The sequence below is a fragment of the Ranitomeya imitator genome, chromosome 2 (genome assembly GCF_032444005.1).
Source record: "Ranitomeya imitator isolate aRanImi1 chromosome 2, aRanImi1.pri, whole genome shotgun sequence".
Lineage (NCBI taxonomy): Eukaryota > Metazoa > Chordata > Amphibia > Anura > Dendrobatidae > Ranitomeya > Ranitomeya imitator.
Window position 1 is genome coordinate 61,130,833 of NC_091283.1, and position 144,179 is coordinate 61,275,011.

The 144,179-nt window shown below is 44.8% G+C and overlaps 5 protein-coding genes and 1 non-coding gene across 10 annotated transcripts; 1 reads left to right on the forward strand and 5 right to left on the reverse strand.

Moving 5' to 3' along the window:
* Positions 1 to 1,527: 1,527 nt before the first annotated feature.
* Positions 1,528 to 23,460, reverse strand: LOC138661891 (zinc finger protein 713-like). Of its 2 annotated transcripts, none has more exons than XM_069746844.1 (8): positions 23,406 to 23,460; positions 20,852 to 21,373; positions 20,688 to 20,773; positions 20,163 to 20,219; positions 13,141 to 13,279; positions 12,793 to 12,906; positions 11,381 to 11,482; positions 1,528 to 3,296 (listed from the first exon to the last, which is right to left on the reverse strand). In XM_069746844.1, exons 2-8 carry the CDS (start codon positions 21,360 to 21,362, stop codon positions 2,533 to 2,535), a joined length of 1,773 nt encoding a protein of 590 aa, XP_069602945.1. In that variant the 5' UTR covers positions 21,363 to 21,373; positions 23,406 to 23,460; the 3' UTR covers positions 1,528 to 2,532. The 2 variants fall into 2 exon arrangements, with proteins under 2 accessions (XP_069602945.1, XP_069602944.1); XM_069746843.1 differs by lacking the exon at positions 23,406 to 23,460 and adding an exon at positions 21,501 to 21,611.
* Positions 23,461 to 29,354: 5,894 nt separating this feature from the next.
* On the reverse strand, positions 29,355 to 30,427 carry LOC138667187 (olfactory receptor 8D1-like). Its single transcript, XM_069755484.1, has one exon. It carries the CDS (start codon positions 30,409 to 30,411, stop codon positions 29,476 to 29,478), a length of 936 nt encoding a protein of 311 aa, XP_069611585.1. The 5' UTR covers positions 30,412 to 30,427; the 3' UTR covers positions 29,355 to 29,475.
* A 12,558-nt stretch (positions 30,428 to 42,985) lies between these two features.
* LOC138667188 (olfactory receptor 6C1-like) lies at positions 42,986 to 44,664 on the reverse strand. The gene has a single exon (XM_069755485.1). It carries the CDS (start codon positions 44,565 to 44,567, stop codon positions 43,617 to 43,619), a length of 951 nt encoding a protein of 316 aa, XP_069611586.1. The 5' UTR covers positions 44,568 to 44,664; the 3' UTR covers positions 42,986 to 43,616.
* A 6,982-nt stretch (positions 44,665 to 51,646) lies between these two features.
* LOC138661892 (oocyte zinc finger protein XlCOF7.1-like) lies at positions 51,647 to 60,573 on the reverse strand. Of its 3 annotated transcripts, none has more exons than XM_069746846.1 (7): positions 60,478 to 60,573; positions 58,622 to 58,716; positions 57,152 to 57,211; positions 56,145 to 56,292; positions 55,329 to 55,436; positions 54,644 to 54,742; positions 51,647 to 53,093 (listed from the first exon to the last, which is right to left on the reverse strand). In XM_069746846.1, the coding sequence occupies exons 2-7, from the start codon at positions 58,691 to 58,693 to the stop codon at positions 52,378 to 52,380; spliced, it is 1,203 nt and encodes a 400-aa protein (XP_069602947.1). In that variant the 5' UTR covers positions 58,694 to 58,716; positions 60,478 to 60,573; the 3' UTR covers positions 51,647 to 52,377. The 3 variants fall into 3 exon arrangements, with proteins under 3 accessions (XP_069602947.1, XP_069602946.1, XP_069602948.1); XM_069746845.1 differs by having other exon boundaries at positions 51,649 to 53,093; positions 60,460 to 60,568; XM_069746847.1 differs by lacking the exon at positions 60,478 to 60,573 and having other exon boundaries at positions 52,246 to 53,093; positions 58,622 to 58,831.
* A 2,722-nt stretch (positions 60,574 to 63,295) lies between these two features.
* On the forward strand, positions 63,296 to 89,541 carry LOC138661893 (zinc finger protein 432-like). 2 transcript variants are annotated; one of them, XM_069746848.1, is made up of 8 exons: positions 63,296 to 63,320; positions 73,570 to 73,679; positions 76,002 to 76,061; positions 76,611 to 76,755; positions 82,919 to 83,014; positions 83,303 to 83,422; positions 83,555 to 83,650; positions 84,980 to 89,541. In XM_069746848.1, exons 2-8 carry the CDS (start codon positions 73,602 to 73,604, stop codon positions 85,840 to 85,842), a joined length of 1,458 nt encoding a protein of 485 aa, XP_069602949.1. In that variant the 5' UTR covers positions 63,296 to 63,320; positions 73,570 to 73,601; the 3' UTR covers positions 85,843 to 89,541. The 2 variants fall into 2 exon arrangements, with proteins under 2 accessions (XP_069602949.1, XP_069602950.1); XM_069746849.1 differs by lacking the exon at positions 63,296 to 63,320 and adding an exon at positions 64,675 to 64,795.
* A 54,438-nt stretch (positions 89,542 to 143,979) lies between these two features.
* On the reverse strand, positions 143,980 to 144,051 carry TRNAE-CUC (transfer RNA glutamic acid (anticodon CUC)). Its single transcript has one exon. It is a non-coding gene; the product is annotated as a tRNA-Glu (tRNA).
* Between the last annotated feature and the right edge of the window lie 128 nt (positions 144,052 to 144,179).

The window sequence follows — 144,179 nt, forward strand, 5'->3', positions numbered from 1 at the left end:
CTCCTTAGTGCAGCAGGAGACAAAAAAAAAATGTCTTGGTGGCATCACAGGAGACCAAAAAAAATTATTATTATTTTTTTTTTTTTTACTACCCACAGTCTGCAATCCTCGGCACTAGACGTCCAGTGCTTTCTGACAAATGCTCTTCTGCGAGATGAGCTGTGTATCTCAAAGCAGCTTTTTGAGCAATATGTGGGGGTCTCAAGACCCAGACCCCACAGCTCTGCAAGACATGTGAGATTAAAAAAAAAATAGTTGCTGTTTAAAACTGTTCATCAATATTAGAATGTTTGGGGTCTAACCCCCAACAACCCCACAGATCTAGAGGTAAGGGCCGTGGTGTTCTCTTAATGTATGCCACGCATCGCATAGCGCCACTCTTTGTAGTGGCTGACCCTGGTATTGCAGCTGTCTCATCCAGTAGTAATACCAGTACACAATGTATCACACTGCACCGTGCAAACAAAGAGGATATCATGGGGCTCACAGTCGCTTTAAGCAGCGGCGATGTCATGTTTTAAAGTCAAAGAAAACCCTATGGAAGGGATCTGTCAGCAGACTTCACAATACCAACAGCATACAGCATGAAAGAAATCTTATAACTGATGATGCTGGCATACTTACTTTGAAAATCCATGTCAGAATGGTTGTAGAATTGTGAAATTATAATCCCCCCCAGTCTGGTTACAAAAAAGCAAAAAAAAGTAAAAAAAAAAAAGACAAAAAAACGGTTTATACTGCCATTCCATTCTGAACCGTATATCTTTTTTTAAGTAATGACTCCAGAAATGATTCATCAGGTCCAAGAAATTGATTCAATAATGTATGCAGTTTTCATAGTGACAGCGTTGAGTCCCCTATTAGGCTACTTTCACATTGCGTTCCGGCACCCGTTCTGTGGTCCCGTCGAGGCTTAGGTCTGAACCCCTGCAAAATGGGATTTGGAAGTATGTGTTGACAGGCCCATAAACAAACGGCGCTGACAGAGCGAGCATGTGTCTGATGTGCATAATTTTCTAGGGTATACACCTACTGGAGGTGGACAACCAGACATTTGAGTGTCTGCCTCCAGTAGGCATACATGCTCAAAAATAATGCCCGTCGGAAGACACGTTCACTCTGCCAGCACCAGTATAGTCTATGGCCCTGTCGGCGCATACGTCCGAATCCAGTTTTGTGGGGGGTCTGAATGTAAGCTCCGATGGGACCACTCGACGGGCCAGAACACACCCTAGTGGTGACAGCCACTGATTACAGGTTTTGTGACGGTACCCACAGTCATGTAATGAAGCCTCACCGTCCTTACCGCAAATGTCTCACTTGACTGTTGATTTCTACTTTTTTTTGTTAATGAGACTGAATGAGAAAAGTTTAATGATTTTATCATGTGACGTTCTCCGACATTTGATTTTGTCAAGAACGTAAAAGGAAACACCGACACTATATACAAAGGAAGTAAAGAAAAAAGAGAATATTCAATACCATGGCTATTATGGCTGCTCTACATAAAGAAGAATGAATCGTGGAGAGGGCGCACGTTTCTTCGTTTTATAATTCTGACATTGTGCATGACGTTACTGAAAAGTTACCATATTCCAAAACTCTACTCGTGTATGGAAACGCCATTTCTGCCTTCTGGAAAATACTGCTATATCCCCAATTAGTGGAGGATGATGAGAGTCCAGTTTCTTTCACTGGATGGTCATCATAGATGAGTAAGGGGCATCCTGCATTATACAATAAAACAAAAACATAACGATAAATAAACATTCAAATAAACAAGACCACGGTCGATAATTGTATTAAAGGGTTATTCCCATCTTCACAGATGGAGAATTGTGGATACGTCTTGTAAATACACTTTTACAATTTACGGCTTATTAAAATTTGCAGCCACTTGTTTATAACTTGTTGCCTAGGAAACCGACCACAGCTGCTTTACAGCTTATAAGCACTGTGCTAAAACTGGGCGGTATTCGGAGGTAATCGCACCCTCCAGCTATCCTGGACAGCTTCAAAACAGGGCTTACAAGCGCCATATACACAAGCTTTTAAGTACCGCTCATATTTTGCTGTATAGCAGTGGTGGTCGGTCTCCAGGGCAACATGTTGTAAACAGTGTTAATCTCTCAAGAACAGCTGAAAATTTTAATAAGCAGTAAATTGCTTGTATTTAGAAGCGCTACCTGACGATACCCATTTATGAAGAAACAGGCAATCCCTGCATGTGTTGCTGCTGTCGAACAGCCGCGGTGACTCGAACATTTTTTTTTGAGCACGCTGAAGACACTTAGCACCCGAGCATGTTCAATCATCACTACTTGTGATATCTAAAGAGACCCCAGTTTTTTTGCCATGTCAATCCCTGCACCATCTTCCTAAGGTCCATAAGGAGGAAGAGAACGTTTTCTTTCCTTCTGCCACGCAGCGCACCACGTGTGTACAGCCACCGTAGCACTTCAGGGTAAGTTAGTCTCAAGGTCTTCACAGCAGTAGATGTGACAGATCTTCGCTCAGCAAGTGGTTCCACACTCAAGGTACGCTCAGTTTCTCGATTCCATGAGTTCGAAGGTGGAAGTTTAGGTACGACCACTTTGTAAAGCATTTTTTACACTCGGGACACGTGAAGAGCTTATCTGCGGAGTGTGTCCTTTGGTGTGTCACCATGTGCGAACTCTGGGTGAAGCGTTTACCGCACTTGGGACAAGCGAACGGCTTCTCCCCCGTGTGCGTTCTGTAATGTGTGGCCATATTTGATCTCCGACTAAATCTCTTCCCGCAGTCAGGGCAGGCGTACGGCTTTTCTCCCGTATGAGTCTTAAGATGCATTCCCAAGTGAGATCTTTTGGCAAATCGCTTGTCGCAGTGGCTGCAAGCATACGGCTTATCTACTAAAGACGAGTGGCCGTGTGTCATCTGGTGGATGAGAAGGTTGTTCATAGTCTCAAACAACTGACTTGGCTCCTCACAAACACGTCCAGGATTATGGTCGCCGTACGCCGGTTCTTCATCGTACATGTAGTTATATTCGTTGGTTTCTTCTTTAATATGCGGATGTTCTACTGGTGTGAAATTGGCGTCGCCAGCATATCTACTGTAGGCCGTCCATGCCTGCTCTTCACATTGCTCCGATGTAGACATGTATGCCAGGCTGTCCATAGCATGCCTCGGGGATGCAATCGGAAAATTCTCTCCGCTGTCCTCTATCTGAGAGCCGTGAAACGAAGTTGCGTGATGTTTTGCTATGTTACTAGATGATGAAGACAACGTGAAGGAGTCTTCTTGCAGATCTTCCTCTGTAAAGACCACAAGACAGAATATAAAAATAATGCTTAACATGACTTTATTCTAACCCTTCTAGGACACAGATGTTTAGAGTCCTAGAAGGGTCCAAGAGTCATAGTTATTTAATTTTTTAGTTAACCCCTTTACAACAGCAGCTCAAGGTCTCCTAAAAATGCAAAATTGCACCTGCTTTAGAGGTTTAAATGGGCCCCCTCAACTCTTGGGCCCCTGTGCCGCTGCACAGGTTGCACCAATGATATGTCCTCCCATGCTCACGCGACAATATTGATGGAAAAATAAAAAACAGTTATTGCTCTGGGAAGAAGGGGAGCAAAAATTAAAGATGGCCTGGGGATGAAGGGGTTAACGTAGACGTAGTGTTTTTGTTTTTTTCCCCAAGAATGTTGGATTTTTAGTAGTACAATTTTTGGGTTCGGATTTGGCAGCTATGGGTTCCATTGTTAGGCCCCCAGGTGCCATGACAACTTCAGAACCCCTGCAATTTGATAACAGTACGGCCAAAGGGCTGACAGAGGTAACTCCCTTCCTCTGTTTAGCCAACAGAAATTGCTGTATCTAGGGGATTAAACTTCTGGGATGTAAGTAATACCCTCCCAATCTGCATGATGGATGTGGCCATAATGGTAATTGGGCCAGATGTGTCCACACTGTGGACTTATACTGGAGCCGGCTACACATTGCATGCATTGTGCACTGGCTGTAACATGGCTGTGTGTGGTTGGTGATGTACATAGACAGCACATGGTCTGATTATACACTAGCGTTTCATAAGAACATATACATATATGGATGGTAAATGATGCTGGAGAGCCATTTTCAGGGAATGATCACATTTTTCACAGCGTATCGTGGTAGCAACACTGCTGAGGACATACTGCATAAAAAGTCTGCAAAAGAAATTGACTTCAAGGGAACCTGTCACCCCAAAAATCGAAGATGAGCTGCGGCCACAGGCATCAGGGGTTTATCTACAGCATTCTGTAATGCTGTAGATAAGCACCCAATGTATCCTAAAAGATGAGAAAATGGTAATTAGACCTACCGGTAATTGTGTTTCCAGGAATCCATCCTGACAGCACCACGGAGGTCGTCCTCCTTATCCATAGTGGGACAGGAAACCACGAGAGTACAAAAGGACCCTCTCCCCCTACCACCCATCAGTGATTTTCCAAAGTACCACATCTGGAGGGATGCAAAAAGGAATAGTTTATTTAAATAACAAAACAAGATACAAATGTTACATCACAGTTTTTAATGATTTAGTATAGGGAGGGAAACTAATAGTGCTGTCAGGATGGATTCCTGGAAATACAATTACCGGTAGGTCTAATTACCGTTTTCCAGGTCATCCTCCTGACAGGCCATGGAGAAGTACCAAAGGAGACTGGTTCTAAGGCCGGAGTCACACTACAGAGAGATACGGCCGAGTCTCGCTAGTTAAAACCAAGCTCTGGCACCGGCACTCCGGAGCGGAGCGTGCGGCCGCACAGCAATACATGGAGCTGCACGCTCCGCTCCGGAGTGCCGGTGCCAGAGCTTGGTTTTAACCAGCGAGACTCGGCCGTATCTCGCTGTAGTGCGACTCCGGCCTTACGGTGGGACTACTGCTTGGAGTAACTTGCTGCCAAACCCTAGTTGTGTCGACATTACATCTAGTTTATAATGTTTAGAAAAGGTACTGAGATTAGACCAGGACGCGGCTTTGCAAATTTGATCTGCTGAAGCCTCCCCCCCTCTCTGCTCATGAGGCTGACATTGACCTGGACGAATGTGCTTTGATACTGCCTGGGAGATTCTTTCCCTGAGCTTTATAGGCAGAAATAATTGTGGATCTAATCCACCTCGCGATAGTAGATTTAGACGCCTTTCTACCTTTGTTTGGGCCTCTAAATTGAACAAAAAGATTATTATTTTGCCTCCAGGGTGCAGTTACTTCTAGGTATTTAAGGACCGTTTCTCTAACGTCCAGGTTATGGTAGAGAGTTTCTTTTTGATTTTTAGGCGATTGGAAAAAAAGAGGGGAGTATGACCTCCTGATTCATATTGGAATTCGAGACCACTTTCGGGAGAAAGGCTGGATCAAGTTTCAAAACTAACCTGTCATTAAAGACCTGCAAATAAGGATCCTGGATAGAAAGAGCCTGGAGCTCACCCAGTCTTCGCCGAAGTGATGGCTACAAGGAAAGCAGTTTTTAGGGACAATTTACTAATAACTAGTTCGCTTCCTAAATCATACGGGTGTCTGCATAGTTCGTTAAGGACTAAATTTAGGTCCCATGGTGGGACAGTTTTCCTTATCAATAGTTTTAACCTTGCAACTGCTCTGGAAAACCGACTTATCCAGGGGTGGGATGATAAGGTAGAGTCATAGAAGACACTAAGGGCCGCCACTTGTACCCTTAAGGTACTGGGTCTAAGACCTGCTCTAAAATCTGATTACAAGAAGTCAAGGATTTTGGGAATATCAGGGTTGTCAGTATCAACTGTTGCCTCTCCGCAACAGCTGCAGAATTTTTTCAAAATTTTAGTATAGATGGAAGAAGCTACTGGCTTCCTACTTGATTGTAGTGTGGAAATAACTTCATCCGACAAGCCCTTTGCTTTCAGGACCTGGCGTTCAGGATCCAGGCTGATAACCAAAGAATTTCTGGATTCTGGGGAAAAATAGGTCCCTGATAGAGAAGGTCTCTTCTTCGGGGAAGAAAAACGGGTTTCTCCTTTGACATTTTCTTTAGTAAGGGGAACCAACTTCTCCTCGGCCAGAACAGTACTACAAGTACTTGGTATTAATGAAAGAGGAAGGAATGCGTATAACAGGCCTCTGCTCCATGACTGGGAAAAGGCATCGATCCCGTCCGGGTTCTCTTGAGGGTTCAGTGAGTAAAAGGTGCTGACCTTTACATTCTGTCTGGCTGCAAAGAGGTCTATGTCTGGATTTCCCCAACGATGGCATAAGTCTCTGAATACTTTGTTGTTTAGTTCCCATTCCGTCGATAAGACTGTCTTCTTGCTTAGGAAGTCCGCCACCTGGTTTCTGGTACCTTCTAGATGTACCGCCGAGATTGAGAGTACTCTTTTCTCTGCCCATCTGAAGATTCGCTCTGCCAGCTGCTGCAAAGCCAAGTGTCTCAGACCCCCTTGATGACGAAGAAAGGCTACTGCTGTTGTGTTGTCCGATAGTACTTTCACATGTTTGTTTCTTACACAGGACTGGGCGGAGGACAGAACTTTCCAGACTGCGAGCAGCTCTGTAATTCGAGGATTCCCTGCTGTCTTTCAGGCTCCACTGACCCTGGTAATACCTTTCCTGGATATGTCCTCCCCAGCCTTGCTGACTTGCGTCCGTGGTGATTATGACTTCGGGAGAATGAATCCAAGCAACTCCCTTTTGCAGGTTCTTGGGATTTGTCCACCAGTGTAAGGATGTCTTTACTCGAGGTGACAGATGTATTACCTTGTCCAATGACCCCCGTCTTCGGTCCCAGGATGCGAGGATCGCTTGCTGAAGTTGTTGAGAGTGAAACGGACTCCAAGTTACGCAGGCAGTCATCCGCCCCAGGACCTTCATGGCTTCCCTGATGGATACTCTGTTTTTTTGTGAACTGACGAACTATGTTTACTATGCCGCACAATTTCCCTCCTGGTAAAAAGGACATTTTTACACTTGAGTCTAGTATGACTCCGAGAAATTTTATTCTCTGTTTGGGTACTAGATCGGATTTTGAGCAATTTACGATCCACCCCAAATTCTGCAGTGTGGAGATCTAAGACTGACAGTTGGTCCTGAGCTCATTTACCGTATCCGCTATTACTAGAAAGTCGTCCAGGTAAGGGACAACAATGATGTCCTGATTTCTTAGGTAGGCCACTACCTCTATCATAATTTTTGTAAAAATCCTTAGGGCTGAGGCTAGGCCAAACGGTAGGCAGCAAAACTGATAGTGGAAGATCCTGCCTTCCTTCTCTTCTGCAAACCTGAGGTATTTTTGGTGGCCTGGGTACATTGGGACATGATAGTACACACTCTTTAAATCTAGAGTACACATTACCACTCCTTTCCCTAAGAGGGGAATCGTGGATCTTATAGATTCCATTTTGAACCGCTTGTATTTTACCCATGTGTTTAGATGTTTGAGGTTTATGATTGTTCTTGATTCTACGGAGGGCTTTATTATGGAAAAAAGACTTGAATAAAAACCCTGTCCTATTTCCTAGGGAGGCACCGGAACGATTGCAGCTGTCTTTAGGAGGTCCTGAATGTCTACCCACCTGGGAGAGGTTGAGACGAGGTGGGAGCTGGATATTAGACATTTTTGTGGGGTGACGAGGAGAACTCTATTTTGTATCCCTGGGAGATCAGTGGCAGGACCCACGGGCTTGTGGTAATCTCCTGCCAACCCCCCAGGAACCTGGTTAGGTGCCCCCCTACTCTGGTGGCATCATTTCCTGTGGTATCCCGAAGTTGAACCTGAAAAGGTGGACTCTTTACCTTTGGTTCTAGTATCCCCACCTTTTGGATAGCTCCACCTCCCTTGTTTCCCTTTCCCCCTATAGTCAGTTCTCTGGGTAAAACGGGGCCTACGAAAGGGCTGACATTTTTTTGCGTTTCTCTTCCGGAAACCCCTTTTTATCATCTGAGGCCTTCTCTAAAATGTCGTCAAGAACTGGCCCAAATACTCTTCCACCTGAAAATGGGATATCACAAAGCTTATTTTTGGAATGCATATCCCTTGACCAGTTTTTGAGCCAGATGGCTCTTCTAGCTGCATTTGACAAGGATTGACTCCTGGCCGTGAACCTCACCGATTCTGCAGAGGCGTCTGCAAGAAAATCGGTTGCCATTTTTAGAAGGGGTAGGGATTTCAATATAGTCTCTCTAGGGGTTTTGGATGATAGTTGATCTACCAAATCATCTACCCATAAGTGCACAGATCGCGCCATTGATGTTGCCGCTATATTTGCACATATCACAGCCGCCGAACTCTCCCAGGCTCTTTTTAAGAGACTGTCTGCCTTCCTATCCATAGGCTCCTTTAGGTTAGAGAAGTCTTCAAAGGGAATGGTGGCTCTCTTGGAGACTCTGGCTAAAGGAATGTCTATTTTGAGAATGTCCTCCCAGTCTTTGACCTCCTCTGAATCAAAAGGAAGACGAAGTTTCAAGTCTTTGGGAATAGTCAGACGTTTCTCTGCCTCCTCCCATTCTTCCAGAATCATAGATCGAATATGAGGGTTCACAGGGAAAACTTTTGAGGTTTGAGTACGTAACCCGCCAAACATTTCATCCTGTTGAGCAAGATGTTGGAGGTTCCTCAATCTGCATGGTGCATCTCACTGCACCTAGTAGCTCGTCCGAGTCCACAGAACAGGATAAATACCTCTTCCCTCTTTCTGGAGGATCTCTATACTCATCCTCCTCCAGATCAGACTCGGACAAAGCCCCCTCAAAAGAGGAGACCGAATCGCTCATCCTTTTCCTGGATAGGCTTTCAGGCTGCGTGGTTTGAGGAACAACAAGGCCAGAAACCGACGCCTGCACCTCCTCTCTGATAATAGCCCTCATATTTGACATATAGAGGCTTGTTCTTTCCCCACAATGCGATTAGTGCATGTCTCACAAAGGAGTTTTTGCCATGAATCCTTCAGCCTTATGGTGCAAATAGGACACTTCCTATATTCCCCGATTTTTTAAATTTTTGTCCGAAGAAGTAGAGGTGCCCTATAAAACAGAAGTAACCCTGTTTTGGGAAGCTGCACACTGGTGGGTGGTGGGGATTAAGTGATAACCCATTTCCATGGTACTCACATGCACCTGGCTCTCCGTCTCCAACCTAGCGATATCCTCCATATTGTACGGAATGCTCCCTGCTCAGCGGAGACGTCGCACCCTAAACCCCTTTATCTTATATCCACAGCGTCATCCGTTGGAGCGCCTCAGCCACGCTCACAGACTTGCCCCGGAAACAGCTCCAGTGAGGACGAGATGCCGCCCTGCCCACCGCAACCCGGAAGTGACTACGCCCGGTTGTAGTGTGCGGTGTCTCAGCAATGGCCACTGGTACACTTCACTCCGGGGCCACATGATGACACCTTCAACCCTCAGAGGTGGCCCCAGACCAGGGAATACTCCGGGCGGCGTGCATGGTCGAGAGCCCTTTTCAGGAGGATGCGACCGGATATCCCAGGAGCAGCGCTGCACTGGGTAAGCTGAGGGACCCTGTGTCGGGTTTCAGCATACGGCGGTCTTGGTCGAGGTAGGAAGGGTAACAAGGGCCAAGACCTCCCAATCCACACCCTCCGAACGGAGCATGTCGGCGTTACTCTCGTTGTTCCTATCCACAGTGGGACAGGAAAATCACTTATGGGTGGTAGGGGGAGGGTCCTTTTGTACGCTCGTGGTTTCCTGTGCTGAAGATCCACAGTCCTGTGCCCCCCGGAGACTGGCTGCCTGGTCCTACAGACCGGGAGATGCAGGGTTAATCTACAGCAGAAAATGGCTGCTGAGAAGGAGAGGAAGGAGAAGGGGGCGGAGAGCTGGAAAAAGGCGGCAAGGCTGTGTAAAAACGCGCCCTTTCTGTCTCGATCCACCCCCTTTATGACACTATAGAGTGTCATATTTGTCATCCGGGGGGCGGAGAGGAGGCGGCGGCTTCAGCTAGGCCGAAGCCGGGGCCTAAATTAGATGCCTGAGGCCCAGAAGGGCTCCAGGCCAGAGCGAAAGTCCGGGAGGGGGTCGGATCTGAACCGGACCCCCCCAGATTTAAAGGCAGGATGGCGGTGGGGCTAGAAGCGGAAGGGGGGCCCTGTGAGGGGTCCCCCTAAGGCAGTATAGAGCTGGTGCTGCCGCAGATACAGGGCTCAGGGAGCCCTGTGTCTGTATGTGCCATGCCTGCCTGCACTCCCCCCGGCCCCAACAGGAGCCCGCAGCTGGGCTGGGGTCCCTGCATGCAGGCGCAGTGTGCTGGCCCATTGCTGGGAGCTGCAGAATGCTGCCTGTACAGGCCCTACCTGAGGCGTCTCAACCTAATGCCCCCAGAGGGGGAATAGGGAGGGTGCTGCTGTCACCATCAGGGGGTTTTGTCCTCACCTCGACCTCAACCCAGAAACCAAAAGGAATTGGGGAAGGAGGGGGGTCTCGACTTCGAACCAGCACCCGAGGGACTGGAGAAGGAGTGACATGGGGAATAGCTATCTCTACTTCAACTGGGCACCCCGTAATAGGGGGCCGAGGAAGGAGCCATGCCGGGAGTCTCACAGGAGACCCTCTTTTCTTCATCTGTAATCCCGTCGGAAAAAACGGAGTAAAAAAAATCTTTAAGTGTGCCTCCTATGCGACACTAAGCAAAAACTGGAGAAGGCTGACGCCGTCCAGGGGTGTATACTGCAGAGGAGGAGCCACGGTTAATCTTTTTCAGATTATGCATAGTGTCGCCTCCTAGTGGACAGCAGCATAACACCCATGGTCCTGTGTCCCCCAATGAGGCGACAGAGTAAGAGGTTAGATTATACTCACCCAGGGGCGGTCCCGTCCGATGGGCGTCGCGGTCCAGCCCGGGGCCTCCCATCTTCTTACGATGACGTCCTCTTCTTGTATTCACGCTGCGGCTCCGGCGTACTTTGTCTGCCCTGTAAGCACTGCAGTGCGCAGGTGCTGGGCCTCTCTGACCTTTACCGGCGCCTGCGAAGTGCAGTACTTTTCTCTGCCCTCAACAGGACACACAAAGTACGCCTGTGCCGGAGCGTGAATGCAAGAAGAGGACGTCATCGTAAGAAGATAGGAGGCCCCGAACCGGACCACGACACCCATCGGACTGGACCGCAGCAGGACCGCCCCTGGGTGAGTATAATCTAACCTCTTTTTCTCATCTTTTAGGATACATCGGCTGCTTATCTACAGCATTACAGAATGCTGTGGATAGACCCCTGATGCCGGTGGCCGCAGCTCATCTTCGATTTTTGGGGTGACAGGTTCCCTTTAAGGTGCGTATTATCAGTCCTCAGAATGTGAATTTATGCAGTGCCCGGGCAAAGTACAATGAGTATCTACGGAGTTTACACAATACTCTTAATGGTTTACCTGTGCAGGAGGCTTCATGGACAACGGAGGTTTCCCAGGCATTTAACACATATGTCTCCTCTGTTGCTTGATCAACCGGTAACGAGTCTGTGCTGAACTCACCTATATAAACCAACAAACCAGAGAATGAGCCAACAGGACCTAGAAATGCTCGCTTACAAGACACAGGCTGAGCCCTGTCCACACACCGCTGCTGTTTGGCCACTACTGTAAATCTCTGACAGTGGATTTAAAGTGGGTCAATTTAATCATGTTAACATTTTGGTACCCTTCCCCCCCCCACCACCTTTCTGTTTTCAGACCAAAAAGAAGAAATAAAAATATATATATTTTTTTTTTATTAACCATTATGGCAAATGCTTTAAAGATAACAAAAAAAAGCCAGAATTGCCATTTTTGGTCACTTCAACTCTCTCCCCAAAAATAATAAAACATAAGGCAATGAAAACATGGTATGTACACCAAAATGTCAAAGATTACAGCTCACTACTAGTGATGAGCGAATGTGCTCGGATAAGGTGTTATCTGAGCATGCTACGGTGCTAAGAGTGTCTTCTGCGTCCTCGAAAAATATATTCGAGTCCCCACGGCTGCATGTCTTGCGGCTGTAAGGCAATCCCTGCATGTGTTGTGGAACAGCCGCGAGACATGCATTCAAACACAGTATTCGAGCACGCTGATGACACACTGTTAGCACCCGAGCATGCTCAGATAACACCTTATCCAAGCACATTCGCTCATCACTACTCACTACGCAAAAAACAAGCTGCACCAAGATCAATCAACAGAAGAAGGAAAAAAGTTGCAGATCTCCGAAAACTGCAATGATTATTCACCATGGCACTTATGTTGCATCTCAAGGTGTTCCATCTTTCTTTGGTTTCTTGTTATATTCCCATATTTTCATGACTTTTGATTTCTTATTAACTTGAGATGCAACGATGCATGTGCTCTGGTTAATTGTGATTGTTATTACTCGGAAGGATTCTTTACCTAAGAGCACTGAAACACCCCGCCCAGGGTACCGACCGAAAATCTTGGAAGGTTATTGGCTCACAAAATGGCATCACAAATTAATCACATTTTTTCTTTTTTTTATAAAGTTCTGGGTTTTTAATTAGCCACTAACATAGAATAAAAAAATATATATACAAGTTTGGCATCAACATTTCCCCACAATTGGAATTTTTTGTCCTGTTTTTCAGAATACTATATGGTGCGTGAATGAATGGTGTCATTCAAAACTGCAACAAGAAATGCAGAAAAAAAAGAAACCCCAATATGGCTATGTTGCCGAAAAAAAAAAAAAAAAAAAAAGAGAGAGCAAAAATGAAAAATTGCATGGCCAGGTAGGGATAGGCCAGTGTAAGATTATAGGTAACTGGCAAGTACATACAGCAATAATCACTCACCTGCGTAGACATCTGTTGAGACATCCACCTGTTCGATTTCAGCTCTGCTTTCACTGTCGTCTTCTTCTTCTTCCTCAGTGACCACCACAGCCTTTACATCTTCAGTGCAAATCTCTGTTGATAAAAAAAATATATATCTGATCAATTATACCAAACTAGATGGTGGCCCGATTCTAACGCATCGGGTATTCTAGAATATGCATGTCCACGTAGTTTATTGCCCAGCCAAATGGAATATATATCTTCCCTGTTTTGCATAATTGATCAGCTATCCCTTTTATACTTCTCCATTATTGCAGATTAGATGAATAAATGCCGGAACTTTTAAAAAGTTTGGCCAAGCCTTACCTGGTTCTTCTGGCGGAGGAGTACTGGATCTCTGATGGTTCTCCATCACCACCTTCTGGTACAGGTCTCTGTGCTCTTCTATATAGTCCCACTCCTCCATAGTAAAATAGACGGAGACATCACCACATTTTATAGGAACCTGAAATGGGAAAAAAAAAACAATGGATGTTGTGCTTGCTAAAAGGTACCTTCCCACTGAACAACTTAACAACGATAACGATAGCGATCCGTGACGTTGCAGCGTCCTGGATAGCGATCTCGTTGTGTTTGACACGCAGCAGCGATCTGGATCCTGCTGTGACATCGCTGGTCGGAGCTAGAAGGCCAGAACTTTATTTCGTCGCTGGATCACTCGCTGACATCGCTGAATCGGCGTGTGTGACGACGATCCAGCGATGTCTTCACTGGTAACCAGGGTAAATATTGGGTTACTAAGCGCAGGGCCGCGCTTAGTAACCCAATATTTACCCTTGCTACCATTGTAAAAAAAAAACAAACACTACATACTTACATTCCGGTGTCTGTCACGTCCCTCGCCGTCAGCTTCCCGCACTGACTGTGAGCGCCGGCCGTAAAGCACAGCGGTGACGTCACCGGTTGTGAATTCTGTGGCCAAGCTCCCTCCTGTGGTCATGAGTGGTACTTCGGCTGGTTCTGTCTATGAGCTTCCTCTGGTGGATGTGAGTGGGCTGCGGCTTCTGAGTTTCCTTCCTCAGGTGACGAGGTTAAGTCGTTAGGTGCTGCTCTATTTAACTCCACCTAGTTCTTTGTTCCTGGCCTCCAGTCAATGTTCCAGTATTGGTCTTGCTTTCTCCTGGATCGTTCTTGTCGCCTGTCTGCCCTGCATAAGCTAAGTTTTGCTTGTGTTACTTTTGTTTGCTATATTTTCTGTCCAGCTTGCTATATTGGTTTTTCTTGCTTGCTGGAAGCTCTGAGACGCAGAGGGAGCACCTCCGTACCATTAGTCGGTGCGGAGGGTCTTTTTGCCCCCTCTGCATGGTTGTTTGTAGGTTTTTGTGCTGACCGCAAAGCTATCTTTCCTATCCTCGGTCTATTCAGTAAGTCGGGCCTCACTTTGCTAAAATCTATTTCATCTCTGTGTTTGTATTTTCATCTTTACTCACAGTCATATGTGGGGGGCTGCCTTTTCCTTTGGGGAATTTCTCTGAGGCAAAGTAGGCTTATTTTTCTATTTTCAGGGCTAGCTAGTTTCTCAGGCTGTGCCCGAGGCGCCTAGGTCTGGTCAGGAGCGCTCCACGGCTACCTCTAGTGTGGTATGATAGGTTTAGGGATTGCGGTCAGCAGAGTTCCCACGTCTCAGAGCTCGTCCTATGTTAGTAACTATCAGGTCACTTTGTGTGCTCTTAACCACTAGGTCCATTGTGGTTCTGAATCACCTGTTCATAACAGTACTGGAGGCCAAAAGTACTAATGCTTCTCAATAGAGGGAAAAGAGAAGTTCTGAGACCATTTTTTTTTCTCTGTACTGTGTTTTGTCTTTCTTTTCCCCTAGACATTTGGGTGGTTCAGGACACAGGTGTAGTGATGGACATTAAAGATCTGTCTTCTTGTGTGGATCATCTCACTGCAAGAGTACAAAATATTCAAGACTTTGTGGTTCAGAATTCTATGTTAGAACCAAGAATTCCTATTCCTGATTTGTTTTCTGGAGATAGAGCTAAGTTTCTGAGCTTTAAGAATAATTGTAAACTGTTTCTGGCTTTGAAACCCCGCTCCTCTGGTGACCCAGTTCAACAAGTTAAGATCATTATTTCTTTATTACGTGGCGACCCTCAAGACTGGGCATTTTCCCTTGCGCCAGAGAGATCCTGCATTATGTAATATTGATGCGTTTTTTCTGGCGCTCGGATTGCTGTATGATGAACCTAATTCAGTGGATCAGGCAGAGAAAAATTTGCTGGCTCTGTGTCAGGGTCAGGAGGAGGTAGAGATATATTGTCAGAAGTTTAGGAAGTGGTCTGTGCTCACTCAATGGAATGAATGTGCGCTGGCAGCAATTTTCAGAAAAGGTCTCTCTGAAGCCCTTAAGGATGTCATGGTGGGATTTCCTATGCCTGCTGGTCTGAATGAGTCTATGTCTTTGGCCATTCAGATCGGTCGACGCTTGTTTGAGCGTAAAACTGTGCACCATTTGGCGGTATTATCTGAGCATGGACCTGAGCCTATGCAGTGCGATAGGACTTTGACCAGAGCTGAACGGCAAGAACACAGACGTCAGAATGGGCTGTGTTTTTACTGTGGTGATTCCACTCATGCTATCTCCGATTGTCCTAAGCGCACTAAGCGGTTCGCTAGGTCTGCCACCATTGGTACGGTACAGTCGAAATTTCTTTTGTCCGTTACTTTGATCTGCTCTTTGTCATCCTATACTGTCATGGCATTTGTGGATTCAGGCGCTGCCCTGAATTTGATGGACTTGGAGTTTGCTAGGCGCTGTGGGTTTTTCTTGGAGCCCTTGCAGTATCCTATTCCATTGAGAGGAATTGATGCTACGCCTTTGGCCAAGAATAAGCCTCAGTACTGGACCCAGCTGACCATGTGCATGGCTCCTGCGCATCAGGAGGATATTCGCTTTTTGGTGTTGCATAATCTGCATGATGTGGTCGTGTTGGGGTTGCCATGGCTACAAGTCCATAACCCAATATTGGATTGGAAATCAATGTCTGTGTCCAGCTGGGGTTGTCAGGGGGTACATGGTGATGTTCCATTTCTGTCTATTTCATCATCCACCCCTTCTGAGGTCCCAGAGTTCTTGTCGGATTACCGGGATGTATTTGATGAGCCCAAGTCCAGTGCCCTACCTCCGCATAGGGATTGTGATTGTGCTATCGATTTGATTCCTGGTAGTAAGTTTCCTAAAGGTCGACTGTTTAATTTGTCTGTGCCTGAGCACGCCGCTATGCGGAGTTACGTAAAGGAATCCTTGGAGAAGGGTCATATTCGCCCGTCATCGTCGCCATTGGGAGCAGGGTTCTTTTTTGTGGCCAAGAAGGATGGTTCGCTGAGACCTTGTATTGATTACCGCCTTCTAAATAAAATCACGGTCAAATTTCAGTACCCCTTGCCGCTGCTGTCTGATTTGTTTGCTCGGATTAAGGGGGCTAGTTGGTTCACCAAGATAGATCTTCGTGGTGCGTATAATCTTGTGCGTATTAAACGGGGCGATGAATGGAAAACAGCATTTAATACGCCCGAGGGCCATTTTGAGTACCTGGTTATGCCATTCGGGCTTTCCAATGCTCCATCAGTATTTCAGTCCTTTATGCATGACATCTTTCGAGAGTACCTGGATAAATTCCTGATTGTATACTTGGATGATATTTTGGTCTTCTCGGATGATTGGGAGTCTCACGTGAAGCAGGTCAGAATGGTGTTCCAGGTCCTGCGTGCTAATTCTTTGTTTGTGAAGGGGTCAAAGTGACTCTTTGGTGTTCAGAAGGTTTCATTTTTGGGTTTCATTTTTTTTTTCCCCTTCTACTATCGAGATGGACCCTGTTAAAGTTCAGGCCATTTATGATTGGACTCAGCCGACATCTCTGAAGAGTCTGCAAAAGTTCCTGGGCTTTGCTAATTTTTATCGTCGCTTCATCAATAATTTTTCTAGTATTGCTAAACCGTTGACTGATTTAACCAAGAAGGGTGCTGATGTGGTCAATTGGTCTTCTGCTGCTGTGGAAGCTTTTCAAGAGTTGAAGCGTCGTTTTTCTTCTGCCCCTGTGTTGTGCCAACCAGATGTTTCGCTCCCGTTCCAGGTCGAGGTTGATGCTTCTGAGATTGGAGCAAGGGCTGTTTTGTCGCAAAGAAGTTCTGATGGCTTGGTGATGAAACCATGCGCCTTCTTTTCCAGGAAGTTTTCGCCTGCTGAGCGTAATTATGATGTTGGCAATCGAGAGTTGCTGGCCATGAAGTGGGCATTCGAGGAGTGGCGTCATTGGCTTGAAGGAGCTAAGCATCGCGTGGTGGTCTTGACTGATCACAAGAACTTGACTTATCTCGAGTCTGCCAAACGGTTGAATCCTAGACAGGCTCGTTGGTCGCTGTTTTTCTCCCGTTTTGACTTTGTGGTTTCGTACCTTCCGGGCTCTAAAAATGTGAAGGCGGATGCCCTGTCTAGGAGTTTTGTGCCCGACTCTCCGGGTTTGTCTGAGCCGGCGGGTATGCTCAAAGAGGGAGTAATTGTGTCTGCCATCTCCCCTGATTTGCGGCGGGTGCTCCAAAAATTTCAGGCTAATAGACCTGACCGTTGCCCAGCGGAGAAACTGTTTGTCCCTGATAAATGGACGAGTAGAGTTATCTCTGAGGTTCATTGTTCGGTGTTGGCTGGTCATCCTGGAATCTTTGGTACCAGAGATTTGATGGCTAGATCCTTTTGGTGGCCGTCTCTGTCGCAGGATGTGCGTTCGTTTGTGCAGTCCTGTGGGATTTGTGCTCGGGCTAAGCCCTGCTGTTCTCGTGCCAGTGGGTTGCTTTTGCCCTTGCCAGCCCCGAAGAGGCCATGGACACATATCTCTATGGATTTTATTTCGGATCTCCCCGTCTCTCAAAAAATGTTGGTCATTTGGGTTGTTTGTGATCGCTTCTCTAAGATGGTCCATTTGGTACCCTTGTCTAAATTGCCTTCCTCCTCTGATTTGGTGCCATTGTTCTTCCAGCATGTGGTTCGTTTACATGGCATTCCAGAGAATATCGTTTCTGACAGAGGTTCCCAGTTTGTTTCGAGGTTTTGGCGAGCTTTTTGTGCTAGGATGGGCATTGATTTGTCTTTTTCCTCGGCTTTCCATCCTGAGACAAATGGCCAGACTGAACGAACCAATCAGACCTTGGAAACATATCTGAGATGTTTTGTTTCTGCCGATCAGGATGATTGGGTGTCCTTTTTACCTTTGGCTGAGTTCGACCTTAATAATCGGGCCAGCTCGGCTACTTTGGTTTTGCCGTTTTTCTGCAATTCTGGTTTCCATCCTCGTTTCTCTTCAGGGCAGGTTGAGTCTTCAGACTGTCCTGGTGTGGATACTGTGGTGGATAGGTTGCAGCAGATTTGGACTCATGTGGTGGACAATTTGACATTGTCCCAGGAGAAGGCTCAACGTTTCGCTAACCGCAGGCGCTGTGTGGGTCCCCGACTTCGTGTTGGGGATTTGGTTTGGTTGTCATCTCGTTATATTCCTATGAAAGTTTCCTCTCCTAAGTTTAAGCCTTGTTTCATTGGTCCGTATAGGATTTCTGAGGTTCTTAATCCTGTGTCTTTTCGTTTGACCCTTCCAGATTCTTTTTCCATACATAACGTATTCCATAGGTCATTGTTGCGGAGATACGTGGCACCTATGGTTCCATCCGTTGATCCTCCTGCCCCGGTTTTGGTTGAGGGGGAGTTGGAGTATATAGTGGAGAAGATTTTGGATTCTCGTATTTCGAGACGGAAACTCCAGTACCTGGTTAAGTGGAAGGGTTATGGTCAGGAAGATAATTCCTGGGTCTTTGCCTCTGATGTTCATGCTGCCGATCTGGTTCGTGCCTTTCATTTGGCTCATCCTGGTCGGCCTGGGGGCTCTGGTGAGGGTTTGGTGACCCCTCCTCAAGGGGGGGGTACTGTTGTGAATTCTGTGGTCAAGCTCCCTCCTGTGGTCATGAGTGGTACTTCGGCTGGTTCTGTCTATGAGCTTCCTCTGGTGGATGTGAGTGGGGCTGCGGCTTCTGAGTTTCCTTCCTCAGGTGACGAGGTTAAGTCGTTAGAGCAGCACCTATTTAACTCCACCTAGTTCTTTGATCCTGGCCTCCAGTCAATGTTCCAGTATTGGTCTTGCTTTCTCCTGGATCGTTCTTGTGGCCTGTCTGCCCTGCATAAGCTAAGTTTTGCTTGTGTTATTTTTGTTTGCTATATTTTCTGTCCAGCTTGCTATATTGGTTTTTCTTGCTTGCTGGAAGCTCTGAGACGCAGAGGGAGCACCTCCGTACCATTAGTCGGTGCGGAGGGTCTTTTTGCCCCCTCTGCGTGGTTGTTTGTAGGTTTTTGTGCTGACCGCAAAGCTATCTTTCCTATCCTCGGTCTATTCAGTAAGTCGGGCCTCACTTTGCTAAAATCTATTTCATCTCTGTGTTTGTATTTTCATCTTAACTCACAGTCATTATATGTGGGGGGCTGCCTTTTCCTTTGGGGAATTTCTCTGAGGCAAGGTAGGTTTATTTTTCTATCTTCAGGGCTAGCTAGTTTCTCAGGCTGTGCCCGAGGCGCCTAGGTCTGGTCAGGAGCGCTCCACGGCTACCTCTAGTGTGGTATGATAGGTTTAGGGATTGCGGTCAGCAGAGTTCCCACGTCTCAGAGCTCGTCCTATGTTAGTAACTATCAGGTCACTTTGTGTGCTCTTAACCACTAGGTCCATTGTGGTTCTGAATCACCTGTTCATAACAGTCACCGCTCTGCTTTACGGCCGACGCTTACACAGTGCAGGGAAGCTGACGGCGAGGGACGCGACAGACACCGGAATGTAAGTATGTAGTGTTTGTCTGTTTTTTACATTTACAATGGTAACCAGGGTAAACATCGGGTTACTAAGCGCGGCCCTGCGCTTAGTAACCCGATGTTTCCCCTGGTTACCCGGGGACCTCGGCATCGTTGGTCGCTGGAGAGCTGTCTGTGTGACAGCTCTCCAGCGACCACACAACGACGCTGCAGCGATCGGCATCGTTGTCTATATCGCTGCAGCATCGCTTAATGTGACGGTACCTAAAGACTGCAGTGCCAACAGAATCGGCTCATCTGGGTGCTAGTATTGAAGGGATCATTCTTGACATTCCCTACACATGTAGCTTCAAATTCCAATCTCACAGATCACATATTCCGCACACAAGTCACATTGGGCATCATGTAGCATTAACAACCATGGACTCAAATCGTCAAAATCCCCCATTCTGCCAACTTTTCTCTGGATAACAAACACTTTCCCACTTGTGTGTTTAAGAGAAATAAATATTAATAAATAAAGATTGTTGGTAGCACTCACCTCATCATTTTTGGGGCTGCTGGGTGGAGAACAATTCTTTTTTACCATCATGTACTCCTACAGGAGAAGAAGTGGAGATGGTTTAATAGAATAGAATAGATTTGCATCACATTCGTAAAATACGGTACTGTGGAAGCACACAGCAACATTCTTCGGAAGCGCAAAGCAGCAGCAACGTTCTTCGGAAGCGCGCAGCAGCAGAGTTATTCGGAAGCGCACAGCAGCAGCATTATTCATTAACACGCAGCAGTGGTTTCTTTCTCATTTTATGGTATGCCACATGGAGTGTCTGCAGCAAGAAGAGACACCACGTTCCGCCAAACAGTGCATGAGTGCAATGGCGTGTTCATGGACCCTTATTTAGTCAAAACTAATTAATGATGTTCTGTATTTTTACGTAGTTTGTGTGTGTGCCAGACGATTTGAAATGCAGCACACACCTCTGGATTTTATGGTATTTTATTATAGTAGTGCATTTATAGCAGGGGTCTATAGGAGTAGATTACACCAGTCTCCAGCACTCACCTCTCCAGTCAGCAAGGAGATTATTTCCATTGCTAGCTTCAAAAGTCTTTTGTTCATTATCTTCTCTTTCTTGTTTTCAACAAAATCTAGAGAGATAATAAAACATAATCGTAACCAGTTCTTGGTCAACTATTAGGACCAGCGTGCACGCGCCTCCTCCTTACCACAGTGCGGATCTGTGCCAATTGACTTGTCCACCATCGGTTTGACAGTCAGTGTCAAATCATGTTTCACATTCCCAGATTCGGCCATTTCTGGGTTCCCCTGGGAGGTCGGTCCCATCTGAGGGACAAAGGCTTGTGGAAGGGAAGAGCTCGAATGTGGAAGGTTTTCTATTTGTGCTTTTGTGCAGGACGGAGCCTTGGAGACCTCCTGCACATCCGAGAGGTTTGGCACATCTTGAAAAACCGTCGGGACGGCGTCTGGTTTCAGAACCATTTTTGAGCCGTTGAAGAAGTAACTTTTCGGTGAGAAATGTTTGGAACAGATTTGATAAAGCCCAGTCCTGTTAGACTGCAGAACATTCTTCGCGAACGCTTCTAGGTCAACGAACGCGATACCCGTCTGCTGGAGCCAAAGTCTAATCATCTGGATGGAGCTTGGGAAGCCATGAAATGTGATACCGGCGTCACAGGCAGAATAGCTGTGGCAGGTCGTCACGATACACTTTGTCATGGTTGTTTTCCCTGGACAGAAGAGAGGTCATAATTATAAAGGAAAGCTTTACGGCATCATATACATATGGCCGGTCTCACACGCTCAGGGTTCCGGCCTGCGCTCGGACCACTATGTCTCCTACTGCCTCATATGTACCTGTAAAAGTCAATAATCTCAGGTCATGGGACGCGGCGGCCATGTGGTTTTTCCGATTTGCGCAAAGACACGTGAAACTGGCCTAAGGAAGATCAAAGAACTGAAGGGTTTGTCCAATTTCATTTTAAAAAAAAAGTGTGGCAAGGCAGCCATAAAATAAACCAAAGACCACTTACTTTTGAAAACCCATGTCAGAAAGGCTGTATAATCCTTTTTAGAAGTTTTTCGGCTTGATATTGCAATAGGCTTGTCTCTCAAAATGCTCACCTTAATATAAGAATTATACAACTAGTCTGACATGGATTTTCAAAGTAAGTATACCAGTCTCATTAGGTCTAAGATTTATTTACTACTGTGTACATTTTGGATTTTCAAATCTGGTGACAGATCCACTTTAAAGAAACCGAACGACCTCTTAAAAGACGCAATAGTCACATTTTGCCTAGCAGCTGCTATACTTTCATGGGATTTAAGAGGTGAGATTATTAAAACTGGTCAGAGAAATCAGTATTTTACAAAAGGTCAAAACTGCCTATTAAAGTAACAGCAGCAGGAGCGTAATACAATTGTTTTTCAAGGTGGAGCAGTCTTACATCACCAAGCACGATGCAAAGTGTTGGCAGTAGTGGTGTAAAGCAGTCACCACTGGACTCTAGAGGGGTCATGTTCCCACATGGCAGAGCTCTATGTTGGGTGTGCACCCAAGGCCAGATTCAGGCATGGGTGTGTTTTTGTGTCTGTATTATAGCAGAGATGGGTCACCATTACAGAGGACCAGCCAAGGATTCGAGAAGCGCCAGAATGAGATCAGCAGAGGAATAATGAGGTGAAAATCTCAGGTATTTTAGGATTTATGACATGTTTTGTACCACTTGTGTCCAGCCTCTGTGGGGCACGGACTATTCTGTCCTTCTGACATAACCTTATGTGTCTTTTTCTCAACTCCTCTTCGCTGATTTATGACCAGCAACCATATCAAAAGGTGAGCAGAACTTTGGTGCAGTCACAAATCAGCATAGAGAGGACAGACGGTGGTATAAATCGGGCAGCAATGCGCGGAGTGATCGGCAGCTGTCCCCTCCATGAAGCGGACATGCTCGGGTTCAGGAGAGCCGCCAGCCTGTCCACGTGCTGCAGTCCGATTTATATCTGACTGCGCCTTTTAAAGGAGTTTTCCAGTTTTGGAAAACTCTGTCCCTCGGCTGCAGCTTGTTTAAAATAAAAAGTCTTGGTGTCTTATTGCTCGCAGACCTGACGGACAACGCTGCAGCCGATTATCGAGCTCCGTGGGCCTGCCCCAGCTGAGGCACGAGCCACTGATTAGCAGCAGCGTTGTCGATGTGACGTCAGGGCTGCAGGCAATTACAGACGCAGGGAGCATCAGCAGAGACTCTGGACTGGACCTGGGTAGGGTGAGAAAAGCACAGTTTTCTAGTCTAAACCAAGCTGCAGCCAGGAGACAAGAGATTTGCCAAAACCAGATAACACCTTCACCTCATTTTGCAGCCAGCAACGTATAGTGGGGGAAAAAGTATAATTCATACGTCGCCAAAATGTCTGTGACTGGGTGTCACCATATAAACAGCCATATTTTTTGGGTCAGGGGCTTCATAGTATACTTCCTGTGTAGCCTGACCCTCAAAGGGAGCTATAGAACGCACACTATGGTGCTGGGCACCAGCAAGAGCCCAATGCACTAGTCCTGGGGCGTCCATGCAGCACACACAGCCCCCTGCTTACAGGCACAGTGCAGACAAGTTCTCTGTATATCGCCCGTAACTCCTGGTGCTCTCACTCCACAGAGTGCGGCACACACACAGCTGCTGTGCTGTTCTCGTCGCACTTTACTGCCATTTGCAGCATTTTCACAAAGTGACAACATTTCCCCAAGAGTTAATCCCTTACCTTTTTGTAATCAAGGAAGGACTCAGCCTCTGCTTATGGGCGGAGGGATCCGTGCTGGAAGGCGGAGGGATATGATAATCTCTCTGCGCTCATTGGCTGACCTTCTAACGACAATCCGGGGAAGAGAATAGAGACTTCTGGGATATGTAGTTTATGTTGCTATTTTTTTACTCACTCACAGACGGAAGGAGAACTACAGTGACCATAATGCCGCTGTGTTGGTGACGAAACATAGCGCTTCTACCAATAAGCCTTCCCTGGTTCGTCTGGTATATATATGACTGTTATCTATGACACTTCCTGTGATGATGATGCAGCTGGTGGTGGTTCCTCACACGGAAAGTCATGGGGCGGCTGCTGAGCCTTGTAGTCCTCCTGGCAGCAGCTGCAATGCCAAGTGTGCCATGAACCATGTACAGTGGGATTAATGTCTCTTCTTGGTGCTGCGGGATATGTTGGCGCTATATAAATAAAATTATTAGTGTTGTTTGTAATTATATAATATTGTATTGTGAAACATTAACCGTTTAATGCCAAGGTTAGATTTGAGCTTTTTCCTTCCCAACTCCATAACTTTTATTGTTTTTCCATAGCCGTATAGTGCTTGTGTTTGTGTTTTTTGAATGACACCGTTCATTCTACCATAAAAGAATTTTTAAAAAAAGGTGTTTTGTGTGAGACCCGTACATATTTATTTTTTCTTAATTTTTTTTTGCGTAGTTAACAGTGATGAGCGAAGTGCTCGGACAAGGTGCAATCATACTCGGGTGCTAGTCGAGTGTCTATGGCGGCTGCATGTCTCGCACATGTCCAACAACCGCAACACATGCAGGGATTGTGTAACAAACAGGCCGTCTGTGCATGTGTTGCACCTGTTGAACAGCCGCGAGACATGCAGCAGCGGGGACTAGAACATATTCGAGTATGCCGAAGACATTCGGTTAGCACCAGAGCATGCTTAGATAACGCCTTATCCGAGCTCTTCGCTCATCACTAATAGTGACCCCCTTCTGGGCTTCATTGGAGAATCATCATGGCAGTTCTGGTGGTCTTAAACAGGCCAGCATTTCCCCATCATCGTATTGTTGCTGGAGCTGCAAGAAATCATTTTATACTCTTCTGTTAGGGAATTCATACATATGACATATCCGCAGGTTATGTTATCACTATATGATCACTGGTCCGAGTGCTGGACCCCCATATAACCCAATAATGGGGGGTCCCCAAGTCTGCTGTATCAATGGCGCAGTAATGTGCAGGAGTGACCACCGCTCCATTCACTTTTGCGGCACTTGTCGAACGACTATTTTTTGATAGTTCCATAGAAGTGAATAGAGCTGTGGTCTCGCACGTTCACCACTGCTTGATTAACACAGAGGATTTTGGGAACCCCATTATTGTGATTGGCGGGAGTCCCAGCGGTCGGACACCTAGTGATCATTCATCCACTACCTATCAATAGGAGGTAAATGTGTTTAGTGGAACAATCCGTATAAATGGGGCGCACAGAACCTGGATAAGGGCACAAGGCTGTAGATATAGGCTCTCCATATGGTGCCTCTGAACAGGCCCGTATGTTACATTGTTTCTAGGGGATAATATGGGGGCATGCGCACAATCTCGTTTTTAGGTGGATTTGCTCCGTAACCTGCCGGAAAAGCGCTTAATAAATGCTAAAAAAAAATTACAGAAAAGAACCAAAAGCGACAATTCAGGACAAAAGAGGCTGATGTATCCAGAAGCGTCATCCACCTGAAACACTCGCCGGGCGCGCACATGTCTAAAATAAAGGAGGCACAATCTGCTTTCAACACGTGCAGATTTTGTGGCAAATTTTCAACAACCAAATTTATGGTGGGAAACATGTGTCACGTGTGAATGCGCACTAACAGGGTCTGGTCTGCCATAGGAAGATGAATCCTCAGGTTACGAGGTCGGCACAGAAGGACGTCTTGCTGACGGATCACTCCTGCAGGGACCGGGGGGCTGCCAGCTGAGACTGGGGGGCTGCCAGCCGAGACCGGGGGACTGTCAGCTGGGACCGAAGGGCTGCCAGCTGAGACCGGGGGGGCTGCCAGCTGAGACCGAGGGGCTACCAGCTGAGACCGGGGGACTGTCAGCTGGGACCGAAGGGCTGCCAGCTGAGACCAGGGGGCTGCCAGCTGAGACCGAGGGGCTGCCAGCCGAGACCGGGGGACTGTCAGCTGGGACCGAAGGGCTGCCAGCTGAGACCGGGGGGGCTGCCAGCTGAGACCGATGGGCTACCAGCTGAGACCGGGGGACTGTCAGCTGGGACCGAAGGGCTGCCAGCTGAGACCGGGGGGGCTGCCAGCCGAGACCGGGGGCTGCCAGCTGAGACCGAAGGGCTGCCAGCTGAGACCGGGGGGGCTGCCAGCTGAGACCGGGGGCTGCCAGCTGAGACCGGGGGGGGGCTGCCAGCTGAGACCGGGGGCTGTCAGCTGAGACCGGGGGGCTGCCAGCTGAGACCGAAGGGCTGCCAGCTGAGACCGGGGGCTGTCAGCTGAGACCGGGGGGGCTGCCAGCTGAGACCGGGGGCTGCCAGCTGAGACTGGGGACTGCCAGCCGAGACCGGGGGGCTGCCAGCTGAGACCGGGGGCTGCCAGCTGAGACCGGGGGGCTGCCAGCTGAGACCGGGGGCTGCCAGCTGAGACCGGGGGCTGCCAGCTGAGACCGGGGGCTACCAGCTGAGACCGGGGGGCTGCCAGCTGAGACCGAAGGGCTGCCAGCTGAGACCGAGGGGCTGCCAGCTGAGACTGGGGGCTGCCAGCCGAGACCGGGGGGGGGGCTGCCAGCTGAGACCGGGGGGCTGCCAGCTGAGACCGATAGGCTGCCAGCTGAGACTGGGGACTGCCAGCCGAGACCGGGGGGGGGGGGGCTGCCAGCTGAGACCGGGGGCCGGGGGGCTGCCAGCTGAGACCGGGGGGCTGCCAGCTGAGACCGAGGGGCTGCCAGCTGAGACCGGGGGGCTGCCAGCTGAGACCGAGGGGCTGCCAGCTGAGACCGGGGGGCTGCCAGCTGAGACCGGGGGTCTACCAGCTGAGACCGGTGGGCTGCCAGCTGAGCCCGAGGGGCTGCCAGCTGAGACCGGGGGCCTGCCAGCTGGGACCGCTGCTCCACCGACTCATTATTGTATCCTCTATGGGACCAAAGTTTGTTTTTCTTCACAGAAAATTGTTTTGTTGCAAAGAGGCCAATTAACAATAAATAATAATAAAATATCAACGTTGTGTGATATGCAATATAATTACTGTTCTGTCATTAGGGAAAAGAGCAGATATATAAATATCTATTGTTTAGCATGATATTTCTATCCAGGGATATTTCTAATTAGAATAGCAAACTGATCCAAAATAATGCATGTGTGTCCATACTCTCCCCCAAAAGGAGATTTGGGGTGTTCTCATACTATTAACCCCTTTACCCCGGGCCCTTTTTCATTTTTGCGTTTCTATTTTTCGCTCCCCTTCTTCCAACTTTTTTATTTTTCCATCAATATGGCCATGTGAGGGCTTGTTTTCTTGCGGGACAAGTTGTACTTTTGAATGACACCATTGGTTTTACCATATCACGTACTCAAAAATGAGAAAAAAAATTCCAAGTGTGATGAAATTGCAAAAAAAAGTGCAGTTCCAAAATTGTTTTATGGACCCAACAATGCAGACGAGCTGAAGGCTGCTAACAAAGCAACCTGGGCTTCCATAACCCCTCAGCAGTGCCACAGGCTGATCGCCTACATGCCACGCCACATTGATGCAGTAATTGATGCAAAAGGAGCCCAACCAAGTATTGAGAGCATTTACTGATCATACATTTCAGTAGGGCAACATTTTGGAATTTAGAATCATTTTTCAAACTGGTGTTATAAAGTATTCTAATTTACTGAGATAATGACTTTTGGGTTTTCATTGGCTGTAAGCCATAATCATCCACATTAATAGAAATAAACACTTGAAATAGATCACTCTGTCTGTAATGAGTCTATAGAATATATGAGTTTCACTTTTTGTATTGAAGAACTGAAATACATTTACTTTTTTATGATATTCTAATTTTGTGAGAAGCACCCATACAGTACACAGTTACTTATTTTCAGGTGAAATATTGATTTGAGATATAAAAAAAATAAAATTACAGTTACTTTTTAAGTTCTATACTGGGACTAAAAAAAATATATAAAAAAATTCAATAAACATATAGGGAAAAAATTTCAAGCAATAAAACTTATACTTCTTTTTGCACAAGAACAAAAAAAAAATACAAATGCTTGATTTTGCCCCATCTGTAAGAACCTGAATTCCAAAATAACGTTATGTATATTTCATAGTGGATGCAAATACAGTGTCTTGAAAAAGTATTCATGCCCCGTGAAATTTTCCCATGTTACACCCACAAACAAACTTATTTTGTTGGGATTTTATGATTACCAGCACAAAGTAACAAGTATATGTGAAGTGTAAAGGAAATGATACATGGTTTTCTAAATATTTTAAAAATATAGAGCTTAAAATTGTGACATGCATTTGTATTCAGCCCCCACCTCCCGAGCTCACACTTGTCAAGTCTTTTGGGGTTTGTCTCTACCAGCTTTTCACATCTAGAAGCTGACATTTTTGCCCCTTCTTCTTTGCACACTCGCTCGGTGAGATTGGATGGAGACGTCTGTGAGCAGCAATTTTCAAGTCTTGCCACAGATTCTCAATGGGATTTAGGTCTGAACTGTGAATGGGCCACTCACACACATCAATATGCTTTGCTCTAAACCATCCATTGTAGCTCTGGCAGGATGTTTAGGGTAGTTGTCCTGCTAGAAGATGGAACTACTCCCAGTCTCCAGTCTCTTGCAGCCTCTGACAGGTTGTCCTGAAGGATTGCCCCGTATTTAGCCCTATCCATCTTCACATCAACTCTGACCACCTACCCTGTCCCTGCTGAAGAAAAGCCTCCCCACAGCATGATGCTGCCACCACGTTTGACAGTGGGGATGGTGTTTTTTTCGTTACACATAGAGTTTTGCATTTAGTCACAAAAGTTCTACTTTGGTCTCATCTGACCAGAGCACCTTCTTCCACATGTTAGCTGTGCCCCCTACATGACATCCGTTCAATTTCACTGAACTAGATCTAGTTTGCATGGAAGGTTGGGAAAAAAAATGTCAGCTTTTAGATGTGCGAATTTGGAAGAGACATACTAAAAACATGCATTAGTAATTGCAGTGAACGGTAGTACTACAAAATATTGACTGAATACAAACGCACGTCATCATTTTCAGATTTATATTTTTCAATTATGTAGAAAACCGTGTATCATTTCCTTTACACTTTAGGCTACGTTCAGACTAGCGTTGCGCGCCGCTGCGTCGGCGATGCAACGCACGACGCACAAAAAAACACGGCAAAACGCACGCAAAAACGCTGCGTTTTGCGACGCGTGCGTCGTTTTTTGCCGAAAATCGGACGCAAGAAAAATGCAACTTGCTGCGTTTTCTTGGTCCGACGCTAGCGGCAAAAAAGACGCAAGTGTTGCAAAACGCAGCACACAAAAACGCATGCGTCCCCCATGTTAAACATAGGGGCGCATGACACGTGCGTCGCTGCTGCGTCGCCCGACGCTAAGTCGACGCACACTAGCAGAACGCTAGTGTGAACGTAGCCTTACAAATACTTGCTGTTTAGTGTTAGTAGAAAATAAAATCCCAATAAAATACATTTAAGTTTGTGGGTGTAACGTAAAAAAATGTGGAAAAGTTTGCAGGGTGTAAATAACTTTTTTAAGGCTCTGTAAGAAGTCCTCATAAAACTTTGTTTTTATGGTGCAAAAATAGATAAATAAAACAAAAGTTATACATTCTATTCTATGTAGAAAATGATGCCTTACAATATAGAACTTTGTGAATAAAACAAGTTTTCATCTGGCTACTGATCCAGAGCCTGATTAATGTGTTTTTACTCTGTACATTGTTAGTCTTTTCCATGTCAGCAGAACATACAGAGATGTAGACATACATTGTCTACATTTCCTGCTCTTCATCGTCGTCATCATCATCATCCAGTCATATGGTCGTTCGTACCCATCTGCGATTCAGTGCGGATTTGACATCTTTGTTTTTCAGGCTGTAGATCAGTGGGTTCAGCATGGGGACGGCAGCCGTGTTGAACAAGGAGAAAAGCTTGTTGGATTCCAAAGTGTCCGTTGAAACCGGTCTAAGATACTGGCAGACAAGTGTCAAATACAGAAGTATGACCACGGTGAGGTGTGAAGAACACGTGTAGAAAGCTTTGTGCTTCCCTACAGTGGAACTGATGCTCACTATGGTACGGATAATGAAGATGTAAGGGATAAATGTGAGGACAAAGGGGAAGGTGGAAAGGAAGAGTCCGCAGATGAACATCAAAAAGTCAGAGAGAGACGTATCGTTACAGGAAAGTTTCACTAGAGGGACAATGTCACAGAAGAAGTGGTTTATTTCATTAGATTTATAACAAGTGAATCTGGATATTAGAACAACGTGAGGTAGAGATTCCACAAAGCCTAAAACCCAACAAACAAAGGCCAGCGTAGAGCAGACGCCTCGGTTCATGACTGTGGAATAGCGCAACGGGTTACAGATGGCGACATAGCGATCGTAACTCATGGCCGTGAGTATCAACAATTCATTGCACACCAGAGATGTGAAGATGAACATCTGAGCCAAACATGACAGGACAGAAACGGTCTTGTCACCAGATAAAAAGCTAACGAGGGTCTTATGAAGAGTGACCGTGCTGGAAGAGATGTCCAAGATGGAAAGGTTACACAAGAAGAAGTACATGGGAGTATGGAGCTGAGGGTCCGCGCACACCAGCAGGAGGATGGTCATATTACCACCAATGGTAATAAGATAAATAAAAAGGACCAAGAGGAATATTGGCACCTGAAGAGTCGGGACATCAGAAATGCCCTTAATAATGAAGAAAGTGGTCAACACTGTATGATTTGCTGCATTCATTGGTCCCAATGATCGATAAAATCTGAAAATAGAAAATACTTGCCAATAAATTTGTAATGCAAATTTTAGACAGTCGGCTATGGATATTCGTAAATCTGCGACAGCAATATCACAGAGGGAGAAGAGATCTAGGATTATAAAAGTTTACATTGTTATTTTGATTACATTAAAAAAATACAATAAAATCATGTAAAAAACAAGGACATCTCAAGAAAGTACAGACCACTTGATTGGGACTGACAGGTCTCTCCCTTTTGGCTTCGAGCTTCCCCCGTCCGATCTCAGTGGGACTGATAGTTCTCTTCCTTTTGGCATCGAGCTCCTTTTCCGACCGAGCTTGGCAGGACTGACAGGTCTCTTCTAGTGATGAGCAAATATACTCGTTACTCGAGATTTCTCGAGCATGCTCGGGGGTCCTCCGAGTATTTTTTAGTGCTCGGAGATTTAGTTTTTCTTGCCGCAGCTGAATGATTTACATCTGTTAGCCAGCATAAGTACATGTGGGGATTCCCAAGCAACCAGGCAACCCCCACATGTACTTATGCTGGCTAACAGATGTAAATCATTCAGCAGCGGCAAGAAAAACTAAATCTCCGAGCACTAAAAAATACTCGGAGGAACCCCTGAGCATGCTCGAGAAATCGCAGTCCCACTGAGCTCGGACAGGAGAAGCTTGATGCCAAAAGGGAGAGAACTGTCAGTCCCTCCGAGCTCGGACGGGAGAAGCTCGATGCCAAAAGGGAGAGACCTGTCAGTCCCACCGAGCTCGGACGGGTCTCTCCCTTTTGGCATCGAGCTTCTCCTGTCCGAGCTTGGAGGGACTGAGAGGTCTCTCCCTTTTGGCATCGAGCTTCTCCCATCCGAGCTTGGTGGGACTGACAGGTCTCTCCCTTTTGACATCGAGCTTCTCTTGTCTGAGCTCGGTGGGACTGACAGTTCTCCTACTTTTGGCTTCAAGCTTCTCCCGTCCGAGCTTGGTGGGACTGACAGTTCTCTCTTTTGGCTTCGAGCTTCTCCTGTCAGTCCCACCAAGCTCAGACAGGAGAAGCTCAATGCCAAAGGGGAGATAACTGTCAGTCCCACCGAGCTCGGATGGGTGAAGCTCGATGCCAAAAGGGAGTGAAAGCTCAGTCCCACTGAGCTCGGACGGGAGAAGCTCGATGACTCTGGAGGTCCCTTCCAACTCTAACATTCTAGGATTCTATGTGTGGGGCAATATAGCAGGCATTTATTGGGTAAATGTGCTAAATACTGTTTGTTAGCATGATGGCTAGTGTTAATTTGGGTAATATGAAGTGGAACTCATGGGAGACATGCCAAAGCACTGTGCACTTTCACACAATTATCTTGCCCCTGCATATGTAAAGAAAAGATCTCCAGCATTAGCCATCCCACTGCCTTTTGCCTATGGAGAATGCATGACTGTCCAGGAAACTGCAGCAGGGCTCTATGCAAGTGAATGGAGCCGTGCCGCAGCTCTGTGCACAACTGATGGCCAGGAGCACAGTTATATGAAGGCAGCACTATGGCGCCTTCTACCATAGGATACATGGGGGTCTTGGTACAAACCTTATTATATGAACAACTTAAAGAGAACCTGATAGCAGCTTTTTAGGAGGGCAACCAGTAGCGATGTATAGGTCAGTGTTCAAGAGTTAGGCCAAGGTTACACGACAATAGATTCTATTTTCTGAAAGAATCGGGTCAATCCGAGTTTGCTCAGAGTGTCAGCATAGTGTGATCTGAATGATAGAATCGGAGCCCACTGAGGAACAGGTGGAGAACAACATTCCTCCATCTTCTAAATTCTGTGAGTCAGCGGAAACTGGACTGCACTCAGATGTCATCCGAGTGCAGCCAGATGTTTTCCATGCACCCAGAGACTTTAAAGGGAACCTGTCACTAGTTTTGTCATATCTCAACTAAAACTACCACCTTAACCAGCGCCTGTGCTGCATTCCATAACTAGTTATACAAACCATTGACTTCCCCTGTAGACCACCCCAAAAATCTTTTGAAGCTCTCCTGCGCTGTATGGTAATCCTGCCAGTCCGATAGGTGTCCTTTCTTGCCTCTCCGTCCCTTCTCTTGGCTGCTGCTCGTCTTCCTCCTTTTTTGATTCATGTGTATGATGCCTCCTGTGTCATTAAAATTGCTGGGCGGAATCTTGCATCTGCACTTTGCCCTACTGTGGGCAGAGATGAAACATAAGTGCGCATATCTTGAACAGCCACATAGACAAAAATGGGCAAATATTATATTCGTGAATCACACAGACATATGATTGATGCCTTATTGTGTTCATGGCCAAGGAAGTTCTCCAATAAGGAATATGGACACCAGGACATCTTTAAAGGCATTTTTTTTAGTTACTGTATCCATTATGGGCCAAAAAAATTATTGCAATTTTCATAAATTTTTTTTTGCACCATTTGGGTTTTACAGGCTCCTTGTTTCTCTGCACACTGCGGAATGAGATTTGCTGAGGATCCATCAGTGAGCTCGGTCTGCCAGGGAGGTGGTAAGGGGATATGCACACAGTGGCTTTTTCAGGTGGATTCTGCCTGCAAGTTGCCTAAAAGAGCATTGCAAAACTGCCATCGAAAATAAGCAAAATGTACAGCAATGTGCACATATTCGGTCTTTCTTACCTATTAAGGCTACCTTCACATTTGCGTTGTGCTGTGCTGCGTCGGCGACGCAACGCACAACGCAAACCAAAACGCATGCAAAACGCATTGTTTTGTGACGCATGCGTCCTTTTTTGGCGTGATTTTGGACGCAAAAAAAATGCAACTTGCTGCGTCCTCTGCGCTCTGACGCGTGCACCAAAAAAGACGCATGCGTCACAAAACGCAATGCAACGCATGTCCATGCACCCCCATGTTAAATATAGGGGCGCATGACGCATGCGTCGCCGCGGCTGCGCCCAACGCAGTCCGGCAGAACGCAAATGTGAACGTAGCCTAACTGCATCAGAGTTGGGAAACTATGAAGGGGTGTAAATAAGCGTCATGGTCAATCCTTGGGTAGCTCCACTAGGAAGCCACTCGTGAGTTTAGGCAAAAGCAGAGGAAAGAAAAAAAGAAGACGCCGGTGAGGCAGCCGATGCAAGAATTGACAGCGAAGCCTCTTTAGGTTTCGCCTAGGAAAACCTCAGAGGCTCCACCAGCGTCGTAAAGAGTGGAGTGCACATGGCCAAACTCTTATCTGTCTTTTTGTGAACTGCTCTCAGCTCATTTATGACTACAGACCTCATAAAATATTAGCTGAACTTTGAGGGTATGTGCACACGTAGAAAACTCCTCAGCGGATTTTTCCGCAGCGGATTTGTTAAATCCGCAGTGCAAAACCGCTGCGGTTTTCACTGCGGATTTATCGCGGTTTCTATTGCGGATTCCGCTGCAGTTTTACATCTGCAGTTTTCTATTGGAGCAGGTGTAAAAACGCTGCGGATTCCGCACAAAGAATTGACATGCTGCGGAAAATAAAACGCTGCGTTTCCGGCGCGTTTTTTTCCGCAGCATGTGCACTGCGGATTTCATTTCCCATAGGTTTACATTGTACTGTAAACTCATGGGAAACTGCTGCGGATCCGCAGCAAAATCCGCAACGTGTGCACATACCCTGACATGGTCATAAATCAGCAGGCGGGAGTTCAGAAAAAAAAAAAAAAAACGACTTACAAACTCGCTGTCAGGATGAGCTCACTGGCGGAATTAGACATTTACTTACATATATAGGAGGATTCTGTTTCCTGGATCAGATTATTCAGTGTATGAGAGCAGCTTGTTGGGTCATTATGGCGTAAAGAGTTCCATTACTGTGCTCACTACACAGCCTGGGAACACAGACTGTGATAAGAAAATATAGACCTGAGAAATGGACAGCTTGTATCTCAGTATGAATGGTCTGATGGCGGAAGTTACTGACAGTTATAATGCATCATTGGCGCCATATGAAAAATCCATGCTGCAAGGCCCTATAAATATATCTATGAGGAGCATTTATAATACCGGGGAAGGATCCAAGACTCTTGGGAGAAAGTCTCAGGACGCACAAATCCATTTTTTTCCCCTCAAGTTTAATTAGAAACAAATAGTAATCATTATATATATTTATATTATAATATATACACTGAGGAGTAAAAGGGTAACAATGTTTTGAACTTTTGACTTTCAGGCTCCATATCTCACCATCCACTACTGTTTAGAATGTGAGACCACCATCATTTTATAGACAACATGGATATCTCGTTTCATAAATTTAATTTGCAGCTATTTAGCATATGATTAATTATGAAGATTCTTCTCGTGTCACTCCATTGTTACTTGTTTGCTCCTAAAAATCTAAATTTAATTTATTATTTTATAAATCCACCTTTGGCTTTCAGCACTGCTTGAAACCTTGTGGGCAAGTTCCCCATCAGATTCAAGCATGTCTTGACTGAAATCTGATCCCAGGTCTCTTCTACATATTCCTAGAGTTGGTGCATACTGGTCGCCTCACTGGGGTATGTATACAGCTTTTCTTCAACTCTACCCATAAGTGTTGGATTGGGTTGAGATTTGGGGACAGTGGGGCCAATCCAGCACCTCTACTTCATTATCATTGAACCATATCTTCACCAATCTCCACGTATACTTCAGGCCGCTGTCCTGTTGGAGCACTATGTCGTCCTTTTCATACCCATAGTACTTGAGTGTATTATTATTTATTTATATAGCACCATTGATTCCATGGTGCTGTACATGAGAAGAGGTTACATACAAGTTACAGATATCACATACAGTAAACAAACTAACAATGATGGACTGATACAGAGGGGCGAGGACCCTGCCCTTGCGGGCTTACATTCTACAGGATTATGGGGAAGGAGACTGTAGGTTGAGGGTTGTAGGCGCTCCGGTGTTGGTGAGGCAGCAGCGGTGTCAGTGTAGGCTGTAGGCTTTCCTGAAGAGATGAGTTTTCAGGTTCCGTCTGAAGGCTCCGAATGTGGTTGATAGTCGGACGTGTTGGGGCAGAGAGTTCCAGAGGATGGGGGATATTTGGGAGACGTCCTAGAGGCGGTTGGATGAGGATCGAATAAGTGTGGAGGAGAGAAGGAGGTCTTGGGAGGACCGGAGATCACGTGAGGGAAGATATCGGGAGATTAGTTCAGAGATATATGGAGGAGACAGGTTGTGGATGGCTTTGTAGGTCAGTATTAGTAATTTGAACTGGATACGCTGAGGGAATAGGAGCCAGTGAAGAGATTTGCAGAGGGGGGAAGCAGAGGAGTAGTGAGGAGAGAGATGAATTAGTCGGGCAGCAGAGTTAAGGATAGACTGGAGAGGTGCAAGGGTGTTAGCAGGAATGTTGCAGTAGTCAAGGCGGGAGATGATGAGGGGCATTTTAGTAGATTGGGGGTTGAGGAAAGGACGGATTCTGGAGATATTTTTGAGCTGGAGGCGACAGGTGGAAAGAGCTTGGATGTGCGGTTTGAAGGAAGGGCAGAGTCAAAGGTTACTCCGAGACAGCGGACTTCCGGTACGGGGGAAAGCATGATGTCATTGATTGTGATAGATAGGTCAGGTAAGGAACATCTATGGGATGAGTTCAGATTTGTCCACATTGAGTTTGAGGAAGCGAGAGGAGAAGAAGGAGGATATGGCTGATAGGCACTCTGGGATTCTGGACAGCAGAGCGGTGACGTCTGGGCCAGAGAGGTAGATCTGAGTGTCATCAGCATTGAGGTGGTACTGGAATCCATGGGACTTTATGAGTTGTCCCAAGCCAAGTGTATAGATTGAGAAGAATAGGGGTCCTAGAACAGAGCCTTGGGGGACTCCAACAGAGAGAGGGTGGGATGAGGAGGTAGTGTGGGAGTGGGAGATGCTGAATGTGCAATTGGAAAGGTACGAGGAGATCTAGGATAGGGCGAGGTCTTTGATGCCAATGGAGTAGAGGATCTGTAGTAAGAGGCAGTGGTCAACCGTGTCGAAAGCAGAGGACAGGTCTAGAAGGAGTACAGAGTATTGTCCATTAACTTTCGCGGTAAGTAGGTCGTTAGTGATTTTGGTCAGGGCTGTCTCAGTTGAGTGATGGGGGCGGAAACCAGATTGTAGATTGTCAAAGAGCAAGTTAGATGAGAGGTGGGAGGAAAGTTCAGAGTGGACGTGCTGCTCCAGGAGTTTGGAAGTGAATGGGAGCAGCGATATTGGGCGATAGCTGGACATAGCAGTTGGATCGAGGGTTGGCTTTTTAAGGATAGGCGTGATTGTGGCATGTTTGAAAGCAGAAAGGGAAGGTGCCAGAAGATAGTAATAGGTTGAAGAGGTGGGTTAGGGATGGGATAAGTGTGGTGGTGAGGTTGGGAGGAGGTGGGATGGGGTCGAGTGCCCAGGTGGCGAGGTGCGATTTGGAGAGGAGACAATTAAGCCCCCCTTCAGTGATGTTGGATAGAGAGGTTATGGGGTTTGGGCATTGGTCTGGTATACAAAGGGGTTGTGGTGGTTGAACAATGAAGACTTGCCTTGTCTGGTTGATCTTATTTTTAAAGTGTGTATGAAGTAACATCTTGTATTATACTCACATATAGCTTAGCATTGTGACAACCATCTATCCTGGTCAAGTATCCAACGCCTTTGGCTGTGAAACAACCTCATATCATCAAGCTTCATCCACTGAACATGATTGTTCCTTCAATTTCTCGATCCGTTATCCCCTTTTTTCCTTGTTTCTTCGAAATAAATTTATACCCATCAGAGCCTAGTCTATTCACTTTGATCTCATCGCTCCAAATCACCCATTTCCAATCTTCTACTGTCAACTTTTCACACTTCTTTGCAAACTTGAGCGGATGCTTCTTATGACATTATTGAAGTTGAGGATTTTTCACCTTTTTTTGGGCCACCATTCCAGACTTGTGTAATGTGAGTCGCACGGTGCTTGCATGGACGTCTGTGATCTCACTGTTATGACGCATACGGGCCTCCTCCACTGCAGCGTTTGTTGCGCCAGAACTGATCGACCTTGTGATGAACCGACTTGTTGACTCTGATATTTTGCCTGGACGTCCACCTTTTGGCTTCTGAATGGATGGATGGACTTCATTTCATATTCTTCCAACTGTCATGGAGCTCACATGATGCAATCTGGCAATGTTCTTGGCCAAGAGACCACTATTGATGAGCTGGATGATGCTGTTTCTCTTTTAATGGGAAATCTTCTTAATGGCTGCTCCTCGATTCGAACCACTGACCTTTTCATTAGGAATCTACCTAATAACACTCTGAGCTTTTAGGGAAGGTCAGAACAGATTGAAATTTGTAGTATACAGGAAGAAACTTTTTTTTACCACCTGGAGCAAAACAATAACAATTCAGTGACAATGGAAGAATCTGCATGACTAAGCAAATGCTAAATAGTTGCAAGTCAAATTTATGTATGAGATAGCCAAGATGATTGTCTATAAAATGATGGTAGCCACACGTTTGAAGCAGTAGTGAATGGTGAGATATGGGGCCTGAAAGTCAAAAATTCAAAACACACCCTTTTGCTCATCACTGTATATACAGTACACACTGTAAAATGGTGACCGGTAATGAGCTGGAGGGGTGATGTGTTTCACTGAGGTTAGTAGCTTCAGTGATATAAACTTGGAACATTTTCTCTAGCGTGTTATGTGCTGAGAGGGGTTAATCAGCCATGACAGGGCCAGGTCTATTATGAACAGTGGAGAGCTGGGCGGGACAGCTGTTCATCATATCCAAGAGGTAAAAGCAAAATCGTTGGACTTATTGATGGTTCTGTGTACTCTGGAGGGGAGCTGACCTCCTGAACTGGGCTCTTGGTAAACAGAGCTGAATCCTGGTTCCTGTGTGGGCGAACCAGCAGTTATAAGGAATATTGTGAGTGTTGTTTTGTTTATGTCAAGAAGACTATGTCTATGTCTTTTGTTTGGACTGGTTTATGAAGCCTGTTTTAATAAACAAGTTGAAAATTTAAATGAGAATTATTCCTGTGACTACCTCGTTAAGCAGCCAAGTGAGCTGATCTACCACAAAACATAAATATATCAGGCAAGGCATCGGCTGCATGATTTTAGCCTTGCATGTTTGATTCCTGTCTCTTTCAGAGAAAAACATACTTTAAAAGGGGACTGAGCGCCCGGGCTGCCAACAGGGCATTACTGTCCTTACTGTTGTATGGGGCCCGGTGAACAGACGTACAGAGCCCAGACCGGCCCCCCCTTTTGTGATTTTGCTCACCGGGCCCCAGGGTATGATAACAAATGAGAGTTAATATTAATAGAACCAAAAACACATGGGCTACTTGCACAGTGAACAAGTCTGTAGGAACCTGTTCACACACCACCAAGAAACCTGAAGACACACAAAGAGCACAGCGAGGTCAAAAATACTCTGTTGTAAAAAAAATCACAGTAAATAAGCAAGTGCTAGTCAAAAAATGAAAAAAAACAGGGTATTTAGTTAATACTTTTTTTAAAAAAAAATGTATATTAAGCTGCTCTATTATGGGTATACCTTGACGATTGGTGGAGCAGCTTAATATCCATTTTTCCTGTTTCATCTAGTATGTCCTCATGGAAATTTTCTCTCTGAACCCTGCTTATATAGGTACTATACAGATGATCAGGTTTTTAAATACATCAGATAGGGATTATATACATTAGATAGGACTGCTCTATTATGGGTATACCTTGACGATTGGTGGAGCAGCCTAATATACATTTTTTTGCCAAAAAAGTATTAACTAAATACCCTGTCTTTTTCATTTTTTGACTAGCACTTGCTTATTTACTGTCATTTTTTTTACAACAGAGTATTTTTCGTTCCAAACAGTTTTATTAGAATTTTAACTCTTAACCGGGAAGGAAAGATTAGGAATGGACGGTGGGGGGGTAGGGGTGGGGTAATGGGTTGGGATAAGAAGATGGGGAAAATAAACCCCTATAGCAATAGGGGAAACAGGTATCGTATAGTAGATTAGAATAAACATAATGATTTGAACTCAAATTACACAGTAGGTTATCAAAATGACATTAGGGCTTTTTGTGCAGATTCGCTGAGTAGTCATCTAAGGCTATAGTCAGTAGATGGTAGAATACGAGTCCCTGTTGTGAGCTTTAAGCTTAATGAATATTATATGGTAGCTTTTTGAGTCCGGGAACACCCTCGGGAGACCCTGCGACTATGTGGGCGGCAAAAATATCTGGCTCATTATCCAAGCTAATCATTAGGAAGGAATAAAACAATAACCCAAAAGAAGCGTAGTAAAAATAGATGACAATATGCATAGGGCAGAACTACAGTTCAGGTAGGACCTTTGAAGGTTCTAGAAGGTTTCAGACCATGTTGCTGCAGGAAGGACAAACCCTCTGTAGGTGTTGTGATATGTACAGTTCCGGATAAGAGTTTTACCAACAGAGTAGAGGAAGGTGACCATGAATAAGCAAAGTGGGACCTCCGTAGCTCCCGTGTAATTGATGAAAAGTCTCGTCGCTTTTTCAAAGTGTCTTTAGACAGGTCTCTGAGAAATGTTAGGTGGCCATATGAGGAGAGCAGGAAGTCTTTTTCGGAGGAAAGCTCAAATAGTTTACCCCTGACCCAGGCGGGGAAAAAGGAGACAATAATGTCTCTTGGCACATCCAGTGGGAGGGACGAGGGTCTCTTAATTCGGTAGACTTTATCTATTATATTAGGTTCATTGATGTCAGGAATAAATTTAGAGATCATTTTGTGGATGAAGTTTTTCAAGTGAGGGGTTTGACAGACTCAGGGACCCCCGATTTTCACGTTGTTTCTGCGTCTATGATCCTCAAGAGTTGCCAAGTTGCATTTGAGTGAGTCTATATCCCTTTGTAGACTTTCTAGCACATCCGAGGGCATAGGAGGGGTTGGTAAAGGATCCGAATGGGGAAGATCATAATTCCCAGGGGAAAAGTCCTCCATACTGCTGTCTGAGGAGTTCATAGAGGATGCGTATGAGTCTTGTGTTGGTGAAGAGTTGTCGCAGAGGGAAGACCGTGAGGAAGATATGGATGAGGAGGAATCAAGGCTTTCTGCAATGGATGATAGCGCGTCTTTTATGTATGCCTCAGATGCTATGTCCGTACAGGATGAACCAGTGTTTGACGGATTAAAAAAGAGCGCAAATTTGTCTATTATTAGGGATTGTTCGTCCATCTTTTTGTTAAAGTGGTCGCAAAAATCCATCAACAAATTGTCTATATCTGTTTCAGTGGGGGGTCTTTTGGAAGTTCTCGCCTCTTCTGTACGGGGAAAAAGGCATATTGCCTCTAAGTTGGGGTTCTCCTCCCCCTGATTAATGTTGCTGCTAGATCTCTGTAGTGGTGCATCCGGCAAGCAACAGTCCATTTGTGTCACTCCATCTAGTTCAGACTGTGTTATTTTGGGGTCTGCGACCTGATGTTTCTCTAGTCCCTGTTGCCTGGGTTGGGGTATAAATGTAGGTGCATCGTATCTTAGAATACGGCTGACAGTTTGCTTATTAGCACTAGTAACAGCGGTGTTGCCGCGATTTGTGGGCGGGGTCTTGTCCACCCCTCTGCTCCCCGGCCCCCCCTGTATATGGAGAGCTGCAGTGTCTTTGTCAGACCCGGTGTATGTGCCGGTCATATGTAGCAGAGCCGAGCATCCCGGGGACCCTAGAGCGGGAGCCGCCTGCCACGAGCGCTCCCCTGCAGAGTTCTTTGCGGCCAGCTCTGTGTTGATCTGTATGGGAGCGGGGCCGCCGCTCACCGTGGGCGGAGCTACGGGCGGAGTTCCGTCCTCTTTAATGTACCCCAGCCTCGCCCGCACCCGGAGGGCTGCAGCTCCCGGACTCATCCTGGAGGCTGCGCCGACTCCAGATAGCGATCTTCTATGTCCCGGGGACTCCAGAGCGTAAGTCGCTCTTTAAGCAGGCTTACCTGCTGCTGCTCTCCCCGCGGTCAAGCTGTTATTCCGTCTGCCGTGGGCAGAGCTGTGGGCGGGATTGTGCGCGGAGTCTCCTCCCTCCTGCTTCCCTGCTTCGCCGGCTCAGGTGAGGCCACGGCTTTGTGCCGATACATGGCAGCGGCGCCGATTTGCTTTGGGGCGGTAGAGGGCTCCGGAGACTTAATGGTGGTGTCCGCTTGTGGTGAGCGCCCACCCGGATCTTTTCTTGACTCAGGGTCTGGGGTCCTTTTCTTGAAAGCGGAGCCGCCGCGGTCCGTAGGCGGGGTTATGGGCGGGGTTTCAGCTGCTCTCCTGCTTCTCGGCCCTACTAAGTTAAGCGAGGCCGCAGCTTTAGGCCTACATGCGGAGTGGGTTCCGGTTTGTGCAAGGAGGATGGATGGTCCCTCAGCTTTCTGTGCGGGAGTCGCTGTGGACGTGTGTTTGTACATAGGTCCTCCTGCAGCCGAATCTTGGCTGGAACCTGGTAATGCTGCAGAGCGTAGCCCTTTGTTCTTCTGTGTATTAAGGCCTGGGGTAAGGTCGCAGCTGGAGCTTCTTTGCCTTGTAATTGCTTTTTTCGCAATAAAAGCCGGTTTTTCCATCTTGTGCTTTGCTCCTAGTCGCTTTAGATTAAACCTGGGGTAATTTCTTCCTATAAAGCATATAAAATGCCACTTATATTGAGGGATTGTTCAGGAGCTCCTGTAGCACAGGTATACTCCTGATCCCCAGCAAGCCACGCCCTACAACAGAGTATTTTTGACCTCGTTGTGCTCTTTGTGTGTCTTCGAGTTAATATAATAGTATAGATTACTCAGAGGCAATGATTGTGTTGTGGGCAGGCAGATGGCGTGGCTGGACACTGAGGCTGGACGGTGCCAGCTCTGGCTGTGAGGTTAGAGAACAGAGCACAGGGAGCCGTCAAGTTTGGTAGAGCTGCAGGTAAACAAAGTGGGTGCAAGGAATTAAGTGAAATTCAGGAGGAACAAAGACAGAAACAAAAAACTTACCGTAATTTATAGGGGAGTTGTATATTACAATATAACGCAGATAAGCTTTAGGCTATGTGCACACGTTCAGGATTTCTTGCAGAAATTTCCTGAGCAAAACCGGACATTTTCTACAAGAAATTCGCATACGTTTTTCTCGCGTTTTTTTTTTTTTTTTTTTTTTTTTTGTGCGTTTTTGACGCATTTTTTTTCCGAAGCTTCCCAATGCATTAAATAGCGGGAAAAAACGCAAAAAATCTGCAAAATTAATGAACATGCTGCGTTTTTTACCGCGATGCTTTTTGCGGAAAAAAAAAAACACATCATGTGCTCAAAAATTGCGGAATGCATTCTAAATGATGGGATGCATAATGTATGCGTTTTTATAGTAAAAAAATTAAATAAAAAAACGCAAATAATCCGCAACGTGGGCACACAGCCTAAAAGAAATATCCGAATTTCAGGGTTAGACATCTTTAAGGTTTTCACGACAAGAAATAAAAGTTTGGGTTAACAAGAATATATTTTTTATTTTATTACTATCCTTTTTTTTAATTTGTATTTTACATATCTATATCCATACATATATATATTTTTAAGTTTGCAAACATCATGAGCAACCATGATTTTGCGCTACAGCAGAAGAATTTATGTACTACCGAGACTGGTCTCAATGCTCCTCCTAAATGTCATTTTTAGCTAGTTATCAAGCCCTGATAGCTGCGTGAGCTTGAAAGGGGTGTTCTCCAGTCTAAAATTAATCCCCTACCAATGTCACGGGGAACAATTTTTCAATTGCTGGGGTCCAACCGCCATGGCCCGATCCTGAGAACCGGGGCAGAATGGAGCAGTGGTCGATCATGCGCACTACCACTCCATTCATTCCGTATGGGAGCGCCAGAGATTGCCAAGTGTATCTTTAGTACTCCTATTAGAATTAATAGAGATGCAGCGCGCATGATCGACCACAGCTTGATTCTTGGAATCGGCGGGGGCCACTGCGGTCAGATGCCCCGTGATCGGAAAGTTAGTCCCCTATCCTTTGGATAGAAAATAACATTCAAATTTGAGAATACGTCTTTAGGTCATAGCCTGATGAAGAGACGTATGTAGTCTCGAAAGCTTGCAATTTGTTACCATCTTTTCAGTTGGCCATTAAAAGGTATCAACCACTGAGGACTCTCAATTCTAAATATTTTTACGTCATAGCCGTCATTAATTTAACCCTGTAGTATTTTTTGCCTATTCTCTTGCACGTTATTACGCATTGCACTCACAAACCATTATTTAATTTTGCTCCCATCTGATGACGCAGACGTATCAGTGCAGATTTCACATCTTGGTTTTTCAGGCTGTAGATCAGCGGGTTAAGCATGGGGACGGCAGCCGTGTTAAACAGAGAGAGAAGCTTGCTAGATTCCAATCCATCCATTGAAACCGGCCTCATGTACTGACAGATAAGAGTCACATAGAGGAGGATGACCACCGTAAGGTGTGAAGAGCAGGTGTAGAAAGCCTTACGTTTTCCGGAACTAGATCGAATTTTTCGAACAGCTGTGATAATAAAGATATATGGAATGAAAGTGAACAGAAAGGGAAAAACGGAAAGGAAGAGTCCACAGATAAAAATTAAAAGATTGGTCAATGAAGTGTCGCTGCACGTAAGGTTCATGATGGGAACTATGTCGCAGAAAAAATGGTTAATTATGTTCGATTTATAACAATCAAATTTATGTATTAAAACAAAAAGAGGAGTCGATTCTAGAAAGCCAAATAGCCAACAGATGGTAGCCAAAGCGGCACACAGGCCTGGGCCCATGACGGAAGAGTAATGCAGCGGGTTACAGACAGCGACACAGCGATCATAACTCATGGCTGTCAACATCATCAGCTCATTGCCCACTAGAGATACAAAGATGAACATTTGGGATACACAAGCATGAGCGGAAACCGTCTTATCCCCTGATATAAAGCTACTAAGGATCTTATGAAGAGTGACCGTGCTGGAGGATACGTCCAAGATGGACAAGTTACATAAAAAGAAGTACATGGGAGTATGGAGCGGGGGCTCCAGGCAGACCACTAGAAAGATGGTCATATTACCACCTAGGATGACTACATAAATCATTAGAACTAGAAGAAAGGTCAGGACGTGGAGCGCTGGAATGTCAGAGATCCCTATAATAATGAAGTAGGTCACGACTGTCATATTTGCGACATTCATTAATGCAAGCCTCCTGCAAAATTGGAAAGAAAAATGGTTTGTAAGAGAATTATGCTGCGCGGAATATCAATAATTCATTTCTGGGAAAGAATAACAGGCCACATGTAGATGGTCACTTCACACTAATCTGTATTGTATGGCTCAGTCTGCCAGCACCCATAGTAATAGACCTGTGTGGCACCCCCATTTTTTTTTCAAGGTTTCACCTGATTTGGCACCGCATCAGATAACATGGCCCCCACAATCACCCGACCTCAACCCAACGGAGATGGTTTGGGAGGAGTTGGATGTAAAGTGAAGGCAAGGCAGCCAACAAGTTCTCAGTACCTCGGGCGACTCCTTCAAGACTGCTGGAAAGTCACTGTGACACCTTATGAAACTGCTTGAAAGAATGGCAAGGTCATCAGAGTGAAAAAGGGGGACTTTGAGGAATCTAAGGTTTAACACACATTCTGGTTTGTTTCACTTGTGTTTCTTTCCTCCTTGTTTCCATGTATTAATTTGTGGTTTTGCTGCCTTCAGTCTGAATCTACAATGTGCACATTATCATAAGAACAAGGACAACCATTGCATGAACAGGTGTCCAACCTTCGACTGCTGCTGTACGTTTATGTTAGGTTTCCATTAATCAATAACTAGGAAGTCCTAGCTGGAGTTGGAAGTTTGGCTTACTGACACCACAGCCCTGCACATGTAAGAATTAGGCATTTTTTTAAGTATTATTCTCATGCTGTGATAGAGCTGCGTGCGTATCCAGAAGTACGGTATTAGTATACTAGGATTGGTTGTTGCAGTCATATTCTCCGAGAAAGGCCCAAGTTCCGATGCCACATAACAGGATTCAAGTGGTAAAAATTGCAAGTTGAGGAGGTCGTGTAAAAAGGTTTTTACATTAGAGCCCATGAACTTTAATTTATATCTTCGTGCCCAACATAGCTAGCTTAGGTGTACGGAAAAGTTATCACCTATCCACAGGTAGGTGATCATTTGGAGATGGTCCCCCGGGCTTCAAACCACTAGGATCCCCTTCAAACCCAAAAGTAGGGAACATGTATCCTCTATAGAAAGGACTGTTATCGCGCATGCTCATAAGCTACTCCATTCATTTTGTTGCCGTCAGAAAAAGTTGGTGAGGTCGGGCATGCGCACTGCAGCGCCATTCTAGCTAAAATAAAAGTGTCCCATTCTGGTGCTCAGTGGAGATCCCAGCAGATCACCTACCTAAAAATGATCAACTATCCTCTATTGGTATGGCGGTAGAGTTTGGTGGACAGACACAAAGCTGAAATTGCTGCCAAAGAGCTTCTATTTGAAGTGGTCACATTGTGATTCACTTTAGTAGAACTGTGAAAAATGAAAAACCTCCATACGGAGTCAATACTTTTTTTTTTTTTTTATTGACAAATTGTTGAAATGTGCTTTATTTTTTTTCATTGTACGTGCAGGTTTTGATAGCAAGGCAATGTTCACACGATGAGTTTTTTTAGCTGCATATTTCCGAAAAAAATACAAGTAACCTATTTAACTTAATGGGTGCAGAAAATCTGCGACATCAAAAACTCACCTAATGCTCATCGTAGGAACATAGCCTAAAAAGGGGAATGTAAAAAACGAGAAGTGTACTGGGTTTGGCTTAAAGAAAAAAAAAACATATGACAATTTACAGAAGGTGCACAGAATACACAAAATCGACACGTGGATGTATACAACATTGGAACAAGTCCTATGTACTACAGTATGCAGCATAATTTACAAGAATCTGAAATTTCCCACAAATGTTGCATCTGTGCCATTTTAACTCTTTTAGAGTCTTTTCTACAAGGAATGCCTCCCTCGCACCTGGTGTAGACACTGCCTAAGTTTTTTGGTGTAGGAATTTACATGCTTTACAAAATTTGTTGCTTCTCTACTAGAAAAAAAAAAAAAAGGAGTACCGTAATTATCAATTCTAACATCACCCACTATACTGAACATATACAGTATAAGAACTGACATTGGAAAAGCCCGAAAAGTAAAAAAGATAAAACAGCGGAAATTATTCCATTGATCGTTAATGTGCAAAATAAGTAGGTTTATTACAATTAAATGTATGTCGGAATGAAAATTTGTAAAATATGATAAAAATATGGTAAAAAGGAGGGGATTTTCCAGTCCCCTCAGTTTTGCTCAAAATTTTTAGCCCTGTATTTCAGGCTGCATTAGATACTGATACCTGGAGACTCTGGAAAACTCAGCAATTATCATATTAATTTTTTTTTTTTTTTTATCAACCTTTTCCCCCCATAATCTTTTACTTGTATAATCTTTTTTAACATACTCACCTTACGTTGCGCTTTTTTCTATTTCTTTTCAGTTTTTCTACCAATTCCTTCTACTTTAAACCTTTTTGTGGATCGGAGTCAGCAACAGGGATACAAAACGGATGACACATGGAAGAAAAGTTATGTTTTTCACAAATTTAAAGACAAAAACGGATGTGTGAATATAGCCCAATATGAACAATGACACAAACATTGGTACAACTGATGTCCCATACCTGGCGGGCACATGGTGTTCAGGAAGAATAAGATTCACAGCGGCACCACATATAAAACCACTTACTATACACGGCTTGTCGGGAGAAGATTCCACATTCCACATGAAAAGTCAAAAGTGGTGGCGAAATAAAGAAGTATAGAATGTGATATGTCAACAAGTCACAAAATACTCTTCACTTTATACGTCTAACATTTATAAATGGTGCCAACGATTGTATTATCCCAGGAGGCACAACCTCCGTCGATAATACCTAGAAATATATCTTTTTAAGGATTAATTAATCCTTAATGGATAATATATATATATATATATAAAAAAAAATAATCTCGTAAACATTTTAATTTACTCACGTAGGAATAGAAAAAAAGTTAGCAAAAAGAAAAAGACAATTTTAGTAGTTTTGTGTCAAACCAGTAATTGAAATAATAAAAGAAATAGTAAAAAAAGAAAAAGAAAATATTTCTGACCCCATATCAAAGTGTAGATGTACAAAGTGCAGGAGCAAAGAAAGTTCATCTGTTTGCCACTTAGTGAATCTGCGACTGAACCATAGCACTAGAAAAGCCAAAATGAACACTACCACAAAGACAAAGAGTTAGCAAATACTTGTCAAAAATGCAAACGCATCCAGCCCCCCGCCATGAAGTCTGCCATTACTAACGTGACATAATGGCCGGTGGTGCGGAGCTCACGGATACCAGTGCGGTCCTGTAATAGGAGCCACCGGAGGAACAAGTCCGTTCATGGCATTTCTTCCCTCCTAAATCTTCCATCACCTCTGAGTGATATTATTACAGAGACGAGGAAGGGACTGCAGCAACTCAGCCACAAAGTGGAGACCCTGTGATGTTACAGAGCAAGGGGGCCGAGCAGCTGCATGCAGCCTTACATCACCAAGCACAATACCGAGCGTCGGATAGAGTAGTATAAAGCCGCCATCACTGGACTCTGGAGGAAACGTGTTCTGCGCAGTGATGGATCACACTTCTCTATCTGGCGACTGATGGAAGAGTCTGTGGAAGTCCTATCCTGTTCCAACATGATTGTGACACTGAGTATACAAGTACTCCAGCCTCATTAGGTCTAAAAAAACAAAAAAAAACATCTATTCAATAACTTACGTTTGTGTAGTGAAATCCGGTGATTCGTGACATTTGCTTTAAAGGATTTTTGATCTATATCTTTTTTATTTTTGCACTGATGGAGCTTGTTTTTTTGCGGGACATGATGATGCTTTTAGCAATATAATTTTTATTTACGGTACATCTTTTTCATTGTGTTTTATTTCACTTTTTGTTCGGTGGTATGATGATAAAACGTTGTTTTTTGCCCCATTTTTTATGTTATTTTTTTTAAGCAGTTCACTGAGGGGGTTAATTGGTAAGACAATTATATATGCCGGGTCGTTCTGGTTACCAAATGTGTACTTTTTTCATATTTAGAATTGAGAGTCCTCAGTGGCCCTCAATTCTAAATATTTTTCTATCTACTGGCTAACACGGTACCAAGATATATTTCTTTCCTGTACTTTTTTCATAAAATATTTATTTCTGGGTACAATATATTTATTATTTTGTGATTTTTAAAAAATTTTTTTTTACTCAGTTCCACTATGGGACTTTCACTTAGAATAGGATATACATTTATATGTATCCTGTGAGCAGGGGATCTGTGTATGTATTTAGGGGAGCCCCTATAGGACGGTGCCATCGCTGCTAGTGTCAGCATTGCACTCAGGGGTGGACACGTACTGTTACGGTTTTATTCACACTGAAGCAAAAATATATATTTCAGCGCGTTGTACAGACTGAAGCCCTGGAGTGAAGGTATTGCAGAGATCACTGTCGTGGTCAGAGGGTATTTCTGATGTGTGGACAGTGGCGATGCTCCTTAGCGGAGATCGTTCCATCAATGTGAAATAATCGCTAAATATGCAGATCAAATCTTTGGAGAGAAAGAGAACTTTAACTATAGCACCACCCATTGGATGTAGCAGTCCTAAAAGTCATTATCCACCCTTGACACCAGTTAGAATCAAAGTCAAACCTGGAACTCCATTTGCAGACGGTGTTTCGGGGTGTTTGCCCCTCATCAGTACAAAGCACGAAATCTGACTTGGCTGAGTGAGACCTCTGACTGGGGTCTATGGGGTAACCACTCTTCTTGTGAAGAGTCTGAATTTGGCATTAAGAGATTTATAGGACATGCAGAGCGCCTCTGGGGAAATTAAATATGCAAATTGTGTCTTCAGAGAAGAAGACCGAAGTCTATACCCCCACCTATACCTACTAAGGCAAACTGGTCAGATACCTCCTTACTTAGAAAAACAAGAATCCTGCTGTGAAAATAAATCACTTTGCAGTTTGGAAACCTGACCAGGGGATCATGGCAGTGTCTTCCTTCTATGTCTGGGGACTATGCATGCTGACTAGTGTTGAGCGATACCGTCCGATACTTGAAAGTATCGGTATCGGATAGTATCGGCCGATACCCGAAAAGTAACGGATATCGTCGATACCGATATCCGATACCAATACAAGTCAATGGGACACCAAGTATCGGAAGGTATCCTGATGGTCCCCAGGGTCTCAAGGAGAGGAAACTCTCCTTCAGGCCCTGGGATCCATATTAATGTGTAAAATAAATACTTAAAAAAAAAAATATTGATATATTCACCTCTCCGGCGGCCCCTGGACTTCACCGCGGGTAACCGGCAGGCTTCTTTGTTTAAAATGAGCGCGTTTAGGACCTGAGAATGACGTCGCGGCTTCTGATTGGTCGCGTGCCGCTCATGTGACCACCACGCGACCAATCAGAAGCCGCGACGTCATTCTCAGGTCCTAAACGCGCTCATTTTAAACAAAGAAGCCTGCCAGTTACCAGCGGTGATGTCCAGGGGCCGCCGGAGAGGTGAATATATCAATATTTTTTATTTTAATTCTTTATTTTACACATCACTATGGATCCGATACCGATTCCCGATACCACAAAAGTATCGGAATTCCGATACCGCAAGTATCGGCCGATACCCGATACTTGCGGTATCGGAATGCTCAACACTAATGCTGACACATAGCGTATGAGATTAATGGCCGGGTTCACACAAGCGCAAGCAAAATAGTTTTTTTTTTCTTTCCTACAAAAAAGTTTTTTCTTCTCCTAAACGTGTGTGCGTTTTTTTCTTCTTTATGTATAATGCAGCTTTTGCAGACAATAAAAGCTAAATGAAGTTTCTTCTAATCTTCAGAATTGTAATGAATCCATGAAAAACGCATGACGGATGGACGGTAACCGGTATGCGATTCATTTTTTGTGCACCCATTAACTTGTGCCAGTCTGCTCTCGACTACAGAATAAAGTAGCGCATGCTGCAGCATTTTACATGCAGACCATCAGTGTGTAAAGACGTGAACGTGAAGCAGCGCACTGACTTGCATTGGCGTTAATCCGACGTTTCCTCTCTTCTTGCGATCGCTGTCCTCCATCTTGCTTTGTGTGGAGGACGCATCCTACGTCGTCCACAGTGTCCTCCGTAGCACCCCTGCGCAGGCGCATTTCTCTCTGCCCTGCCGAGGGCACAGCAAAGTATAATATTGTGCATGCGCTGGGGATCGCAAGCCATAATCATCAACATTAACAGAAATAAACACATGAAATAGATGACACTCTATAATATAGGAGTTTCACTTTTTGTATTGAAGAACTGAAATAAATTAACTTTTTGGCGATATTCTAAACTTGTGAGAAGCACCTGTATCATCTACAGAAAGCGAAGAAGAAGGACAGTGATCGGAAGAAGAGAGGAGACACCCGACCATGACCAGCGTCGGCCATCGAGCCTTTCCATAGGAGAGTATAATAAAAGCTATGGTACTTTTTGCGTTATGCAGAGCGGCTTGGGGGAACATATACACAGTATTCTAGAATGCGGTATATGAGGGCGTACAGGTGCTGGCCCTACGTTATATGGGAAACATCTGGTGACAGATCCCCTTTAAGTGTTAACGCACCACTCCAGTGTTTTTTTTATTCTACCCCTGGAGTGGTGCTTTTAATCTAAGCTCCCTGCCCCTAGTCTCATACTTACCTGCTGCTGTCTTCACCTTCTCTCGCTGCTGCTTCCATCAGTTTGTGACCTGCCGGCGGTCAAGTACAATGTAAGTCTAGCAGAGGCTTGTCTGGCTCTTACAGATATATCGAGCGCTTGTGAAGTATCGTAATTTCTGACTTACGGTTAGTCAGAAGTTGCGGTCACAAGATTAGAAGGACCATTCCAACACTGAAAAAAATAAAACACCCCAAAACGCTGAAGTGGTATTTCAAACAGATAGTGGCAGCTGGGAGAGGAGATCAATGTGATAACGCCATCCCGACTAGAAGGCGCAGCAACTTTTTAGCAAGAATTTTTCTTGATAAAGAGTGCATCTTACAGTCATAAAATATACGATAATTATTCCTGTCCGAGTCAGACATTTGTCTCCATATACTGTACCTACTACGGTGAAATGACTCGGTTGTACTTTTCTATAAACACTTTTCTATAAAGAAGACGACTAAACCTTTTATTGTGATTGCTTTTGTTCTGCAAACGGTCATGTTGTATATATCTAAGAAGTGCACAAGTAATGCTACGTTCACATTTGCATTGTTGGGCGCAGCGTCATCGACGCAACCCAAAACGCATATACACAACGCAGCGTTTTTAGACGCATGCGTTGTCATAAAATAAGAAAGTACAGGAAATTTGGTGCAGGGAAAACGTTACATGTAGCGTCGTCCGCGCCCTATCTGGTGTGTCAAAATTACGCATGCGTCGTAAAACGCATTACAACACATACCGGCGCATGTCCATGCCCCCCCCATGTTAAAGATAGGGGCGCATGACGCATGCGTCGGTATCCGTCGACGACACTGCGCCCAACAACGCAAATGTGAACGTAGCATAAGAGGGTCACAATTACAACGTTTAGTTCAATTCGATTGCAGTCGATCTTTGGTTTTTCAGCACTGGCTTCCAAAACGTTTAGTGTCAATGAGTGCAGTCAATGGCCTCTCAGGAGTCAGGACTTCTTCCACAGATGAAAAGCTTTTTAGTCCTTTCTTCTCAAATCACAAACTGCATTGGTAGCTGGTATGTTCCACAGCGTACATGAACAACAGCACAGCCCGCGTCTCTGCGCATGCGCCATATCCTGTCGGCAGTCTCCACGTCAGCGAGCAAGGAGAGACCCCCTTTAGTAATACTTCTGGAAGGTAAAGGGAGGCTTCCACTTCATGTGTGCGTTCTTTGATGTCTAAAGAGATGAGATTTGTAGTCGAACTGTTTGCCGCACTGATTGCACTTATGAGGTTTCACCCCCGTGTGTTTCCTCTGGTGCACAACAAGCCGAGACCTGTAGTTAAAGTCCTTTCCGCATACTTCACACTTATGAGGCTTATCCCTGTTGTGCGTTCTCTGGTGGACGATCAGTCGAGATCTGTATTCGAACTCTCTCCCGCATTCATTGCATCGATGCGGTTTCTCTAGAGAATGCTTCATCATATGCTCAGCCAAGGACGGCTCCGAGATGAAGCTTCTTCCGCATTCGCTGCAGATATAAGGAGTTGAAGATTCTTGATGTAAAGCTATGTACGACTTGTAAGAAAAGTCATTCTGATATTCACCCAGCTGCTCCTCATTCATGGCTTCGTATTCTAAGTAATCGTTCTTGGAAAGTAAGTCTTGTTTTCGGCTTTTTCTCTTAATGACATGGACATTTTCCCAGGCTGCGTTCTCGGGGAGGAAGTTATCCCCCAGATAAAATGCTTTCTGTCTATCAGGGACAGAGTTAGAAAGAAAGTTTACCATGTCGTAGGCGTCGCTGGAGAAATGATTAGTGAAATCTTCTCTTGGGAACTCTGGAGACACATAGGGAGTTTGCAAAGTTTCTTCTTCCAGACACAATGCTTGTTGGGATTTTTCTAAACTTCCCCTGATCACAGAATGATCTGGAATATGAAAAAAAAAAAATGTTATTTGTGCCATAAAGTGAACTTCACTTTGGATAATGTGTTAGAAAGCTTCCTTGATAATAATCTGATTAGAAAGTGTAGAGTGCCCAGCGTTCAGCAATGATGTGTGAGTAAACCTGGCAGCAGGTCCGGCCATACAAGTAAAATAAGTAGTGGCCTTAGTGCAATCATACATGTGATAGATGGCAGAAGTATTCACACCATCACTATGCCAGATCAGGGAATGAAAGGGTTATTCCAAGTTATCACCAATCCACAAGAAAGAAAATAACTGCCAGGCTGGTTAGGGGTCCAACCGCTGGGACCCGCACTGGTCGTCAGTACAATACATGGCTATTTGAGTCAGTCCCAACCACATGGACCACCGCTAGTCGCCAGTTTAATATATGGCTATGTGACACAGTCCCAACTACTGAGACCACCACTATTCGCAAGTGCAGTGCATGGCTATGTGAGTCAGTCCCAAACGCTCAGACCACCGCTAGTCTCCAGTTTAATATATAGCTATGTGAGACAGCTCCAACTACTCAGATGACCACTAGTCGCCCGTGCAGTGCAAGTGAGTCAGTCCCAATCGCTCGGGTCACCACTAGTTTTCAGTGCAATACAACCGCTCAGACCACCAGTAGTGGCCAGTGAGGTGCATGGCTATGCAAGTCAGTCTCAACTGCACGGACTACCACTATTCGCCAGTGCAATACACGACTTTGTAAGTCAGTCCCAATTAATAGGACCACCAATATTCACCAGTGCAAAACATGGCTATGCGAGTCAGTCCCAACCATTCAGACCCCCACTAGTCACCAGTGCAATACATGGCTATGTGAGTCAGTCCCAACCATTTGGACCCCCACTAGTCATCAGTGCAATACATGGCTATGTGAGTCAGTCCCAACCATTTGGACCCCCACTAGTCATCAGTGCAATACATGGCTATGTGAGTCAGTCCCAACCATTCAGACCATCACTAGTCACCAGTGCAGTGCATGGCTATGTGAGTCAGTCCCAACCATTCGGACCCCCGCTAGTCGCCATTGCAATACATGGTTTTGGCAGTCAGTCCCAACCATTCGGACCCCACTAGTCACCAGTGCAGTGCATGGCTTTTTGAGGTAGTCCCAACCATTCAGACCCCCACTAGTCACCAGTGCAGTGCATGGCTATATGAGTCAGTCCCAACCTTTCAGACCCCCACTAGTCACCAGTGCAGTGCATGGCTATATGAGTCAATCCCAAACATTCGGACCCCCACTAGTCACCAGTGCAATACATGGCTATATGAGTCAGTCCCAAACATTCGGACCCCCACTAGTCACCAGTGCAGTGCATGGCTACGTGAGTCAGTCCAACAGACCCTGAAGAGTTCGCCAGTCAATCATGCGCTCTGCTGCTCCATTCAAATGGGGTGCACAGGATATCCATTCTGGAGAAGGATCCCCAGTGATCTGGCAGTTATCAGCTTTCTTGTGCCTGGGTGATACCTTGTTGGCATGTATGTATGTGGCCATATACAGTGTCTGCATCACCTGTAACATCAATGATTTCCTCTTCTTCTTCTTCCTCCTCCCTTTCCTTCAAGGGCTCCTCCATTTCTTCAATACTTGGAGTGTTACTGTTAGCGTCTCCTGTGAATATACAGTTTAGTGCTGAACATGCCAGTTACACACAATGTATTTTTAAATCTGATTTTTTTTTTCTGATTTTAACATAGAGGATTCCAAGCAGCAGTTAAAAATAGGATTGACGTGTTGTCCGCTCACAAGATACTGGTAACTTACTCTCAAGATCGGTCATCAATATCTGATTGGTGGGGCTTCAAGACCCCGCATCGCCACCGATCAGCTGCGAAATGTACACACTGAGCAGAGCCGCACCGAGCCGCACCATTCATGGTGTAGTGGCCGCTGCTTAGTACTGCAGATCAGCGGTATAAGAATAGACTGTACAAGCTGTTCTGCAGCAGCTGCTACACAGTGAATGGAGCAGCACGGTTTAATGTTTACATCTCGCTGCTGTTGTAGTTAATAAAAGTTGATCTGTGGGGGTGCGGGAGTCAGGACCCTACTATACTGGTACTGATGACTGATCCTACATATCGTCAATATCTTGAGACCGGACAATGAAACAAGCCTTGTCAGAATCATGTTCTCACTCATGTCATGTGTTAGGAATTTTATTCTGTAAGACATGTTGTACTATCCCGCTACTCACCAGTAACAATCTCAGCAGAAAGCTCTGGAGGCTCAGCGTCCTCTGTACTTCCTTCATCCTCTGCTGCATGCTCAATTGATGCAGAGTCCAAATCCTCTTCCTGCAAATCTGCAAATAGAAGCAGAGAAGCCAAAGGCCACAGAATTCGTCAATTTGGGATTTTTTTTTTTAGAATATGTAAAGTGAAAGCTTGAGAAGGATGTCTGATTTGTCGTTGCTAGTGATGAGTGAATGTGTTCGGATAAGGCGTTATCTGAGCATGCTCATGTGCTAACCGAGTGTTTTCAGCGTGCTCGAATAATATGTTTGAGTCCCCGCAACTGTTTGACAGCTGCAACACATGCAAGGATTCCCTGTTAGACAGTCCCTTCATGTGTTGCAACTGTTGAACAGCCGCGAGATATGCAGCCGTGGGGACTCAAACACATCATTTGAGCACGCCAAAGACACTCGGTTAGCACCAGAGCATGCTGAGATAACACCTTACCCTAGAACGTGCGCTCACCACTGTCGTTACATATGGAATCTATTTAACCTTCCTTGTCTTTATAAAAAAAACGAGCACAATTTTACAAACCCTCCTACAAGTTTCTCTGTCAAGGGCACACAGATCTAACATGGGCAAAGGCAGAGTTTGTACGGACATTGTGACCGAAATTCAGCTACCTGGTTGTGGTGCCATAAAGGAAACCTATTCTGCATAACAATCTCATGCGGCCATCACCATACAGTGCCTCTCCAGCTGCTGTGGAACTACAATTACTAGGATGCCCTCACGGCCATGTGCTGTTATAATGAACTTGTAAGGATGATTACCTGCGCTCACATTCGATGGCGCTCTTGTGGCACTGACGGACTGCTGGTTTTTGTTCATCACGTCCTCATACAGGTCCTGGTGTTCTTCAATATAGTCCCATTCTTCCATCGAGAAATAGATTGAGACGTCTCCACATTTTATCGGTACCTACAATAGCAGGAAGAAAAATACAAATAAAAAGGGTATTCCAAGTATTGGAAAGGATTAAAGGGCTTCGTTCTCCCTTTCTTTTGAGGAGCACTCAGCTCCCCAACCTCATGATTAACAGTCAGGACCACTGACATTTTGAGCCCTCTGATGCTCTTATTTTAGGCAGCTTAGAATGGAATGCAAGGACACTGAAGCCGGTGGGTATAAAGAGTTAACAGCGCGCTCTGGTGATCCCAGACAGCTTCAGTGCAGCGCTTACAAGCTTAATAGAAAAGAGCTTGTAAGCACTGAGCATGCTCGGCCACTGCTGCTGTGCTAAAGCTGTGGCCGGTAACCTAAAAGTATATTTATCAGGGGATCGGTGCATAATTCTAATAAGTAAATTGGAAAGGTGAATATTTTTTACAAGTACATGTTTAATAGCTTTTATCAGGATATGAAATAATTGCTTAAAAAAAAAATGTGGGTCCTGGTTCTGGGAACCCCCCATCTTTTGTGAGAAACACTGCTGATGCAGACCAGCCACTCACCCCACAAAGAGGTGAGGGTCCTAGAAAAATGGCATTTTATAGGTCACATAAGCAGATTATTTTACAGTCTGAATACTATTATTACTATTTTACCCAGGGATGATGAGATTTTCCAAAATCTTATCCAGAAGAAAAAAAAAATTCAGCAGAAATTGTGCAGCGATGCAGATTGAAATGTAAAAAAAAAAAAGAAAAGAAAGAAATGTGCTGCAAATTTGCATAATTTCCACTAAAGACGTTCTGCAGTGGCTATGTCCCATGGAAGCAGACAATTAGCAAGTATGGAACGCTGACCGGTTACATGGACGGTCAGCAGCACAACTCACCTGTCCGCTCAGCTGCTCTGCGGTGCCGTGCGGGGAATTCTTCTTCATCACCACATATTCCTATGTGTATGAGGAGAGGTTACATGTTAGATGGAGAGAAGTTAGTGAGATCGTCTGATTTGTACAAAGTGATAGGACGAGAAGCTACAACTTCTTAAAGGGGGAGTCTGGGGCGTAACATGAATACCGGAAATGTTTATTGTAAAGGGCTTCATGGCCAGTGACCGCAGGGGTGAAGGGATGTGTTGGGGCCACATGTAGGCGACTAGTGGTCAGGGTGTCTACGAGGAGTCCATATATGATGGAAGAATGGGCGTCATTAAAGGGGGTAGAGATCTGTGGGGGGAGGTAAATGGAAAATTTAGTTAGTGGGGATAGAAAGTTGAAACTGGAAATTATACATCGTGTGCACATAGAAAAAAAATATTGTGTTTATAGGGAAGTTTATAAGAACATTACATCCATTTTGGGTCTTGGCCAAGCCCTTTAAGGCTGAGTTCACACTAGGTGTTCTTGCAGCGTTTTTTATGCTCATTTTCAGCTACAGTACCAGCAAAGCCTATGAGATTTCAGAAATCTCATGCACACACATTGGTTTTTTTTTGTCATCAGGAGTTTGTGCTTTGCATGTTTTTTTGCACAATGGAGAATGTCACTTCTTTCAGTGTTTTTCACCCATTGAAATGAAAGGGTGGTGAAAAAAACGCTGAAAAAGACGCAGGTATCAGGTTTTGCTTCGTTTTTTTTGTGCCAAGCACTGATTCTATAGAATAGGACTTTTTTCTTTCCAACACTAAACTTTGAGCATGCACAAAAGACAAATCTAAGAATGACAAAATGAAAACATGATTTTTTTTCCGCAGCTTCTTTCCTGCCAAGAGAACAGGTTTTGCTGCAGAAAAAAAAACATTGAAAAAACGCTAGTGTGAACTTACCCTAAGAGAAATCCCTTTTCCTTTTTGTCCAAGCGACCCAGAACAGAACAGGAGGTTTCGTTTGTCAAAATTGTTAGATGGAATTTACAAAGCAGTTTGTGCAGAATACACGATATACTTTTCCCCCCGTGTGTGAGAAGTTCTAGGTCTCACTCTCTAAATCTTACTGGATACCCTACGGAATACAGAGAGTCAGGTAGAGAGGTCCCATCACACCTTACGGGTGCCACCACCTTCTGTGGTAGCCCTGCTACACCTCCCACATCCATCGATTCCAGGCAGAATCCACCAGAAAGACGAAAACTCTTCCAATTCTCCTCCAAATTTCAAAACTTTTTTTTAGAAAAAACATTGAGTTCCTGCTCCGAAAACTCAAACACTCCGTGTGCACACAGCCTTACATTGGAAAAGTTTTTTTCTCCGCTGGATACCAATTATCTGCACTTGGAAATGTGTGATAAATCCCACTACCCATCAGGTTATGGGATGTTCCATGTCCACTGCTGCCTATATGGATAGGAGCACCGCCACTCACCTCCCCGGTCAGCAGGTAGATGATCCCCAGGGCGTGATTCAGGATCTTCTCCGTCAGCTGCTTCTTATCCATTTTCAATCAAAAGATAGAAGAGACTGGGAATAATAAGACAAGTGATGAGACCTTACAAGCGTTCAATGTACTAGAGAACAGGAAAAAAATAAATTCAAAATAAAATAGTTAAAAAATAAAACTTTTTTGTTTTTTTGGTTTTGTTTTTACGGAGTTTATTGTATGGTAATTACCTGCTAGCAAGGTCAGCGTGATTACAGCCATGCCAAAAGTTAAAATAAAAATAGTTCAGAATTGTATTAAAATAATACATAAAATAAAAAATGGCGACCATCAAATTTTAAGGTTGTAATTGTAACTAGTGATGAGCGAGAGTGCTCGGGTGTTATCCCAATCTTCAATGTGCTTGAGTAAGGTTTTCGAGTCCCTACGGCTCCGTGTCTCGCGGCTGTTAGACACAACGCATGCAGGGATTAGCTGTTTGTTAGACAGTCCCCGCATGCATTGCAGCTGTCTAACAGCCGCGGGGACTCGAGCATAATATTCCAGCGCGCCCGAGATACTCCGATAACATGATATACGAGCGCTCGCTCATCACTAGTTGTAACTAATGTTTATGGTTGGGGCTTATTTTTTGATTTTTTGGCTGCTGAACCGACTTTTTTATCTATACCATTTTGCAGTAGATAAAATATTTTCATTGCTTTTTAGAGTGTTTTTTTTTTTTTGGCGTATAACAGATGGCTAAAATAATAGTATATTTTGATAAATTGGACTTTTACAGAAGTGTCAATACCAAATATATTATATACGGTATATATTACATACGGTATATATATATATATATATATATATATTTTATTTCTTTTTAATGGGTGAAGTGAAGTGATTTACACTTTTATATTATAACTTTTTTTTAACTTTATTTATTTATTAGTCCCCATATACTGCCATATATACGATAGCTAAATGGCAGTGTTTCTATGAAGCTCATAGAAGGATCAACATAGCAGATCTCCAGCTGCAACGACAACACATCGGATTCTCAGGACGGGCGATAGGTGCATGCGCACATTGGCAGCTTAGCCGTGTAAGTGCAGCGGACATGCTACTGCGGTGGGTCCAGAGACCCTCAATCGATGGAGACATCATGTAATGGGTCGGAGAAACGTGGAAATCTGGAACAGTGGCCAAACCGACGGGAAGAACAGACAGAAGGACCGAAAACATGGATGAAATACTGTACCATTCAGCACATAGATGAAAAAAAATGGATAATAAATCTGCTCCTGGCCCCTTTATCTCACTTTGCCCCATTTATTTATTGAGAAAATTGCTAAGACTTGGACAAAAATAGAAATAAAAACTGAAGGGTAGATACCGAAATCCACCCCAAGAAGTCCATAAAGCAGAAACCTGACGCTTCCATTCATTATTATAGCCCCTTAAGTACTCTGTGCTGCTGTGGGAACGGCTTCATAACACGGTGCACAGCGGGGGACGTCTACAAGGTGGGACACATTATGGACCCCATTAAGAATACGTATCTTGTGCACAGGCCGCCATAAAGACCCCCAAACCTGCAAACAATATAAAACACTTATGCTATACGTCTATTTCCTAATATCACACCCCACTGGGACAATGACTATAAGTTTTTGTACAGGTGCAGTACTGCTACTCCCCTCCCCCCAACCTCAAGTGACAGGGCATGCTGGCACCCATAGTTCCACAGCAGTTCCTGGGACTACCTTCCCTGACACAGTGTAACAGCACAGCACCCATACACAGACGTGACAGACTCGTACAGGACTGCTCATACATACCGTACAGGACTCACTCACGTTGTGTTTGGAGGAAGTGAAGTTTCGGCGGAGAGTTGTGCAAGGTAGGGGACAAGTGTGGCTGCCGCTGCTGGCGATCTTTATCAAGTGCATTCTGGGATATGTAGTTTGCGAGAACTTAACTTTTTAGTTATTTGAATAAAGTTTCACTACAATTCCCAGAGTGCAATTCGATGAGGCCGCATGAGTGGAGGCAGCCAATCAGAGAAGAGCGGTGCACAGTTCGGTATGAGAGGCTGGAGGAGCTATTGTATGTACTCAGCGGTTACCAATAGCAACCAACCAGGGACTCAGCAGTTACCTATAGCAACCAACCAGGGACTCAGCAGTTATCTATAGCAGGGGTCCCCAACTCCAGTCCTCAAGGCCCACCAACATGTCATGTTTTCAGGATTTCCTTAGTCTTGCCCAGGTAATAATTGCATCACCTGTGCAATGCAAAGGAAATCCTGAAAACATGACCTGTTGGTGGGCCTTGAGGACTGGAGTTGGGGACCCCTGATCTATAGCAACCAACCAGGGACTCAGCGGTTACCTATAGCAACCAACCAGGGACTCAGCGGTTACCTATAGCAAGCAACCAGGGACTCAGCAGTTATCTATAGCAACCAACCAGGGACTCAACGGTTACCAATAGCAACCAACCAGGGACTCAGCAGTTATCTATAGCAACCAACCAGGGACTCAGCGGTTATCTATAGCAACCAACCAGGGACTCAGCGGTTACCAATAGCAACCAACCAGGGACTCAGCAGTTATCTATAGCAACCAACCAGGGACTCAGCGGTTATCTATAGCAACCAACCAGGGACTCAGCGGTTACCTATAGCAACCAACCAGGGACTCAGCAGTTATCTATAGCAACCAACCAGGGACTCAGCGGTTATCTATAGCAACCAACCAGGGACTCAGCAGCTACCTATATAAACCATGGACTCAGCAGTTACCTATAGCAACCAACCAGGGACTCAGCAGTTATCTATAGCAACCAACCAGGGACTCAGCAGCTACCTATATAAACCATGGACTCAGCATTTACCTATAGCAACCAACCAGGGACTCAGCGGTTATCTATAGCAACCAACCAGGGACTCAGCAGTTATCTATAGCAACCAACCAGGGACTCAGCGGTTACCTATAGCAAGCAACCAGGGACTCAGCGGTTACCTATAGCAAGCAACCAGGGACTCAGCGGTTACCTATAGCAAGCAACCAGGGACTCAGCGGTTACCTATAGCAAGCAACCAGGGACTCAGCGGTTATCTATAGCAACCAACCAGGGACTCAGCGGTTACCAATAGCAACCAACCAGGGACTCAGCAGTTATCTATAGCAATTAACCAGGGACTCAGCAGTTATCTATAGCAACCAACCAGGGACTCAGCGGTTACCTATAGCAACCAACCAGGGACTCAGCAGTTATCTATAGCAACCAACCAGGGACTCAGCAGTTATCTATAGCAACCAACCAGGGACTCAGCGGTTATCTATAGCAACCAACCAGGGACTCAGCGGTTACCTATAGCAACCAACCAGGGACTCAGCAGTTACCTATAGCAACCAACCAGGGACTCAGCGGTTATCTATAGCAACCAACCAGGGACTCAGCAGTTATCTATAGCAACCAACCAGGGACTCAGCGGTTATCTATAGCAACCAACCAGGGACTCAGCGGTTATCTATAGCAACCAACCAGGGACTCAGCAGTTATCTATAGCAACCAACCAGGGACTCAGCGGTTACCTATAGCAACCAACCAGGGACTCAGCGGTTATCTATAGCAACCAACCAGGGACTCAGCGGTTATCTATAGCAACCAACCAGGGACTCAGCGGTTATCTATAGCAACCAACCAGGGACTCAGCGGTTATCTATAGCAACCAACCAGGGACTCAGCGGTTACCTATAGCAACCAACCAGGGACTCAGCGGTTATCTATAGCAACCAACCAGGGACTCAGCGGTTATCTATAGCAACCAACCAGGGACTCAGCGGTTACCTATAGCAACCAACCAGGGACTCAGCGGTTACCTATAGCAACCAACCAGGGACTCAGCGGTTACCTATAGCAACCAACCAGGGACTCAGCGGTTACCTATAGCAACCAACCAGGGACTCAGCAGTTATCTATAGCAACCAACCAGGGACTCAGCAGTTATCTATAGCAACCAACCAGGGACTCAGCAGTTATCTATAGCAAGTAACCAGGGACTCAGCAGCTACCTATATAAACCATGGACTCAGCAGTTACCTATAGCAACCAACCAGGGACTCAGCGGTTACCTATAGCAACCAACCAGGGACTCAGCGGTTACCTATAGCAAGCAAAGCAAAAAGAGAAAAATACTTAGAATTGAGAGTCCTCAGTGGTTGATACCTTTTAATGGCTAACTGAAAAGATGGTATCAACCACTGAGGACTCTCAATTCTAAATATTTTTCTCTTTTATTATAAAGCGTCAAGTCCTAATTTAGGTTATACTTGGACTTACAGTTCTACAAACACAGTTATGCCTTCACATGTTTAGATTCTATCTAATCAATATTTACAAACATTTCTGAAATACACAAATTTGCTTCAACATCCAAGAAGAAGAAGAAGAAGAAGAAGAAGAAGAAGAAAGCTGCGTGTCCGTGTAGATTAGAATGAAACGTGAACTTTCCCTGAATCCTAGTGAGATTGTGATTGGCTGTCAGAGGCCCCTCATACAGGGGACACTGGGTAATGCAGTCCTAATGCAGCCCCTCTTCTCCTTTCTCCAAGCCAAACTACTACAAATCCCACAATCCCCAAACTGATCTCATTCAACATCACTTCCTCTCAGAATCCTATTTGGCTGCAAGGTATGGGCTGAAATGCTTTGTTAGATGAGTGCTTCTGTGTGTGCTCTATGTATTTGTTCGCGCCCACATACGCCCTAGTATGTTGTATGACGGATCGACGTCCGTGTGTGTGAATGGAGATCACGATTGCCAGGTTGCACATCTCCACTGCAGCTCTGCCCGCTCTGGGTCCTGCATGCCCATGCTAAGAAGCATAGGGACATGATAGGATTGGTTAGACTTACGTAGGTCTTTTTTCTTTTAGAATTTTTCATACAATTTTCATTCTGGTTACAGTTTTAGAAATAATTTTTCATTTTTGCAATTAGAACTTTAATTGTTCTTCTACATTAAAACAAAAATTATATCTGGTATTGATATATATAGAGAGAGAGACATTACAAACAGAGTGATCTATTTCATGTGTTTATTTCTGCTAATGTTGATGATTATGGGTTACAGCTAGTGATGAGCGAGTATACTCGTTGCTCGGGTGATCTCCGAGTATTTGTGACTGCTCGGAGATTTAGTTTTTTTCACCGCAGCTGCATGATTTACGGCTGTTAGACAGTTTGTTTACATGTGGGGATTCCCTAGCAACCAGGCAACCCCCACATGTACTCAGCCTGGCTAGCAGCCGTAAATCATGCAGCTGAGGGACGAAAACTAAATCTCCAGCACTAACAAATACTCGGAGACCACCCGAGCATGCTCGGGAAAACCCCGAGCAACGAATATACTCGCTCATCACTATTTACAGCCAATGAAAATCCAAAAGTCATTATCTCAGTAAACTAGAATACTTTATAACACCAGCTTGAAAAATGATTTTAAAATCCGAAATGTTGTCCTACTGGAATGTATGATCAGTAAATGCTCTCAATACTTGGTCGGGGCTCTTTTTGTATCAGTTACTGCATCAATGCGGTGTGGCATGGAGGCGATCAGCCTGTGGCACTGCTGAGGGGTTATGGAAGCCCAGGTTGCTTTGATAGAAGCCTTCAGCTCATCTGCATTGTTGGGTCTGGTGTCTCTCATCTTCCTCTTGACAATACACAATAGATTCTCTATGAGGTTAAGGTCAGGCGAGTTTGCTGCCAATCAAGCAAAGTGATACTGTTGTTATTAAACGATGTATTGGTACTTTTGGCAGTGTGGACAGGAGCCAAGTTCTGCTGGAGAATGACATTTCCATCTCCAAAAAGCTTGTTGGCAGAGGGAAGCATGAAGTGCTCTAAAATTTCCTGGTAGACGGCTGTGCTGACTTTGGTCTTGATAGAACACAGTGGACCCACACCAGCAGATGACACGGCTCCCCAAACCATCACTGATTGTGGAAACTTCACACTAGACCTCCAGCAGCTTGGATTGTGGCCTCTCCACTCTTCCTCCAGACTCTGGGACCTCGATTTCCAAATTAAATGAAAAATTTACTTTCATCTGAAAAACACCTTGGGCCACTGACAACAGTCCAGTTCTTTTTCTCCTTGGCCCAGGTAAGACGCTTCTGGCGTTGTCTATTGGTCATGAGTGGCTTGACACCAGGAATGCGACACATGTAGCCCATGTCCTGGATATGTCTGTGTGTGGTGGCTCTTGAAGCAATGACCCCAGCAGCAGTCCCCTACTTGTGAATCTCCCCCACATTATTGAATGGCCTTTTCTTAACAAACCTTTCAAGGCTGCGGTTATCCCGGTTGCTTGTGCACCTTTTGCTATCACACTTTTTTCTTCCACTCAACTTTCCATTAATACGCTTGGATACGGCACTCTGTGAACAGCCAGCTTCTTTAGCAATGACCTTTTGTGGCTTCCCCTCCTTGTGGAGTGTGTCAGTGACACCTTCTGGACATCTGTCAAGTCAGCAGTCTTCCCCATGATTGTGGAGCCTACTGAAACAGACTAAGGCTATGTGCAAACGTTGCGGAATGGGGTGAAGAATTTTCTGCACCAAATCCGCATCTCCTGGCAGAATCCACAGGTGCAGATTTTCTGCGGATTTGGTTCGGAAAAGCTGCGGATTTTGTGCGGATTTTTCCCCTGCGGATTTCTAACATTGAAGGGTCCAAATCCGCTGCAGTTCCGCACAAAAGAAGTGACATGCACATCTTTTCAATCCGCTGCGGAATCAGTGTGGATTTTTTCTGCACCATTAGCACAGGTTTTTTGTTTTGCAATTGATTTACATTGTACTGTAAATCACATTGCAGAACTGCAGCGTTTCTGCGCTGAAAAATCCGCTGCGGATCCGCACCAATTCGGTATCGTGTGCACACGGCCTAAGGGTTCTTTTTAAATGCTTAGGAAGCCTTTGTAGGTGTTTTTGTTAATTATTCTAATTTACTGAGATAATGACTTTTGGGTTTTCATTGGCTGTAAGCCATAATCACTAACATTAAGAAAAATGAATATTTGAAATAGATCACTCTGTGTGGAATGACTCTATATAATATATGAGTGTTTGTACTGAAGAACTGAAATAAATTAACTTTTTAATGATATTCTAATTTTGTGAGAAGCACCTATTTAGTCAGTCAGCAATAGTGCAAGTTCCACCACTTAAAAAGATGAGAGGCGTCTGTAATTTACATCATAGGTAGACCTCAACTATGGGAGACAAACTGAGAAAAAAAAATCCAGAAAATCACATTGTCTGTTTTTTTAACATTTTATTTGCATATTATGGTGGAAAATAAGTATTTGGTCAGAAACAAAATTTCATCTCAATACTTTGTAATATATCCTTTGTTGGCAATGACAGAGGTCAAACGTTTTCTGTAAGTCTTCACAAGGTTGCCACACACTGTTGTTGGTATGTTGGCCCATTCCTCCATGCAGATCTCCTCTAGAGCAGTGATGTTTTTGGCTTTTCGCTTGGCAACACGGACTTTCAACTCCCTCCAAAGGTTTTCTATAGGGTTGAGATCTGGAGACTGGCTAGGCCACTCTAGGACCTTGAAATGCTTCTTACGAAGCCACTCCTTCGTTGCCCTGGCGGTGTGCTTTGGATCATTGTCATGTTGAAAGACCCAGCCACGTTTCATCTTCAATGCCCTTGCTGATGGAATGAGGTTTGCACTCAAAATCTCGCGATACATGGCCCCATTCATTCTTTCATGTACCCGGATCAGTCGTCCTGGCCCCTTTGCAGAGAAACAGCCCCAAAGCATGATGTTTCCACCACCATGCTTTACAGTAGGTATGGTGTTTGATGGATGCAACTCAGTATTCTTTTTCCTCCAAACACGGCAAGTTGTGTTTCTACCAAACAGTTCCAGTTTGGTTTCATCAGACCATAGGACATTCTCCCAAAACTCCTCTGGATCATCCAAATGCTCTCTAGCAAACTTCAGACGGGCCCGGACATGTACTGGCTTAAGCAGTGGGACACGTCTGGCACTGCAGGATCTGAGTCCATGGTGGCGTAGTGTGTTACTTATGGTAGGCCTTGTTACATTGGTCCCAGCTCTCTGCAGTTCATTCACTAGGTCCCCCCGCGTGGTTCTGGGATTTTTGCTCACCGTTCTTGTGATCATTCTGACCCCACGGGGTGGGATTTTGCGTGGAGCCCCAGATCGAGGGAGATTATCAGTGGTCTTGTATGACTTCCATTTTCTAATTATTGCTCCCACTGTTGATTTCTTCACTCCAAGCTGGTTGGCTATTGCAGATTCAGTCCTCCCAGCCTGGTGCAGGGCTACAATTTTGTTTCTGGTGTCCTTTGACAGCTCTTTGGTCTTCACCATAGTGGAGTTTGGAGTCAGACTGTTTGAGGGTGTGCACAGGTGTCTTTTTATACTGATAACAAGTTTAAACAGGTGCCATTACTACAGGTAATGAGTGGAGGAAAGAGGAGACTCTTAAAGAAGAAGTTACAGGTCTGTGAGAGCCAGAAATCTTGATTGTTTGTTTCTGACGAAATACTTATTTTCCACCATAATATGCAAAAAAAATGTTAAAAAAACAGACAATGTGATTTTCTGGATTTTTTTTTCTCAGTTTGTCTCCCATAGTTGAGGTCTACCTATGATGTAAATTACAGACGCCTCTCATCTTTTTAAGTGGTGGAACTTGCACTATTGCTGACTGACTAAATACTTTTTTGCCCCACTGTATAGTGGGGAAAAAGTATTTAGTCAGTCACCAATTGTGCAAGTTCTCCCACTAAGGCTGTGTTCACATGTTCCGGATTTTTCGCGGTTTTTTCGCTATAAAAATGTGTTAAAACCGCAAAAAAAATGCATCCATTAAGCATCCTATTAATTGAATGCAATCCGTTTCCGCGAAAAAAAACACATCGAGGTAAAAACGCAGCATGTTCATTAATTTTGTGGACTTTTCGCGGATTTCTCGCTATTTAATGCATTGGGAATCTCCGGAAAAAAAACACGAAAAATCAGCACAAAAAACGAGCAAAAAACGCATGCGGATTTCCTGCTGAAAAGTCCGGTTTTGTTCAGGAAATTTCTGCAAATAATCCTGACGTGTGCACATAGCCTGAGAGTCAAAATGAGAAAACAAATCCAGAAAATCACCTTGTCTCATTTGGCGAGTTTAATTTTCAAATTATGGTGGAAAATAAGTATTTGGTCACCTAAAAAAAGATTTCTGGCTGTCACAGACCTGTAACTTCTTCTTTAAGAGGCTCCTCTGTCCTCCACTCATTACCTGTAGTAATGGATCCTGTTTGACCTTGTTATCAGTATAAAAGACACCTGTGCACACCCTCAAACAGTCACATTCCAAACTCCACTATGGTGAAGGCCAAAGAGCTGTCGAATTACACCAGAAACAAAATGATAACCTTCACAAGGCTGGGAAGACTGAATCTGCAATAGGCAACACCTCTAATTCTCCTTCACTAAGTGCACACGTTTCAGAATTTCCGCGGCAATTCTGCAACTCCTGCCACGGGTATATCGCATGCGGAATTGGCATGCGTTTTCCTGCTAAACACTAGCGTTTTGCAAGCAATGTGTAGCACCGCTTGGAAAACTGATTGACAGGTTTGTCACACTTGTCAAACATAGTGCTTGACAAGTGTGACCAACTTTTTACTATTGATGCTGCCTATGCACCGCTGAGAGGCGGGAGGACTCCGGAGGCCATCGGAAGGTAAGGATACCCTTATTTTTTATTTTAATTCTTTTTTTTTTTTAACAGTGATATAGTGCCCAGTCTGTAGAGGAGAGTCTCCTCTCCTCCACCCTGGGCACCATCCGCACATGATCCGCTTACTTTGCTCATCTGCGATTCCGCAGATTAATGAACATGCGTTTTTTTCCGGAAAAAAACGCAGCATGTGCATACAAAATGCGGCTTGCATTCTATTAATAGGATGCTTAATGTGAGCGTTTTTTTCACGGTTTTATCGCGTTTTTATAATCCGGAACGTGTGCACACAGCCTAATACCTATCTTTGAGTGAGAGTCTAGATACATTAACCAGTCGTCTGTTCCTATCGAGACTGGTGATTTTGTCATCCTATGTGTATAACCACTTTTGTGATGGCATACCCTACCTACAGTGGGGCAAAAAAGTGTTTAGTCAGTCAGCAATAGTGCAAGTTCCACCACTTAAAAAGATGAGAGGCGTCTGTAATTTACATCATAGGTAGACCTCAACTATGGGAGACAAACTGAGAAAAAAAAATCCAGAAAATCACATTCTCTGTTTTTTTAACATTTTATTTGCATATTATGGTGGAAAATAAGTATTTGGTCAGAAACAAACAATCAAGATTTCTGGCTCTCACAGACCTGTAACTTTTTCTTTAAGAGTCTCCTCTTTCCTCCACTCATTACCTGTAGTAATGGCACCTGTTTAAACTTGTTATCAGTATAAAAAGACACTTGTGCACACCCTCAAACAGTCTGACTCCAAACTCCACTATGGTGAAGACCAAAGAGCTGTCAAAGGACACCAGAAACAAAATTGTAGCCCTGCACCAGGCTGGGAAGACTGAATCTGCAATAGCCAACCAGCTTGGAGTGAAGAAATCAACAGTGGGAGCAATAATTAGAAAATGGAAGACATACAAGACCACTGATAATCTCCCTCGATCTGGGGCTCCACGCAAAATCCCACCCCGTGGGGTCAGAATGATCACAAGAACGGTGAGCAAAAATCCCAGAACCACGCGGTGGGACCTAGTGAATGAACTGCAGAGAGCTGGGACCAATGTAACAAGGCCTACCATAAGTAACACACTACGCCACCATGGACTCAGATCCTGCAGTGCCAGACGTGTCCCACTGCTTAAGCCAGTACATGTCCGGGCCCGTCTGAAGTTTGCTAGAGAGCATTTGGATGATCCAGAGGAGTTTTGTGAGAATGTCCTATGGTCTGATGAAACCAAACTGGAACTGTTTGGTAGAAACACAACTTGTCGTGTTTGGAGGAAAAAGAATACTGAGTTGCATCCATCAAACACCATACCTACTGTAAAGCATGGTGGTGGAAACATCATGCTTTGGGGCTGTTTCTCTGCAAAGGGGCCAGGACGACTGATCCGGGTACATGAAAGAATGAATGGGGCCATGTATCGTGAGATTTTGAGTGCAAACCTCCTTCCATCAGCAAGGGCATTGAAGATGAAACGTGGCTGGGTCTTTCAACATGACAATGATCCAAAGCACACCGCCAGGGCAACGAAGGAGTGGCTTTGTAAGAAGCATTTCAAGGTCCTGGAGTGGCCTAGCCAGTCTCCAGATCTCAACCCTATAGAAAACCTTTGGAGGGAGTTGAAAGTCCGTGTTGCCAAGCGAAAAGCCAAAAACATCACTGCTCTAGAGGAGATCTGCATGGAGGAATGGGCCAACATACCAACAACAGTGTGTGGCAACCTTGTGAAGACTTACAGAAAACGTTTGACCTCTGTCATTGCCAACAAAGGATATATTACAAAGTATTGAGATGAAATTTTGTTTCTGACCAAATACTTATTTTCCACCATAATATGCAAATAAAATGTTAAAAAAAACAGACAATGTGATTTTCTGGATTTTTTTTTCTCAGTTTGTCTCCCATAGTTGAGGTCTACCTATGATGTAAATTACAGACGTCTCTCATCTTTTTAAGTGGTGGAACTTGCACTATTGCTGACTGACTAAATACTTTTTTGCCCCACTGTATATGCTGCAATTTAAAGGGAATTTGTCAGCAGGATTTCACAGTCGGACTATTTATATGTGCATGTAGCGCTTTCAAAGACAAGTGCAGTGATACTTTTACATGGCCGGTCTGTTCCTCGGTTACTGAGTAATCTGCGTTTGAATTGATCTGCAAATTGTACGGTAGATCTGAAGCCTCCTTCCCTTTAGTTCTATTACCCGGTCAGCGCTGCCTCCTCTGGCTTGTCTGATGGATCCTTTTCCTGAAGTCACACAGTATAGAGGCTGTCAGTCAAGCAGGAGGAGGCAGAGCTGGGTGGGGAATAGAGCTGGAGTGACAGAGGCTTCAGCAGATCTACCATAGCTCTTCAGCCTCATTTGCATATTAAGTCAAATGGTGATTTCTCAGCATCGGAGGAATGCAATGACAACGTAAAGGTTTTTCTGGACTTGTCTTTGAAAGAGCTACAGATGCATATATATATATATATATACTAGCTGAAGAGCCCGGCGTTGCCTGGGCATAGTAAATATCTGTGGTTAGTTATAGCACGTCACTTCTCTTATTTTCCCATCACGCCTCTCATTTTCCCCCTCACATCTCTCATTTTCTCCCTCACTCCTCTCATTCCCCCCAACACTTGTCATTTCGACCTCACATCTGTCATTTTCCAATCACTACACTATTTTCCCTCACTCCTCTCATTTTGCACTCACACCTTTTCATTTTCACCTCACACCTCTCATTTTCACCTCAGTATATACATGTTTGTCATCTCCCTTATATATAGTATACACCTGTATGTCATCTCCTGTATATAGTATATACCTGTATGTCATCTCCCCTGTATATAGTATATACCTGCTGTGTGTCATCTCCCCTGTATATAGTATATACCTGTATGTCATCTCCTCCTATATATAGTATATACATGTATGTCATCTCCTCCTATATATAGTATATACGTGTATGTCATCTCCTCCTATATATAGTATATACCTGTGTGTCATCTCCTCCTGTATATAGTATATACCTGTGTGTCATCTCCCCTGTATATAGTATATATCTGTGTGTCATCTCCTCCTGTATATAGTATATACCTGTATGTCATCTTCTATATATAGCATATACCTGTATGTCATCTCCTCCTGTATATAGTATATACCTGTAGGTAATCTGCTCCTGTATATAGTATATACCTGTGTGTCATCTCCTCCTGTATATAGTATATACCTGTATGTCATCTCCTCCTCTATATAGTGTGTACCTGTATGTCATCTCCTCCTCTATATGGTATATACCTGTGTGTCATCTCTCCTGTATATAGTATATATCTGTGTGTCATCTCCCCTGTATATAGTATATACCTGTGTGATATCCTGTATTAGACCTCGTTAACACGTTATTTGCTCAGTATTTTTACCTCAGTATTTGTAAGATAAATTGGCAGCCTGATAAATCCCCAGCCAGCAGGAAGCCCTCCCCCTGGCAGTATACATTAGCTCACACATACACATAATAGACAGGTCATGTGACTGACAGCTGCCGTATTTCCTATATGGTGCAATTGTTGTAGTTTGTCTGCTTATTAATCAGATTTTTATTTTTGAAGGCTAATACCAGACTTGTGTGTGTTTTAGGGCGAGTTTCGTTTGTCAAGTTGTGTGTGTTGAGTTGTGTGTGGCGACATGCATGTAGCGACTTTTGTGAGATGAGTTTTGTGTGGCAACATGCGTGTAGCAACTTTTTGTGTGTCGAGTTGCATGTGACAGGCTAGTGTAGCAAGTTGTGTGCAGCAAGTTTTGCGCATGGCGAGTTTTGCGCGTGGTGAGTTTTATATCTGGTGCCTTTTGAGTATGTGCAAGTTTTGTGTGAGGCAACTTTTGCATGTGTTGCAAATTTTGTGCATGTGGCAATTTTTCCGCGTGTGCAAGTTTTGCGTGTGGCGAGTTTTCCATGAGGTGAGTTTTGCACTTGTGGCGAGTTTTGCGTGAGCCTAGTTTTTGCATGTGGCGAGTTTTACGCGTGGCGAGTTTTGAGCGGCGACTTTTGTGTTTCGACTTTTATGTGGCGAGGTTGGTGTATGTGTGGTGAAATGTGTGCTGAGGGTGGTATATGTGTTCAAGCACGTGGTAGTGTGTGGCGCATTTTGTGTGTGTGTTCATATCCCCATGTGTGGTGAGTATCCCATGTCGAGGCCCCACCTTAGCAACTGTACGGTATATACTCTTTTGCGCCATCGCTCTCATTTTTTAAGTCCCCGTTGTTCACATCTGGCAGCTGTCAATTTGCCTCCAACACTTTTCCTTTCACTTTTCCCCATTATGTAGATAGGGGAAAAATAGTTTGGTGAATTGGAAAGCGCGGAGTTAAAATTTCACCTCACAACATAGCCTATGACGCTCTCGGGGTCCAGACGTGTGACTGTGCAAAATTTTGTGGCTGTAGCTGCGACGGTGCAGATGCCAATCCTGGACATACAAACATACACACATACACACACACACATTCAGCTTTATATAGTATATATATATATATATATATATATATATATATATATATATATATATATATATATATATATATAGTTTAGGGGGTGAAATCTTGTCCACAGATTTCCTTTAATGGGCTCGATTCATCATTTGCTCTTTATTGAAATCACCTTTTCCTTTTTTCTTTTGTGGTATTCACTGACTTTTTTTGTGCCAAATTGTTCCCGCAGTTCATAAATTTGGTGCAGATTTTTGGGGGTCTTCTACCAGTTTTTGCAGCTTTTTAGAACCAAACAGTCGCAAAACCTTTTCAACAGTTACAAAAATGCCCCAAAGTGAAACTTACTCCAAGTAGGGACTGGAGTGAGATGCTCAAAAAAAAAAAGTGACATTAATTAAAGTTTCATATCATGAATCTGTCAAGAACATCTGGATGAGGCAAAATTGTGGAGGAAAAAATTAAAAAAGTATGACAACTTCAAAAATAGCGCAAAACCTATAGAGACTAGGACGCAAATGCTAAAGCCTCTAAAAAAGGAGCAAATTCCTGCAGGAAATTGGAGAGGTGCTGACTCTTCCTGTGGCATCGCTGATAGAGTGCCCGGCACCGGCCCAACTAACTGCTGATAGTGTTACTGAAAAACAAAATCTGTCCTTGTCCCCAGGGGTCATACCTGCAGCTTCTGACGGTCACAAAATGAAAAAGGAAAAGAAGAATTTTACTGAGAGGATCTTGAATCACGCCCTGGGAATCATTTACCTGCTAACAGGAGAGGTAAGAATCTAGTAAAATACATCAAGGGTCAATTCAATCACATGATGGCACTTAGAACATGAGACTTGCAAAGTACATTTTAATTGGCACTTGCCACGCGGTATGATAAAACAGACTTTTTTTTTCTTTCCGTGGTGGAGAGGTATACAAAAAAGAACAATATTCTTCAGGTTAGCAGCCTACGGCAATTTCACGCAACGAGCCCTTGAGGAAGCGCTCTTTGAGTGAAACTTCCATAAGCTGCAGACCTACTGAATAGTTTTCTTTGTGGAAAGCTTCGGGCTCCATTCACATGGTTGTTTTTCTCGTATCCGTACAACTCACAGACACATTGTAGACAGTGTTTTTCACACGCCCTTTTTTTGTTTGTGAACTGATGATTTCCAAAAAAAGACAGAAACCTGTTTGAGTTTGGTCCGATGTGAAAAGACTACAGAAAAGATGCCGTCCACATTGTATCCATGTATTGCCCTTTACAAACATGGATGTGTAAATTCGGCTTTATAGATTTGAACTAGATGGTGGCCCGATTCTAACACATCGGGTATTCTAGAATATGCATGTCCACGTAGTATATTGCCCAGCCACATAGTATATTGCACAGCCCACGTAGTATATTGTCCAGCCACGTAGTATATTGCCCAGCCATGTAGTATATTGCCCAGCCATGTAGTATATTGCCCAGTCATGTAGTATATTGCCCAGTCACGTAGTATATTGCCTAGCCATGTAGTATATTGCCCAGTCATGTAGTATATTACCCAGTCACGTAGTATATTGCCCAGCCATGTAGTATATTGCCCAGCCACGTAGTATATTGCACAGCTACGTAGTATATTGCCCAGCCATGTAGTGTATTGCCCAACCACGTAGTATATTGCCCAGCCACGTAGTATATTGCCCGGCCATGTAGTATATTGCCCAGCCACGTAGTATATTGCACAGCTACGTAGTATATTGCCCAGCCATGTAGTGTATTGCCCAACCACGTAGTATATTGCCCAGCCACGTAGTATATTGCCCAGCCATGTAGTATATTGCCCAGCCATGTAGTATATTGCCCAGCCACGTAGTATATTGCACAGCTACGTAGTATATTGCCCAGCCATGTAGTGTATTGCCCAACCACGTAGTATATTGCCCAGCCACGTAGTATATTGCCCAGCTATGTAGTATATTGCCCAGTCACGTAGTATATTGCCCAGTCACGTAGTATATTGCCCAGTCACGTAGTATATTGCCCAGTCACGTAGTATATTCCCCAGCCACGTAGTATACAGCACAGAGCCACGTAGTATATTGCCCAGTCAAGTAGTATATTGGCCAGCCACGTAGTATATTGCACAGCGACGTAGTATACAGCACAGAGCCACATAGTATACTGCACAGACACGTAGTATATTGCACAGCCCACGTAGTATATTGCCCAGCCACGTAGTATATTGCCCAGCCACGTAGTATATTGCCCAGTCACGTAGTATATTGCCCAGCCATGTATGTAACAGGTTAAAAAAGACTTAAAATAAAAAATAAACATATACTCACCTTTTGAGGGCCCCTTGTAGTCCTGTCGCCTGTGTGCGGTGCATGCGGCAGCTTCCGGTCCCAGGGCTGGTATGAGCGCAGGACCTGTGATGACGTCGCGGTCACATGACCGTGACGTCATGGAAGGTCCTTCTCGCATAGCATCTTTGGAACCGGAACTTGCCGCTTGCACTGCCGAGGACAGGACGCGACGGCGGAGGGTGACAATAACCTTTTTTTTTAATTATTATTATTTTTAACATTAGATCATTTTACTATTGATGCTGCCTACGCAGCATCAATAGTAAAAAGTTGGTCACACAGGGTTAATAGCTGCGGAGTGCGTTACACCGCGGTCCATTAACACTGGCATTAACCCTGTGTGAGCGCTGACTGGAGGGGAGTACAGAGCAGGCACTGACTGCGGGGAGGAAGGAGCAGCCATTTTGCCGGCGGACTGTGCCCGTCGCTGATTGGTCGTGGCAATGGTCGTGGGCGTTTTGCCACGACCAATCAGCGACTTGGATTTCCATGACAGTCAGAGGCTGCGACCAATGAATATCCGTGACAGACAGACAGAAGGACAGACAGAAAGACGGAAGTGACCCTTAGACGATTATATAGTAGATGGTGCCACGAAATAAACCTTTTTCTGCATAGCATTGCCAGACAAGAGCGATGCCGTGAGATCGAGCTGCGTCATCCATAAGGATAGGAAACATTTGCTATTATTATAATGGTTCGGTGATTTTCTCCCTGGATGTTAGATCTAAACTGTGTCTCTCTTTCATTGATTAGGAATATGTCATTGTGAAGAAGAATTCTCCTCACCGAGCCACCCACCTGCTGACGGGAGAGGTGAGCACCAATGTCCACACACATATACACAGCTTTAAGTTTGCAGTTGTGGTTTTTTTTTTTTCGTGACAAAATCACAAGCCCTTAATGAAGCATGCAATGCTCCTTTACTAAAAAGTACGAGATCTCGCAATGTTCAATCCCAAAAATGGGGCGCTGGAAAGGCAAGTGCGGATTCCACTTCATTCATTATCTATGGGACTGCCGAGAACAACGTGGCCACTTTCCTCAGTACCTTAGAAAATGAATGAAGCAGAAGGCGACGCATGCGCATCTCCACTCCATCCCGAGCCTCATTTTTTTGGACCGCTGAGGATCCCAGCTGTCAGAACTCTCATCCTTCAGCAAGTTATCCCCAAACCTATAGATAAGGCATGACTTGATTTGTTGGGAATAATCCTTTAAGTTTGCATGTTATTGTGACGGAGCACTGGTTTAATATTTTATTAAAAATGTCCCCTTCTGTATCACAATTGTTTTTTTCTTTATAAGGAATTACAATTTAATTACGAGGCTTATACCTTTATTACAACTGTATGTTTTATTCAGGTGCCGATAAAATGTGGCGATATTTCTATCTACTTCTCAATGGAGGAATGGGATTTTATAGAGGAACACAAGGATCTCTATCAGGAAGTCACGCTGAAGAATCAAAAGATATCCCATTCCTCTGAAATCTTAGAAGATATTGCAGGTGATTCATTGGGCAACTTTTTGGGGATTTTTTTTTTTTTTAGCTTAAATGCATGCATTTTTGGGCTAACAATGATTTTTGCAATTGGGTTTTGTTACAAATGTTGCACCGCTTTGCTTTTACACACTTATTCCTTCCCTGCACATTCAACTTTAATGTAACCTACGCCCATAAATCAGCTGAGAGGAGCTCAGAATAAGACAGAGGAGATACACACTGTCCTGTTAGACGGTCAGATCGAGGCATTTCATGTATATAGCCTCCCATGGCCCCGTTCCTGAACAGTCGGCCCTTCTCTGTCTCCATCTACACTCAGGTCGGTAAGGTTTTAATACTAGAGGATAGGACCATCCCGATTGGGTCACCGTGTTGTGGTTGATGGCTTTTTTTTTTTTAACAAAATAGTGTTAACTAAGTGCACTGTGTTATTTACATGCACTATTACTATTTATGTACTTACTACAGGGTATAGGCTCATTTTGTTTTTATCTTGGGTTTTTTCACATTGTCTTGTTAGTGGGTATCTCCAGCAGTCCCAGTAACATTGAGTGGCGCTGCTGTACTCCTGATTGATCACTTTTCCATTCACACGAGGGTGTTCAGAGACCCGATTCTCTGGAACGGTGAGGCTGTGTGCACACGTTGCAGATTTTTTAGCATATTTTTCGCTATAAAAACGCGAAAAAGAACGCATACATTATGCATCCCATCATTTAAAATGCATTCCGCAATTTTTGTGCACATGATGCGTTTTTTTCCGCGAAAAAAACTTATCGCAGTAAAAAACACAGCACGTTCATTAATTTTGCAGATTTTCCACTACATTATTGCATTGGGAACCTCCTGAAAAATCCGCAAAAAACGCACCGAAAACGCGGTAAAAAAACGCATGCGGATTTCTTGCAGAAAATGTCCTGTTTTGCTCAGGAAATTTCTGCAAGAAATTCTGAACATATGCACATAGCTTGAGGGTATGTGCACACGTTGCAGATTTGCCTGAAGAATTTTCTGCACGGAATCTGCATCACTTGGCAGAATCTGCACTTTTTTTGCAGATTTTGTGCGTTTTTTTTTCTGCGGATTTACTGCGGATTCTGTGTGGATTTCATCCGTTTTTACCCCTGCGGACTTCTATAATGGAATGGGTGCAGAAACACTGAATTGACATGGTCCTTTAACCCCTTTCTGACATGGGACGTACTATCCCGTCGAGGTGGGGTGGGCCCCCATGACCATGGACGGGATAGTACGTCCAGCGCGATCGGCGGCGCTCACGGGGGGAGCGCGGCCGATCGCGGCCGGGTGTCAGCTGCCTATCGCAGCTGACATCCGGCACTATGTGCCAGGAGCGGTCACGGACCGCCCCCGACACATTAACCCCTGGCATACCGCGATCAAAGATGATCGCGATGTGCCGGCGGTGCAGGGAAGCATCGCGCAGGGAGGGGGCTCCCTGCGGGCTTCCCTGAGCCCCCCGCAGCAACGCGATGTGATCGCGTTGCTGCGAGGGTCTTACCTCCCTCCCTGTCTGCTCGAGCCCCGGATCCAAGATGGCCGCTGATCCGGGTCCTGCAGGGAGGGAGGTGGCTTCACAGAGCCTGCTCAGAGCAGGCACTGTGAAGCAGCCTGCACTGCTCTCAGATCGGTGATCTGACAGAGTGCTGTGCAAACTGTCAGATCATCGATCTGTGATGTCCCCCCCTGGGACAAAGTAAAAAAGTAAAAAAAATTTTTTTCAAATGTGTAAAAAAAAATAAAAAAAAATATTCCAAAATAATGAAAAAAAAAAAAATATTATTCCCATAAATACATTTCTTTATCTAAATAAAAAAAAACAAACAATAAAAGTACACATATTTAGTATCGCCGCGTCCGTAACAGCCCGACCTATAAAACTGGCCCACTAACCTATTAACCCTAACCCTAACCCCTTCAGTAAACACCGTAAGAAAAAAAAAAAAAAAAAAACGAGGCAAAAAACAACGCTTTATTATCATACCGCCGAACAAAAAGTGGAATAACACGCGATCAAAAAGACAGATATAAATAACCATGGTACCGCTTAAAACGTCATCTTGTCCCGCAAAAAACGAGCCGCCATACAGCATCATCAGCAAAATAATAAAAAAGTTATAGTCCTGAGAATAAAGCGATGCAAAAATAATTATTTTTTCTATGAAATAGTTTTTATCGTATAAAAGCGCCAAAACATAAAAAAAGATATAAATGAGGTATCGCTGTATTCATACTGACCCGAAGAATAAAACTGTTTTATCAATTTTACCAAACGCGGAACGGTATAAACGCCTCCCCCAAAAGAAATTCATGAATAGCTGGTTTTTGGTCATTCTGCCTCACAAAAATCAGAATAAAAAGCGATCAAAAAATGTCACGTGCCCGAAAATGTTACCAATAAAAACGTCAACTCGTCCCGCAAAAAACAAGACCTCACATGACTCTGTGGACCAAAATATGGAAAAATTATAGCTCTCAAAATGTGGTAACGCAAAACATATTTTTTGCAATAAAAAGCGTCTTTCAGTGTGTGACGGCTGCCAATCATAAAAATCCGCTAAAAAACCCGCTATAAAAATAAATCAACCCCCCTTCATCACCCCCTTAGTTAGGGAAAAATTAAAAAAATGTATTTATTTCCATTTTCCCATTAGGGTTAGGGCTAGGGTTAGGGCTAGGGTTAGGGCTAGGGTTAGGGTTAGGGCTAGGGCTAGGGTTAGGGCTAGGGTTAGGGTTGGGGCTAAAGTTAGGGTTGGGGCTAGGGTTAGGGTTAAGGCTACAGTTAGGGTTGGGGCTAAAGTTAGGGTTAGGGCTATGGTTAGGGTTAGGGTTAAGGCTACAGTTAGGGTTGGAGCTAAAGTTAGGGTTAGGGTTTGGATTACATTTACGGTTGGGAATAGGGTTGGGATTAGGGTTAGGGGTGTGTCAGGGTTAGAGGTGTGGTTAGGGTTACTGTTGGGATTAGGGTTAGGGGTGTGTTTGGATTAGGGTTTCAGTTATAATTGGGGGGTTTCCACTGTTTAGGCACATCAGGGGCTCTCCAAACGCGACATGGCGTCCGATCTCAATTCCAGCCAATTCTGCGTTGAAAAAGTAAAACAGTGCTTCTTCCCCCCACATATGGGGTATCGGCGTACTCAGGACAAATTGTACAACAAGGTTTGGGGTCCATTTTCTCCTGTTACCCTTGGTAAAATAAAACAAATTGGAGCTGAATTAAATTTTTTGTGAAAAAAAGTTAAATGTTCATTTTTATTTAAACATTCAAAAAATTCCTGTGAAGCACCAGAAGGGTTAATAAACTTCTTGAATATGGTTTTGAGCACCTTGAGGGGTGTAGTTTTTAGAATGGTGTCACACTTGGGTATTTTCTATCATATAGACCTCTCAAAATGACTTCAAATGAGATGTGGTCCCTAAAAAAAATGGTGTTGTAGAAATGAGAAATTGCTGGTCAACTTTTAACCCTTATAACTCCCTAAAAAAAAAAAATTTTGGTTCCAAAATTGTGCTGATGTAAAGTAGACATGTGGGAAATGTTACTTATTAAGTATTTTGTGTGACATATCTCTGTGATTTAATTGCATAAAAATTCAAAGTTGGAAAATTGCGAAATTTTCATAATTTTCGCCAAATTTCCGTTTTTTTCACAAATAAACGCAGGTACTATCAAAGAATTTTTACCATTGTCATAAAGTACAATATGTCACGAGAAAACAATGTCAGAATCACCGGGATCCGTTGAAGCGTTCCAGAGTTATAACCTCATAAAGGGACAGTGGTCAGAATTGTAAAAATTGGCCCGGTCATTAACATGCAAACCACCCTTGGGGGTAAAGGGGTTAAATAATCTGCTGCGGATTCCGCACGGAATTTTACGCACCATTAGCACAGCATTTTTTTTCCCCATTGTTTTTCATTGTATTGTAAATCACTTGCAGATCTGCAGCGTTTCTGGGTGGAAAATCTGCTGCGGATCCGCAGCAAATCCGCAACGTGTGCACATACCCTTAGAGTCCCAGCGGTCAGGAAGTAATCCTATTTTCCTTTTCTCAATTAACAAAATGCAAACTAAATGAACAAAATAGAAATCTAAATCGGATCAATATTTGGTGTCACTGCCCTTTACCTTCAAAACAGCATCAGTTCTTCTAGGTACAGTTGAGCAAGCTCAGAGAGGTGTGTAAGCGACCAGTCATACCAAACAGGTGATAATGATCATCATTTTCATATGTAAAGTGCCATGGAATAAATGGCGCTATAAAAATGTATAATAATAATAGGTTAAAGCAGGGGTGTCAAACTGCATTCCTCGAGGGCTGCAAACAGGTCATGTTTTCAGGATTTCCTTGTACTGCACAGGTGATAATTTAATCACCAACTCATTATTTGTGAAGGTGATTAAATTATCACCTGTGCAGTACAAGGAAATCCTGAAAACATGACCTGTTTGCAGCCCTCGAGGAACGCAGTTTGACACCCCTGGGTTAAGGGATTGTCATTAACCGAAGCAGAACCAGCTCTGTTGGAGGCGTATAACTGGGTGTGGAACAGCAGCCAAACTCTGCTACAAAGATCAGATTAGATAAAGGAAGACATGTGCACATAGAGTAGTAATATATTATAAAATTGAAATCGGGGCTTGAGGGGGTTGCTCAACTGATTGGGTTGTGTACATCCCAACTCCAATAAATGCCCGTAGATTATTCAGCTGCTGCAGTCACTTCAGCAGATCAAAGAGGATCTTCTTCTGCATGTAGATTGAGAAGTCAAAGATAGAAATTCTGTGAAAAGGAAGTCGTTCTACTTGCGGTAACACTTCAAAGGAGCTTCATTAACTTGTTTCTCGTTTGTAAAAAGCTCTCAGAACTGAACTACATAATATGAAGTCATAAGTAGTTCAGTTTTGAGAAATGGTTCGGCACGAACTCAATCCCGAAACAAGTTAATAAAAGCTAATTGAAGTATTACCACACGTGGAACTATTTAATTTTTCACAGTAGAACGGTCTACCAGAACGACTATCTCCTACTTCTACACCAAGATAAGATTGTAGGAGACAGAATCACGTCACAGGTCCTAACACCACGGCAGGAGCGAGCATGTCAACAAGACACAAGGTAGTTATACTGCATCAGCAGGATCTCTTTCAGGCAGATTTCAACGAAGACTCGTTGCCCAAAATGGATAACGTTGAAGGTCGTAGATGCAGTAGTCATCCAAGGAAATTAGTGCAACAGATGAGAGACACATCATGCTTACTCTCTTTTGAAATTGTAAGATGTCCAGTAGTGTAGTCAGCTCAGAACTGAAAGCAACCAGTGGGACCCAGCTACACCCATCTACTGGTCGGAGAAGTCTAGCCAAGAGTGGTCTTCATGGAAGAATTGCTGCCAAAAAGCCAAACCTTCAACATGGAAACAAGAACAAGTGGCCCAACTATGTATGAAAACATAGGAACTTGGGGAGAGAAAAAAATGACAGTAGGTGATGTGGACTCATGCGTTAAATTGTGAAATATTTGGCTGTAACAGAAGGCAGGTTGTTTGCTGAAGGCCTGGAGAGCGGTACAATAATTAGAGTCTGCAGAAACAGTGAGGCATGGTGGAGGTTCCTGCATGTTTGAGGCTGCATTTTAGCATATGAACTAGTGGATTTGGTCAGCATTAATGGTGTCGTCAATGCTGAGAAATACAGATACTTATCCATCGTGAAATACCATCAGCAAGGTGTCCGACTAGCTCCAAATTTGTTATGAGCAACAAAGCATGAAAAGGTAAATGAGAGTGGCACTCACCACTGGTGCGTGAAAAAAGCAGCACTTCATGTGGTCGTCACCCGAGGAAAGGAGACACAAAGAGGTGAGGTTTTACGCCAGCCTACACCCACAGAAGATCTGTGGTTGGTTCTCCAAGATATTTGGAACAACCTCCAAATATTGATTTGATTCAGATTTCTCTTTTGTTCATTCACTTTCCATTTTGTTAATTGATTATTAATAAACTATTAACATTCTATTTTTGATTGCATCTAAATTTGCAGCATTTTTCCCACTCCTGCCTAAATCGTTTGCTCAGTACCGTATGTATTGATGACCTTCTTTGAATACTTTATGGTACATTCATAACCATTGTTTTGCAACGAACAGACGGCCGTGAATACGATGACAATTTGTCACCTGCTGAGGATGTGAGTGGAAATAGAAACAGTCAGCAGGTAGAAATACCTCACAAGATCTGTGCAGGTGGGTGATCATTTATTTCAGCAATTATTATTCCTAGTAATAGGCCGAGGTTCATCTTTGTGTCACCTAGAATTATAATCTAGATCATTTCATATATACTTTGAATATTTGAGTTGCTCAAGTTATAAGTCCGATAATAGAGCGGGAAAATAAAATTCCCCAAAAGTGACTTGAAAATCCTGCTAAATTGCAATTCTGACCTTCTGTTAAAACATTTCGCCTTGTGGGAAAAAATAAAAGCTTCCATGTCGTGTCTTATTCCGTTCGGTATTTCCTCCTGTCTTGTAGTCAGTGTACCAGACGTTTTTACAGACAGACTGGAAACGTCTCGCCACACGGAGAAAGGACAGTGCGAGACCAATGAAAATGATATTTTTCAAGTGGAAATTAATTCGGAGACCTATTTAGGTAAGTTGCTGTAAAGGTGTCTACGTCTACAGTCTCGAAAAATTAGAGCAACTCTTTCCCTAAGTCAACCATATTTACTTGCAGTGTTAGGCCACCTTCAGCAAATTTTATGTACATTTTTATTTTCCATAGGTGAATATTACCCCAGTCATGTGTCTGATGATAGGCAGGCAAACGAACACCTTGCAAGAATTCAGGAGCGGCAAATCCATGGTGATACTTGGGCAGGTAAGTACAATATTGGAACAGGAAGCCGCCAGGTCCTTGTTCCATCGTTCAACCTATGTGACTGAGTTTTGGCTCCGTTGGCATGATGATGGCGTCACCAGATCATGCCGACTGTCAGACAGTGTACAGAGCGGAGCAGCACATCACAGGGAACGGGGTGAGGTGAGTAGTTTTATTTATTTTCCTTTAAATTATCTGTTAGCACTTGAGTGGGGGAAATATGGGGGTCATAATACTGTGTGAGGGGATATGTGGATATAATACTGCTTGATGGGTTATGGTGACCATCATACTTTGTGGGGGCTGTGGGATCATCGTACCTGTTTAGGGGTCATAATACTGTTTGAGGGGCTGTGGGAACATAATACTATTGTGGGGGGGGGGGAAGCTGTGAGGATATAATACTGTATAAGTGGACATCATATTTGTGAGGGGCTATGGGGACATCATACTTGGGTGTAGGGGGGACATCATATTTGTGTGGTGGCCATAATGCTATTTGAGGGACTGTGAGGATATAATACTTTTGTGTGGGACATATTGCTGTGGGGACAACATACTTGTGTGGAGCTATAATACTGTTTTAGCGACTATAGGAGCCACCATACTGTGTCAGGGCTATTATATTGTTTGGGGGCTGTGTGATTATCATATTTTATCTTGGGTCCATCATTCTTTGTGGGAGACTGTGGGGGCTATCATAGTGTATTAGGGCCATCCTACTGTGTGTGAGGATCACTATACTCTGTGTGGGAATCAATATACTGTATGGGGGCTGGGGAGTTATCATAGTGTGCTGGGGGACTGTGGGGGTCATCATACTATGGGGCCATTATATTGTTTGGGGGCTGTGTAATTATCATATTGTACAGTATGTTGGGACCATCATTCTTTGTGGGAGACTGTGAGGGCTATCATAGTGTATTAGAGCCATCCTACTGTGTGTGGGGATCACTATGCTCTGTGTGGGAATGATTATACTGTGTGGGGGCTGGGGAGTTATGATAGTGTGCTGGGGGCTGTGGGGGCCATCACACTATGGAGCCATTATATTGTTTGGGGGCTGTGGAATTATCATATTGTATGTTGGGACCATCATTCTCTGTGGGGGACTGTGTGGGGCCATCATAGTTCGGTAGGACCATCACAGTGTGTCAGGGGCATCATACTGTGTGTGAGGATGATTATACTGTGTGAGGGGGTCATCATACTATGCGGCCATTATGTTGTGTGAGGGTCATATTACATATCCAGACAGCCAGTTTAACACTTTGCGCATAATAAAATTTTTAAATCCTGCTTATTGTATTTTCTTCTGATCTCTCGCAGTACACCCTGTTCCATGTGAGAACTCCATGGAGAGAACTCTTCAAGACGGACCATATAACATGACCTGTTCGCTTAATGGGTCCATCGATGATGATATGAGCATTTTTCATGGCTTTCAAGAAGAAGACTTACCGACCGAATCCCCTTCTTATGAAACGGGCAATATCACATTTACATTGGCTTCTGAAGAACGTGAGGCAAGGTCTCCACTCCTAACTGAGAGCTATAGTCGTATTAACCATGATAAACCAGTGGGAAAGAAACTGGTGAGAAATTCTAGAAAGACGTCTGAAAGGCTCAGTAAGATGTCTGCTCGGGCTACTGAACAAAACGCAGAGGAAGGAGAAAAGTCCCATCAATGCGATGACTGCGGGAAATCCTTTGATTACAAATCTAACCTTATCAGACACCAGAGAAGTCACACAGGTGAGAAACCATACGGCTGTGAAGAATGCGGCAAGCGCTACGCCACCAAATCCCACCTAACCATTCACAAGAGAACACACCTCAGTGGGAAGCCTCACCAATGCAACGAGTGCGGCAAACACTTTACGTACAAGTCACAAATCGCTATGCACCAAAGAACACACACTGGGGAGAAGCCACACACCTGCAACCTGTGCGGAAAGAACTTTGCCTACAAATCGTATCTGATCATTCACCAGAGGATCCATTCAGGGGAGCGCCCACACGTCTGCCCACAGTGTGGAAAATGCTTCACCGACAAGTCCAACCTTCGAAAACACCAAAATACCCATGTAGAAAACAAGCCTTACGTCTGCAGAGAATGTGGCAAGCACTTCAATTCCAAAAGTACTTTCACCACCCATCAGAGGACGCACCAAGGAAACAAATATAAGTGATGTATCCGGCGACTAGCCATAGTGCACCCTTGTACCCTACGCACAGTGAAAAGTAGTATTCACTACGAATTAGTAAAGTAAATTAAATTCAATTTCCCTCCAGTAAATGTCAAATTCTACTGCGTAAGACTAACTGAACACCATGAAGTGCATCATCCGTTGTGTTGTGTGATGGGTTCGCTTTATTTCACCAAATACACGAGTGGACTGCCAACAATGCAGGCTGTGAAGACCAACGCGTGCTTAACACTTTATTGAGGACAACTCAAGTCTAGTGACCAAGACACCGAGATGTGCCAAGCCGGACGATCTCTGGATAGGAGACATGCTGCAGAGAAGAGTGCCAAATGTTGGCACTTTCTGTGAGTATTCGTGGCCTGTCTGGTTTAGATAGAAAAGTTGAGTAGTACGTTCATTCAGCATTGTGTCCCTATACGCCTCCATACTGTCTAAAAGGGTTATTCCCAAAAGGATAGCAGATAACTTACAGACTGCTAAAGGTCTGACCCCCGCTCTGGAATACAGGAGCCAGGCTCTGCTGAGCTCCATCTTAAAGTGAAAATATAATTTTATGAATGCATTTATATATTTCAGGCGCTGTAGTTTATCTGGTTTGGGCTTAAAAAAATCAAAACACTTCTCTGAAGTCCGCAGCTGCAGCATGAGCAACTAGTAAGTCTATGGGTCCATACAGACCCTCTGAGAGCTACAGACCCATAGACTTGCCATTGAGTCCATACACCGCTCTGCTCGGATCATACAGAAGTTGCCGTCTTCAGGACAGATTTTTGAGCAATTGATAGGGGGTCTCAGGGACCGGCCACCACCAATCAGAAAAACTATGCAGTGTCTGTAATATATAGCTCTGGCAAAAATTAAGAGACCACCACATCAAATCCCTGTCATGGGCAGCTCAATCTCCAGACCTGAACTCCACTGAAATCCTCTGGAATGTAATCAAGAGGATGATGGATAGTCACAAGCCATCAAACAAAGAAGAACTGCTTACATTTTTGTACCATGAGTGGTATAAGGTCACCCAAAAGCAGTGTGAAAGACTGGGGGAAAGCATGCCAAGACGCATGAAAGCTGTGATTAAAAATCATGGTTATTCCACAAAATATTGATTTCTGAACTCTTGCTGAGTTAAAACATTAGTATTGTTGTTTCTAAATGATTATGAACTTGTTTTCTTTGCATTATTTGAGGTCTGAAATCACTGGTTATTTTTTTTTTCATTTTAACCATTTCTCCTTTTCAGAAAAAAATACAACATTTATTGCTTGGAAATTCGGAGACATGTTGTCTGAAGTTTATAGAATAAAATAACAATTTACATTTTACTCAAAAATACACCTATAAAGAGAAAAATCTGACAAACTGGACATTTTGCAGTGGGTTCTTAATTTTTGCCAGAGCTGTATATAAAAAAAACTTTCATAAAATGGCATTGACGTTTTAAAATTGAGCAGCGGTGCAGTGTGATGCTAGTTAACGCAAGGCTGGGTAATCAAAAAGGTCCGAGGTCAAAAGCCAGGAGGGTACATCATAGACAGAGGGGTGATACAAAAGAATAGTCAGGTCAAGGGGTCAAAAGCCAGGAGGGTACATAATAGAGAGAAGTGATAAAAACAGAATAGTCAGGTCACAGTCCCGGGGTCATAATATCAGGAAGATAGCAGATCAAGCAAAAGGTCGAGGCAAACGGATTGTCAGAGCGTGGTCCTAGGTCAGGCAGCAGGAGACAGAGCACAGAGCAACAAGGCAAACATACAACAGTGAGCAAGAAGCTACAACTGACACTAGTCTGAGGTAGAGAGCTGGCTAAATAGCTAGGTAATTACCGGAATAGGAGACACCTGGAAGAAGCTCAGGCAGCACCCCACTCCGATTGAACGACTAAACTGTCATTCAAGACACTGACAGCTCAGCACTCCCCGGCATCAAATTGGGCAGCTGAGCTGTCCATCAAATACGGACAGCTCTGCCATTCAGTCTAGAGCTGTGATGTGCTGACAGTAATTTACTGCGTTCAGACACACTAGAAGGTAGAATCGTGACACCCAGCCTCCGCTCCATTCATTGTCTATGGGACTAAGCAGACTGCAGCGTTTACCTATTTCCAGCAGTCTCAGAAAATGATTGGAGCTAACATTGAGTATGAGCACCGCTGCTCAATTAAACATGGGACTTGGCAGAACCTGGTTCTTTTCGTCCCTGAACACTAATTGCTGGGGTTCCAGCAGTCGTACCCCTGTGGATAGGGGATAACTTAATATTTTGGGTATAACTCTTTAGAGGCGGCCAGAAGTCCCTATTCCAGAGAAGATCTTTAACCTAGATCTACGCAGGCAATTTGGAGCTCGGCCTCAGGAAATGTCTCTGCACAGAGTTTTGAACCTTTTTTTTTTTAGAGTAGAACATAGAAAGACAGGACACAGAAATGCATTTTATTTCAGATAACGCTTTGTTATACCCAAGTTAATACTTTCTCATAGCTATAGATTAGGACGAAGCAACACCTCCCATTACATCCCGAATTATGGCGTCTTCATATCTATGGAAAAACCACATTCATCCATTGCTTTATAGTTGGGAATGAAGATGGGTAACCAGCGTGGAAATAATGTTTTCCTAAACTAATATGGTTACATTGTTGTATGGGTGATCCACAGGATAGGTGATGATGACTTGGTCCTTGTCCCATATTCTATAGGACCACTGGAGAGAGGTGAGTGCAGCGCTCGGCTATCTCCAGTGTAGACAATGAATGGACCGGTGGTGCAGATATGTGACTTTATTCCGACAAGTTATGTCAGAGCCCCCATTTTCGAGATTGGCGGAGGTCCGACTACCGATCTGCAAGTATTTACCTGTCTTGTGATGAGGTGCCATCACCTTCGATGTTGGAAATAACCCTAAAGAGGTCACCATTGCTTTCTACATGAACATTAAACGAATAAACAAAAACAATGATGAAGGGCTAAGCCAGACCCTTTCTTAAAGGGCTATTCCCATCTTTCATTTATAGCATATGTACAGAATATGCCGTAAATGTGCAGTAGATCCAAGTCCCACCAATGCGACCTGCACCTATGCTGAGAACGTCTGCGAAAGGTCGGTCCGAATATCTGTTCATTTGTACTTTTGACCAGCCCTTCACTGACAGCAGCATATGAAGGAGATCTGTAATTATAAAACTAGATAAGTATGACCGTTTATACATAGAAAAAGAAGGGGGCTGGCTTTACTAAGGAACTGAGCCTGACAGCCAGCCCCATTCAAGTGTATTATCAAAACAGAGAGGGGAAAATTGTAGTGAGGCTTCTGGAACTCCTGGACAAGCACTGAAATTGGGACATCATTCAGTTTTCTCAATTATTTTAGTAAATTTGATTAAATTACATTTGGAAACCGATGACAAAATTGATATTAAACCCCATAACAGAAATAATTGGTCTACAACCAGTGTAAAGATGGGTTAGGAAAGAAGCAGGATACAATATTCCACTCTTTGGGATGTAAGGGTGGACCGAGGAGTATTTCAGGATATCATTGGAACCACGTTTTCAGTGCAGTATATTTGTGACATAGGATCCGGGTTCTCACACGTCTAGGCTGATCCCACACTGTTGTAAAAAGTCAGTTTAAATATGTCTGCCATAATGACAATTTTGTTGAATAAATCTTTTGTTTCTACCTTCCTGGTATTTGTGTCTTGTATACGGCTGTATCATACATATTAGGTTATTTATACACTCTGATTATCAATATTTTTGTAATATACAGTAGGAGAAATAAGTATTTGATCCCTTGCTGATTTTGTAAGTTTGCCTATTATTGACACAGACATGAACAGTCTATAATTTTAAGGATGGGTTCATTTTCGACATTGTGAGATAGGATATCAAAAATAAAATCCAGAAAATCACATTGTATAAATTATATACATCTATTTGCATTTTGCAGTGAGAAATAAGTATTTGATCCCTCTGGCAAACAAGACTGAATACTTGGTGGCAAAACCCTTGTTGGCAAGCACAGCAGTCAGACGTTTTTTGTAGTTGATGATGAGGTTTGTGCACATGTCAGGAGGAATTTTGGTCCACTCCTCTATGCTGATCATCTCTAAATCATTAAGATTTTGAGGTTGTCGCTTGGCAACTCGGAGCTTCAACTCCCTCCATAAGTTTTCTATGGGATTAAGGTCTGGAGACTGGCTAGGCCACTCCATGACCTTAATGTGCCTCTTTTTGAGCCACTCCTTTGTTGCCTTGGCTGTATGTTTTGGGTCATTTTCTTGCTGGAAGATCCAGACACGACCCATTTTTAATATCCCGACGGTGAGGTAGTCCTGTGCCCTTAACAGAGAAACACCCCCAAAAGATAATGTTTCCACCTCCATGCTTGACAGTGGGGATGGTGTTCTTTGGGTCATAGGCAGCATTTCTCTTCCTCCAAACACGACGAGTTGAGTTAATGCCAAAGACCTTTTTTGTCTCATCTTACCACAGCACCTTCTCCCAATCACTCACAGAATCATCCAGGTGTTCATTGGCAAACTTCAGATGGGCCTGCACATGTGCCTTCTTGAGCAGGGTGACCTTGCGGGCACTGCAGGATTTTAAACCTTTACCGGGTAATGTGTTACCAATGGTTTTCTTGGTGACTGTGGTCCCAGCTGACTTGAGATTATTAACATATCCCCCCTTGTAGTTTTAGGCTGATCTCTCACCTTCCTCATGATCAAGGATACCCCATGAGGTGAGATTTTGCATGGTGCCCCAGATCGATATTTATTGACAGTCATTTTGTATTTCTTCCATTTTCTTACTATTGCACCAACAGTTGCCCCCTTCTCACCCAGAGTCTTACTTATGGTTTTGTAGCCCATTCCAGCTTTGTGCAGGTCTATGATCTTGTCCCTGACATCCTTATAAAGCTCTTTGGTCTTGCCCATGTTGTAGAGGTTAGAGTCTAACTGATTAATTGAGTCTGTGGACAGGAATGGTTTATAAAAGTGACAATGTAAGACAGCTGTCTTTAGTGCAGGTAACGAGTTTATTAGGAGCGTCTAACTGGTCTGTAGGAGCCAGAACTCTTAGGCTATGTGCACACATTGTGGATTTTGCTGTGGATTCGCAGCGGATCTGCAGCTGTGGGTCCGCAGCAGCTTTCCATGTACAATGTAAACCTATGGAAAACGCAATCCGCAGTGCCCATGCTGCGGAAAAAAACACGCGGAAACGCTGCGGTTTACATTCTGCAGCATGTCAATTTTTTGTGCAGATTCCGCAGCGGTTTACACCTGCTCCATAATAGGAATCCGCAGGTGTCAAACCGCAGGTGGAATCCACACAAAATCTGCATTAAAACCGTGGTAAATCCGCAGGTAAAACGCAGTGCCTTTTACCTGCGGATTTGTGAAATCCGCTGCGAAACAATCCGCAACCCTCAAAAATTTGTGTGCACATACCCTTAACCCCTTTCTGACCTCGGACAGGATAGTACGGCAGAGGTCAGAACCCCCGCTTTGATGTGGGCTCCGGCGCTGAGCCCGCATCAAAGTCGGGACGTCAGCTGTTTTGAACAGCTGACATGTGCCTGCAATAGCGACAGGTGGAATCGCGATTAACTAGTTAAATGCCGCTGTCAAACGCTGACAGCGGCATTTAACCGGCGCTTCCGGCCATCGGGCCATAAATGATCGCATCGCCGACCCCGTCACATGATCGGGGGTCAGCGATGCGTCTGTATAGTAACCATAGAGGTCCTTGAGACCTCTATGGTTGCTGATGCTGGATTGCTATGAGCTCCACCCTGTGGTCGGTTCTCATAGCAAGGCAGGAATTCAGCTACATAGGAGCGATCTGATGATCGCTCCCATATAGCTGAGCCGATCGAGTTGTGCCCGCTTCTAGCCTCCCATGGAGGCTATTGAAGCATGGCAAAAGTGAAAAAAATAAAAAAATATAAAAGTTTAAATCACCCCCTTTCGCCCCATTCAAAATGGTGTAGCGAGAAAAAAAATTGAAACGCCAGAATTACGTTTTTTTGGGTCGCCGCGACATTGCATTAAAATGCAATAACGGGCGATCAAAAGAACGTATCTGTACAAAAGTGGTATCAATAAAAACGCCAGCTTGGAACGCAAAAAATAAGCCCTCAACCGACTCTAGATCATGAGAAATAAAGACGCTACGGGTATCGGAAAATGGCGCAATTTTTTTTTTTTTTTTTTTTTTTTTTAGCAAAGTTTGGAGTTTTTTTTCTCCACTTAGATAAAAGAGAACCTAGACATGTTTGGTGTCTATGAACTCGTAATGACCTGGAGAGTCCTAATGGCACGTCAGTTTTAGCATTTAGTGAACCTAGTAAAAAAAAAAAAAACAATAAACAAGTGTGGGATTGCACTCTTTTTGCAATTTCACCGAACTTGGAATTTGTTTCCCATTTTCTAGTACACGACATGGTAAAACCAATGGTGTCATTCAAAAGTGCAACTTGTCCTGCAAAAAATAAGCCCTCACATGGCCATATTGACGGAAAAATAAAAAAAGTTATGGCTCTGGGAAGGAGGGGAGCGAAAAACGAACACTGAAAAACGGAAAATCCCAAGGTCATGAAGGAGTTAATGGTTGGTAGGGGATCAAATACTTATTTCTCACTGCAAAATGCAAATAAATTTATATAATTTATACAATGTGATTTTGTGGATTTTATTTTTGATATTCTATCTCTCAATGTTGAAAATTAACCTATCCTTAAAATTATAGGCTGTTCATGTCTGTGGCAGTGGGCAAACTTACAAAATCAGCAAGGGATCAAATAGTTCCCCCACTGTATGCTACTTAACTTGAATTTTGGGAATAACCCTTTATCTCCTAACCATCAGATAGGGAATAACTTGCTGATCGATGGGGGGGATTTTGGAACCCCAAGAACGGAACTCTTCAGCCCCATCGTAAATGGAGTGGAGGTGTGCATGCTATGGCAGTCCCATAGACAATGAAGAGAGTGGAGGTGTGCATGCTCTTGCAGTCCCATAGACAATGAATGAAATGGAGGTATGCATGCTCTGGCAGTCCCATAGTCAATGAAGAGGGTCGAGGTGTGCATGCTCTTGCAGTCCCATAGACAATGATGGGAGGGGAGGTGTGCATGCTTTGGCAGTCCCACAGACAATGAATGGAGTGGCGGAACGCATGCTTCTGAAGTCCCATAGACCATGAACGGAGTGGAGGTGCACATGCTCCAGCAGTGCCACAGTCAGTGAACGGAGTGGAGGTGCACATGCTTCTGAAGTCCCATAGTCAATGAACGGAGTGGAGGTGCGCATGCTCCAGCAGTCCTATAGACAAAGAATGGAGTGGAAGTGAGCTGGCTCCTGCAGTCTCATAGACAATGAACGAAGTGAAGGTGAGCATGCTCCAGCAGTCCCATAGACAATTAAGGGATGGGGCTCCAGGATTGAGTCCTATTCTTGGGGATCATCTGACAAACCTGGCGTGAGCTAGAAGAACATTCTGTCTGTGACCCAACTAAGCTGAAACTTAGAAAGAGCTCCACAATATAATAAATACAAAAAAGTGCTGATTCCACAGATATGGATTTTGCACTTTTATCACGGCAAACTGGCATCTAAAACCAGGCGTGTGGCCACCATTCTACCATTCTGCAAAACATGAGAACCCCCTTTATATTGGACATCATCTATGGTGGCGCCCAACGTCCCCCTCTGATGCTGGAGTAAAGGAGTATGGCACATGGTGGATTCCAACATGTCTGATCATTGTTCCTGCCAGAGGAGACTGCCGGCAGCTTATGTGGCTGTGATTGGACAGAATCTTGAGAAAAAAAGGGCGACATTTTTTTTTAAAGTTCAACTTTTTTTTAAGCATCTAAAATAATTTAAAAAAATGCCTTGCCGTTATGTGTGTCCGCCTCTTATCCATGTCTGGCCGTTATTCGTGTCCAGCCGTAATGAGTGTCCGACAGTTATTCGTGTCCGTCCGTTATTCGTGTCCAGCCGTAATGTGTGTCCGGCCGTTATTCGTGTCCAGCCGTAATGTGTGTCCTGCCAATATCCGTGTCCAGCCGTTATGCGTGTCCGGCCGTTATGTATGACCGTCCGTTATCCGTGTCCGGCAGTTATGCGTGTTCGCCCATTATGCGCATCCAGCCGTTATGTGTATCCGGCCATTATGTGTGACCGGCCGTTATGCATGTCTGGCCGTTATGCGTGTCTGGCCGTTATGCGTGTCTGGCCGTTATGCGTGTCTGGCCGTTATGCGTGTCCGGCCATTATGCGTTTCCGGCCATTATGCGTGTCCGGCTGTTATGCATGTCCGGCCATTATGCGTGACCGGCCGTTATGCGTGTCCAGCCATTATGTGTGACCGGCCGTTATGCGTGTCTGGCCATTATGGTGTTTGGCCGTTATTCATGTGCGGGCATTATGCGTGAACCGCCGTTATGCGAGACCGGCCGTTATGCGTGTCCAGACCGTTATGTGTGCTCGGCCCTTATGCGTGACCGGCCGTTATGCATGTTTGGCGGTATGTGTGTCTATTATGGTGTCCGGCCGTTATGCGTGTCCAGCTGTTATGCGTGTCCGGCCATTATGCGTGTCCAGCCGTTATGCATGTCCGGCCATTATGCGTGACCGGCCGTTATGCGTGTCCAGCCATTATGTGTGACCAGCCGTTATGCATGTCTGGCCGTTATGCGTGTCCGGCCATTATGTGTGTCTGGCCGTTATGCGTGTCTGGCCGTTATGCGTGTCTGGCCGTTATGCGTGTCCGGCCATTATGCGTTTCCGGCCATTATGCGTGTCCGGCTGTTATGCATGTCCGGCCATTATGCGTGACCGGCCGTTATGCGTGTCCAGCCATTATGTGTGACCGGCCGTTATGCGTGTCTGGCCATTATGGTGTTTGGCCGTTATTCATGTGCGGGCATTATGCGTGACCGGCCGTTATGCGTGTCCAGCCATTATGTGTGACCAGCCGTTATGCATGTCTGGCCGTTATGCGTGTCCGGCCATTATGTGTGTCTGGCCATTATGCGTGTCCGGCCGTTATGCATGTCCGGCCATTATGCGTGACCGGCCGTTATGCATGTCTGGCCGTTATGCATGTCTGGCCGTTATGCGTGTCCGGCCGTTATGCGTGACCGGCCATTATGCATGTCCGGCCATTATGCGTGACCAGCCATTATGCATGTCCGGCCATTATGTATATCTGGCCGTTATGCGTGTCCGGTCATTATGTCTATCTGGCTGTTATACGTGTCCGGTCATTATGTCTATCTGGCCGTTATGCGTGTCCGGCCATTATGCGTGACCGGCCGTTATGCGTGTCCAGCCATTATGTGTGACCAGCCATTATGCATGTCTGGCCGTTATGCATGTCTGGCCGTTATGCATGTCCGGCCATTATGCGTGACCGGCCGTTATGCGTGTCCGGCCATTATGCGTGTCCAGCCATTATGCCTGTCCGGCCGTTATGCGTGTCTGGCCGTTATGCGTGACCGGCCGTTATGCGTGTCCGGCCATTATGTATATCTGGCCGTTATGCGTGTCCGGTCATTATGTGTGTCCAGCCGTTATGCGTGTCCGGCCATTATGTCTATCTGGCCGTTATGCGTGTCCGGTCATTATGTGTATCTGGCCGTTATACGTGTCCGGTCATTATGCGTGTCCGGCTGTTATGCGTATCTGGCCCTTATGCGTGTCCGGACGTTATACGTGTCCGGTCATTATGCGTGTCCGGCTGTTATGCGTGTCCGGCTGTTATACGTGTCCGGTCATTATGCGTGTCCGGCTGTTATGCGTGTCCGGACGTTATACGTGTCCGGCTGTTATGCGTGTCCGGACGTTATACGTGTCCGGCTGTTATGCGTGTTCTGCCGTTATGCGTGTCCTGCTGTTATGCGTGTCCTGCTGTTATGCGTGTTCTGCCGTTATGCGTGTCCTGCTGTTATGCGTGTCCTGCTGTTATGCGTGTTCTGCCGTTATACGTGTCCGGCTGTTATGCGTGTCCGGCTGTTATGCGTGTCCGGCTGTTATGCGTGTCCGGCTGTTATGCGTGTCCGGCTGTTATGCGTGTTCTGCCGTTATGCGTGTCCGGACGTTATACGTGTCCGGTCATTATGCATGTCCGGCTGTTATGCGTGTCCGGACGTTATGCGTGTCCGGACGTTATGCGTGTCCAGCTGTTATGCGTGTCCGGCTGTTATTATTATTATACTTTTTTTTTTTTTATTATTATTATTATACATTTTTATAGCGCCATTTATTCCATGGCGCTTTACATGTGAATACGGGGCAAATATAGACAAATACATTAAACATGAGCAGATAACAAGGCACACGAGTACATAAGGAGGGAGGACCCTGCCCGCGAGGGCTCACAGTCTGCAGGGGGTGGGTGAGGATACACTAGGAGAGGGAAGAGCTGGCTGTGCGGCTGTTCAGTAGGTTGAGGATCACTGCAGGCTGTAGGCTTGTCGGAAAAGATGAGTTATGCGTGTCCGGCTGTTATGTGTGTCCGGCTGTTATGCGTGTCCGGTCATTATGCGTGTCCGGCTGTTATGCGTGTCCGGTCATTATGCGTGTCCGGCTGTTATGCGTGTCCGGTCATTATGCGTGTCCGGCTGTTATGCGTGTCCGGCTGTTATGCGTGTCCGGACGTTATACGTGTCCGGCTGTTATGCGTGTTCTGACGTTATGCGTGTCCTGCTGTTATGCGTGTCTGGCTGTTATGCGTGTTCTGCCGTTATGCGTGTCCTGCTGTTATGCGTGTCCTGCTGTTATGCGTGTTCTGCCGTTATACGTGTCCGGCTGTTATGCGTGTCCGGCTGTTATGTGTGTCCGGCTGTTATGCGTGTCCGGTCATTATGCGTGTCCGGCTGTTATGCGTGTCCGGTCATTATGCGTGTCCGGCTGTTATGCGTGTCCGGTCATTATGCGTGTCCGGCTGTTATGCGTGTCCGGCTGTTATGCGTGTCCGGACGTTATACGTGTCCGGCTGTTATGCGTGTTCTGACGTTATGCGTGTCCTGCTGTTATGCGTGTCTGGCTGTTATGCGTGTTCTGCCGTTATGCGTGTCCTGCTGTTATGCGTGTCCTGCTGTTATGCGTGTTCTGCCGTTATACGTGTCCGGCTGTTATGCGTGTCCGGCTGTTATGCGTGTCCGGCTGTTATGCGTGTCCGGACGTTATGCGTGTCCGGCTGTTATGCGTGTCCGGCTGTTATGCGTGTCCGGCTGTTATACGTGTCCGGTCATTATGCGTGTCCGGCTGTTATACGTGTCCGGTCATTATGCGTGTCCGGCTGTTATACGTGTCCGGCTGTTATGCGTGTCTGGACGTTATGCGTGTCCGGCTGTTATGCGTGTCCGGCTGTTATGCGTGTCCGGACGTTATGCGTGTCCGGCTGTTATGCGTGTCCGGCTGTTATGCGTGTCCGGCTGTTATGCGTGTTCTGCCGTTATGCGTGTCCGGTCGTTATGCGTGTCCGGCTGTTATGCGTGTCCGGACGTTATGCGCGTCTGGACGTTATGCGTGTCTGGCTGTTATGCGTGTCCGGCTGTTATGCGTGTCCGGCTGTTATGCGTGTCCGGCTGTTATACGTGTCCGGTCATTATGCGTGTCCGGCTGTTATACGTGTCCGGTCATTATGCGTGTCCGGATGTTATGCGTGTCTGGTCATTATGCGTGTCCGGCTGTTATGCGTGTCCGGTCATTATGCGTGTCCGGCTGTTATGCGTGTCCGGCTGTTATGCGTGTCCGGACGTTATACATGTCCGGCTGTTATGCGTGTTCTGACGTTATGCGTGTCCTGCTGTTATGCGTGTCTGGCTGTTATGCGTGTTCTGCCGTTATGCGTGTCCTGCTGTTATGCGTGTCCTGCTGTTATGCGTGTTCTGCCGTTATACGTGTCCGGCTGTTATGCGTGTCCGGACGTTATGCGTGTCCGGCTGTTATGCGTGTCCGGCTGTTATGCGTGTCCGGCTGTTATACGTGTCCGGTCATTATGCGTGTCCGGCTGTTATACGTGTCCGGTCATTATGCGTGTCCGGCTGTTATACGTGTCCGGCTGTTATGCGTGTCTGGACGTTATGCGTGTCCGGCTGTTATGCGTGTCCGGCTGTTATGCGTGTCCGGACGTTATGCGTGTCCGGCTGTTATGCGTGTCCGGCTGTTATGCGTGTCCGGCTGTTATGCGTGTTCTGCCGTTATGCGTGTCCGGTCGTTATGCGTGTCCGGCTGTTATGCGTGTCCGGACGTTATGCGCGTCCGGACGTTATGCGTGTCCGGCTGTTATGCGTGTCCGGCTGTTATGCGTGTCCGGCTGTTATGCGTGTCCGGCTGTTATACGTGTCCGGTCATTATGCGTGTCCGGCTGTTATACGTGTCCGGTCATTATGCGTGTCCGGATGTTATGCGTGTCTGGTCATTATGCGTGTCCGGCTGTTATGCGTGTCCGGACGTTATGCGTGTCCGGCTGTTATGCGTGTCCGGTCATTATGCGTGTCCGGCTGTTATGCGTGTCCGGACGTTATACGTGTCCGGCCATTATGCGTGTCCGGTCATTATGCGTGTCCGGCTGTTATGCATGTCCGGCTGTTATGTGTGTCCGGCTGTTATGCGTGTCCGGTCATTATGCGTGTCCGGCTGTTATGCGTGTCCGGACATTATACGTGTCCGGCCATTATGCGTGTCCGGCCATTATGGTGTCCGGCTGTTATACGTGTCCGGCTGTTATGCGTGTCCGGCCATTATGGTGTCCGGCTGTTATACGTGTCCGGTCATTATGCGTGTCCGGCTGTTATACGTGTCCGGCTGTTATGCGTGTCTGGTCATTATGCGTGTCCGGCTGTTATGCGTGTCCGGACGTTATGCGTGTCCGACCATTATGGTGTCCGGCTGTTATACGTGTCCGGTCATTATGCGTGTCTGGCTGTTATGCGTGTCTGGTCATTATGCGTGTCCGGCTGTTATGCGTGTCCGGACGTTATGCGTGTCCGGCTGTTATGCGTGTCTGGTCATTATGCGTGTCCGGCTGTTATGCGTGTCCGGCTGTTATGCGTGTCCGGCCATTATGGTGTCCGGCTGTTATACGTGTCCGGTCATTATGCGTGTCCGGCTGTTATGCGTGTCCGGTCATTATGCCTGTCCGGCTGTTATGCGTGTCCGGACGTTATGCGTGTCCGGCTGTTATGCGTGTCCGGTCATTATGCGTGTCCGGCTGTTATGCGTGTCCGGACGTTATACGTGTCCGGCCATTATGCGTGTCCGGTCATTATGCGTGTCCGGCTGTTATGCGTGTCCGGCTGTTATGTGTGTCCGGCTGTTATGCGTGTCCGGTCATTATGCGTGTCCGGCTGTTATGCGTGTCCGGTCATTATGCGTGTCCGGCTGTTATGCGTGTCCGGCTGTTATGCGTGTCCGGACGTTATACGTGTCCGGCCATTATGCGTGTCCGGTCATTATGCATGTCTGGCTGTTATGCGTGTCCGGCTGTTATGTGTGTCCGGCTGTTATGCGTGTCCGGCTATTATGTGTGTCCGGTCATTATGTGTGTCCGGCTGTTATGCGTGTCCGGACGTTATACGTGTCCGGCCATTATGGTGTCAGGCTGTTATGCGTGTCTGGCTGTTATGCGTGTCCGGACGTTATATGTGTCCGGCCATTATGCGTGTCCGGCTGTTATGCGTGTCCAGCTGTTATGCATGTCCGGCTGTTATGCGTGTCCGGACGTTATACGTGTCCGGCCATTATGGTGTCCGGCTGTTATGCGTGTCCGGCTGTTATGCGTGTCCGGACATTATACGTGTCCGGCTGTTATGCGTGTCCGGCTGTTATGCGTGTCCGGACGTTATACGTGTCCGGCCATTATACGTGTCCGGCTGTTATGCGTGTTCGGACGTTATACGTGTCTGGTCATTATGTTTGTCCGGCTGTTATGCGTGTCCGGTCATTATACGTGTCTGGTCATTATGCGTGTCCGGCTGTTATGTGTGTCCGGCTGTTATGCGTGTCCGGACGTTATACGTGTCCGGCCATTATACGTGTCCGGCTGTTGTGCGTGTTCGGACGTTATACGTGTCTGGTCATTATGTGTGTCCGGCCGTTATGCGTGTTCGGACGTTATACGTGTCTGGTCATTATGTGTGTCCAGACGTTATCCGTGTCCGGTCATTATACGTGTCTGGTCATTATGTGTGTCCGGCTGTTATGCGTGTCCGGACGTTATACGTGTCTGGTCATTATGTGTGTCCGGCTGTTATGCGTGTCCGGTCATTATACGTGTCTGGTCATTATGTGTGTCCGGCTGTTATGCGTGTCCGGACGTTATACGTGTCTGGTCATTATGTGTGTCCGGCCGTTATGCGTGTTCGGACGTTATACGTGTCTGGCCATTATGTGTGTCCGGCTGTTATGCGTGTCCGGTCATTATACGTGTCCGGCTGTTATGCGTGTTCGGACGTTATACGTGTCTGGTCATTATGTGTGTCCGGCTGTTATGCGTCTCCGGTCATTATACGTGTCCGGCTGTTATGCGTGTCCGGTCATTATACGTGTCCGGCTGTTATGCGTGTCCGGTCATTATACGTGTCCGGCTGTTATGCGTGTCCGGTCATTATACGTGTCTGGTCATTATGTGTGTCCGGCTGTTATGCGTGTCCGGACGTTATACGTGTCTGGTCATTATGTGTGTCCGGCCGTTATGCGTGTTCGGACGTTATACGTGTCTGGCCATTATATGTGTCCGGCTGTTATACGTGTCCGGTCATTATACGTGTCCGGCTGTTATGCGTGTTCGGACGTTATACGTGTCTGGTCATTATGTGTGTCCGGCTGTTATGCGTCTCCGGTCATTATACGTGTCTGGTCATTATGCGTGTTCGGACGTTATACGTGTCCGGCTGTTATGCGTGTCCGGTCATTATACGTGTCCGGCTGTTATGCGTGTTCGGACGTTATACGTGTCTGGTCATTATGTGTGTCCGGCTGTTATGCGTGTCCGGTCATTATACGTGTCTGGTCATTATGTGTGTCCAGACGTTATCCGTGTCCGGCTGTTATGCGTATCTGGCCCTTATGCGTGTCCGGTCATTATACGTGTCCGGCTGTTATACGTGTCCGGTCATTATACGTGTCTGGTCATTATACGTGTCCGGCCGTTATGCGTATCTGGCCCTGAGGCGTGTCCGGCTGCTATTTCCACCACACAATGAAGGAAGTCCATAAAATCCCCCAAACCTTGCTGAGAATTGTGTTTTCCTTTTTCATCATTTAACTGCATTTTTAATTATTTTTCTCTTTTTTTTCAGTACCCTAGCTAAATGAACGGTGTCACAAATAATAACTACAATGCTGCAAAAAATATATATAAACTATGTAGACGGACTGGCTCTAGGAAAAAAAACGAGGGAAAAAAAATAAAAAATCTCCCTCAGCGGAAGGGGTTAATGACTGTGGTTTTGTGTCCTTAGGCTACGTTCACATTAGCGTTCCGCTAATGTGCGTCGCTGTTGCGTCGGCGACGCAGCGGCGACGCGCCCCTATGTTTAACATGGGGGACGCGTGCGTTTTTTTTGTTGCGTTTTCTGACACGTGCGTCGTTTCCGACGCTAGCGTCGGACGCAAGAAAATGCAACAAGTTGCATTTTTCGTGCATCCGATTTTCGTCAAAAAACGACGCACGCGTCGCAAAACGCAGCGTTTTTGCGTGCGTTTGCGCGCGTTTTTTTGTGCGTCGTGCGTTGCGTCGCCGACGCAGCGGCGCGCAACGCTAATGTGAACGTAGCCTTACAAACACTACTACATAGCGGTAGCGCAGGACAGGTGGGAGGAGTACAGACGGAGTTGTTAATTGCAGCGGCTCTGAAGCTTATAAATCTGACACTACAACTCCCAGCATGCCCCGAGAGCCGCAACCACTTATGACAAACGTGTCACGTGATACGCTGAGCTATATTGCCTGCTCTCACTCGCGCAATGCGTTCTGGGATGTGTAGTATCCTGATGATCTAAAGATGTCACAGTCACGAAATGCTATACGACAAGTCCCAGAAGCCCTTGCGCTGTTATGGTGAGACGCTCGCGTTGCGTATTATCGGCGGGCGACAGGGTGTGTGGTACGGAGCGCGGTGAGGGTCATACTACGCAATGATGCTGTTCTTTGCAGACAAAAAGTCCCAGCATGCATTGCTAGAGTCGAGACGAGCAGAGCATTTTGGGACTAGTAGTCCCCCCGGTTGGTTAGCTGTCCTGTGATAATGACTCTTATACTTCTTCTTATTAGTGACATACTGCTGCCACAGAAAAGGCACAAACCATCTTAGTCTTAAAGATATACTACATTAACTTGGAAAAGCCACTACACAGTGAAAGGATCGATGCTGAAAGAATCGGACCAACGCTTATTTTGGGGATCAGCCATTAACCCCTTAAGCCCCGAGGGTGGTTTGCACGTTAATGACCGGGCCAATTTTTACAATTCTGACCACTGTCCCTTTATGAGGTTATAACTCTGGAACGCTTCAACGGATCTTGGCGATTCTGACATTGTTTTCTCGTGACATATTGTACTTCATTTTAGTAGTAACATTTATTCGATATAACTTGCGTTTATTTGTGAAAAAAACGGAAATTTGGCGAAAATTTAGAAAGTTTCGCAATTTTCCAACTTTAAATTTTTATGCCCTTAAATCACAGAGATATCTCACGCAAAATACTTAATAAGTAACATTTCCCACATGTCTACTTTACATCAGCACAATTTTGGAACCAAAATTTTTTTTTTGTTAGGGAGTTATAAGGGTTAAAAGTTGACCAGCAATTTCTCATTTTTACAACACCATTTTTTTTTAGGGACCACATCACATTTGATGTCATTTTGAGGGGTCTATATGATAGAAAATACCCAAGTGTGAGACCATTCTAAAAACTGCACCCCTCAAGGTGCTCAAAACCACATTCAAGAAGTTTATTAACCCTTCAGGGGTTTCACAGGAATTTTTGGAATGTTTAAATAAGAATGAATATTTAACTTTTTTTCACACAAAATTTATTTCAGCTCCAATTTGTTTTATTTTACCAAGGGTAACAGGATAAAATGGATGCCAAACATTGTTGTACAATCTGTACTGAGTACGCTGATAGCCCATATGTGGGAGTAAACCACTGTTTGGGCGCATGGCAGAGCTCGGAAGGGAAGGAGCGCCATTTGACTTTTAAATGCAAAATTGACAGGAATTGAGATGGGACACCATGTTGCGTTTGGAGAGCCACTGATGTGCCTAAACATTGAAACCCCCCCACAAGTGACACCATTTTGGAAAGTAGACACCCTAAGGAACTTATCTAGATGTGTGGTGACCACTTTGACCCACCAATTGCTTCACAGAAGTTTATAATGCAGAGCCGTAAAAATAAAAAATCATATTTTTTCACAAAAATGATCTTTTCGCCCCCAATTTTTTATTTTCCCAAGAGTAAGAGAAGAAATTGGACCTCAAAAATTGTTGGCCAATTTGTCCTGAGTACGCTGATACCCCATATATGGGTGTAAACCATTGTTTGGGCGTATGGCAGAGCTCGGAAGGGAAGGAGCGCCATTTGACTTTTCAATGCAAAATTGACTGGAATTGAGATGGGACGCCATGTTGCGTTTGGAGAGCCCCTCATGTGCCTAAACATTGGAACCCCTCACAAGTGACACCATTTTGAAAAGTAGACCCCCTAAGGAACTTATCTATATGTGTGGTGAGCACTTTGACCCAACAAGTGCTTCACAGAAGTTTATAATGCAGAGCCGTAAAAATAAAAAATCTTATTTTTTCACAAAAATGATCTTTTCGCCCCCAATTTTTTATTTTCCCAAGGGTAAGAGAAGAAATTAGACCACAAAAGTTGTTGTGCAATTTGTCCTGAGTGCGACGATACCCCATATGTGGGGGTAAACCACTTTTTGGGTGCATAGCAGAGCTCGGAAGGGAAGGAGCGCCATTTGACTTTTCAATGCAAAATTGACTGGAATTAAGTTGGGACGCCATGTTGGTTTGGAGAGCCCCTGATGTGCCTAAATATTAAAACCCCCCACAAGTGACACCATTTTGGAAACTAGACCCCATAAGGAACTTATCTAGATGTGTTTTGAGAGCTTTGAACCCCCAAATGTTTCACTACAGTTTATAACGCAGAGCCGTTAAAATAATTTTTTTTTTTTTTCGCAAAAATTATTTTTTAGCCCCCAGTTTTGTATTTTCACAAGGGTAACATAATAAATTGGACCCCAAAAGTTGTTGTCCAATTTGTCCTGAGTACGCTGATACCCCATATGTGGGGGGGAACCACTGTTTGGGCGCATGGCAGAGCTCGGAAGGGAAGGAGCGCCATTTGGAATGCAGACTTAGATGGATTGGTCTGCAGGAGTCACGTTGCATTTGCAGAGCCCCTGATGTACCCAAACAGTACAAACCCCCCACAAGTGACCCCATATTAGAAACTAGACCTCCCAAGGAACTTATCTAGATGTGTTGTGAGAACTTTGAACCCCTAAGTGTTTCACTACAGTTTATAACGCAGAGCCGTGAAAATAAAAATTCTTTTTTTTTTTCACAAAAATGATTTTTTAGCCCCCAGCTTTGTATTTTTACAAGGGTAACAGAATAAATTGGACCCCAAAAGTTGTTGTTCAATTTGTCCTGAGTACGCTGATACCCCGTATGTGGGGGGGAACCACTGTTTGGGCGCATGGCAGAGCTCGGAAGGGAAGGAGCGCCATTTGGAATGCAGACTTAGATGGATTGGTCTGCAGGCGTCACGTTGCATTTGCAGAGCCCCTGATGTACCCAAACAGTAGAAACCACCCACAAGTGACCCCATATTGAAACTAGACCTCCCATGGAACTTATCTAGATGTGTTGTGAAAACTTTGAACCCCCAAGTGTTTCACTACAGTTTACAACGCAGAGCCGTGAAAATAAAAAATCCTTTTTTTTCCCACAAAAATGATTTTTAGCCCCCCAAATTTTTATTTTCCCAAGGATAACAAGAGAACTTGGACCCAAAAAGTTGTTGTCCAATTTGTCTCGAGTACGATGATACCCCATATGTTGGGGTAAACCCCTGTTTGGGCGCACAGGAGAGCTCGGAAGTGAAGGAGCACTGTTTTACTTTTTCAATGCAGAATTGGCTGGAATTGAGATCGGACGCCATGTCGCGTTTGGAGAGCCCCTGATGTGTCTAAACAGTGGAAACCCCACAATTATAACTGAAACCCTAATCCAAACGCACCCCTAACCCTAATCCCAACTGTAACCCTAACCACACACCTAACCCTGACACACCCCTAATTCTAATCCCAACCCTAATCCCAACCGTAAATGTAATACTAACCCTAACCCTAACCCTAGCCCTAACCCTAGCCCTAGCCCTAACCCTAATGGGAAAATGGAAATAAATACATTTTTTTTAATTTTATTATTTTTCCCTAAGGCTAGGTTCACATTGCATTAGGGAAATCCGTTTAGCACTAGCGGATTGCGCTAACGCAATGTCTTTTTAGGTGTCGTGTTTAGTGGTCGCGTTAACGTCCCCGCTCTGGAAGATCGGGGATCGGACCTCGGGCGCGCCGCGGACGCTGCAAGCAGCGTCTGAGGCGCACCACAAAAGAACGGCACCTTGCTAGCGCGAGCCGAAAATGGCACGCTCTAGCGATGCGCTACACCCGAAAATCACATTGCTGTCAATGGTTGTGCTAACGGACCCGTTGCACGGCGTTAATTGTGACATTTTCGCCGTGCAACGCTGTCCGTTAGCTTTAACCCATTAACGCAATGTGAACCTAGCCTAACTAAGGGGGTGATGAAGGGGGGTTTGATTTACTTTTATAGCGAGTTTTTTATATCGGATTTTTATGATTGGCAGCCGTCACACACTAAAAGACGCTTTTTATAGCAAAAAAGTTTTTGCGTCTCCACATTTTGAGACCTATAATTTTTCCATATTTTGGTCCACAGAGTCATGTGAGGTCTTGTTTTTTGCGGGACGAGTTGACGTTTTTATCGGTTACATTTTCGGACATGTGACAGTTTTTGATCGCTTTTTATTCCGATTTTTTGTGAGGCAGAATGACCAAAAACCAGCTATTCATGAATTTCTTTTGGGGGAGGCGTTTATACCGTTCCGCGTTTGGTAAAATTGATGAAGCAGTTTTATTCTTCGGGTCAGTACGATTACAGCGATACCTCATTTATATCATTTTTTTTATGTTTTGGCGCTTTTATACGATAAAAGCTATTTTATAGAAAAAATAATTATTTTGGCATCGCTTTATTCTCAGGACTATAACTTTTTTATTTTTTTGGTTATGATGCTATATGGCGGCTCGTTTTTTGCGGGACAAGATGACGTTTTCAGAGGTACCATGGTTATTTATATCCGTCTTTTTGATCGCGTGTTATTCCACTTTTTGTTCAGCGTTATGATAATAAAGCGTTGTTTTTTGGCTCGTTTTTTTTTTTTTTTCTTACGGTGTTCACTGAAGGGGTTAACTAGTGGGCCAGTTTTATAGGTCGGGTCGTTACGGACGCGGCGATACTAAATATGTGTACTTTTATTGTTTTTTTTGTTTTTTTTTATGTAAAGAAATGTATTTATGGGAATAATATTTTTTTTTTTCTGCTTTATTTAGGAATTTTTTTTTTATTTTTTTTTACAAGTGTGGAAATTTTTTTTTTTACTTTTTCACTTTGTCCCAGGGGGGGACATCACAGATCACCGATCTGACAGTGTGCACAGCACTCTGTTAGATCGGTGATCTGACATACAGCCGGGCAGGATTAGAGCTGCAGCTGCAGCCTGATCCTGACCCGGAAGTGCTCCCTGCAGGACCCGGATGCAGCCCGGCGGCCATTTTGGATCCGGGGACTGCAGGGAGAAGACGCTCGGTACACGGTGAGCACATCACCGTGTACCGATCGTCTCAGGGAAGCCCGCAGGGAGCCCCCTCCCTGCGCGATGCTTCCCTGCACCGCCGGCACACCGCGATCATCTTTGATCGCGGTGTGCCGGGGGTTAATGTGCCGGGAGCGGTCCGTGACCGCTCCTGGCACATAGTGCCGGATGTCAGCTGCGATAGGCAGCTGACACCCGGCCGCGATCGGCCGCGCTCCCCCCGTGAGCGCGGCCGATCGCATATGACGTACTATCCCGTCCATGGGAATTAAGTCCCAGGTCACCTGGACGGGATAGTACGTCATATGGGATTAAGGGGTTAATATCTTAGGCTACGTTCACATTAGCGTTGTGCGGGGCAGCCGCGGCGACGCATGCGTCATGCGCCCCTATATTTAACATGGGGAGGCACATGGACATGCGTTGTCTTGCGTTTTGTGACGCATGCGTCATTTTGGCGCAACTGTCAGGGCGCAGAGGACGCTGCATGATGCAGTTTTTTTCTGCGCCAAAAATCATGCAAAAATGAACGCATGCATCACAAAAAGCTGCGTTGTGCATGTGTTGTGCGTTGCGTCGCCGATGCTGCCCCGCACAACGCTAATGTGAACGTAGCCTTAAAGGGTTATTCCCATCTTCATAGATGAATATTGACAGATAGTGCTCGCAAATACAAGAATTTTTGCAATTTACTGCATTTTGTTTACAAACCGTTGTCTTAGAGACCGACCACCGCTGCTAAACAGCAGAACTTGCACAGTGCGTACAAGCCTTTTTGTCCATTGAGCTTGTAAGTAATGTTTTGAAGCTAACCAGGATCACTGGTTACCTCCTAACCTCGGCCATCTTCAGCGCAGTGCTTACAATCTACAGAGCAGCTGTGGTCGGTCTCCTAGGCTGCAGGCTGAAAAGAAACCTGTTACTATCTCGAGAATGGGTGCAAATGTTAATAAGCTGAGATGGCTGTTTATAGCATTTACCCCTCCTTACATGTAAAGCGCCATGGAATAAATGGCGCTATAACAATAAATAATAATAATTTAGTCCCATACACAATGAAACGAGTGTTGGTGTGCCTGCGCGGCCATCACTCCCTGTGAGGGACAAAGTAAAAGTCTCTCCACTCCTGAAATGTGCCCCCTCCCTTGGCATCCCCCAAGGCTAGAAATTGCCATGCAGTGTTTACCGAGCCAATTTTTACAATTCTGACCACTGTCCCTCTATGAGGTTATAACTCTGGAACGCTTCAACGGATCTTGGCGATTCTGACATTGTTTTCTCATGATATATTGTACTTCACGATAGGGGTAAAATTTATTCAATATAACGTGCGTTTATTTGCGAAAGAACGGAAATTTGGTGAAAATTTTGCAATTTTCCAACTTTGAATTTTTATGCAATTAAATCACAGATATGTCACACAAAATAATTAATAAGTAACATTTCCCACATGTCTACTTTACATCAGCACAATTTTGGAACCACATTTTTTTTTGTTAGGGAGTTATAAGGGTTAAAAGTTGACCAGCAATTTCTCATTTTTACAACACCAATATTTTTTAGGGACCACAACACATTTGAAGTCATTTTGAAGGGTCTATATGATAGAAAATAACCAAGTGTGACACCATTCTAAAAACTGCACCCCTCAAGGTGCTCAAAACCAAATTAAAGAAGTTTATTAACCCTTCAGGTGTTTTACAGGAATTTTTGGAATGTTTAAATAAAAATGAACATTTAACTTTTTTTCACAAAAAATTTACTTCAGCTCCAATTTGTTTTATTTTACCAAGGGTAACAGGAGAAAATGAACCCCAAACGTTGTTGTACAATTTGTCCTGAGTACGCTGATACCCCATAAGTGGGATACCCCACTGTTTGGGCGCATGGCAGAGCTCGGAAGCGAAGGAGCGCCATTTGACTTTTCAATGCAAAATTGACTGGAATTGAGAAGGGACGCCATGTCGCGTTTGGAGAGCCCCTGATTTGCCAAAACATTGAACCCCCCACAAGTGACACCATTTTGGAAAGTAGACCCCCTAAGGAACTTATCTAGACGTGTGGTGAACACTTTGACCCACCAAGTGCTTCACAGAAGTTTATAATGCAGAGCCGTAAAAATAAAAAATCATATTTTTTCACAAAAATGATCTTTTTGCCCCAATTTTTCATTTTCACAAGGGTAAGAGAAGAAATTGGACCCCAAAAGTTGTTGTGCAATTTGTCCTGAAAACGCTGATACCCCATATGTGGGGGTAAACGACTGTTTGGGCGCATGGCAGAGCTCGGAAGGGAAGGAGCGCCGTTTGACTTTCCAATGCAAAATTGACTGGAATTGAGATGGTACACCATGTTGCGTTTGGAGAGCCCCTGATGTGCCTAAATATTAAACCCCCCACAAGTGACACCATTTTGGAAAGTAGACCCCTTAAGGAGCTCATCTAGATGTGTGGTGAGCACTTTCACCCAACCAGTGCTTCACAGAAGTTTAGAATGCAGAGCCGTAAAAATAAAAAATCATTTTTTCACAAAAATGATCTTTTTGCCCCCAATTTTTTATTTTCCCAAGGATAAGAGAAGAAATTGGACCCCAAAAGTTGTTGTCCAATTTGTCCTGAGTACGCTGATACCCGATATGTGGGGGTAAACGACTGTTTGGGCGCATGGCAGAGCTCGGAAGCGAAGGAGCGCCGTTTGACTTTTCAATGAAAAATTGACTGGAATTGAGATGGTACACCATGTCGCGTTTGGAGAGCCCCTGATGTGCCTAAATATTAAACCCCCCCCAAGTGACACCATTTTGGAAAGTAGACCCCACAAGGAACTTATCTAGATGTGTTTTGAGAGGTTTTTTTTCACAAAAATGATTTTTTAGCCCCCAGTTTTGTTTTTTCACAAGGGTAACAGGATAAAATGGACCCCAAAAGTTGTCCAATTTGTGCTGAGTGCACTGATACCCCATATGTGGGGGGGAACCACTGTTTGGGCGCATGGCAGAGCTCAGAAAGGAAGGAGCGCCATGTGGAAGCAGACTTAGATGGATTGGTCTGCAGGTGTCACGTTGCATTTGCAGAGCCCCTGATGTACCCAAACAGTAGAAACCCCCCACAAGTGACCCCATATTGGAAACTAGACCTCCCAAGGAACTTATCTTGATGTGTTGTGAGAACTTTGAACCCCCAAGTGTTTCACTACAGTTTATAACGCAGAGCCGTGAAAATAAAAATTATTTTTTTTCACTAAAATTATTTTTTAGCCCCCCCAAATTTTTATTTTCCCAATGGTAACAAGAGAACTTGGACCCCAAAAGTTGTTGTCCAATTTGTCCCGAGTACGCTGATACCCCATATGTTGGGGTAAACCCCTGTTTGGGCGCACGGGAGAGCTCGGAAGGGAAGTAGCACTGTTTTACTTTTTCAACGCAGAATTGGCTGGAATTGAGATCGGACGCCATGTCGTGTTTGGAGAGCCCCTGATGTGCCTAAACAATGGAAACCCCCAATTCTAACTGAAATCCTAATCCAAACACACCCCTAACCCTAATCCCAACAGTAACCCTAACCACACCCCTAACCCTGACACACCCCTAACTAATCCAAACCCAAATCCCAACTGTAAATGTAATCCAAACCCTAACTTTAGCCCCAACCCTAACCCTAACTTTAGCCCCAACCCTAACCCTGACTTTAGCTCCAACCCTAGCCCTAACCCTAGCCCTGACCCTAGCCCTAACCCTAGCCCTAACGGGAAAATGGAAATAAAAAAAAATATATATATTTTATTATTTTTCCCTAACTAAGGGGGTGATGAAGGGGGGTTTGATTTACTTTTATAGCGTTTTTTATAGCGGATTTTTATGATTGGCAGCTGTCACACACTAAAAGACGCTTTTTATAGCAAAAAAGTTTTTGCGTCTCCACATTTTGAGAGCTATAATTTTTCCATATTTGGGTCCACAGAGTCATGTGAGGTCTTGTTTTTTGCGGGACGAGTTGACGTTTTCATTGGTAACATTTTCTGACACGTGACAGTTTTTGATCGCTTTTTATTCCGATTTTTGTGAGGCAGAATGACCAAAAAACAGCTATTCATGAATTTCTTTTGGGGGAGGCGTTTATACCGTTCCGCGTTTGGTAAAATTGATAAAGCAGTTTTATTCTTCGGGTCAGTACGATTACAGCGATACCTCATTTATATCTTTTTTATGTTTTGGCACTTTTATACGATAAAAACTATTTTATAGAAAAAATAATTATTTTGGCATCGCTTTATTCTCAGGACTATAACTTTTTTATTTTTTTGCTGATGATGCTGTATGGCAGCTTGTTTTTTGCGGGACAAGATGACGTTTTCAGCGGTACCATGGTTATTTATATCCGTCTTTTTGATCGCGTGTTATTCCACTTTTTGTTCGGCGGTATGATAATAAAGCATTGTTTTTTGCTTAGTTTTTTTTTTCTTACGGTGTTTACTGAAGGGGTTAACTAGTGGGACAGTTTTATAGGTGGGGTCATTACGGACGCGGCGATACTAAATATATGTACTTTTATTGTTTTGTTTTTTTTATTTAGATAAAGAAATGTATTTATGGGAATCATTTTTTTTTATTATTTATTTATTTAGGAATTTTTTTTTTTATATTTTTTTTTACACATGTGGAAATTATTTTTTTTTACTTTGTCCCGGGGGGGGACCACACAGATCGCTGATCTGACAGTTTGGACAGCACTCTGTCAGATCAGCGATCTGACTTACAGGGCTGCAGGCTTACCAAGCGCCTGCTCTGAGCAGGCACTTGGTAAGCCACCTCACTCCCTGCAGGACCCGGATGCTGTGGCCATTTTGGATCCGGGCCTTGCTGCAGGGAAGAAGGTAGGAGACCATCGCAGCAACGCGATCACATCGCGTTGCTGCGGGGGTCTCAGGGAAGCCCGCAGGGAACCCCCTCCCTGCGCGATGCTTTCCTGCACCGCCGGCACACCGCGATCATGTTTGATCGTGGTGTGCCGGGGGATAATGTGCCGGGCGCGGTCCGTGACCGCTCCTGGCACATAGTGCCGGATGTCAGCTGCGATAGGCAGCTGACACCCGGCTGCGATCGGCCGCGCTCCCCCGTGAGCGCGGCCGATCGCATATGACGTACTATCCCATCACTGGGAATTAAGTCCCAGGGCACCTTGACGGGATAGTACGTCATATGGGATTAAGGGGTTAATTAACTCAAGCTTTTTGGAGCTCTGAACACAAGGGTGCGAACTCTTCTGCAGCTGTAGCAACCTGAACCTCTTTGTGTGACTAAGCACATGGTACAACAAGTCACAGCAGACTGAGGTATGGAATCTGGAAAATGACCTATAATAACAGAATGCAAAATCTCTTAGATGAGCCAAGCACATGTTCCAAATCGGTGTTCCTTTCCCCACGCACCCATATTATTTAACCACCTCTGGATTATGGGGTTATAAAGCATAGCTAACAGTACTGACATACAGTAGACATATTTAGTCTCTATGCGCAGATAAAATCCAGCGGAATCCAGTGGCGGTACAACCAACCCATTCATAGTTTTGGGCGCAAAGTTATGGGCCAGCCACAGTTCTAGGCAGAGAATCATATTCTCAGACATGGGAGGAGAGAGGCTGCACCACCCTGGGGTGGGAGCAGATGTGTGAGCTAGCAGCCTAAGATATAAGGCAGCCCCTCATTTTGGACTGAGTTTTCTGATGGCCGGAGAATACGTTTGCTGATGCAGCCTGGAAAGCCTGTAAATAAGATTTGGACCTATGATCCATTAGCGCCTCCCTGTGGTCCAGAGGCGTAGCTAGGGTTTTGGTTCAGGGGGGGCAAAGCTTCTGAGTGGGCCCCTAACCAGGTAACCTTGATTACAGCTTGGTGATGCGCCCTAAGGCCGGCCTCACACTCAGCGTATAAAAATACGGTCTGTTATTTACGGCCGTAATACGCAGAAAAGTCCCCAAAATAGTGATCCGTATGTCATCCGTAGGAAGGGTGTGTCCGCGAATTTTGCGCATGGCATCCTCCGTATGTAATCCGTATGGCATCCGTACTGCGAGATTTTCTCGCAGGCTTGCAAAACCGACATATGGACATACAATGGATCCATGTGCTCAAATAATTGTAAAAACATATATACTGTCTATCTATAATATAACGCTGGGAGCGTCACTCTGTCCGAAGCCTCTATAGACTGCGCAAGCGCAAGCGCCGGCGCAGTTTGGGCCTCACAGAGCGACGCTCCCGGGAGATCGCGGTATGCGTAAGCACTGAACGCATACCGCGATCTCCACCGGAGAGTCAGGGACCGCCAGGAGGGAGGGTAAGTATATTCACCTTTCCCGGTTCCAGCGCTGCTTGCGGCTCCGTCTCCCGGCTCCTCTGCTCCCGGCTCCGGAGGGCGCGGACTGCGCAGGCGCCGATTCCTGCTGCCGGAATCGGCGCCTGCGCAGTCCGCGCTTTCCGACGCCATTTTCTTGAAGACACACTCCGGCTCCACTGCAGGTGTGTCTTCAAGAAAATGGCGCCGGAAAGCGCGGACTGCGCAGGCGCTGATTCCTGCTGCCGGAATCGGCGCCTGCGCAGTCCCCGCTTTCCGGCGCCATTTTCTTGAAGACATACCTGCAGTGGAGCCGGACGATAGGTGAGTATGGTATTTTTTTTTTTTTATATGGCAGCAGCATTCGGGGGCATACACACTGGAGCGGGGGGCATATAATACAATGGTGGCGCAGGATGGGAGCAGCACATGACAGAACGGGTGCAGGATGGCAGCAGCACATGACAGAACGGGCGCAGGATGGCAGCAGCACATGACAGAACGGGCGCAGGATGGCAGCAGCACATGACAGAACGGGCGCAGGATGGCAGCAGCACATGACAGAACGGGCGCAGGATGGCAGCAGCACATGACAGAACGGGCGCAGGATGGCAGCAGCACATGACAGGACGGGCGCAGGATGGCAGCAGCACATGACAGAACGGGCGCAGGATGGCAGCAGCACATGTCAGAACGGGCGCAGGATGGCCGCAGCACATGACAGAACGGGCGCAGGATGGCAGCAGCACATGACAGAACGGGCGCAGGATGGCCGCAACACATGACAGAACGGGCGCAGGATGGCAGCAGCACATGACAGAACGGGCGCAGGATGGCCGCAGCACATGACAGAACGGGCGAAGGATGGCAGCAGCACATGACAGAACGGGCGAAGGATGGCAGCAGCACATGACAGAACGGGCGAAGGATGGCAGCAGCACATGACAGAACGGGCGCAGGATGGCAGCAGCACATGACAGAACGGGCGCAGGATGGCAGCAGCACATGAGAGAACGGGCGAAGGATGGCAGCAGCACATGACAGAACGGGCGCAGGATGGCAGCAGCACATGACAGAACGGGCGCAGGATGGCAGCAGCACATGACAGAACGGGCGCAGGATGGGAGCAGCACATGACAGAACGGGCGCAGGATGGCAGCAGCACATGACAGAACGGGCGCAGGATGGCAGCAGCACATGACAGAACGGGCGCAGGATGGCAGCAGCACATGACAGAACGGGCGCAGGATGGCAGCAGCACATGACAGAACGGGCGCAGGATGGCAGCAGCACATGACAGAACGGGCGCAGGATGGCAGCAGCAAATGACAGAACGGGCGCAGGATGGCAGCAGCACATGACAGAACGGGCGCAGGATGGCAGCAGCACATGACAGAACGGGCGCAGGATGGCAGCAGCACATGACAGAACGGGCGCAGGATGGCAGCAGCAAATGACAGAACGGGGACGCAGGATGGGAGCAGCAAATGACAGAACGGGCGCAGGATGGGAGCAGCAAATGACAGGATGGGAGCAGCAAATGACAGAATGGAGGCGCAGGATGGGAGCAGCACATGACAGAACGGGGGCGCAGGATGGGAGCAGCACATGACAGGATGGGGGCGCAGGATGGAGCAGCACACACCAGGATGGAGACCATATACCAATATAAATGCTCGCCACCCTGGCGTAGAACGGGTTCAATAGCTAGTATATATATATATATATATATGTATGTCAGTGACAAACATATATATATATATATATATGTATATATATATATATATTAATACATCATACAGCGCTAGATAGCTTAAAAGCCGGTAATTCAATCGCCGGCTTTTACTATCTCCTTAACAAACCTGACATGATATGAGACATGGTTTACATACAGTAAACCATCTCATATCCTTTTTTTTTGGCATATTCCACACTACTAATGTTAGTAGTGTGTATGTGCAAAATTTGGGCTCTCTAGCTATTAAAAGGTTAAATCCCGGAAAAAATTGGCGTGGGCTCCCGTGCAATTTTCTCCGCTAGAGTGGGAAAGCCAGTGACTGAGGGCAGATATTAATAGCCTGGAGAGGGACCATGGTTATTTTTAGCTCTTCTTGAAAAAACGAGGTGACAGGTTCCCTTTAAGTGTGAAGGACACAAGATATATGAATCTCTACAAAGAAACCAGTTCAGGTTCGTTATAGGAGGTCATTCTGTCCTTTATGAAACAACTTTGGGTTGTATGGCTAAAAATACAGACAGGAATTTAGCAATAAAATATAACAAAGTGGTTTTGTCTTTTCGAAAATTGCTTATACTGTACATTATATTGATAAAAGTCCTCCCTCCACGTCCCACCTACAGGAGGTCTTCTCACCTCCCATCCTGATCCACAGACATTAATATGGAGTCGGCCTCTTTGCAGATATAATGGCTCCCGCTCTTCTGGGAAGGTTTTCTACACGATTTTGGAGGTGTCTGTGGGATTTTTGCCCTTTTCTTCAGAAGAGCATTTGTGAGGTCAGACACTGATATTGGGGAGACGCCGGGATCACAATCTCCGTTTTAGTTCATCCCTTACCTGTTGGATGGGCCGAGGTCCGGGCTCAGTACGGCCGATTATATTCTTCCATCAGACTCCCCCAACCATGTCTGTATGGACCTTGTGGACTGGGAACCGAAAAGGGCCTTCCCCAAACTGTTCCCACAAAGCTGGAAGCTGCAATTGTCCACAATGTCTTTTGCTGAAATATTAACATTTCTCTTCTCTGGAAGTTAAAGTCCGAGCCCCAATACCAATCCTATAGCATTTTCCCTCCTCCACCAAACATTGCAGTCAGGCTGGTAACGTTCTCCTGGCATTAACCAAACCCAGACTCTTCCATCAGAGAAGTGCGATTTGTCGCTGCACAGAGCACATTTCCTTCAGAGTCCAGTGGTAGCGGCTTAACACCACTCCATCCAACACTCGACATTGTGCTTGGTGATGTAACGCTGCATGCAGCTGCTCGGCCATGATCGCAACGCAGTGTTAATACCAGAGGAGGTCTGGACTGTGCAGTTATGGGGTCAGCAGAGCGTTGGTGGCTTTTCTGGCCTCCGCTCCTCAGCACTTGACCCCCCACTGTGTAACATTATGGGGTCTCCACTCCGTGGATGAGTTACTGTGGTTCCTTCCTTGTCTCTGTAATATCACTCACAGGTGATGGGTGGGACATTTAGGAGGGAAGAAATGTAATGAATGGACTTGTTACCCCGGTGGCTCCTATTACAGGACCGCGCTGGTATCTGTGAGTTCTGCACCACCGGCCACTATGTCACATGTTAGTAATGGCAGACGGCATGATGGGGGGCCGGAGGTTATACACCAGGGGACAATGAGACTGAATGAAAACTCTGAATTGAATGATGATTAAGACTTTTGTTCTTATAGTGAATACTAGATTGTGGCCCGATTCTAACGCATCGGGTATTCTAGAATATGCATGTCCCCGTAGTATATTGTATATAAGAAATTAGTCTGCACTCTGCTATATATAAATAGGGTGCTGGCGTAACGGACAGAAAGTCCTCAGTAACAGTTATAAAGAGTGCGGTGTATCTCTTTATAACACGTAGTATATTGCACAGCTACGTAGTATATTGCACAGCCCACGTAGTATATTGTCCAGCTACGTAGTATATTGCCCAGCTGTGTAGTATATTGTCCAGCTACGTAGTATATTGCCCAGTCACGTAGTATATTGCCCAGTCACGTAGTATATTGCCCAGTGATGTAGTATATTGCCCAGTCACATAGTATATTGCCCAGTCACGTAGTATATTGCCCAGCTGTGTAGTATATTGCCCAGTCACATAGTATATTGCCCAGTCACATAGTATATTGCCCAGTCACGTAGTATATTGCCCTGCTACGTAGTATATTGCCCAGTCACGTAGTATATTGCCCAGCCACGTAGTATATTGCCCAGTCACGTAGTATATTGCCCAGCTACGTAGTATATTGCACAGTGACGCAGTATATTGCCCAGCGACGTAGTATACAGCACAGAGCCACGTAGTATATTGCCCAGTCACGTATATAATACAGCCCACGTAGTATATAGCAGTATGGGCACCATATCCCTGTTAAAAAAAAAAAAAAAATAGTTCTATACTCACCTGCCGGGATCCCGATGCGTGCGCGGCTGCCGCCATCTTCCGTTCCCAGGATGCATTGCGAAATTACCAGATGACTTAGCGGTCTCACGAGACCGCTAAGTCTTCTGGGTAATTTCGCAATGCATTGCTGGGAACAGAAGATGGTGTCTGGCACGAGCGGCTCGGCGGACTACGGAGGGTGAGTATAGCAGGTTTTTTGTTTTTTTATTATTTTTAACATTACATTTTTTTACTATTGATGCCGCATAGGCAGCATCAATAGTAAAAAGTTGGGGACACACAGGGTTAATAGCAGCGGTAACGGAGTGCGTTACCCGCGGCATAACGCGGTCCGTTACCGCCGGCATTAACCCTGTGTGAGCGGTGACCAGAGGGGAGTATGCGGGCGCCGGGCACTGACAGTCATTTTCTTCTGGACTGTTCCCGTCGCTGATTGGTCGTGGCTGTTTTGCCGCGACCAATCAGCGGCTTGGATTCAATGACAGAGAGAGGCCGCGACCAATGAATATCCGTGACAGACAGACAGACGGAAATGACCCTTAGACAATTATATAGTAGATAAGCAGCCCTATAAACATTGAATGCTTTTGTGTTTGGCCACTCTATTAATTAGGTCCAGGATACAATACAGCTGCAGAGAGGCGACCGGGCAGCGAGCACCTTGTAGTCTTCAATAGAGGATGAACAGGAAGAATAACACAAGTGTGATCCCTAACCCAGGATGACCTGCAGTAAACTTCTAGGCTGAAGCACTTTGAATGTTGGGTCAATATTGCCCATTTATCCTATCATTGTATTGGGCAAGATTTAGCTTTTAAATTATACAATGCCTACAAGTAGTATTCAACACCCTGCAGATTTAGCAGGTTTAATAAGATGCAAATAAGTTAGAGCCTTCAAACTTCAAACAAGAGCAGGATTTATTAACAGATGCATAAATCTTACAAACCAAAAAGTTTTGTTGCTCAGTTAAATTTTTATAAATTTTAAACATAAAAGTGTGGGTCAATTATTATTCAACCCCTAGGTTTAATATTTTGTGGAATAACCTTTGTTTGCAATTACAGCTAATAATCGTCTTTTATAAGACCTGATCAGGCCGGCACAGGTCTCTGGAGTTATCTTGGCCCACTCCTCCATGTAGATCTTCTCCAAGTTATCTAGGTTCTTTGGGTGTGTCATGTGGACTTTAATCTTGAGCTCCTTCCACAAGTTTTCAATTGGGTTAAGGTCAGGAGACTGACTAGGCCACTGCAACACCTTGATTTTTTGCCTCTTGAACCAGGCCTTGGTTTACTTGGCTGTGTGCTTTGGGTCGTTGTCTTGTTGGAAGATGAAATGACGACCCATCTTAAGATAATTGATGGAGGAGCAGAGGTTCTTGGCCAAAATCTCCAGGTAGGCCGTGCTATCCATCTTCCCATGGATGCGGACCAGATGGCCAGGCCCCTTGGCTGAGAAACAGCCCCACAGCATGATGCTGCCACCACCATGCTTGACTGTAGGGATGGTATTCTTGGGGTCGTATGTAGTGCCATCCAGTCTCCAAACGTCACGTGTGTGGTTGACACCAAAGATCTCGATCTTGGTCTCATCAGACCAGAGAACCTTGAACCAGTCAGTCTCAGAGTCCTTCAAGTCATCGTGAGCAAACTGTAGACGAGCCTTGACATGACGCTTTGAAAGTAAAGGTACCTTACGGGCTCGTCTGGAACGGAGACCATTGCGGTGGAGTACGTTACTTATGGTATTGACTGAAACCAATGTCCCCACTGCCATGAGATCTTCCCGGAGCTCCTTCCTTGTTGTCCTTGGGTTAGCCTTGACTCTTCGGACAAGCCTGGCCTCAGCACGGGAGGAAACTTTCAAAGGCTGTCCAGGCTGTGGAAGGCTAACAGTAGTTCCATAAGCCTTCCACTTCCAGATGATGCTCCCAACAGTGGAGACAGGTAGGCCCAACTCCTTGGAAAGGGTTTTGTACCCCTTGCCAGCCTTGTGACCCTCCACGATCTTGTCTCTGATGGCCTTGGAATGCTCATTTGTCTTTCCCATGTTGACCATGTATGAGTGCTGTTCACAAGTTTGGGGAGGTTCTTAAATAGTCAGAAAAGGCTGGAAAAAGAGATAATTAATCCAAACATGTGAAGCTCATTGTTCTTTGTGCCTGAACTACTTCTTAATACTTTAGGGGAACCAAACAGAATTCTGGTGGGTTGAGGGGTTGTATAATAAATTACCCTCTGAAAAGACTTTTCACAATTTAAAAAAAAAATAAACAAAGAAATAACATTCTTTTTTGCTGCAGTGCATTTCACACTTCCAGGCTGATCTACAGTCCAAATGTCACAATGCCAATTTAATTCCAAATGTGTAAACCTGCTAAATCTGCAGGGGGTTGAATACTACTTGTAGGCACTGTATATCAGACACAATTAATCAGATTGCAATACCACTTTAAGCCTAAACACATTTTATTTGCTGTAAAGGGGTATTTCCATTTAGTTCCTTTATGGCATATCCACAGTGAGTGCCATAAATGTATAGTAGATGTTCTCCACGAGGAGTCCTACCAGGCTGGTGTCTGCCTCAATGAAAATAATTGTATTTCTTTGCATTGCTCCAGTTCGGAGAACTTCTGGGGATATTAAGCCACACATTTCTCTGTGATATTATTATCAGCACTTTTCAGAATCTTTGTTCGTGAGGTTTTGTGATCTGATAATATGGTCCTTCTAATATATAGTGCTTTTCATACCCATGAGTTATGTTTTAACATGCCATGTATCTTTTAATTTTTGACAGATCAATTGGGGTCCATGGGCCTGGCAGAAACCTCCCACATAGGTTCACAAGACAGGACTATGGAAGACGACGCCAGTGTGTATCAAGGAGGAAACTCTTCTATTGCTTCCTCGGTGTGTGAAGAAGGAAGTTATACATCTTCTTGTCCTCAGAGGGAATGTGAAATCTGGACAGTAAATAACAATGTGATTAATAGGGTTGCATCTAAGAAAAAGCCTCCAACTCGAAAGAAAAAGCATACAAATTCTTGGGCACCAAAATAAATAACTGAATGGTATGAGAATCTCACAGAAGGCCCCTGTGTGCGAGCATTGTGGACAATGTTTTTTGGATAAGTCTCACCTCGGGGAACATAAGATAAAACACATGGGAGAGATGTCTTTCAGTTGCAACGAATGTGGAAAACAATTTGTTTGTAAATCTTGTGGTCTTGCACACCTGAGGTGTCATACTGGCGAAACCTATTATTGGTGTTGGGACTGTGAGATCTTCTACAACTACAAATACCAGCTTATTGCGCACAAAAGGACTCACAGCGAAAAGCAGTTCTATCAGTGTGATGTTTGTGGGCAAAAATTAGATTTTCGATGTCTTGTTCTAGTGCACTAACAAATTCATACTGGACTGAAGCCGCATCGGTGTTCCAAGTGCGGGTTACGGTTTTCATACTTGTCTGGTCTCATAGTTCATACAAGGACTCATAGAGGGGAGAAGCCTCACCGATGCTCGGACTGTGGTGAGCTTTTTTCTGATGGGTATAGTCTAAGTACACATCAGAAGATTCATTGGGCCAAGAAACCTTACATATGCCCTGACTGTATAAAGCAGTTTGAGTACAAGGCTTCCCTTACCGCACACCAGAGGACGCACAAACTGGTCAGATAGCAAGAGATTCTGGCGAAACTAAATCTGGACAACCTTAGAAAAGACCAAATATTCCCAGGAAAGCAATGGAAAACTCTTCATTAAAATCTTGACCTTCAGGAGATGTATTCATGAGACATACCTTGAATTTCTTCACTATGCAATATAATCTTCACACTTATAATGTATTAAAGGGATTGTACCAAGATTACAAGTAACCCCCTATTCATAGGATAGGGGGTAGCTTTCATGATCACAAGAGTCCCCACCGATTTCCAAAAATGTCTCGGGCAGTCTCAGTAGGAATGAAGGAAACGGAGGTGCACATGCTTAAGATCCATTCTCATGGGATTCTCATGGATATTAACTGGGAAACAGAAACCTGTGAAACCCATAAAGGCAACAGGTTTCTGCTAATAACCAAGAAAAATTATCTTTCACAATTGGTGCAGAATCCAACCAGAGGAGCAGCACTTTTAGACCTAATACTATCTAATAGACCTGACAGAATAACAAATCTGCAGGTGGTTGGGCATTTAGGAAATAGCGACCACAATATTGTGCAGTTTCACCTGTCTTTCACTAGGGGGACTTGTCAGGGAGTCACAAAAACATTGAACTTTAGGAAGGCAAAGTTTGAACAGCTTAGAGATGCCCTTAATCTGGTAGACTGGGACAATATCCTCAGAAATGAGAATACAGATAATAAATGGGAAATGTTTAAGAACATCCTAAATAGGCAGTGTAAGCGGTTTATACCTTGTGGGAATAAAAGGACTAGAAATAGGAAAAACCCAATGTGGCTAAACAAAGAAGTAAGACAGGCAATTAACAGTAAAAAGAAAGCATTTGCACTACTAAAGCAGGATGGCACCATTGAAGCTCTAAAAAACTATAGGGAGAAAAATACTTTATCTAAAAAACTAATTAAAGCTGCCAAAAAGGAAACAGAGAAGCACATTGCTAAGGAGAGTAAAACTAATCCCAAACTGTTCTTCAACTATATCAATAGTAAAAGAATAAAAACTGAAAATGTAGGCCCCTTAAAAAATAGTGAGGAAAGAATGGTTGTAGATGACGAGGAAAAAGCTAACATATTAAACACCTTCTTCTCCACGGTATTCACGGTGGAAAATGAAATGCTAGGTGAAATCCCAAGAAACAATGAAACCCCTATATTAAGGGTCACCAATCTAACCCAAGAAGAGGTGCGAAACCGGCTAAATAAGATTAAAATAGATAAATCTCCGGGTCCGGATGGCATACACCCACGAGTACTAAGAGAACTAAGTAATGTAATAGATAAACCATTATTTCTTATTTATAGTGACTCTATAGTGACAGGGTCTGTTCCGCAGGACTGGCGCATAGCAAATGTGGTGCCAATATTCAAAAAGGGCTCTAAAAGTGAACCTGGAAATTATAGGCCAGTAAGTCTAACCTCTATTGTTGGTAAAATATTTGAAGGGTTTCTGAGGGATGTTATTCTGGATTATCTCAATGAGAATAACTGTTTAACTCCATATCAGCATGGGTTTATGAGAAATCGCTCCTGTCAAACCAATCTAATCAGTTTTTATGAAGAGGTAAGCTATAGACTGGACCACGGTGAGTCATTGGACGTGGTATATCTCGATTTTTCCAAAGCGTTTGATACCGTGCCGCACAAGAGGTTGGTACACAAAATGAGAATGCTTGGTCTGGGGGAAAATGTGTGTAAATGGGTTAGTAACTGGCTTAGTGATAGAAAGCAGAGGGTGGTTATAAATGGTATAGTCTCTAACTGGGTCGCTGTGACCAGTGGGGTACCGCAGGGGTCAGTATTGGGACCTGTTCTCTTCAACATATTCATTAATGATCTGGTAGAAGGTTTACACAGTAAAATATCGATATTTGCAGATGATACAAAACTATGTAAAGCAGTTAATACAAGAGAAGATAGTATTCTGCTACAGATGGATCTGGATAAGTTGGAAACTTGGGCTGAAAGGTGGCAGATGAGGTTTAACAATGATAAATGTAAGGTTATACACATGGGAAGAGGGAATCAATATCACCATTACACACTGAACGGGAAACCACTGGGTAAATCTGACAGGGAGAAGGACTTGGGGATCCTAGTTAATGATAAACTTACCTGGAGCAGCCAGTGCCAGGCAGCAGCTGCCAAGGCAAACAGGATCATGGGGTGCATTAAAAGAGGTCTGGATACACATGATGAGAGCATTATACTGCCTCTGTACAAATCCCTAGTTAGACCGCACATGGAGTACTGTGTCCAGTTTTGGGCACCGGTGCTCAGGAAGGATATAATGGAACTAGAGAGAGTACAAAGGAGGGCAACAAAATTAATAAAGGGGATGGGAGAACTACAATACCCAGATAGATTAGCGAAATTAGGATTATTTAGTCTAGAAAAAAGACGACTGAGGGGCGATCTAATAACCATGTATAAGTATATAAGGGGACAATACAAATATCTCGCTGAGGATCTGTTTATACCAAGGAAGGTGACGGGCACAAGGGGGCATTCTTTGCGTCTGGAGGAGAGAAGGTTTTTCCACCAACATAGAAGAGGATTCTTTACTGTTAGGGCAGTGAGAATCTGGAATTGCTTGCCTGAGGAGGTGGTGATGGCGAACTCAGTCGAGGGGTTCAAGAGAGGCCTGGATGTCTTCCTGGAGCAGAACAATATTGTATCATACAATTATTAGGTTCTGTAGAAGGACGTAGATCTGGGTATTTATTATGATGGAATATAGGCTGAACTGGATGGACAAATGTCTTTTTTCGGCCTTACTAACTATGTTACTATGTTACTATGTTACTATGGGACAGTTCAGAGCTCCATCATCGGGATTAGTTTGGACCCCAAGTGATCGAGACATTATCCCATATCCTTTGAATAGGGGGTAACGTTTAATCTTGCTACCTACCCTTTAAATGTAAAAATATTTAGATATTTAAATTGTAAGCCAGTGCAATAAAGATACGGTTTGAGTGGATTCATTGTGTATTTTTTTTAAATCTTTTTATTAAGTTTTACAAATACAATGGGGAAAAGAACCACAACAAAATATACTAGTGCCATCAAACAAAGGTAAAAGAGAAAAAATGTGGTGGAGGGGGAGGAAAGAAACCAAGCTGGTATCATCTCCTAAGGCCACGTTTACATTTTGAGTATTTGGTCAGTATTTTACATCAGTTATTTGTAAGCCAAAACCAGGAGTGGAACAATCAGAGGAAAAGTATAATAGAAACACGTCACCACTTCGGCATTTTTCGTCCACTCCTGATTTTGGCTTACAAATACTAGTGAAAAATACTGACCAAATACTGAACGCGTGAACGTGACCTAAAGGATGAAAATTTTAGCCTTGGGTCCTCTGGGAATCCAGATTGAACAGTTAGGTGCCAGAGTGGTTAGGAATGACCTGTGTTTGCTGATATTACCGGAGTCGCCTGCTCAGTTCTTGTAGGGCCAGAGATGTTATGGAGTGTGTGGGTTGCCAGAAAAAGGGGGAAAAAACATGATCCAATTCATCAAATCTTTCACACCAGAATTCTGCCGTAAAAGCTTTGAAAAGTCACAAAAGTTATGCCTAAATTTTGCAACTTTTATTGGCTTTTCCCAGCTCTGCCGAATTGGGCAAAGCTGGGACGGGACGGGGGAACTTCTAACTCATGACGAGCTGTGGTGTTCCCTACACCAAAAATCTCACTGCAATACCAGACTGGACTGTTCATGGAGCTGGACTAAGCCTTCCTTAGCTTTATTGCCACGCTGTCCGTGCTCTGGGCTGCATCTGGACTTCACAACGTTGAGCTCGATAGTCTGGAGTTTGCAGAATGTAGTAATACCTTATGATCATGCTTGTTGCACCATTCCATTGTTTTTTATTTTATTTCCCTGCTGGAGTAGTGCTGAAAATCCAAGTCCCTGTCCCCTGTCTGACACTCACCTTTTGCGTTCTCATCTGTTTTCGCCGCCATTCCGATGCGTCTCCTGCAGTTTATGACCAGCCGGCTTCTCCACTGTTTCATGGTGCGCGCCGGAGGTCACTAATCAATGTAAGTATATGAGAGCCTTGTTCAGGCCCGTATAGACTTGCATTGAGAGCTTGTGTCACCAAAAAACGGTGAAGACTCCGAAGTATAGCGAGTATATGACCGAGGGCAGGGGACTTACATTTAAGGCACCACTCCAACACTGGATGAGTTTAAATGAGTTATCACCTACCAACGGGAAAGGGGATGACTTTCTGATCGGTGGGGGTCTGAACGCTGGGACTCGTGCAGATTCCCGACATGTCACTTTTATCCCCATTACAAAATGAAGCTGCAGGTCGGAATCTTGACCACCTCTCCATTTATTTTCCATGAGGCTCCTGGAAAGCGCTCTTTAGCTCCATAGGGAACGAATGTAGTGGTGGAGCCTGTGCACTGCTGCTCTGCTCTTTGGTAGCGGGTCCCAACGGCTACCACCTATCCCTGGATAGATACCTTGTTTTCAACCCGTTTAAGCTCCTTTTGGCCACATTCCAACTAGACATATTCACTTGTATTGAGCGAAGCCATGTACATCTAGTCAGCATGTGACTGAATGTATGCGAATTGCATAATTGTTGTCGCCTGCCCGCTCTCTATACTGCCACCGGAGAATCCTGACAGCACGCTCATAGACCGGTGTGAAGATTCACAAAACTACCCTGACCGAATTACTTAACCCCTTCTTGACATATGATGCACATTTACGTCATATGTTGTGTCCCGAACTCTGATGCTGGTTCTGGGACTGAGCCCGCATATTTCCCTGGGATCGGAGCTCTACCTGCGGCTGTTGACCAGTTAAATCCTGCAGTTAATCTCTGACATCGGGATGTATCAACACGCCTGCTGGCAGCGCATCACACATCCCACCCATCGGCGCCTCTGTCACGTGATTGGGTGGGCATCGATGGGTTGTTATACCCAGGACAGCCACCTTGAATTTCAGGTCCCCATACTGGCAAAATTTTCGGGTCCCCTTGAGACCCTGCCCAGGCTCCACCCCAGCTCTGCCTCCACCCTTTGAACCTTCCAGTCACACTGCCCACTCATGGAAAAACTCCACTTCTGCACCATGTTCTTACCAATCACACATTATCAGTTTCCATTGAACACCATATCACATGCATAGCCATCAGCTTTTGTTTTGGCCAAAAGATTATTTAAGCCGCCACCATGACAAAGTAGACTCTTTTTGCCGGACCCTACTCTAACCTATTAAACATTTCTTAAAATATCCAAAACTCGTTTTAGGTATATTTTTCTTTATTTTTCTTTAAGGGATGTGTCACATACCTTTTTAAAATGACCAATAATACCACATACAAGGGACAAATACTGCCACACCATGGCCAGACCACATATTACCACCACATAGTGTCCTAATAATACCACATACAGGGACAAATACCACCACACCATGACCAGACCACATACTACCACCACATAATGACTAAATAATAAAATATAAAGGGACAAATACTGCCACGCCATGGCCAGACCACATATTTCCACCACAGGAAGTTGGGGGTGGCGGTGGCATGGGGGATGGGGTTAGAACAGTTAATAATTTAAGAAAGAGTAGAGGTACAGAGAGGAACATCAAGTGCATGTATACTAATGCCAGAAGCCTCGCCAACAAAATGGACGAATTAGAACTAATGTTGTTGGAGCATAATTATGACATGGTGGGGATATCTGAAACGTGGCTGGATGAGAGCCATGACTGGGCTGTTAACTTGCAGGGCTATAGTCTGTTCAGAAATGACCGTACAGATAAGCGAGGGGGAGGGGTGTGTCTATATGTAAAATCGTCCTTAAAACCCATCCGGCGTGATAATATAGGTGAATTTAATGAAAATGTAGAATCCCTGTGGGTGGAGATAAGGGGAGGGGGAAAAAATAATAAATTACTGATAGGGGTTTGTTATAAATCTCCAAAAATAATGGAAGCAATGGAAAATATCCTCGTAAAGCAAATAGATGAAGCTGCGACTCAAGGAAAAGTCATTATTATGGGGGACTTCAACTACCCTGAAATAGATTGGGGAACAGAAACCTGCAGTTCCAGCAAAGGTAATTGGTTTTTGACAACTATGAGAGACAATTACCTCTCACAGCTGGTTCAGGACCCAACAAGAAGGGGGGCACTGCTAGACCTAATATTAACCAACAGGCCAGACCGCATAGCAAATATAAGGGTTGGGGGTTACTTGGGAAATAGCGATCACAAAATAATAAGTTTTCATGTATCCTTTAAAAAGATGTGTAATAGAGGGGTTACAAGGACACTAAACTTCAGGAGGGCAAATTTCCAACGGATGAGAGAGGATCTTGGTGCAATTAAATGGGACGATATCCTGAGACACAAAAATACACAAAGAAAATGGGAGACGTTTATTAGCATCCTGGATAGGACCTGTGCACAGTATATACCGTATGGGAATAAACATACTAGAAATAGGAGGAAACCAATATGGCTAAACAGAGCTGTAAGGGGCGCAATAAGTGACAAAAAGAAAGCATTTAGAGAATTAAAGGAAGTAGGTAGTGAGGAGGCATTAAATAAATACAAAAAATTAAATAAATTCTGTAAAAAGCAAATCAAGGCAGCAAAGATTGAGACAGAGAGACTCATTGCCAGAGAGAGTAAAAATAATCCCAAAATATTCTTCAACTACATAAATAGTAAGAAACTAAAAAATGATAGTGTTGGCCCCCTTAAAAATAGTCTGGGTGAAATGGTGGATGAGGATGAGGAAAAAGCCAATATGCTAAATGACTTTTTTTCATCAGTATTTACACAAGAAAATCTCATGGCAGACAAAATGACTAGTGATAAAAATTCCCCATTAAATGTCACCTTCTTAACCCAGCAGGAAGTGCGGCGGCGTCTAAAAATCACTAAAATTGACAAATCTCTGGGACCGGATGGGATACACCCTCGAGTACTGCAGGAATTAAGTACAGTCATTGATAGACCATTATTTTTAATCTTTAAAGACTCCATAATAACAGGGTCTGTACCACAGGACTGGCGTATAGCAAATGTGGTGCCAATATTCAAAAAGGGGGCAAAAACTGAACTCGGAAATTATAGGCCAGTAAGCTTAACCTCTACTGTGGGTAAAATCCTGGAGGGCATTCTAAGGGATGATATACTGGAGTATCTGAAGAGGAATAACCTCATGACCCAGTATCAGCACGGGTTTACTAGGGACCGTTCATGTCAGACTAATTTGATCAGTTTCTATGAAGAGGTAAGTTCCGGACTGGACCAAAGGAACCCAGTAGATGTAGTGTATATGGACTTTGCAAAAGCTTTTGATACGGTGCCACACAAAAGGTTGATACATAAAATGAGAATAATGGGGATAGGGGAAAATATGTGTAAGTGGGTTAAGAGCTGGCTCGCTGGCTCAGGGATAGGAAACAAAGGGTGGTTATTAATGGAGCACACTCGGACTGGGTAGCGGTTAGCAATGGGGTACCACAGGGGTCAGTATTGGGCCCTCTTCTTTTTAACATATTTATTAATGACCTTGTAGGGGGCAGTCAGAGTAGAATTTCAATATTTGCAGATGACACTAAACTCTGCAGGGTAATCAATACAGAGGAGGACAATTTTATATTACAGGATGATTTATGTAAACTAGAAGCTTGGGCTGATAAATGGCAAATGAGCTTTAATGGGGATAAATGTAAGGTCATGCACTTGGGTAGACGTAATAAGATGTATAATTATGTGCTTAATTCTAAAACTCTGGGCAAAGCCGTCAATGAAAAAGACCTGGGTGTATGGGTGGATGACAAACTCATATTTAGTGGCCAGTGTCAGGCAGCTGCTACAAAGGCAAATAAAATAATGGGATGCATTAAAAGAGGCATAGATGCTCATGAGGAGAACATAATTTTACCTCTATACAAGTCACTTGTTCGACCACACTTAGAATACTGTGCACAGTTCTGGTCTCCGGTGTATAAGAAAGACATAGCTGAACTGGAGCGGGTGCAGAGAAGAGCGACCAAGGTTATTAGAGGACTGGGGGGTCTGCAATACCAAGATAGGTTATTACACTTGGGGCTATTTAGTTTGGAAAAACGAAGACTAAGGGGTGATCTTATGTTAATGTATAAATATATGAGGGGACAGTACAAAGACCTTTCTGATGATCTTTTTAATCATAGACCTGAAACAGGGACAAGGGGGCATCTGTTATGGCTGGCAATCAGGCAACACAGCGTGCAGTAATCAGCGCACATACAGAGATCTGGCAATAACCAAAAACAATAGGACGAGCTCTGAGACGTGGAATCTCTGTAGACTGCAGTACCTGATCTATCCTCACACAACTATAAGCAGCAGTGGATTGCGCCTATCACTACCTATGCAACTCGGCACTGCCTGAGGAGCTGACTAGCCTGAAGATAGAAATACAAGCCTGACTTACCTCAGAGAAATACCCCAAAGGAATAGGCAGCCCCCCACATATAATGACTGTTAGCAAGATGAAAAGACAAACGTAGGAATGAAATAGATTCAGCAAAGTGAGGCCCGATATTCTAGACAGAGCGAGGATAGCAAAGAGAACTATGCAGTCTACAAAAAACCCTAAAACGAAAACCACGCAAAGGGGCAAAAAGACCCACCGTGCCGAACTAACAGCACGGCGGTGCACCCCTTTGCTTCTCAGAGCTTCCAGCAAAAGTTAATAGCAAGCTGGACAGAAAAAACAGAAAACAAACTAGAAGCACTTATCTAGCAGAGCAGCAGGCCCAAGGAAAGATGCAGTAGCTCAGATCCAACACTGGAACATTGACAAGGAGCAAGAAGACAGACTCAGGTGGAGCTAAATAGCAAGGCAGCCAACGAGCTCACCAAAACACCTGAGGGAGGAAGCCCAGAGACTGCAATACCACTTGTGACCACAGAAGTGAATTCAGCCACAGAATTCACAACAGTAACCCCCCCTTGAGGAGGGGTCACCGAACCCTCACCAGAACCCCCAGGCCGACCAGGATGAGCCACATGAAAGGCACGAACAAGATCTGGGGCATGGACATCAGAGGCAAAAACCCAGGAATTATCTTCCTGAGCATAACCCTTCCATTTGACCAGATACTGGAGTTTCCGTCTAGAGACACGAGAATCCAAAATCTTCTCCACAATATACTCCAATTCCCCCTCCACCAAAACAGGGGCAGGAGGCTCCACAGATGGAACCATAGGTGCCACGTATCTCCTCAACAACGACCTATGGAATACATTATGTATGGAAAAGGAGTCTGGGAGGGTCAGACGAAAAGACACCGGATTGAGAATCTCAGAAATCCTATACGGACCAATAAAACGAGGTTTAAATTTAGGAGAGGAAACTTTCATAGGAATATGACGAGAAGATAACCAAACCAGATCCCCAACACGAAGTCGGGGTCCCACACGGCGTCTGCGATTAGCGAAAAGCTGAGCCTTCTCCTGGGACAAGGTCAAATTGTCCACTACCTGAGTCCAGATCTGCTGCAACCTGTCCACCACAGAATCCACACCAGGACAGTCCGAAGACTCAACCTGTCCTGAAGAGAAACGAGGATGGAACCCAGAATTGCAGAAAAATGGAGAGACCAAGGTAGCCGAGCTGGCCCGATTATTAAGGGCGAACTCAGCCAACGGCAAAAATGACACCCAATCATCCTGGTCAGCGGAAACAAAACATCTCAGATATGTTTCCAAGGTCTGATTGGTTCGTTCGGTCTGGCCATTAGTCTGAGGATGGAAGGCCGAGGAGAAAGATAGGTCAATGCCCATCCTACCACAAAAGGCTCGCCAGAACCTCGAGACAAACTGGGAACCTCTGTCAGAAACAATATTCTCAGGAATGCCATGTAAACGAACCACATGCTGGAAGAACAAAGGCACCAAATCAGAGGAGGAAGGCAATTTAACCAAGGGCACCAGATGGACCATTTTAGAAAAGCGATCACAGACCACCCAAATGACCGACATCTTTTGAGAAACGGGAAGGTCAGAAATGAAATCCATCGAAATATGTGTCCAAGGCCTCTTCGGGACCGGCAAGGGCAAAAGCAACCCACTGGCACGTGAACAGCAGGGCTTAGCCCTAGCACAAATTCCACAGGACTGCACAAAAGCACGCACATCCCGCGACAGAGACGGCCACCAGAAGGATCTAGCAACCAACTCCCTGGTACCAAAGATTCCTGGATGACCGGCCAGCACCGAACAATGAAGTTCAGAGATAACTTTACTAGTCCACCTATCAGGGACGAACAGTTTCTCGGCCGGACAACGATCAGGTTTATTAGCCTGAAATTTCTGCAACACTCTCCGCAAATCAGGGGAGATGGCAGACACAATGACTCCTTCCTTGAGGATACTCGCCGGCTCAGATAACCCCGGAGAGTCGGGCACAAAACTCCTAGACAGAGCATCCGCCTTCACATTTTTAGAGCCCGGAAGGTATGAAATCACAAAATCAAAACGAGCAAAAAATAACGACCAACGGGCCTGTCTAGGATTCAAGCGCTTGGCAGACTCAAGATAAGTAAGGTTCTTATGATCAGTCAAAACCACCACGCGATGCTTAGCACCCTCAAGCCAATGACGCCACTCCTCGAATGCCCACTTCATGGCCAGCAACTCTCGGTTGCCCACATCATAATTACGCTCAGCAGCAGAAAATTTCCTGGAAAAGAAAGCACATGGTTTGAACACTGAGCAACCAGAACCTCTCTGTGACAAAACCGCCCCTGCACCAATCTCAGAAGCATCAACCTCGACCTGGAACGGAAGAGAAACATCAGGTTGACACAACACAGGGGCACAGCAAAAACGACGCTTCAACTCCTGAAAAGCTTCCACGGCAGCAGAAGACCAATTAACCAAATCAGCACCCTTCTTGGTCAAATCGGTCAATGGTCTGGCAATGCTAGAAAAATTACAGATGAAGCGACGATAAAAATTAGCAAAGCCCAGGAATTTCTGCAGACTTTTTAGAGATGTCGGCTGGGTCCAATCCTGGATGGCCTGAACCTTAACCGGATCCATCTCGATAGTAGAAGGGGAAAAGATGAACCCCAAAAATGAAACTTTCTGCACACCGAAGAGACACTTTGATCCCTTCACGAACAAGGAATTAGCACGCAGTACCTGGAAAACCATTCTGACTTGCTTCACATGAGACTCCCAATCATCTGAGAAGATCAAAATGTCATCCAAGTAAACAATCAAGAATTTATCCAGATACTCACGGAAAATGTCATGCATAAAAGACTGAAAAACAGATGGAGCATTGACAAGTCCGAACGGCATCACCAGATACTCAAAATGACCCTCGGGCGTATTAAATGCCGTTTTCCATTCATCTCCCTGCCTGATTCTCACCAGATTATACGCACCACGAAGATCAATCTTAGTAAACCAACTAGCCCCCTTAATCCGAGCAAACAAGTCAGAAATCAATGGCAAGGGATACTGAAACTTAACAGTGATCTTATTAAGAAGGCGGTAATCAATACACGGTCTTAGCGAACCATCCTTCTTGGCTACAAAAAAGAACCCTGCTCCCAATGGTGACGACGATGGGCGAATATGTCCCTTCTCCAGGGACTCCTTCACATAACTGCGCATAGCGGTGTGTTCAGGTACGGACAAATTAAATAAACGACCCTTAGGGAATTTACTACCAGGAATCAAATCGATAGCACAATCACAATTCCTATGCGGAGGTAGGGCATCAGACTTGGACTCTTCAAATACATCCTGAAAGTCCGACAAGAACTCTGGGGTGTCAGAAGGAATGGATGACGAAATAGACAAAAATGGAACATCACCATGTACTCCCTGACAACCCCAGCTGGTTACCGACATAGAGTTCCAATCCAATACTGGATTATGGGTTTGTAGCCATGGCAACCCCAACACGACCACATCATGCAAATTATGCAGTACCAGAAAGCGAATAACTTCCTGATGTGCAGGAGCCATGCACATGGTCAGCTGGGCCCAGTACTGAGGCTTATTCTTGGCCAAAGGTGTAGCATCAATTCCTCTCAACGGAATAGGACACCGCAAAGGCTCCAAGAAAAATCCACAACGTTTAGCATAATCCAAATCCATCAGATTCAGGGCAGCGCCTGAATCCACAAACGCCATGACAGAATACGATGACAAAGAGCACATTAAGGTAATGGACAAAAGGAATTTTGACTGTACAGTACCAATAACGGCAGAGCTATCGAACCGCCTAGTGCGTTTAGGACAATTAGAAATAGCATGAGTAGAATCACCACAATAGAAACACAGTCTGTTCAGACGTCTGTGTTCTTGCCGTTCTACTTTAGTCATAGTCCTGTCGCACTGCATAGGCTCAGGTTTACTCTCAGACAATACCGCCAGATGGTGCACAGATTTACGCTCGCGCAAGCGACGACCGATCTGAATGGCCAAGGACATAGACTCATTCAAACCAGCAGGCATAGGAAATCCCACCATTACATCCTTAAGAGCTTCAGAGAGACCCTTTCTGAACAAAGCCGCTAGTGCAGATTCATTCCACAGAGTAAGTACTGACCACTTCCTAAATTTCTGACAATATACTTCTACATCATCCTGACCCTGGCATAAAGCCAGCAGATTTTTCTCAGCCTGATCCACTGAATTAGGCTCATCGTAAAGCAATCCCAGCGCCTGGAAAAATGCATCAACATTACTCAATGCAGAATCTCCTGGTGCAAGAGAAAACGCCCAGTCCTGTGGGTCGCCGCGCAAAAAAGAAATAATAATCAAAACCTGTTGAATAGGATTACCAGAAGAATGAGGTTTCAAGGCCAAAAATAGCTTACAATTATTTCTGAAGCTCAGGAACTTAGTTCTGTCACCAAAAAACAAATCAGGAATCGGAATTCTTGGTTCTAGCATCGATTTCTGATCAATAGTATCTTGAATCTTTTGTACATTTACAACGAGATTATCCATTGAGGAGCACAGAGCCTGAATATCCATGTCCACAGCTGTGTCCTGAAGCACTCTAATGTCTAGGGGAAAAAAAAGACTGAAGACAGAGCTAAGAAAAAAAAATGATGTCAGGATTTCTTTTTTCCCTCTATTGGGAATCATTGGTGTGGCTCCTTGTACTGTTATGGCTGGCAATCAGGCAACACAGCGTGCAGTAATCAGCGCACATACAGAGATCTGGCAATAACCAAAAACAATAGGACGAGCTCTGAGACGTGGAATCTCTGTAGACTGCAGTACCTGATCTATCCTCACACAACTATAAGCAGCAGTGGATTGCGCCTATCACTACCTATGCAACTCGGCACTGCCTGAGGAGCTGACTAGCCTGAAGATAGAAATACAAGCCTGACTTACCTCAGAGAAATACCCCAAAGGAATAGGCAGCCCCCCACATATAATGACTGTTAGCAAGATGAAAAGACAAACGTAGGAATGAAATAGATTCAGCAAAGTGAGGCCCGATATTCTAGACAGAGCGAGGATAGCAAAGAGAACTATGCAGTCTACAAAAAACCCTAAAACGAAAACCACGCAAAGGGGCAAAAAGACCCACCGTGCCGAACTAACAGCACGGCGGTGCACCCCTTTGCTTCTCAGAGCTTCCAGCAAAAGTTAATAGCAAGCTGGACAGAAAAAACAGAAAACAAACTAGAAGCACTTATCTAGCAGAGCAGCAGGCCCAAGGAAAGATGCAGTAGCTCAGATCCAACACTGGAACATTGACAAGGAGCAAGAAGACAGACTCAGGTGGAGCTAAATAGCAAGGCAGCCAACGAGCTCACCAAAACACCTGAGGGAGGAAGCCCAGAGACTGCAATACCACTTGTGACCACAGAAGTGAATTCAGCCACAGAATTCACAACAGGCATCCTCTACGTTTGGAGGAAAAAAGGTTTAAGCATAATAACAGACGCGGATTCTTTACTGTAAGAGCAGTGAGACTATGGAACTCTCTGCCGTATGATGTTGTAATGAGTGATTCATTACTTAAATTTAAGTGGGGACTGGATACCTTTCTGGAAACGTATAATGTTACAGGGTATATACACTAGATTCCTTGATAGGGCGTTGATCCAGGGAACTAGTCTGATTGCCGTATGTGGAGTCGGGAAGGAATTTTTTTCCCCAAGGTGGAGCTTATTCTTTGCCACATGGTTTTTTTTTGCCTTCCTCTGGATCAACAGGTTAGGGCAAGTTAGTTTAGGCTATGGGTTGAACTAGATGGACTTTAAGTCTTCCTTCAACCTTAATAACTATGTAACTATGTAACTATGTAACATAGTGACCAAATAATACCACATACAAGGGACGAATAAAACCACACATGACCAGATCACATATTGCCACCACATAGCGAATGAATAATGCCACATACAAGGAAAAAATATCACCACACCTTGACCAGACCACATATTACTACCACATAGTGACCGAAAAATACTCCATACAAGGGACAAATACCACCACACCTTGACCGGACCACATATTACCACTACATAGTGATCAAATAATACCACATACAAGGGACAAATAATCACACCATGACCAGACCACATATTACCATCACATAGTGACCGAATAATACCCCATACAGGGGACAAATATCACCACACCATGACCCGACCACATATTACCACCACATAGTGACCGAATACTACAATACTGATCATTAATAAAAAACAAAATACTAATATTACACTTATGGGATATTGCTTCATACAGTATAATGGGCATCACATAGTCCTACATACAGTATAATGTGCTCTTTATATTGCTTCAAATATTATTATGAGCCCCATATATTGCTCCATACAGTATTATGGACCCCATATATTGTCCTATACATATTATGGGGCCCATATATTGCTCCATATAGTATAATGGGCCCCATATAATGCTCCATAGAGTATATTGGCCCAATATAATGCTCCATACAGAATAATGGGAGACAAACAAAGGCACATTTGATGTCTCATATTTTCAGCACTGTCCCCATCTATTCCCAACCTGCACAAACTCCTTATTCTGCTGATACCTTAATGCTGAGCCACTGCTGTTGTATGTGTCCCTCTTACTGCACCTTCTGTGTGGTACCATGTGCCCTCTAGATGGTAAAACAAACCTCTAGAATATAATATTGCCCTGTGCAAGTGCCCTAGAAAACAGTGCCCACATTTTGCCCCTATAAAGTAATAATGCCCTGTGTGCCCTTTTGACAGCCACAGTAACCCAAGTTCCCCTACAACAATAGATGCCCACTTTACATTTAATAATGTCCCGAGTCTCCCCCCGTACAGCTCCCCTATACACAGTATGATGCTCTCTTATACACAGTATAATGCCCCCTCACTGTATAGTACCATCCACACAGTATACTGACCGTTTAATAGCTCCCAAACTTTTTGATGGCTCGAACACTATATGATGGCCCACTCACTGAAATCTCCATAGTATATGATGGCCCCCTAGATAGCCTCCATATAGTATAATGCACCAGATAATCCTCAATATAGTATAATGCACTCCCCATAGGTCTCTATATAATATAATGTACTCCCCATAGGTCCCCATATAGTCTAATGCAGAGGTCCCCAACTCCAGTCCTCAAGGCCCACCAACAGGTCATGTTTTCAGGATTTCCTTTGCATTGCACAGGTGATGCAATTATTACCTTGGCAAGACTAAGGAAATCCTGAAAACATGACATGTTGGTGGGCCTTGAGGACTGGAGTTGGGGACCCCTGGTCTAATGCACTAATCATAGGCCTCTTTATAATATAATGCACTCCCCATAGGCAGACTCTATATAGTATAATGCACTCCCCATAGGCAGACACTATATAGTATAATGCACTCCCCATAAGCAGACTATATAGTAGAATTCATACCCCATAGGCAGACTCTATACCGTATAATGCACCTCCCCATAGGCAGACTCTATACTGTATAATACACCCCCCATAGGCAGACTCTATATTGCATAATGCACTCCCCATAGGTAGACTCTATATAATATAAAGCACCCCCATAAAAAAATTAATTCAATACTCACCTCTCCTCCTTGTTCCCCCGCTGCTCCGAGCGCCTGCACATCTCCGGACAGAGGGTGCATCAGTGACTCCAGACACTGAGAGGGGAAATGATGGTTGAGGTATCGTAACGCTCCCACTCTCATCAATGCAATCAACTGTGTCGGCATCTAGCCGATAAAGTTGAACTTGCAATGGTGGATGGGGGGCACTGCTGGAATCACCCCCCCACTGCACAGGAGCCCCAGAGCGGCCATGTACCAGTGCATGGAGATTGATTCTCCCTTCATGTAACTGTATGGGTGCTGTGCACGCCGATACAGTTAGGGTATGTGTCCACGTTCAGGATTGCATCAGGATTTGGTCAGGATTTTATGCAGGTAAAATCCTGACCAAATCTGCACCTGAGGTCACTGGCAGGTCACCTGCCCTCCCTGTCCTTGCGTTGTTTCTGCAATATAAGGACATGCTGCGTTCTTAAAAGACGCGCCGCATGTCCGTTACCGCAGGTATGTCGCATGCGTCTTTTAATGCATAGTGGAGACGGGATTTCATGAAATCCCCTCCACTATGCTGTAACATCTGGACGCTGCGTGTTTGACCAGAGCGCTGGTCTCGGGGCTACTGCTCCCTCTCTCCCCCGTACCTATGCTACTGCCATACAGTATATAATGGCCTATATATTGCTCCATACAGTATATAATGGACCCCATATTACTCCACCTATATAATTGTCTAAGGATCACTTCCGTCTTTCTGTCTGTCCTTCTGTCTGTCACGGTTATTTATTGGTCGTGGCCTCTGTCTGTCATGGAATCCAAGTCGCTGATTGGACTCGCCAGCTGCCTGTCATGGCTGCCGCGACCAATCAGCGATGGCCACAGTCCGATTACTCCCTCCCTACTCCCCTGCACTCAGCGCCCGCTCCATACTCCCCGCAGTCACCGCTCACACAGGGTTAATGCCAGCGGTAACGGACCGCGTTATGTCGCGGGTAACTCACTCCGTTACTTCTGCTATTAACCCTGTGTGACCAAGTTTTTACTATTGATGCAGCCTATGCAGCGTCAATAGTAAAAAGATCTAATGTTAAAAATAATAAAAAAATAAAAAATCATCATATACTCACCCTCCAGCGCCTTTCCCGCTCCTCGCTCCTCCGGTGCTAAAGATGGTATGCGACAAGGACCTTCCATGACGTCACGGTCATGTGACTGCGACGTCATCACAGGTCCTGCTCGCCTGCGCGAGAAGGACCTGCCATGACGTCACGGTCATGTGACCGCGACGTCATCACACCCTGGGACCGGAAGCTGGCGAACAGGCGACAGAACTACAAGGGGCCCTCAGATCCGAAGCTGAGTATGTTTATTTTTTATTTTTTAACCTGTGACATACGTGGCTGGGCAATGTACTACGTGGCTGGGAAATATACTACGTGGCTCTGTGCTGTATACTACGTCGCTGTGCAATATACTACGTGGCTGGACAATATACTTAGTCACTGGGCAATATACTACGTAACTGGGCAATATACTACGTGACTGCGCAATATGCTCTGTGCTGTATACTATGTGGCTGCGCAACATACTACGTGGCTCTGTGCTGTATACTACGTCACTGGGCAATATACTACATGGCTGTGCAATATGCTCTGTGCTGTATACTACGTCGCTGGGCAATATACTACGTGGCTGTGCAATATACTACGTGACTGGTCAATATACTTCGTGGCTGGGCAATATACTACGTGGCTGGGCAATATACTACGTGGCTGTGCAATATACTACGTGACTGGTCAATATACTTCGTGGCTGGGCAATATACTACGTGGCTGGGCAATATACTACGTGGCTCTGTGCTGTATACTACATCGCTGGGCAATATACTACGTCGCTGGGCAATATACTACATGGCTGGGCAATATACTACATGGACATGCATATTCTAGAATACCCAATGTGTTAGAATCGGGCCACCATCTAGTGCAGTATAAAAAGGCCCCATATATTGCTCCACACAGTATATAATGGACCCATATATTGCTCCATACAGTATATAATGGGCCCCATATATTACTCCATACAGTATATAATGGGCCCCCTGTATTGCTCCATACAGTATATAATGGGTCCCATATATTGCTCCATACAGTATATAATGGCCCCATATAGTACTCCATACAGTATATAATGGCCCCATATAGTACTCCATACAGTATATAATGGCCCCATATATTGCTCCATACAGTATATAATGGCCCCATATAGTACTCCATACAGTATATAATGGCCCCATATATTGCTCCATACAGTATATAATGGCCCCATATAGTACTCCATACAGTATATAATGGCCCCATATATTGCTCCATACAGTATATAATGGGCCGCATATATTGTTCCATACATTATATACTGGCCCCATATATTGCTCCATACAGAATATAATGGCCCCATATATTTCTTCATACAGTATATAATGGCCCCATATATTGCTCCATACAGTATATACTGGCCCCATATTACTCCATACAGTATATAATGGGCCCCATACATTGCTCCACACAGTATATAATGGGCCGCATATATTGCTCCATACAGTATATAATGGGCCGCATATATTGCTCCATACAGTATATAATGGCCCCATGTATTGCTTCATACAGTATATAATGGGCCGCATATATTGTATAATACAGTATATACTGGTCCCATGTATTGCTCCATACAGTATATAATGGCCCCATATATTGCTCCATACAGTATATAATGGACCCCATATATTGCTCGATACAGTATATAATGGGCCGCATATATTGCTCCATACAGTATATAATGGCCCCATGTATTGCTTCATACAGTATATAATGGGCCGCATATATTGTATAATACAGTATATAATGTGTCCCATATATTGCTCCATACAGTATATAATGGCCCCATATATTGCTCCATACAGTATACAATGGGCCGCATATATTGTTCCATACAGTATATACTGGCCCCATATATTGATCCATACAGTATATAATGGCCCCCTGTATTGCTCCATACAGTGTATAATGGGCCCCATATATTGCTCCATACAGTATATAATGGCCCCCTGTATTGCTCCATACAGTGTATAATGGCCCCATATATTGCTCCATACAGAATATAATGGCCCCATATATTTCTTCATACAATATATAATGGCCCCATATATTACTCCACACAGTATATAATGGGCCCCATATATTGCTCGATACAGTATATAATGGGCCGCATATAGTGCTCAATACAGTATACAGTATAATGGGCGCATATATTGCTCCATACAGTATATAATGGCCCCACATATTGCTCCATACAGTATAATGGGCCCCATATATTGCTCCATACAGTATATAATGGTTCAATATATTGCTCCATACAGTGTATAATGGCCCCATATATTGCTCCATACAGTATATAATAGGCCCCATATATTGCTCCATACTGTATATAATGGACCCCATATATTGCTCCATACAGTGTATAATGGGCCCCTATATATTGCTCACTAAAGTATATAATGGCCCCATATATTGATCCATACAGTATATACTGGCCCCATATATTGCTCCATAAAGTATATAATGGGCCCCATACTGTATGTTGCTCCATACAGTATATAATAGGCCTTATATATTGCTCCATACAGTATAATGGGCCCCATATATTGCTCCATACAATATATAATGGCCCCATATATTGCTCCATACAATATATAATGGGCCCCGTATATTGCTCCATACAGTATATAATGGCCCCATATATTACCCCATCTATATATATAAAAACGAGTGTATGTGTGTGTATTGATGATGATGTCATAATGGTTGCCATGGCGACAATGATGTCATAAAGGCTGCCATGGCGAAGATGATGTCATAATGGTTGCCATGGCGATGAATATGTCATAAAAGGTTGCAATGGTGACAGTTGTCTTTATGGTTGCCATGGTGATGATGACATAATAGGTTGTGATGGTGACGGTTATGTCATAATGGTTGCCATGGTGACAATGATGTCATAATATGTTGCCATGGTGACGATGATGTCAGAATGGTTGCCATGGCGAAGATGATGTCATAAATGGGTATATAGGCACGGAACTATGGGATGGAGGATGTGTTATGGGTATATGGGCACGGGACTATGGGATGGAGGATATGTATGATGGGAATATGGGCACGGGACTATGGGATGGAGGATATGTATGATGGGTATATGGGCACGGGACTATGGAATGGAGGATATGTTTGATGGGTATATGGGCACGGGACTATGGAAAGGAGGATGTGTGATGGGTATATGGGCACGGGACTATGGGATGGAGGATATGTATGATGGGTATATGGGCACGGGACTATGGAATGGAGGATATGTATGATGGGTATATGGGCACAGGACTATGGGAAGGAGGATGTGTGATGGGTATATGGGCACGGGACTATGGACTATGGGATGGAGGATATGTATGATGGGTATATTAGCACGGGACTATGGAATGGAGGATATGTATGATGGGTATATGGGCACGGGACTATGGAATGGAGGATATGTATGATGGGTATATGGGCACAGGACTATGGGATGGAGGATAATCATTATAATTTGTTATAACTAACCATAGTTAGTTATTATGCTCAGGCAACGCTGGGCTCTTCAGCTAGTACAGTATATAATGGCCCCATATATTGTTCCATACAGTATATAATGGCCCCATATATTGCTCCATACAGTATATAATGGCCCCATATATTGCTCCATACAGTATATAATGGCCCCATATATTGCTCCATACAGTATATAATGGCCCCATATATTGCTCCATACAGTATATAATAGTCCCATACAGTATAATGGGCCCCATATAATGCTCCATAAATAAAAATAAAACAATGATCCATTATTCACCTCTCCTTGTTCCCCGCTGCTCCGGTCACCTGAGCATCTTCTGACTCTCCGCTGCTTAGCCTCCGTGGTGTTGGATGTTTTGGTCTCCACGAGGTCAATCATCCGTGCCTTTATAGACTTTCTACTAGGCACTGCTCCTAATAGCCAGTTTCCTACTCCACACTGATGAGGGGCAAAACCCCCGAAACAGCTGTCTGTGGATGGATACCATGCTTGGCATAGGTGGTTTTCCTTTATTGGATGTTTTCCTTTATTGGATGCTGCCCTTCCCTTGGTTGTTCCTTCCCGGTGAAAGGCCTGGCTATTCACTGCCTGCGTTGAGAAACACGTGATGGTGTCTCCGCAGCTCCTCTACTTGCATTTGCATATTTGGGGGCAGTGTTCTGGATCACTGCGTTGAGAAACACGTGATGGTGTCTCCGTGGTGTTGGATGTTTTGGTCTCCACGAGGTCAATCATCCGTGCCTTTATAGTCTCCGCTGCTTAGCACAGGGGGTGCGCTGTAGTGATGTCATCGCACCCTCTGCCCTGAGACATCTCAGAGAGTCAGAAGACGCCAAAGACAGTAGACCGGAGCAGACCCAGGAGCGGGGAACGGGGAGAGGTGATTATTGGAGGAGGGACAGTGCTGGTACCAGGCTCGCCCGACTCAAGAGCCCCATAGTGTGCCGGTGTCTCCAGCGGTGAGCATTCCCCCCGTTCGTCCAGGGTCCGGCACTTGCGCCGGGTGGTGACGTTGGCCCTGGTTGCCAGGCAGGAAGCCGGTGGCTTTCTGCACAACCATAAATTGTAATTGAACATGGGGTCTGGTTAGGAGGGGGCTTGGGCTGGGCCCCCCTCCTCACCGGGTCCATTACGCCAGTAAGGGCAGTAATGCCATGATGGTGGCCCTGGCCATGATGGCTGGGGATCTGCAGAAGTCCCCGCACCTGTCATTGTGAATCTCCTATGAACGCCGGCTTATGGTATCAATAAAAACAATTGTCAGCTCAGGATGTTTGCCCTCGCCAAGCCCCAGATCCCGAAAAATGCAAATGCTACTGATCTCAGAAAATGGAGACAAACGCGAAAACTTTTTTTCATATAATTTTTATTATTTTCACCACTTAAATAAAAAAATAACTATACATGTCTGGTATCTACATGATCATACTGACCTGGGGAATCATATTGCCTGCTAAGTTTACCATGTAGAGAACAGGGTAAATACCCCCCCCCCAAAAAAAAAAAAAAAAAAAAAAAACAACAATTGTGGCATTGTACTTTTTTTTTATACTTTCACAACACTTGGAGTTGTTTCTTTTCCAGTTTTCCAGTACACTATAAGGTAAAATCAATGGTGTCATTCAAAAGTACAACTCATTCCGCAAGATACAAGCTCTCACGTGGCCATAATGACGGAATAAAGAAAAAAGTGATGGCTCTTGGAAACCGGGAGAGGAAAAAAAACAATAACAAAAAACAAAAATTTCCATTTCGAGAAATAATGTTACAGCTTTTTAAGCAGCATGGATGAAAAATGAAAAAAAAAAAAAACAACAATGTAAATTTTCCTTGTTTTGAACTGGTTAATGGCTAAATAGGTTGTAATTAGACCACATGCACAGTTGATTTTTTTTTTTTTTTTTTAATAAATAAAAACCTATTGAAACAACAAAAAAAAGGGAGCAGGCAAGGCACCTCATTTGGCGCATATTGTTCTCATTTAAAAAAAAAAAAAAAGAATAAAAAACGGAATACAAAATTAACTTAGTGCAACCAGAGATAATGGACACAGTGTCATGCCTGCTCTATATAGATAATTGCCAAGATGATGCTGCATTCATGCTATAGGACTTCCTGATTTGATGCCTGTTTTCACAAATCTTACACACATCATCAAACATGAAAAATAAAAAAACGTTTCTTTTGCATTTTATTGTGAAGGAAACAAAAAAAAAAAAAATTACTTCCCTGACCGGGAATCGAACCCGGGCCGCGGCGGTGAGAGCGCCGAATCCTAACCACTAGACCACCAGGGAGGATTGTGAGGAAGTGATACAAATGTCTATAAGAGGAATAGTACGTAAGGGCCACAGTATGCTATACAGTGAAGAAATATCTAAAACATTCATATGGCGTAAAATGAATAATGTAAAATGACTCTAAA

Coding starts and splice junctions, on each gene's coding strand:
- LOC138661893 (XM_069746848.1), top strand. CDS start 73,602: ATGAAAAAGGAAAAGAAGAATTTTACTGAGAGGATCTTGAATCACGCC. Junction 83,015..83,302: donor ACCTCACAAGATCTGTGCAG/GTGGGTGATCAT, acceptor CCTGTCTTGTAG/TCAGTGTACCAGACGTTTTT. Junction 83,651..84,979: donor CCATGGTGATACTTGGGCAG/GTAAGTACAATA, acceptor GATCTCTCGCAG/TACACCCTGTTCCATGTGAG.
- LOC138661891 (XM_069746843.1), bottom strand. CDS start 21,543: ATGGCCGCCGCGTCCCATGACCTGAGATTATTGACTTTTACAG. Junction 20,220..20,687: donor TCTCCTTGCTGACTGGAGAG/GTGAGTGCTGGA, acceptor CTTCTCCTGTAG/GAGTACATGATGGTAAAAAA. Junction 11,483..12,792: donor CTCAACAGATGTCTACGCAG/GTGAGTGATTAT, acceptor TGGTTTATATAG/GTGAGTTCAGCACAGACTCG.
- LOC138661892 (XM_069746846.1), bottom strand. CDS start 58,693: ATGGATAAGAAGCAGCTGACGGAGAAGATCCTGAATCACGCCCTGGGG. Junction 57,212..58,621: donor TCTACCTGCTGACCGGGGAG/GTGAGTGGCGGT, acceptor TCATACACATAG/GAATATGTGGTGATGAAGAA. Junction 55,437..56,144: donor GCCATCGAATGTGAGCGCAG/GTAATCATCCTT, acceptor TTCTATTTGCAG/ATTTGCAGGAAGAGGATTTG.
- LOC138667188 (XM_069755485.1), bottom strand. CDS start 44,567: ATGAATGTCGCAAATATGACAGTCGTGACCTACTTCATTATTATAGGG.
- LOC138667187 (XM_069755484.1), bottom strand. CDS start 30,411: ATGAATGCAGCAAATCATACAGTGTTGACCACTTTCTTCATTATTAAG.